The sequence below is a fragment of the Podarcis tiliguerta genome (assembly GCF_965153285.1).
Source record: "Podarcis tiliguerta genome assembly, chromosome: 8".
Lineage (NCBI taxonomy): Eukaryota > Metazoa > Chordata > Lepidosauria > Squamata > Lacertidae > Podarcis > Podarcis tiliguerta.
In genome coordinates, this window is record NC_139541.1 from 80,439,796 (window position 1) to 80,582,527 (window position 142,732).

Genomic DNA, 142,732 nt, shown 5'->3' on the forward strand with positions numbered 1-142,732 from the left:
TATTCTTTACCTTTCGTTCCTTTGCCTCTGCCTCTGGTCTGTGTTGTTATTTTTCTCTTTGGGATCTGTCAGGACTGCCTCGTAGAAGCACCGGCCAGCGTCCTTCTAAAAGAACTCCCCTTCTGTCTCTCCCCGACCCCTTTTTAAACCCTAATTGGGTTCAAAGGCTTAAAATAACAACAACAACAACAAAACAGGCATTTGAATCCTGCATCGAAGTGGGTCAGACCCCTTCCAAGCCTGCAATTCTACGATTCAAGCACTGACCTACTTCGATGCAGGATTCAAATGTCTGTTTAAAATAAATGGGCTTAATAATAATAATAATAATAATAATAATAATAATAAATGGGCTTAAAACAACATCATGAGCAGAATAACAACAACAACAATAATAAATGGGCTTAATAATAATAATAAATGGGCTTAAAATAACAACACCAACAACATGGGAATAATAATAATAATAATAATAATAATAATAGGGACACGGGTGGCGCTGTGGATAAAAGCCTCAGTGCCTAGGGCTTGCCGATCGAAAGGTCGGCGGTTCGAATCCCCGCGGCGGGGTGCGCTCCCGTTGTTCGGTCCCAGCGCCTGCCCACCTAGCAGTTCGAAAGCACCCCTAAGTGCAAGTAGATAAATAGGGACCGCTTACTAGCGGGAAGGTAAACGGCGTTTCCGTGTGCGGCTCTGGCTCGCCAGAGCAGTGATGTCACGGTGGCCACGTGACCCGGAAGTGTCTCCGGACAGCGCTGGCCCCCGGCCTCTTGAGTGAGATGGGTGCACAACCCTAGAGTCTGTCAAGACTGGCCCGTACGGGCAGGGGTACCTTTACCTTTACCCTTAATAATAATAATAATAAATGGCATAATCATAATGGGCTAATAACAATAACAATAACAAATGGATTTAAAACAACAACAACAGAATAATAATAATAATAATAATAATAATAATACATGGGAATAATAATAATACATGGGCTAATAATAATAATAATAATAATAATAATGAAGACAGGGTGAATAAAAGGCCTTCACTGATAGTGGGGACCATAGGAGCCAGCTCTTAGTGGCTGAGGTCCCCTAGGGGCCCCCAATTAAATATTTGTGGTGTTGAGCCTCCAGAAAGTTGGTGGGCATTGCCATTCTAATCCATCATGTGGAATGGGACTCCCCCCCCCCCCCGGTGTTTTATTCAAGTTGGCACCCCCGGCGGAGACTTCAGGGTCCATGGGCAGAGCCTACATTTCACACCTATGGCACAGATTATGAGCAGCGAGCTGTGAAGACCCCAGTTCAAAGCTCACCATATCCAGAATTGGGGGGGAAAGCAGCAGAGATTCTTGCACTGCAGAGGGTTGGACTAGATGACCCTCAGGTTCCCTTCCATGAAAAACTCACCCAGTGGCCTTGGGCCAGCCGCTATTCCCTTGGGCTCAGTTTGCCCGTCAGTGGTATGGGGGTAATTGCACAGGGAGTCTTCAGGACTGTATGAGAAAGTGCTTAGTAATAGTAATTTATTATTTGTACCCCGCCCATCTGGCTGGGTTTCCCCAGCCGCTCTGGGCGGCTTCCAACAAAGATTAAAAATACATTAAAATGTCACACATTAAAAACTTCATTGAACAGGGCCGCCTTCAGATGTCTTCTGAATGTCAGGTAGTTGTTTATCTCATTGACATCTGATGGGAGGGCGTTCCACAGGGCGGGCGCCACTACCGAGAAGGCCCTCTGCCTGGTTCCCTGTAACTTGGCTTCTCGCAGTGAGGGAACCGCCAGAAGACCCTCAGGAGATGGACCCCAGTGTCCGGGCTGGAGATGCTCCTTCAGGTATACTGGGCCTTTGAGGCCGTTTAGGGCTTTAAAGGTCAGCATCAACACTTTGAATTGTGCTCGGAAACCTACTGGAAGCCAATGTAGGTCTTTCAGGACTGGTGTTATATGGTCCTGGCAGCCGCTCCCAGTCACCAGTCTAGCTGCTGCATTCTGGATTAGTTGTAGTTTCCGGGTCACCTTCAAAGGTAGCCCCACACAGAGCGCATTGCAGTAGTCCAAGCGGGAGCATGCACCACTCTGGCGAGACAGACCGCGGGCAGGTAGGGTCTCAGCCTGCGTACCAGGTAGAGCTGGTAGGCAGCTGCCCTGGATACAGAAGGCAGTCTTTGAATTCTCCTCCTCGCTATAATTAAAAATATTGGACGTGGGTGGTGCTGTGGGTTAAACCACAGAGCCTAGGACTTGCCGATCAGAAGGTCGGCGGTTTGAATCCCTATGACGGGGTAACCTCCCGTTGCTCGGTCCCTGCTCCTGTCCACCTAGCAGTTCGAAAGCACACCAGTGCAAGTAGATAAATAGGTACCGCTCCAGCGGGAAGGTAAACGGTGTTTCAGTGCACTGCTCTGGTTCGCCAGAAGCGGCTTAGTCATGCTGGCCACATGACCCGGAAGCTGTACGCCGGCTCCCTCGGCCAGTAAAGTGAGATGAGCGCCGCAACCCCAGAGTCGGCCACGATGGACCTAACGGTCAGGGGTCCCTTTACCTTTACGTGGACGTGATAGGGTTATTTCTGGCTATTTCTCGATGTCGCAGTGCTACCTTTTGCCCACTAGAGGGAGTATGACACCATCCTGTTCTCTTCTCCCGCTCCCGACTTTTGATGGTTGTACTGTATGTATATGAATGATGCTATGTACGAAATGGGCCAGCAGGGGGCGCTTTCCCACCTGCCTAGTGATTCATTTCCTTACTCTGTGTGTTTGTGTGTGTGTGTGTGTTAGAGGTCGCACAAGGATTGGCAATGGAAGGCAGGGTGTCATCCTGCAGGCCATGGGACCCCCTGCAAAAGGAGGTCAATGGGGGTGAGGTAAGGGGTGGGGCTGGCTAACCTCCCTGTGCCTTGGCTCTGGCAGGCAGCCCTGGACTCGCAGGGGTCAGCAAACTTTTCCAGCAGGGGGCCGGTCCACTGTCCCCCAGACCTCGTGAGGGGCCGGATTAAATTTTGAAAATAATCAAAACATCAATCGAAACATTAATCGATCAATGCCTGCAGGAGACTTTGTGGATATTTAAATTATAATTAGAAAAATCTTAATAATTATTCATACAGGAAACAGCTTATAAGAAGTAAATAAGGATGCCAGAAACAGGATAAAGGAAGTCCTTTATTTGGTTGTTTGTATTGTTGTATACAGCGGTACCTCGGGTTACATACGCTTCGGGTTACATACGCTTCAGGTTACAGACTCTGCTAACCCAGAAATAGTGCTTCAGGTTAAGAACTTTTCTTCAGGATGAGAACAGAAATTGTGCTCTGGAGGCACGGCAGCAGCGGGAGGCCCCATTAGCTAAAGTGGTGCTTCAGGTTAAGAACAGTTTCAGGTTAAGAACGGACCTCTGGAACGAATTAAGTACTTAACCAGAGGTACCACTGTATTATGCTTCTTGTTTGCTATGTTTGGGTCTGATGGGGGTGGATTTCTGTGTTATGTTGTAAATAAAATTTCCAATAAAAAGTTATTTTTATATATATATATATATATATATATATATATATATATATATATATTTGCTTTCGTAGATTTTCACGGGTACAGGAATGCAGGTTTTGGTGTCCTCGGGTGTCTTCCCGTGTAAAAGTTGGGGTGTCTAGGCGACGTTTCGACGAGGTCTCACTCGTCATCTTCAGGCTGGTGCTTTCGGCTTCTTGTTACTGGAACAGAGCAGGATCTCAGTGTTTGAGTTCCTATAAATACTGTTGAGGAGGTGTGGTGTATAGCCTCCAATGTTCTGGGCAGAGAGGAGGTTCCCAGGCTAGTGTGCCTTTTCTTCTTTTGTTCCTTAATTACTTGAGGGATATCTTGAGTGATTTCTTGAGTGATTTCCTGAATCCCACTTAGGTGGGTCATTAGGTGTGGATTAGTTGCTAAAGCCTTCGTGTCTTGAACTCTTGAACTACAGGCCACAAAACCACAGCTCGCCCCTATACACGAAGCCAAGCCAGAGCACAACCAAGTGCAGTACAGCCATCTTCTCAAAAAAACTCTTCACAAAGTTCAAGAGTTCAAGACACGAAGGCTTTAGCAACTAATCCACACCTAATGACCCACCTAAGTGGGATTCAGGAAATCACTCAAGAAATCACTCAAGATATCCCTCAAGTAATTAAGGAACAAAAGAAGAAAAGGCACACTAGCCTGGGAACCTCCTCTCTGCCCAGAACATTGGAGGCTATACACCACACCTCCTCAACAGTATTTATAGGAACTCAAACACTGAGATCCTGCTCTGTTCCAGTAACAAGAAGCCGAAAGCACCAGCCTGAAGATGACGAGTGAGACCTCGTCGAAACGTCGCCTAGACACCCCAACTTTTACACGGGAAGACACCCGAGGACACCAAAACCTGCATATATATATATATATATATATATAATAAAAATGAATGAGTTCCTATGCCCCGCAAATAACCCAGAGATGCATTTTAAATAAAAGCACACATTCTACTCATGTAAAAACACGCTGATTCCCGGACCGTCCGCGGACCGGGTTGAGAAGGCGATTGGGCCGGATCCGACCCCCGGGCCTTAGTTTGCCTACCCCTGCCCTGGAGAGACTGTGTGGCTCAGGGAGGGGTGTGGAAGAGCGAGGGAGCTGCGCAGAGTCCAGATGTGTCAGCCTTGGACAATAGGCGAGCGGGAAAAGGACAGACAGATGGGCCAGTTGATACAATGGGCCGGGCGTTTAGCATTCAGGAGCCGTTCTCGGCTGACTTGCCGCCTCCCCTCCCCCTCCGCCCTGCTCCGCTATTGAGCCAGCCAAAGGCCAGGATGAAAAGACCTCGCCAAAGCCCATCTGCTCCCTCTTTCTCCTTCTCTCTCTCTCTCTCTCTCCCCACATTCATCCAAGGAGCAGAGAGAGAGAGAGAGTTTTCCCCATTTTCCCCTTCCTCAGAACTGCTGGCGGGTGGGAAGGAAAGAAGGCGATCGGTGCGTTTAATTGCACCCTGATTAAAAGCGCAGCTTGATCTTTCCTTCCTTCCATCCTTCCATCCGTCCGGCCTCCTTCTTGCACCCATTTCACAGGTTGGAGGAACTGAGGCCGAGAAACGGACCCCCAGCCAGCCCAAACTACCGAGCGTCAAGTTCATGGGCCAGAAGGGAGTGCAGAGTTTCATTGACTAGAAAGAAAGAAAGAAAGAAAGAAAGAAAGAAAGAAAGAAAGAAAGCTTGATTTGGAAACAATTGGTCTCTCCCCGTTCTCAGATGTGCATAAACTGGCTCTGGTTGCTGGGTTGCTGAGCCGCAGCAGAAAACAAGAGAAGAGGGAGTTTTGATGGGTGCTGCTTCTCGTTTGAAGCCTAGCAGGGGACAAGAGAAATCACATTTTTCCTTGTGCTGCCCTTGTGCCTTAGATAGCTGCCCAAGAGGCAAAAGCCTTGGTTTTCATAGAGTTGCAGTGATGGGGAAAGCTGCCCCTGTTGAATTTCTGTCTGCGACGCAGCCGTCAAAGGCACAGGGGGTCCAGGCAGGGAAGAAAGTTAGCAACTCTCCTTCAGGGCAGTGGGAGACCGAGCAGAGAATTTCTCAACCAGGTCCTGAGTGCGAAGGAGGAACCTATTATTTAACGTGATTCCTCAAGGTTGCAATACTTCAAAAGGGGACCTCGAGGGTCGACAATCTGTAGAGAGGGCCTGCGGCCACTGGCTTGCTTGCTTGCTTGCTGTCCTGAAAGTCTGTTTCCGTTAGCAGGATTGGGGCCAAATCCATTGCCAGCCAGGATTTTTCCAAACAACTCAGTGTTCCCTCCTCAGGCTCCGTTGAAGAAGATGCTGAACTCCTCAGGAAAAGCTTCATTTATTTTTGTGCTTATGTGGGAGCCAGAATCCACAGAGCGAAAAGAAGAGAGCAATGGGGGGGGGAGGGATAATTCAGCTGCTGGGTAGCACACGGGGGGCCACAAGCTCATCGCCATGACAGGAAATTTGGGAGGGATTGCAAATATGGATCATGAGGGCCTTGGAAAAGGCTGCAAGATCTCTTGGGGGGGTGTGTTTGTGTGGAGGGTCTCCCTTTCTGCAACTCCCCGTCCTTTGGTCACAGGAAGATGTGATTGGGGTAGAACGTAGGAGCTGAGAGAGAGTGCTGTTTTTTCGGGCAAATACTTAAATTATTTATTATTATTATTATTAAGGAAATCAGCCCTGAGTGCTCACTGGAAGGACAGATCCTGAAGCTGAGGCTCCAGTACAGTGGTACCTCAGGTTACATACACTTTCAGGTTACATACGCTTCAGGTTACAGACTCTGCTAACCCAGAAATAGTGCTTCAGGTTAAGAACTTTGCTTCAGGATGAGAACAGAAATCGTGCTCTGGCGGCAGCAGCGGGAGGCCCTATTAGCTAAAGTGGTGCTTCAGGTTAAGAACAGTTTCAGGTTAAGAATGGACCTCCGGAACGAATTAAGTACTTAACCCGAGGTACCACTGTACTTTGGCCACCTCATGAGAAGAGAAGACTCCCTGGAAAAGACCCTGATGTTGGGAAAGATGGAGGGCACAAGGAGAAGGGGACGATAGAGGACGAGATGGTTGGACAGTGTTCTCGAAGCTACCAGCATGAGTTTGACCAAACTGCGGGAGGCAGTGGAAGACAGGAGGGCCTGGCGTGCTCTGGTCCAGGGGGTCACGAAGAGTTGGACACGACTAAACGACTGAACAACAACAACTATTATTATTATTATTATTGTTATTATTGGAATAAGGGTCTCTGTTTGCACTGAGTGGCACTTAACAGGAAGCATAAAACGTTGCCCCCCCCAAAAAAAAACCACCCCCACATTGTCACAGGAAGAAATGTGTCATTTTCTGCTCCTGGACGAGTGTTGGAACAGGGAGACCGAAATTCTGCACCAAGGAAAGGAGAATTCCATGGCCTGGGCAAATTTTGCAAATGGAGGAAAAGCGTATGATTTTATACCAATAATTTGGTTTGCTTTTTCGAAAGCATTCTCATTTATTCTGCTTCTTCTGGTTGTGGCTCCCAGTACGTTTCCGAGCACAATTCAAAGTGTTGGTGCTGACCTTTAAAGCCCTAAACGGCCTCGACCCAGTATACCTGAAGGAGCATCTCCACCCCCATCGTTCTACGCGGACGCTGAGGTCCAGCGCTGAGGGCCTTCTGGCGGTTCCCTCACTGTGAGAAGCCAAGTTACAGGGAACCAGGCAGAGGGCCTTCTCGGTAGTGGCACCGACCCTGTGGAACGCCCTCCCATCAGATGTCAAAGAGAAAAATAACTACCAAACTTTTAGAAGACATCTGAAGGCAGGCCTGTTTAGGGAAGCTTTTAATGGTTAATAGGTTATTGTATTTTAGTGTTTTGTTGGAAGCTGCCCAGAGTGGCTGGGGAAACCCAGCCAGATGGGCGGGGTATAAATAATAAATTATTATTATTATTATTATTGTTATTATTATTATTATTAGGGATTTTGCAGTGACCCGAAGCCCTGTCTTCTGTTACAGGGAGCTTTTATTTCGTGATTCTTCTGGCTTCCGAAACGTATCGGGCATTGCCTGTAAAAGAGCACATTTGCAATCATGAGGGCTAGAAACCTGAGTGCTTTCTTAAGACCATTAGGAAGGTAAAGTCTGTACCTCCTGCCACATACCGGCTGCCCAGGCCTTCTCCGGGCACACTTCAAGAGTCACACAAGTGCTTTGCATTGTGATTGCTCCAGGTGTCAGCAGGTGGCACTATTGTGTAGCGTTGCCACCGTTAAGGGACACTCTGGTCAAAGGGCCCCGGGGCCCCTTGCTGTGGATCTCTTACGACGGCAGAGAACTGGCGCCAAAGCCGTTGGCAGTTCCATAGGTAGACTCCATGCTTCTTTTGCCCCCTGAAGGGATAGACTGCCATGTGGCCCTGATTACAAAAGTCAAATCTGTAGGATAAATGAGGAGGGAGTTGTTTCAAAAAGGGTCCCATCAAGAGTTGCCATCTACCAATCTATGCTTCTTGGGAGAAAAGCAATGACAAACCTAGACAGCATCTTAAAAAGTAGAGACATCACCTTGCCAACAAAGGTCCGTATAGTTAAAGCTATGGTTTTCCCAGTAGTGATGTATGGAAATGAGAGCTGGACCATGAAGAAGGCTGATCGCCGAAGAATTGATGCTTTTGAATTCTGGTGCTGGAGGAGACTCTTGAGAGTCCCATGGACTGCAAGAAGATCAAACCTCTCCATTCTTAGGGAAATCAGCCCTGAGGGCTCACTGGAAGGACAGATCCTGAAGCTGAGGCTCCAATACTTTGGCCACCTCATGAGAAGAGAAGACTCCCTGGAAAAGACCCTGATGTTGGGAAAGATGGAGGGCACAAGGAGAAGGGGACGACGGAGGACGAGATGGTGGGACAGTGTTCTCGAAGCTACCAGCATGAGTTTGACCAAACTGTGGGAGGCAGTGGAAGACAGGAGTGCCTGGCATGCTCTGGTCCAGGGAGTCACGAAGAGTCGGACACGACTAAACGACTAAACAACAATCTATGCAGCCCTGCACTGCAAGCTCTTCCAGCAGGACCTCTCCAAGGTCTTACGACAGAGGCTCATTCCAGCTCCCTCACCTGAGATATTTTAAGTGGAGGTGCGCTGAGGCTTGGACCTAGGAGTTTTTGCAAAACCATAACTGCTGTGAGGCCAGGGCGCCTGGCAATATAAAACCCAGCTTGCATGTTGCGGAGGGTGAAAGGATGGGTAGGAAAACTAAGGCCCGTGGGCTGGATCCGGCCCAATCGCCTCCTCAATCCTGCCCACAGACGGTCCGGGAATCAGCGTGTTTTGACATGAGTAGAATGTGTGCTTTTATTTAAAATGCATCTCTGGGTTATTTGTGGGGCATAGGAATTTGTTCATGTTCCCCCCCCAAAAAATATAGTCCGGCCCCCAACAAGATCTGAGGGACAGTGGACCGGCTCTCTGCTGAAAACGTTTGCTGACCCCTGATCAAGAGAAAGGGGAAAAAATTGCAAACAACAACAACAACAACTGGCTGAGCCTCAGTTCGTTTGGGGATGGATGAACGTGAAAATAACAGGCCACGAGATAAGATATGGTGTGAGTGTGACACCCATTTGATGCCCCTTTTGGCAGGCCCTGCCAGCCATGTTGCGCCTTGCAAACACATTTATGACGGCATCAGCTTTGCGGATCACAAATTTCCTTTCGTCAGGACGTGTGGTGCCAGATTGCCAGACCAGGCCCTCGTGGGAATATTATAATAATAATAATAATAATAATAATAATAATAATAATAATAATAAATAACTTATTATATATACCCTGCCCATCTGGCTGGGTTTCCCCAGCCACTCTGGGTGGCTTCCAAAAAAAGATTAAAATACCGCAATACATCAAACATTAAAAGCTTCCCTAAATAGGGCTGCCTTCAGATGTCTTCTAAAAGTCTGGTAGTTGTTGTTCTCTTTGACATCTGGTGGGAGGGCGTTCCACACGGCGGGTGCCACCACCGAGAAGGCCCTCTGCCTGGTTCCCTGTAACCTGGCTTCTTGCAGTGAGGGAACCGCCAGAAGGCCCTCGGCGCTGGACCTCAGTGTCCGGGTAGAACGATGGGGGTGGAGGCACTCCTTCAGGTATACTTCTTGAATGTGCGAAAGCTCAGTCATGGGCCCGGAGAAATGAATGGCAGTACCATTGCGTGGGCTCCGAAAGGCGGGTGAGCTTCCTGATTGGGGCTTGTGTCATTGCCCCGTGGAGGGGGGCTGCTGTTCCTCAGTAGGTAGAGAGGCCTTTTTTGCACGTCCGGGGGGGGGGGGGGTCCAGCCTTTCGACAGCGGAAAGAGCCTTGAGTGGCAGCAGGAATTGGGGGGGGGGTCTCTGGAGAGCTAAACATTTCTTAAATAAACCCCCCAACCACCATTTCATATCATCCCAAGAGATGCGGGTGGCGCTGTGGGTTAAACCAGAGAGCCTAGGACTTGCCGATCAGAAGGTCAGTGGTTCGAATCCCCGCGACAGGGTGAGCTCCCGTTGCTCGGACCCTGCTCCTGCCATCCTAGCAGTTCAAAAGCACACCCGTGCAAGTAGATAAATAGGTACCACTCTGGTGGGAAGGTAAACGGTGTTTCCGTGCGCTCCTCTGGTTCTCCAGAAGCAGCTTAGTCATACTGGCCACATGACCCGGAAGCTGTACGCCGGCCCCCCCGGCCAGTAAAGCGAGATGAGCACCGCAACCCCAGAGTCAGCCACGACTGGACCTAATGGTCAGGGGTCCCTTTACCTTTAAGGAGCTCGAGGCAGCATTCCAGAAAGATTGCTCCCTTCCCTTCCTCAAAACAACCCTGCGAGGGAGGCCGATGGGGAGACAGAACTTGACGGCTGAGAGTGGCGCCCGGGGCCTCTCCAGTCCTGGCCCTGCTGTTAGGTCTGATTCTGACTGCAGGCAGCTTCTTGTGGCCCCCTGGGGGGGGTGCGCCCAAGGCAGAAATCAGGGTGCAGAGATAACTCGGGGGAAGGGATGGGTGGATGCGATGGAGAACCCGTCCCCCTCCGTTTCCCCTTCTCCCCTTCCTTGCTCCTCTGCCCTACAGCGCGCAGCTGCCTCTTTCCCCCTCCCTTCCACCTGCTCCCCCCTCCCTGCTCTGTCAAAACCCCCAAGGCAAAGAATAGCTCTTCTCTCTCTCTCTCTCTCTCTCTCTCTCTCTCTCTCTCTCTCTCTCTCTCTCTCTCTGTCCCAACCCCCCCCCCCCCTTCTGCAAGCTTGGCCCAGCTCCTCGCAGCCAATCTGCTGGGGGGAAGGACGGAGGTGGGTCTCTCTCCTCCAACGTCAGGGACTGAGTTCCTAGCTCTGCCACCGCCGCTGCCCGCCGCCCAGGACAAGCGGAAAAAGAGGGATGCTGTGAAGAAGAAGAAGCGGGCCTGGGGGGCTGCTGGCGATTGCTCGCTCTCTCTCTCTCCCTCCCCTCAACACAAGGCGCCCCCCTGCTCTTCCTCTCTCTCTCCTCTCTCTCTTTCTCTGTGCGTCCGTCCCCCCTCCAGCCTCTGCTTCTCCCCCCCCCCGCCCTGCTTGACCCTTTCCCCTGATTCCCCCCCCCACCCAAAGGGGATCTGTTTGGGATCTGTTTTCCAGCTGGGAGCGAAGGACAGAGGGGGACCTTCCTATTTTCCCACCCGCGCGCGCGAGCGGCGCTTTCTCCCTGTCTCCAATTCTCCCCTGCTTTTTCTGGGGGTGCTAGTTCCTGACTTTCTTCAGGGTTTTTGTGTTTTTTTTCCTTGGCCTGAAGGGGCGGGCGGTGGGTGGGTGGGAGGGAGAGGGTCACAGACAGAGAGAGAGAGAGAAAGGACTCAGGAAAGCTGACCTGACTGCGACCCACCCACCCAAATCCATTTTGCATTCTCCTTTGTCAATTTCACCTGGCCAGCAGGGTCGCAGGTCTCTTTGCTCTGCGCTCTCCCCCCCCCCCCCACTTTCTGGACACACCTCCCTCCTCCTTCTCCCAACCCCCCCTCCCTTAAAAAAAAAACCCCGAGCATCCTTTCTTATCTTCCCCCCCCCCCACCTCCCCCTGCTGGAGTCTCACGGGTACCGCGGAGGGGAAGTCCTCCGCGCCCTCGGCATGAAAATGATGGCAGGAGGTTCGGTGCACCAGAACGGTATCTTCCCCTCGGCAGCTCCTCAGCAGCAGCAGCAGCAGCAAGGGGGGCCCCAGCCGCAGCAGCAGCAGCCCCCCCAAGCCCCTCCGCAGTCCCACATGGATTCAGACCCTCCCGACTCTAGGAAAAGGCCGCTGGAGACCCCCACCGAAGCCATCAGCACCAAGAGGAGCAACACCGGAGGTGAGTGGACTTGGGGGGGGGGAGGGGGAAGGGGCTGGCAGCCAGGGAGGCTGCCAAGGGGCAGGAAGTCAGGGGTGACCAGGGCCTCCCCCCCCCCCAGACATATACACACACTCCCGGTCCACTTCGCATATGTGTGCACTGCAAGCGGGGTGGTCTGGGGCGCAGGGCGGCTCTAGGGAAAACCAGGCACCAGAAAGACACCTCAGTCTCCCAGAGGCCTCTTCCTTCAAGCTACTTGTCTGCTGCCTCCCCCCACCTCAAAATCTGCCCCGCAAAACAGCCCCCCCCCCTTCCCCATACCTCCGGACAGCCATATATCTCCATCCTTTTTAGGCGCCTCTTGCCTTAAGCAGCCCCATCCCTCCTAATGCCAACCTGAGCCAGATTTTGCACCTCTGCACCAAAGCTGACCCCCCCATTAAAAAAAACCCACCCATGTTTGAACCCGGCTCCCTCCCCATGCCTGTCTCCACCTGTCCCCATCCACCTCTGCATCTTCCTTTTGTGGATTTGCCCTCTTCTCCTTATTTTCCTTGGGGGGGGGTGTTCTTTGCCACACCCCAAAGGAAGCAATTTGCTTCCCTTTTAGCTCTACCCCCCCCCCCTGCAATAAAAACAGGGGGTTATCTCCTCTTTTACAATGTGGAATTCAAAAAGATGGGTGTCCTTTTCCCCCAGCCCAGCGCTGCCTCTCTGCCCCGTAAGGTTTTTAGGGGATATGATTTAATCTGTTCTTCACCTTTATCCTCACAAACAGTCCCCCTTGTGATTTTTAAATTCTAGATTTTTACAGCCCAGCCGAGGGGATCCTTTGCAATGTGTCCCCCCCCCCAACTCAGAAGGCGTGTGGCTGCGGAGTGCAGAAAATATAAGCTCCCCCTAAAAACGCACATTTCTCTGCAAAGATTTCACTAGTCTATGCAGCTGGTTATGTCAAAATGGAGTCTGTTAGAATAACTGTCTGTTTCCAGGGAAGAGGGGAAAGGAGTGGAGATATTCCGCCCCCCCCCCCCACCGCTCACACACATATAGACTATGGAAAACCTGTCAGCCCCCTTCCTCTCCTCCCCCCCCCTTCCATGACTGTCTGCTTGAGGAAATGAAGAGGGGAAGGATGTGAAAATCTGGACTCAAAAGAGGATGCAGGCAGCTGGGTTGTTGAAAAGGACACTGTGTGATCCAGGGATTTGTGGGGCGCTGGAGACAGAGGGAAAGGGAAAGGGGGGTGGGCAGAATAATGTCAATAGAGTATTGGGGGGGGGGAGAAAAAGAGAGCATTTATTGATTAAAATATATATATATATGTACGCAAAAGGGCTTTAAAAATGCAAATGGTCATTCCTGGCGCCTGAATTTCGGTTGACACTAAAGCTGTGTAAAAATAGGGATTTGCAAAGCGCCTCTCCGTGTCTTTCTCTTTCTGACTCACCCATCTGGGCTCCTTTTGTGAAGGACGGATTCACTTATTCTGCTGTTTCTGAGCCGATAGCAGTAGCTGCGTGCCGGCTCTGTGCCTGCTGGACTCTTTTTAGTATCCTCATCCTCATCATCCTCCTCATTATTATTATTTATTATGTACTAATAATTGGACCTGGTTCCGTTTTTATTGCTTGCGCGTTGATGAACCTATGAAGGCGTGCGCTCTCTCTCTCTCTCTCTCACACACACACAACACCATCACCCTCCAGATGTAATTAACATTTCGAGATGCTTTTGAGCTTCAGCGTTAGGGCAAGAAGCAATAAATATTGCGTCTGAAAGAGCCCCTGGGTCCTCTGGGGAAATCGACCTCCTTTATGACAGCGTCGCTGATGGGACTAATGGAGCAACTGGAATAAATAAAATGGGGAAAGGCGCGCGCGCGGGGGGGGGCTGGACTTATTGTTTTCTGTGTGTGTGTGTTTCATGTTTAAGAAAGAAGGAAGGAATTGGGGGGGGGGATGTGGAGAGGAGAAGGTGAGCAAAAAGGAACGAAGATCTGGCGATATTCTAAGCATGCCTTCGTAGGCGGGTTGCGTTGGAGGAGGAGGAGGAGGCGATGGGGAAATCGCTTGGCCGGGGGGGTTGCAGCAGGAGTCTGACAGCCACATATTTCAGGCTGGCGCTTTGGCTGCCATGCCCCCCCCACCGCACCCCTTTGCCAGCCAATCCCACCTTTGCTGCTCAGGGTGTCGCGTTTTTTCTCCAAGCGGTGCCCCCTACCTCTCCGCCGCCGCCGCCGCCCCCGTTTGGGGTTCGCTGCCCGTGATGGATTTGGGGAGGGAGGAGGCGGAGGGGGGGGGAAGAAGGAGAAGCATTGATGGCATTGCAGGGGGAGTGGGGTGGGGAGGAGTGTGACGGAGATGGAGGGGAACGCCGTAGTGGTACCTAATGTGCATCGCCAAAGGACACCGATTGCCGAGGAAATGCGCAAGAGCGAAAGTCACGCAGGCCTGGCGGCGGCGGCGGCAGCGGTGGCGGCCCAGCCGGGAGGTTAGCAAAGCGCCTGGGTGCTGGAGTGGCAGCGTGTGTGTGCATGTGTGTGTGTGTGTATGTGTGCATGCGTGTGCGCCTCAGTGTGCCACATCTCACGCGCGGGTGAAGGTCAAACTGGGTGGGCTGTTTTGTCCTTACAAAGTTTGGGTGTTTGATTTTCAGCCTGAGCATCCTGGAGGATGGAGAGGGGGGCATGTAGCCAACAATTCTTGCGCCTATGATCTGATTCATCCCTGATGGGGGAACAGGCAGGGTCTTGCACCGGCCTTATGGAGTCCTTGGGGACTTCCACTGTGTCCAGGATGTCCCCTCCGAGCTCTGCTGGTGAAGCCCAGGCCTTCCCAGCTGAGGGGACGTCACCAGCAAGGACTGGGCTGGCTGGCCTCTGGCTGCAGGCCCTTATGACACACTTGACGGGTTCCCCCAGGCCTGCTTGGGTGGCTGAGAAGGGTGTCAGGCCTTAGGGAGAGGAGTGGGAGGGCAGGATGAGGCCTAGCGACATGCCGAAGCGTTTTCTGCCGCAACTGTTATGCGTGGGGCTCTAGACAGAGCTTCCCAGCCTTGGCTTGCGATGGGCCGTGCCAGAGGTCAAGGTTAGGGCTTGGGGCACGAGTTCCGTTCCTGCTGTTCCTGGGTGACCTTGGCAGGGAGGGTGGGTGAGTGGTGGTCAATGCGTTTCTCCTTCACGCTGCCAGCGTGGCAAAAGCTCCACGTTCCGAGCGCCGAGCATAAAATGGGTTACGACAGCCTGATGGAGAAGGGAGGCGCGTTGCCTGTCTCCCCCCCCCCAAAAAAAAATTGGCTGCGAAAAAACAGCTCCTCCCCATCCCATGCTCTCAGCGGTGCTGCTCCAAGACCCAGTTTCTGAGACAAAAGACCCAAAGGGGTTCTGGGCCTTTTTTCCCCAGGGGTGGGTCTATGGCAATTTGGAACTGGAATTGAGAGTGGGGTGGGGAGCGGGCAAATGCCCCCAGGTCTACAAGCACGAGGGAGAGACACCTGTTCGAGTCGGGTGTCAGAAACCCGGGGAAGTGGGTGCTCTTCGCAACCCCACAGCAAGTGGGAAAACAAAGCTTAGCGAACCTGGCTGAGCTCAAAACCTCAAACCCAAACACCTTAAAGGACCATGACCAAATGATGTAAGCAGGTCGGTGGGAGCTCTCCAGCATTTTGCACCGAGCTATTTATTGAGCGTTACACGGGTGGCGCTGTGGGTTAAACCACAGAGCCTAGGATTTGCCGATCAGAAGGTCGGCGGTTCAAATCCCCGCAACGGGGTGAGCTCCCGTTGCTCGGTCCCTGCTCCTGCCAACCCATCAGTTTGGAAGCACATCAAGTGCAAGTAGATAAATAGGTACCACTCTGGCGGGAAGGTAAACGGCGTTTCCGTGCGCTGCTCTGGTTCGCCAGAAGCGGCTTAGTCCTGTTGGCCACATGACCCAGAAGCTGTACACCGGATCCCTCGGCCAGTAAAGCGAGATGAGCGCCGCAACCCCAGGGTCACCCATGACTGGACCTAATGGTCAGGGGTCCCTTTTACCTTTACCTTATTTACTGAGCATTAATTCTGACTGGTTTGTGGGGAGGTTAGGTGAAGCAGAGTCAAAGCAAGTGCTATATCCCACATGTATATCCCAGCGCAATTTCCCCGTCGCTTTTTATATGGCATAAGGTCTGATCCTTTGTGAAAGAGGGGTTTGTTGCTCAAGACGTGCCGGTTAACTGTCATTGCGCAACCTGAATGTGTCGATATGTGACCCCAAAACAGCGACAGTCTGGAAGCCCCTTTGGTCTCACTTGTTTGTCTGTCTGTCTTTCTGTCTGCCTCCCGGGCAATGGGAGGGTTATACACCATGCAACCCACTCTGGGCTCCTACAGAACAAGTTCATTCCCTTAGGCCAAAGTAGCTGACCCAGAGAAGCAAAGATGTATGTTGATAAAATCTTCAGGGGTGTGGCACATAGAATCCTAGAACTGTAGAGTTGGAAGGGATCACGAGGGTCATCTAGTCCAACCCCCCCTGCAATGCAGAAATCTTTTGCCCAATTTGGGGCTCAAACCCACAACCTTGAGATTAAGAATCTCATGCTCTACCAACTGAGCACTGTGTAGTGGTTAGAGCAGGGGTCAGCAAACTTTTTCAGCAGGGGGCCGGTCCCCTGTCCCTCAGACCTTGTGGGGGTCTGGACTATATTTTGGAAAATAAAAATGAGCGAATTCCTGTGCCCCACAAATAGCCCAGAGATGCATTTTAAATAAAAGGACACATTCTACTCATGTAAAAACATGCTGATTCCCGGACCATCCGCAGGCCAGATTTAGAAGCCGATTGGGCCAGATCTGGCCTACCCATGGGTTAGAGCAGGGGTCGGCAACCCGCGGAGCCGCATGTGGCTCTTTTACACCTTTGCCGCGGCTCCGGGGCGGATACTAGCGAGGGGAGGAGGCGCATTGTGCGCCTCGTCACTCCTCACTGTGGCGGGCGCTGTACTGGCGGTGACATCACATGGGGGCGGTGCGTGCGTTAGTCACGCACCGCCCCGACGTCACCTTCCCGCCTGCCCACCCATTACATTGTAAGGGGCATGTACGCTGGTCACTGCATTGAAAGGGGGCATGTACGCTGGTCACTGTTTTGAAGGGGAGTAAAGAACACACACACACAAAAAGGTAACTTGTTAATTTAACGTTTATTTCTATGAGGAGGAGTAATTCTGAGGGGTCAAACAAAGAAATAATAAAAAAGTGACAAAAAAGTTATTTGTATAATGACGAGTTTTGCGGCTCCCAGTTTTTTTTTCTTTGGAAACGGGTCCAAGTGGCTCTTTTTGTCTTAAAGGTTGCAGACCCATGGGTTAGAGTGTCAAAATAGGACTGGGAGACCAAGGTTCAAATTGCCTGAAATTCACAGAATATGGCCTTGGGAGCCATTCGCTGCCTCTCAGCTTGGCCTAGCTCATAGGGTTGTTGTGTAGATTAGTGAGGAGAGGGAGAACCACGTCTGCTCCTCTGAGGAAATAAATGCACTCAATTTGACCAAGGAATCAATAAGTTTGGCTCCCAGCAGCTCTTCTGCTGCTACAGAGGATTTAACTGTAAGCGGTGGAGCAGGGACGAGATTTTATGGTTAAGACCACCTTTCCCCAACCTGGTGCCCCCCCCCCAGGCAGGTGTTTTGGGCTACAGGTATCTGGCACCAGTCTGGAGAAGTAAGGAATACCAGGAGACATGGTGGCAAAGGCTGCCAAGATGTTTTGTTCAGCAGTGAGATGCTCAAACTGAAGGAGTGCAGCAAAAGCGTGGCACTTTATAGCAGGCGACTGCAGGGGATTGGCTGTTTGGGGTCACGTGATTCCCAGACTCCCCCAGGGGGGTTCTGGGCTGTGTTAGCATCGCAGCTTGAGGTGCTTGCCGTTTCCTCCTCCATTCAGGGGAGTCTCAGTGCCCAAAGTCTGGGGCTCCTTTGGCAGACCCAGTTTTGGAAATGAAGCCGTGAGTGCGTGGGAAAATTTGGTCATGGGGAGGCAAGCTGCATGTTTCCAAGCACAATTCAAAGTGTTGGTGCTGACCTTTGAAGCCCTAAATGGCCTCGGTCCAGTATACCTGAAGGAGCGTCTCCACCCCCATCGTTCTGCCCGGACACTGAGGTGCAGCGCCGAGGGCCTTCTGGCGGTTCCCTCACTGCGAGAAGCCATGTTGCAGGGAACCAGGCAGAGGGCCTTCTCGGTGGTGGCACCCGTCCTGTGGAACACCCTCCCACCAGATGTCAAAGAGAAAAACAACTACCAGACTTTTAGAAGACATCTGAAGGCAGCCTTGTTTATGGAAGCTTTTAATGTATGATGGACTACTGTATTTTAATATTTTGTTGGAAGCCGCCCAGAGTGGCTGGGGAAACCCAGCCAGATTGGCAAGGTATAAATAATAAATTATTATTATATTATTATTATTATTACTTTGTGGGCTGCATCCTGAATTTGAAAATAAGTGTTTGGGTGGAGCCGTGTACCATCTCGACTGAAGCCCTGGGTAAAGTGTAGGGGGCGTGTGACTCTACAGGAGAGGGCCATCATGGTTGTGAGAGATAATAAAAAAGTGCAGGAAAAGGCAAGCAAAGTTATCTAGGTGCTCCCAACCCCAACCAAGTTTAGAAATTTCAGCTGGTGCAGAATTCAGTCGCCAGGTTGCTCACCGGAGCAAGACAGTTTGAGCATATTACACCGATCCTGGTCTGACTGCACTGGCTACCAATTAGTTCCTGGGCCCAAATCAAAGTGCTGGTTTTGACCTACAAAGCCTTAAACGGCTCAGGACCGCAATACCTCAAGGACTGCCTCTTTCCATATGAACCTCCCCGGACCCTGAACTCACCTTCTGAGGCCCTCCTTTGTGTGCGTCCTCCTCAAGAGGTCCAGAGGGTGGCAACACAAGAACGGGGCCTTCTCTGCAGTGGCTCCCCGTCTGTGGGATGCTCTCCCCAGGGAAGTTTGCCTGGCGCCTTCATCACACACCTTTAGACACCAGGCAGAAACGTTCCTTTTTAAGCAGGCCTTTGGTTGATCTGATTTACACCCTTTTAAAATGTGGTTTTTGCGGTGGTGGGGCTAATGGGTTGTTGTTTTTATTTTTATTATTTTGTGGTTTTATATCTTCATTTTATTCTGTGAACCGCCCTGAGACCCTCGGGTATAAGGTGGTATATAATTCAATAAATAATAATAATAATAATAATAATAATAATAATACCTCTTAGACAAGGGAGGGGGAAGCTGTGTTCCTGCAGACATCCCCTCAGCCCCTGCCAGCACAGTGAAGGATCATGGGAGTTGTAATCCGACATCATCTACAGCCCCACAGATTCTCCATCTGTGTCCTAGAGTCATTGCCATGGGGGCCCCTGTAAAGATCTGTGGCCCTCGATGGCACCCCAGTCCCTTTTCCTGGATTTTCAGCAGTCTTTTTTTAAAAAAACCTGAACTTATAAGTCCTCCTTAGGGAGGTTTAAGGAGATTTTTCGAGGCAGAATTTTAAGAAGAAATCTTGCTCTCGCCTTCCTGGGTTCTGGCTATTGAACTCCAAAGATGAGGATTAAGCAGTGTATTTTTTTATTATAATAATAATAATAATAATAATAATAATAATAATAATAATTTATTTGTACCCCGCCCATCTGGCTGCATTTCCCCAGCCACTCTGGGCCTTGAGATGTCTTCTGAATGTCAGGTAGTTATTTATCGCTTTGACATCTGATGGGAGGGCATTCCACAGGGCGGGTGCCACCACCGAGAAGGCCCTCTGCCTGGTTCCCTGCAACATGGCTTCTCGCAGTGAGGGAACCGCTGGATCTCAGCGTCTGGGCAGAACGATGGGGGTGCATTTCCCCCCAATAATATGCAATAAAAATGCATTTCCCCCCAATAATAACCTTTAAATTAAAGTTAATCTTCAGGCCCACTGCCACCCAACCTCGTTGCACCTCTCTGCTTTTTTATGTAACCTGCTGCCTGGAACTTCTTTTGTACAAGGGGACTGTCAACCTGAGCTCTCCTCCCTCCCCAAGGAGGAAAAGACTTCCCCAGATCCAATCCTTTCCTGTCCAGAGAGAGGCAGCTTTTCCTATTTAATCTCGCCGCCCGTCTACCCTGCCTGCCACGATCTTGTATTAGCGGGAGGGTGGCAGTGGAACCGGGGGCGAGCAGGAAAAAAGAGGCCGCGATACTTGGCTCGTTGTTGATCTCAGGATTTGCAGTTGCAGATCAGAGGCCTTGCAGCGGTTTGCAGCTGTTCCGCGAAAGGCTTTGCTTTTTTGGAGGGGGGGGGAGAGGGGGGAAGACAATAATCATTTTAGCTTAGACGTAACCAATCTGGGGCTAAACAATTCTACTCGCCGCCCCCTCTCTGTGTCAGCTACATCACTCTTGATTCCAGAGGCTCAGCTGCTATCAGATCAGATGGGAGAGCAGTAGGGGCCAGGATTGAACCTGACCTACTTTTGCAAACCGGAGGGAGAGCGCTTTGACCCAGGAACTACCAAAAGGCCACCTCTGCAACTCCCAGTCAACGCTCACCTGCTCCTCTGCTGCCCACATCATACTAATTTCTCCACCGTTTATCTACCGTATTTTTCGCTCTATAAGACGCACCAGACCACAAGACGCACCTAGTTTTTGGAGGAGGAAAACAAGAAAAAAAATATTCTGAATCCCAGAAGCCAGAACAGCAAGAGGGATCGCTGCGCAGCGAAAGCAGCAATCCCTCTTGCTGGTCTGGCTTCTGGGATAGCTGCGCAGCCTGCATTCGCTCCATAAGACGCACACACCCCTTACTTTTTAGGAGGGAAAAAGTAAGTCTTATAGAGCAAAAAATACGGTATTTATTTTATAATAATTTTTATTAAGTTTTCCATTTTAACAATCCAATCACATCACATTAATTATTCCAAATTATACCAATGCATATCATGAAGTCCAAATATTTTGCCAAATTATAAATTTTTGTTGGGGGTTCCCATGCTTCGAGTTCAGTAAGGGTCCAATCATCTCATATTTCTGCTGTTTTTAGTGTTCACCAGTCCCATCTTTCAATCTTCTTGTTGTTATCCTTTTTCTTCTTTATAGCCTCTGAGTTGTTTCCACAGGCGAGTTAAAGTAAGCAATATTATGCTTCTGTGTGAACTTTGTATGGCTCTCCCTTTTTTTATATAAAGCTGGTAAGTGTTTTGTTTGCAATAAATCCTCACACGCTGTTATTTATGCCGAATCCATCCCAAAGTCCTCCTCGGGTGGCAGACGCCATCTTTCTCAGCTCCGATGAAATAGAATCTAGGCGTTTGCTCATTAATTTTCCCAGACAAGTTGCACCTTTGCAGAGAAGATTTGCCATTCTCCACCGTTTATCTAAATGTCATTTCTCTCCCTCCCGTCTCCCGTTTTTTTAAAAAAGGGGTCTCAGCAGGAGGGCTGGGAAAGGCTCCTTAACCCAACCTGGTGCCATCGAGGTGTTTTGGGTGCCCTCGCAGACTGTCGCTGTTTTAAGCTGAGATTCAGACACAAACCAGCCACGCTGCGCTATTGGCATTGATTTGGAGCTCTTCTGCAACAAACCAGCTCCACTTCACTTTTTTCGGCCTCTTAAGTGAGATGGGCGCACAACCCTAGAGTCTGTCAAGACTGGCCCATACGGGCAGGGGTACCTTTACCTTTACCTTTATTCCAGAACCTGTGAAGGGTAGCAGGTAGGCAAAGGCCTTGATCTATTGATGCTCCCACCATCAGTAATGGGCCAGAAGGACCAGGGATCTGACTCACTACCCAAGGCACCTTCAAGTGCTCATGTGTATTAATAATAATAATAATAATAATAGTAGTAATAATAATTTATACCCCATGCATCTGGCAGGGCCTCTCCAGCCACTCTGGGCGGCTTCCAACAGGATATTAAAAACACAATAAAACATCAAACATGGAAACTTCCCTAAACAGGGCTGCCTTCAGATGTCTTCTAAAAGCCAGATAGTTGTTTATTTCCTTGACATCTGATGGGAGGGTGTTCCACAGCGTGGGTGCCACCACCGAGAAGGCCCTCTGCCTGGTTCCCTGTAACCTCACTTCTCGCAGTGAGGGAACCACCAGAAGGCCCTCGGTGCTGGATCTCAGCGTCCGGGCAGAACGATGGGGGTGGAGACGCTCCTTCAGGTATACTGGGCCTTTGAGGCCGTTGAGGGCTTTAAAGGTCAGCAGCTTTAAAGGCTCAATAAAAGGTCCCAAAATGCATATTCTGCGGGAAAATGCAAAGCAAAATGCATGTTTTGGAGCAAAATGCCTACAGAAATATGAATTTCCACGCATTTGAAGAACAGTCGCACTATAGTGTAGAAACAGGGCAGGACAAACCTAGGAATGTTGTTGTTGTTCAGTTGTTTAGTCAGGTCAGTCTTCGTGACCCCCTGGACCGGAGCACGCCAGGCACTCCTGTCTTCCACGGCCTCCCGCAGTTTGGTCAAACTCCTGCTGGTATCTTCGAGAACACTGTCCAACCATCTCGTCCTCTGTTGTCCCCTTCTCCTTGTGCCCTCCATCTTTCCCAACATCAGGGTCTTTTCCGGGGAGTCTTCTCTTCTCATGAGGGAGCCAAAGTATTGGAGCCTCAGCTTCAGGATCTGTCCTTCCAGTGAGCACTCAGGGCTGATTTCCTTCAGAATGGATCGGTTTGATCTTCTTGCAGTCCACGGGCCTCACAAGAGTCTCCTCCAGCACCATAATTCAAAAGCATCCATTCTTTGGTGATCAGCCTTCTTTATGGTCCAGCTCTCACTTCCATACATCAATACAGTGGTATCTTGGGTTAAGAACTTAATTCGTTCTGGAGGTCCGTTCTTAACCTAAAACTGTTCTTAACCTGAAGCCCCACTTTAGCTAATGGGGCCTCCCACTGCTGCCACCGCGCGATTTCTGTTCTCATCCTGAAGCAAAGTTCTTAACCCGAGGTACTATTTCTGGGTTAGCGGAGTCTGTAACCTGAAGCCTCTGTAACCTGAAGCGCCTGTAGCCCGAGGTACCACTGTACTTAGGAATAAACACTTGCAAAACTGGCATGGACTGGACATGAAGGTCCCATCTCACCCTCAAGGGCCAGTTTAGACCTTAGATCTTGCTTCTCGTCTGACTGGCAGTGGGTCTCTCCACTGTCTGAAGTTTTCTACAGTTGCGCTCCTTGGGCCTTTATGCGGAACTGGATCTGGGACCCTCGACAAGCAGAGCCAAAGCTCTGCCACTGAGCTAAATCGCCTGCCTCAATTTCTGAGCATCAGCGGCTGATCACAACCAGACAACCAGATGCCCCGGGAAAGCTTGCATGTGGGGCCTGAGCATAACAGCACTCTCCCCTCCTGCTGTTTCTGGCGACTGGTATTTAGAGACGCTCGACATTCCACACTGTAAATACATAGGAAGTACACTGAAGCTATTGGGTCAGGCCATTGGTTCATCACTGGACTGGGTGTTCATCAGTATGCAGATGACACCCAGCTCTACCTCTCCTTTAAATCAGAACCAGTGAAGGCGGTGAAGGTCCTGTGTGAGTGCCTGGAGGCGGTTGGAGGATGGATGGCGGCTAACAGATTGAGGTTGAATCCTGACAAGACAGAAGTACTGTTTTGGGGGGACAGGGTGGGTGTGGAGGATTCCCTGGTCCTGAATGGGGTCACTGTGCCCCTGAAGGACCAGGTGCGCAGCCTGGGAGTCATTTTGGACTCACAGCTGTCCATGGAGGTGCAGGTCAATTCTGTGTCCAGGGCAGCTGTTCACCAATTCCATCTGGTACGCAGGCTAAAACCCTACCTGCCTGCGGACTGTCTAGCCAGAGTGGTGCATGCTCTGGTTATCTCCCGCTTGGTCTACTGCAACGCGCTCTACGTGGAGCTACCTTTGAAGGTGACCCGGAAACTGCAATTAATCCAGAATGTGGCAGCTAGACTGGTGACTGGGAGTGGCTGCCGGGACCACATAACACCGGTTCTGAGAGATCTGCATTGGCTCCCAGTATGTTTCCGAACACGATTCAAAGTGTTGGTGCTGACCTTTAAAGCCCTAAACGGCCTCGGTCCTATATACCTGAAGGAGCGTCTCAACCCCCATTGTTCAGCCCGGACACTGAGATCCAGCGCCGAGGGCCTTCTGGCGGTTCCCTCATTGTGAGAAGTGAGACTACAGGGAACCAGACAGAGGGCCTTCTTGGTAGTGGCGTCCGCCCTGTGGAACACCCTCCCATCAGATGTCAAAGAGATAAACAACTATCTGACATTCAGAAGACATCTTAAGGCAGCCCTGTTCAGGGAAGTTTTTAATATGTAACGCTGTACTGTTTTAACACTTGATTGGGAGCCGCCCAGAGTGGCTGGGGAAACTCAGCCAGATGGGTGGGGTATAAATAATAAATTATTATTATTATTATTATTATTATTATTATTATTATTATTATTATTATTATTATCATCTAGCCTAGCAGTGTCTACATGGACCAGCAGCAGATGTCCAGGGTTTCAAGTTGGGGATCTTATCCCAGCCCTACCTGGGAACGGAATAAGCTGCTCCCCCCCTTCCCTCATGACACAGAGTTAAAGGTGGAGCCATACCTGGCAGGTGGATCTTGTGCCAGACAGGCTGATCTTGCAGCTGAGGAGTCTGGCTGTTATGTACTGAGTGGAATAGGATCCAAAATGTAGCAGTCTGATTGGCCCTAGAACAATAGGATTCAGAAAGCAGCAGTCTGATTGGTCCTAGAACAATAGGATTCAGAAAGCAGCAGTCTGATTGGCCCTAGAACAATAGGATTCAGAAAGCAGCAGTCTGATTGGTCCTAGAACAATAGGGTCCAGAATGCAGCCGTCTGATTGGTCCACAGGAGCCACCCAATCCAGCTCCAGGTGGAAGTGAATCTGCAACCTGATTAGCCTACAGGAGAATCCCGGAATTAGCCAGTCACGTGGGGCACATTGTGTAAATAATGTATATAAGGCAGACATTCTGGGGGAACTTCCATTCCTCCTCACCACTACGAGCTGAATAAAGAGCATGAAATCCATTTTCGACTCCGAGTATATTTCACTGGCCCTCGCCACGTGTGAAATGTTGGCCTTGGAGTCTTGGGTTCAGATCTGTGATTTAGGCACATGGCAGGTTGGATTTAATTTGTTGTTGGTGTGCTGGTTTCTCCCCCCCCCCCCCATTTTCATTTTAATGGTAGGCTTCACCTTCAGCCTTTCTGCTGCTCCCAATTTAAGCACCGGGTGTTTTGCTACACATATGTTGAGCCTTCGACAGTGACATTTTTGAATGGCCTGTGGTTCGAGATGGGAGCTGCTTGGCCCTGGAACTCCGGGCTAAGCTTGATCTCCCCCACCCCTTCTGCATGGTCACCCTATTTTTATTGTCAGTACTTATGCACCCTTGCCTTACCGCTGGCCTTGGTCTGCCGCTGTCAGTGGCTCTGTTTTGCCTGTCTGTAAAATGAGTATTATAAGGCTCTGCCCAGTAGAATTAAGCCTGGTGAAATTTCATCTTTTGAGAAACAGCGAGATGAATGGTTGAGGCCTGTCTTGAAAACCCTGCTCCAAAGCTGTAGAACAGGTGTGTCTAACATACCCAGCCTGGGGTATGTTATCTGGCCCCACCAAGACCCCACTGATTTTGCTGCCAGCGGTAAGACTTCCTTCCTTCCTTCCCTGCCTCCCTTCTTCTTCTCCCTTCTTCTCCCTTCTCCTTCCTTCCTTCCTTCCTTCCTTCTCTCCCTCCTTCCTTCTCTCCCTCCTTCCTTCTCTCCCTCCTTTCTTCCCTCCCTCCCTCCCTCCTTCCCTCCCTCCTTCCTTCCTTCCTTCCTTCCTTCCTTCCTTCCCTCCCTCCCTCCCTCCTTCCTTCCTTCCTTCCTTCCTTTCCTCTCTGCCAGCCCAGTTCCCTGATCATGATGAAATCACTCTAGTCATCAGATTGGTGATTTGATGACCGTGTGTGTGTGTGTGTGTGTGTGTGTGTGGCTGGAGGTGTTTCATGCCTTCTGCATGTGCCATGTGTCTACGTGGCCCCCAGAGGATTAGCCAAGGGTGAATGTGGCCCTCAGGCCAGAAGAGGGTTAGACACCCCTGCTGTAGGGAAAGTCTGATCCGGAAGTCTTTGGTGAGCCTGCCTCTTTAGCAAGAGCCCGCAGTACACAGGACCACAGCCTCACACTTGGCAAGAATATCCGGTTTTGACTTCTCCCTGTGACCTGCCTGATGGTCTCTGCCACATGCTGGAAGCAAACCTGATAAAACTGGGTCAGGTATTCTAAGATTCTGATTCATGCAGGCCTTGATGTTTGAGGAGTGCTAAAAGCAGAAATAGTAAGGTATTAGATATTGGCGCTTTGGGCACACACACACACACCATTTCTCAAAAAGAGAGCACAGAACTAGAAAAAGTACAGAGAAGGGCAACAGCCATGAGCAGTCGAGGTTCCTTCCCTTCGCAGATAGTCTAAAATGTTGGGGGGCAAGTCAAACCGATGGGGAGGAATTTCAGTACTTTCCCCCACAAACCGACAGAATTAAAATGCCATTTACCACTGCGAAGTGCGGTGGTTGCCAATAGCCTTAGATGGTTTCTTTAAAAGGATTACGCACGTTTGTGGAAATGTGAGAGAGTGGTGTGCCTTATCAGCGTCCACCAGTCAATCAGATTTATTTGCTAAAAGCCATTCGGTTATCACAAGAATTGCAGACCTAATCGAGTTGAAAGATGCGTTTTAGCCCAGGTGTCCCTCAAATAACATTGAACTCCATTTGGTATGATCTGCTGGGCTGCTAGAGCAAATGTAAGGTAACGGTAAAGGTACCCCTGCCCGTACGGGCCAGTCTTGACAGACTCTAGGGTTGTGCGCCCATCTCACTCAAGAGGCCGGGGGCCAGCGCTGTCCGGAGACACTTCCGGGTCACGTGGCCAGCGTGACGAAGCTGCTCTGGCGAGCCAGAGCGGCACACGGAAATGCCGTTTACCTTCCCGCTAGTAAGCGGTCCCTATTTATCTACTTGCACCCGGGGGTGCTTTCGAACTGCTAGGTTGGCAGGCGCTGGGACCGAACAACGGGAGCGCACCCCGCCGCGGGGATTCGAACCGCCGACCTTTCGATCGGCAAGCCCTAGGCGCTGAGGCTTTTACCCACAGCGCCACCCACGTGGGTAGAAGCCTTATATGTAATATATTAATCCTCACCAACCAAGAGATAGCAGATTTTCTCCAAACTGCTCAGAACAGAAACTTGTCTCAGTAATCTCTTTCCTCAGGACCTGCAGCCTCTAAGTTTCTTGGAGTCCAACTTCCATCATCCCCAGTCAGCTGGTCAGGGTTGATGGGAGTTGGAGTCCAGAGACAACTGGAAAACCACTGGATTTCCATCCCTAGGTAAAGGTAAAGGGACCCCTGACTGTTCAGTCCATTCGTGGCCGACTCTGGGGTTGCGGTGCTCATCTCGCTTTATTGGCCGAGGGAGCCGGCGTACAGCTTCCGGGTCATGTGGCCAGCATGACTAAGCTGCTTCTGGCGAACCAGTTTTCGGATGTTTTTCGGAAGCTGACATCCGACACGGCTTCTGCTTGAGTGCAGGAAGCTTTTGCAACCAGTTGAAAGCTATGCCTTGGTTGTCGAACATTTCGGAATCTGAACGGGCTTCCAGAACGGAGTATGTTTGACAACCGAGCTTTGACTGTATAAGTCATTGATATTGTAAGATTGTTTAAATGAATATCCTAAATTGTAAAACAGATAATGAAATAAAAATTAGATAGATGATAGATAGATAGATAGATAGATAGATAGATAGATAGATAGATGATAGATAGATAGATAGATAGATAGATAGATAGATGATAGATGATAGATAGATGATAGATAGATAGATGATAGATAGATGATAGATAGATGATAGATAGATAGATAGATAGATAGATGATAGATGATAGATGATAGATGATAGATGATAGATAGATGATAGATAGATAGATAGATGATAGATAGATGATAGATAGATAGATAGATGATAGATAGATGATAGATAGATAGATAGATGATAGATAGATGATAGATAGATGATAGATAGATAGATGATAGATAGATGATAGATAGATAGATAGATGATAGATAGATGATAGATAGATAGATAGATGATAGATAGATGATAGATAGATGATAGATAGATAGATGATAGATATGATAGATAGATGATAGATGATAGATAGATGATAGATAGATAGATGATAGATAGAAGATAGATAGATAGATAGATAGATGATAGATAGATAGATGATAGATAGATGATAGATAGAGATAGATAGATAGATAGATAGATAGATAGATAGATAGATGATAGATGATATAGATAGAGATAGATAGATAGATGATAGATAGATAGATAGATAGATAGATAGATAGATAGATAGATAGAGATAGATGATAGATAGAGATGTTAGATAGTTTGGAAGATCATAGTCAGATTTAACAGAATGAGACAATGGCGAGAATTGCATTGCTTGAAGATAACCTCTCGCGAACAAAACACCCCACTATTTTTTAACATTACATGTATGTATAAAAGTGTATAATTTGTATACCGCCCTTCATCTGTAGATCTCTGGGTGGTTGACAGCATAAAAATACAAGTTACAATTCAAAACACATAATAACAAAAACAAGAACAAAGCCAAAACAAGCCTCAGTCTCGTCGATCAACACCTCCCTCGTTTCCATGAATTTGCCTATTCCTTTTCAAATTAGACAAATCCTTGGAAACGTGGGAGGTGCCTTATCAGTGGTGGTTGAAGCGAACCTCCATGTTCAAGGGCAGTAGGCTGCGGCACGAGTGGGGAGGGGGGGATGGCCGCCATACTTGTGCCCTCTGTGCTTTGTGATGGGCAGGCTGGGGCAGAGCTCTCTGGAGAGAAACAGGCAGTGAAAGTAACTGAGAGTTGGCGGAGGACCTTCCTGGGGATTGTGGAGCTGTTGATGGGATGGTTGGTAACCGGGGAAACAGCAGGGCTTCTCTCTGCTGATCAGCTTGGGTTCCGCCGACTTCTAATGACTTAACTGGTTTAATCTACCCGAGAGGGAATTCTTTTAAGTGGATTTAGACAGAAGATCCTTCGGCTTAGAGAAAGGGTGGCGGGAAGCTCGCCATGGCAGCCGGACAGGAGGCAAAGGTGTCTCAAAAGTAGACCCCTCTGTCCACTTCTCGTTTTGTAGGGTTGCCTGTTGCCTCCTGCACTTAGGAATGCCTCCGATTTCCAAATAACCTGGGCCTGGGGAGCAGATGCTGCGTTATAATAATAATAATAATAATAATAATAATAATAATAATAATTTATTTATACCCCGCCCATCTGGCTGAGTTTCCCCAGCCACTCTGGGCGGCTCCCAATCGAGTGTTAAAAACAATACAGCATCAAATATTAAAAACTTCCCTAAACAGGGCCGCCTTCAGTAGTCTTTTAAAAATAAGAACTAGAAACTTTGCACACTCAAATGCTTAGGGTGTCTAGTTTCTCTGCATCTGAGACCTGGTGGCACCATATAACAAACCCTAAGGGAGCTGAGAAACGCAGAGAAGCTCTGAATTCTAGGCTTTTAGAAGACACTGTCTCTAGGACAGTATAAGAGCTCTTTGACAGTGGAACGGTCCCCCTTAAGAGGTGGTGGAATCTCCTTCCTTGGAGGTTTTTAAGCAGGGGGTGGGACTCAAAAGAGCAGGGGGTGGGACGAAAACAGCTTTTTGCAGCCCAAGCAGGTATTCCCTTGTGGGGAACATGCCAGGAGCCATTGGTGGTGAGCTGGCCCAGAAACCAGAGTGAGTAGAGCAACTGTTGTTACTGTTGTTAGCAGTGGCGTAGCGTGGGTTGTCAGCACCCGGGGCAAGGCAAGTAATTTGCGCCCCCTAACCCGTGGATTTGCACCCCCTAACCCTAACCCCCAGATGTTGCGCCCGGTGCGGCCGGCCCCCTCTGTACCCCCCATGCTACGCCACTGGTTGTTAGCTGCTCTGAGCCCAGCTTTGGCTGGGGAGGGCGGGATATAAATAACATATTATTATTATTATTATTATTATTATTCTGGGCCGGCAAGAGGCATCGTCACAGTTCCACAGAGCGGGTGTGGAGCAGGTGAAGGGGTGTGGCCGAAATAGGGGGCGTGGCTTCAGGAGAGCCCCCGGGGGCCAGCAAGACAGCCACCGAGGGCCGCATTTGCCACCCTCCCCAAACCTGCTCTTCTCCCCACCCCGGGCTCATAAAATAGTTTCCCAAGATGCAGTGCGGTCAGCGAGGAAAAGCAATATGAAAACCAGGATCAAGCACATCTCTCAGCGGCTGGTAGTGTGCCAGAAATCATAGAAAAATGATTTGCTTAGCATAGACCTAAGTATGGCTTCTGTTACCCTCCATCATTTATTCAATAGCAGCATTAAATATGCCCAAGGCAGAAGGCCAGAGAGCAGACTTCCCCAGGCTGGTGCCCTCAAGATGTTTTGGGCGACCACTTCCATCAGTCCCGGGCAGCATGCACAAAAAAACAAGTTGAGGTTACAGCATAGCTGTCAACTGTCCCTTATTTGGCGGGAAAGTCCCTTATTCCAGTGCCGTGTCCCGGTGCTGTCCCTTATTGATGATGTCCCTTAAATTTCCCAGGTTTCAAAGGAAGCAGCTCCTCTCCCTCCCTCCCTGCCGGCCGGGGAGGAGGGAGGCTCCAACTGTGTTGCTTGGCTGCGTTGCTCACCCAATAAGGAGTCTAAGAACGACTGGGGGGTGGAGCTTGCATGCCTTGTGCCGATCAAATTGGCCGCATTGCCTGGGGACTCGCCTTTGCTCAGCGCTTCCCAGCAGAGAGGTGACGGTGGTTTTCCTTGCTGCATCCCCTCTGCCGGGTTGCTGCGCTGTGGGAACCACCGCTTGAGGCTTTGTTTGGCTGCTGGCTGGGCTTTCTGCCTTTGGCTGGGAGGGGCTCAGAAGTCGAACACACCTGTGCTCCGAAAATCCCTTATTTTGGCTGCTGATCCCTTATTTTCGAGGCTGCTGGTCCCTTATTTTCAAATCTGTAGGTTGACAGCTATGGGTTACAGGTTGAGGTTATTTTGCTCAGTTTGCAGCAAATGCATTGGCCTGCCTCTCCCCTTGTATTTTTAATCTTTGTTGGAAGCCGCCCAGAGTGGCTGGGGAGACCCAGCCAGATGGGCGGGGTACAAATAATAAATTATTATTATTATTATTACTTAGGGTTGTGCTAATGGGCTTGGGAATTCTGTATGACCCTTTCGTATTCTGTCTATATTCTGTGAAAATCAAACAGGCTCCCACCACTCCTGACTACAGGTTTTATTACATATATATTATTATGTGGAATGCCCTCGCATCAGAAGTCAAGGAAACAGCAACTATATGACTTTTAGAAGACACCTGAAGGCAGCCCTGTATAGGGAAGTTTTTAGGTGTGATGTTTTATTGTTTTGTTAACTATTTTGTTGGGAACCTCCCAGAGAGGCTAGGGAAACCGAGTCAGATAGGCAGCGTATAAATAAAATATTATTATTAATATTAATAATTACAGACAGATATGGGTGCTTGTTTCTGTGGATATGCATACGGGCCATATTGGCCGAAATAGGAGCCACCCCAAATATCGTCAAATATGAAGTATCGTCAAATATGGCTTCAATTATAGGCTGCGCTAAAGTGTTAGATGAGCCAGATTTGGGGGTGAAAGGGCAATATAGTAAATAGATAAATAGACTTGCACTCATACATGGATGGTGGCTAACAGATTGAGGTTGAATCCTGACAAGACAGAAGTACTGTTTTGAAGGGAAGGGGGCGGGCAGGTGTGGGAGATTCCCTGGTCCTGAATGGGGTAACTGTGCCCCTGAAAGACCAGGTGTGCAGCCTGGGAGTCATTCTGGACTCACAGCTGTCCATATAGGTGCAAGTCAATTCTGTGTCCAGGGCAGCTGTCTACCAGCTCTATCTGGTACGCAGGTTGAGACCCTATCTGCCCACAGACAGTCTCCTCAGAGTGGTAGAGTGGTACATGCTCTGGTTATTTCCAGCATCGACTACTGCCATGCGCTCTACGTGGGGCTACCTTTGAAGGTGACCCGGAAACTACAACTAATCCAGAATGCGGCAGCTAGGCTGGTGACTGGGAGCGGCCGCCGAGACCATATAAAGAACTACACTGGCTCCCAGTATGTTTCCAAGCACAATTCAAAGTGTTGGTGCTGACCTTTAAAGCCCTGAATGGCCTCGGTCCAGTATACCTGAAGGAGCGTCTCCACCCCCCATCGTTCAGCCCAGACACTGAGATCCAGCGCCGAGGGCCTTCTGGTGGTTCCCTCACTGCGAGAAGTGAGGTTGCAGGGAACCAGGCAGAGGGCCTTCTTGGTGGTGGCACCCACCCTGTGGAATGCCCCCCACCAGATGTCAAGGAAATAAACAACTATTGACTTTTAGAAGACATCTTTTAATGTTTAATAGGTTATTGTATTTTAGTGTTTTATTAGAAGCTGCCGAGAGTGGCTGGGGAAACCCAGCCAGATGGGTGGGGTATAAATAATAAATTATTATTATTATTATTATTATGAATATGGACAGGAAGGTGCAGGAAAAGAGCAAGAGAGAATCATAGGATTGTGGAGTCAGAAGGGACCATTAAGGTCCTCTAGCCCACCCCCGTGCAGTGCAGGAATCTTTTGCCAATGGTGGGGCTCAAACCCCCGACCCTGAGATTAACAGCTTCATGCTCTGCCAACTGAGCTATCCTGGGTAGGTGGGTGGGGCACTCCTCATGCTCTTCCACGTCCCCCATGTTTTCTCCTAGACGCAACTAACGCTCAACGCATTAGGTCATGCCCATTCCCCCCGTGGGTTGAGCATACTAAGGTGGCTGTCACTGAAAAAAAGAAAAGGAAAAAAAGACAACACTTTGGGATGCTAGCGATTGAATTTGGGACGTTCTACGTGCAAAGCACCTGCCCTGCAACTGAGATGCGACCCTTTCCCAGGTGGTGAATTTTGGACCACCTAAGGGTGGCAGATGGATGGGAGAGCTGGACCATAAAGAAAGCTGATTTTCAAAGAAGTGATGCTTTTGAATTCTGGTGCTGGAGGAGACTCTTGAGAGTCCCATGGACTGCAAGAAGATCAAACCTCTCCATTCTTAAGGAAATCAGCCCCGAGTGCTCACTGGAAGGACAGATCGTGAAGCTGAGACTCCAATACTTTGGCCACCTCATGAGAAGAGAAGACTCCCTGGAAAAGACCCTGATGTTGGGAAAGATGGAGGGCACAAGGAGAAGGGGACGACAGAGGATGAGATGGTGGGACAGTGTTCTCGAAGCTACCAGCATGAGTTTGACCAAACTGCGGGAGGCAGTGGAAGACAGGAGTGCCTGGCGTGCTCTGGTCCAGGGGGTCACAAAAAGTCGGACACGACTAAACGACTAAACAACAACAAGGGTGGCATATGGATGTGGGTGGCGCTGTGGGTTAAACCACAGAGCTTAGGACTTGCTGATCAGAAGGTTGGCGGTTCGAATCCCTGTGACGGGGTGAGCTCCCGTTGCTCGGTTCCTGCTCCTGCCAACCTAGCTGTTCGAAAGCACGTCAAAGTGCAAGTAGATAAATAGGTACCGCTCCGGCGGGAAGGTAAACTGCGTTTCCATGCGCTGCTCTGGTTCGCCAGAAGGGGCTTAGTCCTGCTGGCCTCATGACCCGGAAGCTGTACGCCGGCTCCCTCGGCCAGTAATGCGAGATGAGCACCGCAACCCCAGAGTCGTCCGCGACTGGACCTAATGGTCAGGGGTCCCTTTACCTTTACCTTTAAGGATGGCAGAGATGTGGGCACACAGACCTGACTCATGGGGTGTCCCACCCCCCAGAATTTCCCCCCTGCACGAGTCTCACTGAGCCCATACACTTTGATGGTGCTTACGCCAGAGTAATACGGCACACTTGAACACCAGTGATTTGCATGCTGCATGTTAATTTGGGGAGGCGGAGGTGCCATATGGAATTAGCGCATCAAAAGCACAATCTGGGTGTGTGTGTGTGTTATATGAGTGTGCACACACGCACACATGCACACACACCTTTGCACATGCCTGGATCGCCAGACCGAAGGACGCCTCTCCCTTTGGGTCCTTCTGTTCTGGCATCTTTTTGAAAAACAAAAAGTGACGGGGAAGTGGAGTGGAGAGCGAGAGAACGAGAGCGACCTGTTTTCATCAAGAGAGGGCTTTGATTTAGTACCGCAGGGGACCTTTGCAATCTGGACACAGCAGCGGGTCCAAATCGCTTATCACAAGGTTTCTCGCCAGCCCCGGCATTAACATCTTCCTCAGCGTGGGACTGGGAAGCAGAAGTAGGTCAGGCCTGTATCTTGGGTAAGTTCTGCGCAGGAAAGCAACACAACCCCCTCCGCCAGGGCCAGATAAAAATAGGTGCTCCCATCTGAAAGTGAGGGGGCTGCTTATTATAGCCGGGGAGGAAGTTTAGCTGGTTTTTTGTGTTTTTTTGCGATCTCAGGTTGCTGATCCTCAGCACGCCGCTCAAAGGAATGGGGAGCTTTGTGTGGAATCCGGTACCGATTCCCAGTCCGAATGGGACCAGGTTTCTTGGGAGTGTGGAATCATTATTTTTTCATATTTGAGGGCATGCTTCAGACTGGTGGTGCGGTGAGCCTGGCATTCTCTTCTGGAAGCAGAAGAGAATAACATGGAGGTGATGACTGTTTGCTAAAAAAGCAGCATTCACCATCCTGGTGGTCTTTGGAGACCACATAACACCGGTCTAGAAAGACCTACACTGGCTCCCAGTACGTTTCCGAGCACAATTCAAAGTGTTGGTGCTGACCTTGAAAGCCATAAAAAGGTAAAGGTACCCCTGCCCGTACGGGCCAGTCTTGACAGACTTTAGGGTTGTGCGCCCATCTCACTCAAGAGGCCAGGGGCCAGCGCTGTCCAGAGACACTTCCGGGTCACGTGGCCAGCGTGACATCGCTGCTCTGGTGAGCCAGAGCCGCACACGGAAACGCCGTTTACCTTCCCGCTAGTAAGCGGTCCCTATTTATCTACTTGCACCCGGGAGTGCTTTCGAACTGCTAGGTTGGCAGGCGCTGGGACCAAGCAACGGGAGCTCACCCCGCCGTGGGGATTCGAACCGCCGACCTTTCGATCGGCAAGCCCTAGGCGCTGAGGCTTTTACCCACAGCGCCACCCGCATCCCTAAACGGCCTCAAAGACCCAGTATACCTGAAGGAGCATCTCCACCCCCATCGTTCTGCCCAAACACCGAGGTCCAAAGGCCGAGTAAAGAATACCAGGAGACATGGTGGCAAAGGCTGCCAATATGTTTTGTTCCGCCGTGAGATGCTCAAACTGAAGGAGTGCAGCAAAAGCATGGCACTTTATAGCAGGCGACAGCAGGGGATTGGCTGTTTGGGGTCACGTGATTCCCAGACTCCCCCAGGGGGGTTCTGGGCTGTGTTAGCATCGCAGCTTGAGGTGCTTGCCGTTTCCTCCTCCATTCAGGGGAGTCTCAGAGCCCAAAATCTGGGGCTCCTTTGGCAGACCCAGTTTTGGAAATGAAGTCGCGAGGGTGTGGGAGAATTTGGTGATGGGGAGGCAAGCTGCATGTTTCCGAGCACAATTCAAAGTGTTGGTGCTGACCTTTAAAGCCCTAAATGGCCTCAAAGACCCAGTTTACCTGAAGGAGTGTCTCCACCCCCATCGTTCTGCCCGGACACTGAGGTCCAGCGCCGAGGGCCTTCTGGCGGTTCCCTCACTGCGAGAAGCCAAGTTACAGGGAACCAGGCAGAGGGCCTTCTCGGTAGTGGCACCCACCCTGTGGAACGCCGTCCCACCAGTTGTCAAAGAGAAAAACAACTACCAGACTTTTAGAAGACATCTGAAGGCAGCCCTGTTTAGGGAAGCTTTTAATGTTTAATAGGTTATTGTATTTTAATATGTTGTTGGGAGCTGCCCAGAGTGGCTGGGAAACCCAGCCAGATGGGCGGGGTATAAATAAGAAATTATTATTATTATTATTATTATTATTATTATTAGGATGAAGCTGCCTTATTATTAGCAGTGGCTGTCCAGGGTTTCAGACAGGGGACGTGGTGGGCCCTTCTTGAAGATGGAAGGAGGGGTTGAACATGAGGCCTTCTGCAGGCAAAGCAGATGTCCTATAACTGAGCTGCAGCCCTTCCCCGTTGTGTGAGAAAGGGCAAAGGAAGAAAGATTTGGAGGCAGAGAAAATAGGCGAAGTTGCTTGAGGAAGCAGGAGACCTTGAGGGTGGCTGAGCGTGGGGAGCTGGGGGACAGTGGCGTAGCGTGGGTTGTCAGCACCCGGGGCAAGGCAAGTAATTTGCGCCCCCTATCCTGGGGCAAGGCAAGTAATTTGCGCCCCCCCCCCGCTGCACTGTCCCTCCCCCAGATAGTCCCTCGCTCTCTCTCCGCACCGCACCGCACGCCTCGCACCCTCCCCTCCACAGTGGGCGGCGACCCGGCGGCTCGGATCAGATTCGCACAGCCAGCACTGCAGTGAGAGAGAGTGAGTGAGCCAGGTAGGGGGAGAGAGCTGCGAGTGCGAGCGCCCCCCCCCCCGATGTTGTGCCCAGTGCGGCCGGGCCCCCTGCACCCCCCACGTTACGCCACTGCTGGGGGAGCAAAGCTAAATACGCTTCGTGTTGAGCGCGTTCGAGTTGCGCTTCTCGGCAACCCAGAAGTAACGGAGTGCGTTACTTCCGGGTTTTGCCGCTTGCGCATGCGCAGACGCTCAAAATGACGTCACGCGCATGCACAGAAGCGGTGAAAAGCGACGCACATGTGCGCAGACGTGCCACCGCTAGTTACGTTTACCTCTAGATGCGAACAGGGCTCCGGAGAGCCAGTGTGGTGTAGTGGTTGAGAGCGGTAGTCTTGTAATCTGGGGAACCGGGTTTGCGTCTCCGCTCCTCCACCTGCAGCTGCTGGGTGACCTTGGGCCAGTCACACTTCTCTGAAGTCTCTCAGCCCCACTCACCTCACAGAGTGTTTGTTGTGGGGGAGGAAGGGAAAGGAGAATGTTAGCCGCTTTGAGACTCCTTAAAGGGAGTGAAAGGCGGGATATCAAATCCAAACTCTTCTTCTTCTTCTTCCTGCAGGAAGGGAGAGGAGGGTCAGGAGAGAAGGAAGCCTAGGCCCATGGAAGGCTTGAAGGACCCCTGGGTTTGAATCCAGGCCCGCAAGGTGCCCTGGGATGGCATCACAACTGCCTTCTGCCTTTGCCAATGGCTCTTGGGGCTGTTCCTACTCTGTGTGTGTGTGTAGTGGGGCAAATTCTGGGTTTGTTGTTGTTCTTTAGTCGTTTAGTCATGTCCGACTCTTCGTGTCCCCCTGTCAAGACACTCCTGTCTTCCACTGCCTCCCGCAGTTTGGTCAGACTCATGCTGGTAGCTTCGAGAACACTGTCCCACCATCTCGTCCTCTGTCGTCCCCTTCTCCTTGTGCCCTCCATCTTTCCCAACATCAGGGTCTTTTCCAGGGAGTCTTCTCTTCTCATGAGGTGGCCAAAGTACTGGAGCCTCAGCTTCAGGATCTGTCCTTCCAGTGAGCACTCAGGGCTGATATCCTTCAGAATGGAGAGGTTTGATCTTCTTGCAGTCCATGGGACTCTCAAGAGTCTTCTCCAGCACCAGAATTCAAAAGCATCAAATCTTCGGCAATCAGCCTTCTTTATGGTCCAGCTCTCACTTCCATACATCACTACTGGGAAAACCATAGCTTTAACTATACGGACCTTTGTTGGCGAGGTGATGTCTCTACTTTTTAAGATGCTGGGTTAATTCTGGGTTAAGAAATGTCTATTTCCGTAAATAAACAGCGCAAAGAAATGTCAGCGGTTTTGCACATATTTCTATCAATGTGCCCAGTGTGGACTCCTTACTCCATACCTTTCATAAATCGAAGGGATTCAGTTTGGGTTTCTTTGCTATGGCATTTTATGGGAAGAAACCGAGTGGCGGCAGCAGGAGGAGAACTATTTTAACGATGAGTCGGTGGGCTTTCGGCTCCCCCGCCAGGCATAGCTGTTCCGCTTTGAACAGTTACCTACCAGGCAGAATGCCAACATTTCTATTCCCGCTAGGCCTGGGCAGGGGCAAAAATGGCTGGGTCCTTTGTGCAGCCTTGAGGACTAAAAACTTGTGTTTGGTTATCAACTCCACTGCTTAGGGTGCCTAGTTTCTCTGCATCTGAGACCTGGTTGCACCATAACAAACCCTAAGGGAAGGGAGTGGAAAAACACGAAGAAATTCTGAATTCTAGGTTTTTAGAATGGGACGCGGGTGGCGCTGTGGGTAAAACCTCAGTGCCTGGGACTTGCCGATCGCATGGTCGGCGGTTCGAATCCCCGCGGCGGGGTGAGCTCCCGTCTTTCAGTCCCAGCTCCTGCCCACCTAGCAGTTCGAAAGCACCCCTAAGTGCAAGTAGATAAATAGGTACCGCTCTGGTGGGAAGGTAAACGGCGTTTCCGTGTGCTGCGCTGGTGCTGCTCGCCAGCTGCAGCTTGTCACGCTGGCCACGTGACCCGGAAGTGTCTCCGGACAGCGCTGGCCCCCGGCCTCTTAAGTGAGATGGGCGCACAACCCTAGAGTCGGAAACGACTGGCCCGTACGGGCAGGGGTACCTTTACCTTTAGGCTTTTAGAAGACACTGTCTCTAGGACAGTATAAGAGCTGTTTGACAGTGGAACAGTCTCCCTCAAGAGATGGAGGTTTTTAAGCAGAGGTTGGATGGACATCTGTCATGTACGCTTGAGATTCTTGCATTGCAGGAAGTTAACAACAACACTAATAAAAATTTATTATTTATATGGCACCCATCTGACTGGGTTGCCCCAGCCACTTTGGCTGGCTTCCAACAGAACATCACACATTAAAAGTGTCCTTACAAATTGCGAGACAAAGCTAACTGTGACTTCAAGGAGGAATGGGAACTTTTTACAAATTATCTAAAAAGACATCAAAATGAATTGGACTCCTTGGCAGGTTTCGAATAAACATACACAAATTTATTGGTTGACAACATGATGGAGAGATATGTAAGGATATGTACAATTTTATAATATGCAGAAGGACGCGGGTGGCGCTGTGGTCTAAACCACAGAGCCTAGGACTTGCCGATCAGAAGGTCGGCGGTTCGAATCCCCGCGACAGGATGAGCTCCCGTTGTTCGGTCCCTGCTCCTGCCAACCTAGCAGTTCGAAAGCACGTCAAAGTGCAAGTAGATAAATAGGTACCACTCTGTCGGGAAGGTAAATCCCGTTTCTGTGCGCTGCTCTGGTTCGCCAGAAGTGGCTTAGTCATGCTGGCCACATGACCCGGAAGCTGTACGCCGGCTCCCTCGGCCAGTAAAGCGAGATGAGTGCCGCAACCCCAGAGTCGGCCACGACTGGACCTAATGGTCAGGGGTCCCTTTACCTTTATAATATGCAGAGGAAATATGTGAGGAGAAATCAGGGAGAGGAGCTGAAGGAAGTGCTTCGTGGGGGGGAGGGGAAAGGGGGGGGCAAGAATGTATGTGATTATATGGTTTGATAATTTGTTATGTGGAAATTGATCACTAAAAAAATATTTTTTTTTTTAAAAAGCTTCCTGATAGCCTTCAGATGTCTATGGAAAGTCAGATAGTTTATCTCTTTGACATTTGATGGGAGGGCGTGCCACACGGTGGGCGCCACCACCGAGAAGGCCCTCTGCCTGGTTCCCCGTAACCTCACTTTTCGCAGGGAGGGAACCGCCAGAAGGTCCTCGGAGCTGGACCTCAGTGTCCGGGTAGAACGATGGGGGTGGAGATGCTCCTTCAGGTATACAGAGTCAAAGCTGTTTAGAGCTTTAAAAATCAGCAACAACCCTTTGAATTGTGCTTGGAAACATACTTGGAGCCAATGTAGATCTTTGAAGACCAGTGTTATGTGGTCCTGGCGGCTGCTCCCAGTCGCCTGTCTAGCTGCCGCATTCTGGATTAGTTGTGGTTTCCACATCACCTTCAAAGGTAGCCCCACGAAACCGGCAAGAAGAGTAAGAGGCCAACCAAAACAAAAAGTCTGTAAGGATTGGTGAATCTTTAAAGGATATTTAGGAAACTATGGAATAAAAGGAAACATCTTGGCAGAATTAGACTGATCCGTGTATTTTATAAATATAAGTCTGCAGGGAGGTAAAAAGAAATTATATAAGAAATATGTAACTGTGTGGTATAAAGTAATGGATAAGACAAAGTACAGTGAGATTAATTGAAAGTCAGTTTTAAATTTCTTTTCTATAAATTTTATAATTGTGTTCAATATCAGGAGTATGTATGATGATAATTATATTAATCTTCTTATATCTTATAGTGTGGTGGTTTGTTTGATGTTTATGTTATTTGTTTGTTTGTTTGATTGTATGTTTGTTTACTTGTGTGTACGTCTGTTTTTCATAGATGTATTTATTTTAAATTAATAATTAATAAAGATATAGGGGACGCGGGTGGCGCTGTGGGTTAAAGCCTCAGCACCTAGGGCTTGCCGATCAAGAGGTCGGCAGTTCGAATCCCCGCGGCAGGGTGCGCTCCCGTTGTTCGGTCCCAGCGCCTGCCAACCTAGCAGTTCGAAAACACTCTCGGGTGCAAGTAGATAAATAGGGACCGCTTACCAGCAGGAAGGTAAACGGCGTTTCCGTGTGCGGCTCTGGCTTGCCAGAGCAGCGATGTCACGCTGGCCACGTGACCCGGAAGTGTCTCCGGACAGCGCTGGCCCCCGGCCTCTTAAGTGAGATGGGCGCACAACCCTAGAGTCTGTCAAGACTGGCCCGTACGGGCAGGGGGGGTACCTTTACCTTTAATAAAGATATATTTAAAAAAAACAAAGGTAGCCCCATGTAGACCACACTGCAGTGGTCCAAGCGGGAGATAACCAGAGCATGTCCCACCCTGGTGAGACAGTGCGCAGGCAGGCAGGCTGGACTAGATGACCTTTGGCAACCCCTCCAACTTTCCAGATCTCTGTTTCCGTGATCGCAGACGTAGTTGCCACCGCTTGCCAGCCCTAGACACCTGGCTGGAGGCAGTGGGGACAGAAGCTGAGCTGAGATGGCAGGAGTGGATTTCGGTCCATGCCGGACCAGACTGCTGTGGTGTCTGCCGATATACTTTTGTGGGTTTGGGGAAATGCATTAGGTTCTTGGCAAAGACGCAAACTGCCTGTGGCGATGCCTTGCTTAATAATAGCTACAGGGAACAGGTCACCTGTACTGTCTCCCTTTTAAAATAAATAAATAAATTGCATTTTATTTATTTGTTAACATTCTTATATTGCATCGGCAAACGTCATATTACATTACAGGACTTACTATAATATACCGTATTTTTTGCTCTATAAGACTCACTTTCTCCCTCCTAAAAAGTAAGGGGAAATGTGTGTGCGTCTTATGGAGCGAATGCAGGCTGCACAGCTATCCCAGAAGCCAGAACAGCAAGAGGGATTTTACTGCGCAGCGATCCCTCTTGCTCTTGTGGCTTCTGAGATTCAGAGTATTTTTTTTCTTGTTTTCCTCCCCCAAAAACTAGATGCGTCTTGTGGTCTGGTGCGTCTTATAGAGCGAAAAATACGGTAATTTCCAACATGTATACAAAAATTCTATACAAATTTTATATACCTAGAAAGAAATGAAACAAAAAAAGAAAGAACAAAGGGGGGGAACCCCCCCAAAAAATCATATACATACGAACACACTAGACTTCCTGTCTTTCCCGTTGTATATTCCTTTTTTTACAAACGAATGTCCTCTTATTATTGTATATTTCTTTATATATTATCTAATACATTCCTATATCAATATGTGCTCTTAGTCTTATTTCTCAACTCAGTCTCACTCCAACGCCAACCAAATGCTAGCATAGATAGCGAACCTTTACTGTATTTTTGAACACATGTTTTATATCTATCCCACTTTTCCATCAATTTTTGTTTTGAATTGCCTCTCAGGGTATTTGTCGACTGTGCCATCTCAGCAAATTCTTTTTTTAAAAAAAAATAATATTTATTAGTTTTCCAGCAAATTAAACATAACACCACCAAAAACGAATAAAGAAAAAACATACAATAATACAATACAATACAAAAAGAGAGGGGGGGGGAACTAACATACAAACTAACAACACTAACATACAACTAACTAAACAAAGCAAAAACCATTTTAATATCTTATTTTTCTTTTCCTAATTTCCACGACCTCCTCACACCTCCCTTTTTGTATTCCACTTCGTTACTTGTTTCAGCAATTCCTTTCCATCTTCCTCTGTTTTCTATCCCATAATTGTCTTAACACATTCTAACCTTATTTTTCCCTTTAATACTCTAATAATCTATTTATACTTAATTCCTTATAACATTTCTACTAAAGCCATATAACTTCATTCCAACACTTTTCTAACACATCTCAGCAAATTCTTGTCGCTTGTAATGCCAGTCCATTATTGTCGGGGCTTCTTGTTCCTTCCACCCCTTTGCCACCAAAGTCCGTTTGCCAGCTGCATCCTCCTGCCTTTTTAGCAGACTTTGTGTTGCCACGCTAGAAGCCGGTCCGGGCCGAATTCTATGCAATACGCCTGTCTCCCGCGATGACGTGCCGTGCCTGGAAAGTTGGCACGGGCTGCCTTTTCTTGTTGTGGCCAGAGACTGCCCCAGTGGCGTAGCGTGGGGGGTGCAGGGGGGGCCGGCCGCACCGGCCGCAACATCGGGGGGGGGGGCGCTCGCACTCGCAGCTCTCTGTCCCTACCTGTTTGTTTTTTTTTATAAATATTTTATTCGATTTTGCATAAAAGACAACAAAGCAAAACAAAAGCAACAAACAATGCACCAAAAACATACAAAATTACACAAACATAACATACTACAAACAACAGAAATAAAAACAATCTTATCTTCATATTGATCTTACATTAACTTGTTTCTCTGACTTCCCCGAGTCTCCCTTCCCTGTATTCCAAATCATACAATTAAACAACAAATCCCTTCCCTCTGTCATAATTAACCTCCTTTCTGATTTGAATGTCTTAATATAGCTTATTCAATGCTTAGAACTTAAGATGTTGGGTCTTCTGATCCTTAAAATTTTACTCCAATAACCTTATACATTCAATCTGGTGTTATTTTAACATTCATTAATCTTGTAGTGTTTCTGTAAATAGTCTTTAAATTTCTTCCAATCTTCCTCCACCGTCTCTTCTCCCTGGTCTCTGATTCTGCCAGTCATTTCTGCGGATTCCATGTAGTCCATGACTTTCATCTGCCATTCCTCCAGCGTGGGTAATTCTTGTGTCTTCCTCTCTGCCCCTACCTGGCTCACTCTCTCTCACTGCAGTGCTGGCTGTGCGAATCCGATCCGCGCCGCCGGGTCGCTGCCCACTGCGGAGGGGAGGGTGCCAGGCGTGCGGTGCGGAGAGAGAGCGAGGGACTATCTGGGGGAGGGACAGTGCAGCGGGGGGCGGCGCAAATTACTTGCCTTGCCCCGGGTGCTCACAACCCACGCTACACCACTGGACTGCCCCAGCTCTCGTCCACCCTGGGATTCGGATGATGTTTCCTGACGCCTTGTTTCTGTTCCTTCCCTTGCAGAGGATGGCGAGTACTTCCTCAAGGTCCTGATCCCCAGCTATGCCGCCGGATCCATCATTGGCAAAGGAGGCCAAACGATTGTCCAACTGCAGAAAGAAACCGGAGCTACTATCAAGCTCTCAAAATCTAAAGACTTCTACCCAGGTGAGCACAGGCATCTGGGAGGGTCAACAAGGTGAAAGGAATTCTCTGTACGTTTGCCAGCGTTGGAGGTTCATACGGTGTACCTTCCTGGTGTCCCAAAACCAGGGACGGGGGAAAGCTTGTTCATACGTGTCTGTATGCAGATACAGCGTGGTATAGCGGTTAGAGCGTTAGACTAGGATCTGGAAGATCAGGATTCGAATCTGCACCCGGCCATGAAGGTCACCTCTCGGCCTAACCTACCTCACAGGGTTGTTTGTAGAGGTTAAATGCGGAGGGGGGGAACCATGGATGCCGTCTTGAGCTCCTGGCAAAAGACGGCGGGATACAGAAGCAGGGAATAAATTTCAAAAACATCGCTTCCACACTGCTGTATTGTTTTTAACACTCGATTGAGAGCCGCCCAGAGTGGCTGGGGAAACTCAGCCAGATGGGCGGGGTATAAATAATAAATAATTATTATTATTATTATTATTATTATTATTATTATTATTATTATTATTACTGGCAGCCGAATGTATGAACTCAGTCCCCTGAGGAAAGTTGAATCTTGGGGATATTGAGAGGAGATGCGACAGCCGTCTTCAAATATCTGAAGGGCTGTCCCGAGGCAGATGGAGCAAGCTTCTTTTTCTCCTGCTCCGGAGGGTAGGACTCGAACCCATGGCTTCGTGGTAAAAGAAAGGAGATTCCGACTAAACATCTGGAAGAGCTTTCTGGCAGTAAGAGCTGTTTGGCAGGGGAACGGTCTCCCACGAGAGGTTGTGGACTCTCCTTCCTTGGAGGTTTTTAAGCAGAGGTTGGACGGCCATCTGTCATGGATGCTATAGTTGAGATTCCTGCATTGCAGAGGGTGGACTAGATGATTCTTGGGGTACCTTCCATCAGTTCTACGATTCGATGATAGCATTCCTGTGTGCACAACTGTCACTCGAGGGTGCAGTTGTTCAAGTGAAGAACATGCATGTGTGAACCAGCCTTGGAGAGGGTTTCATTTGGGGCGGGGAGTGTTGTTTTTTGTGGGTTTTACGGCCTCTCTGACAAGGAAGCTTATAGATGGGCATTAAACCGTAAGACTTTGTTTGTTTTTTAAAAAATAATGTTTATTAGATGTTTTATGATTATGAAAAGAAAAAAAGTAAAGAAAAACAATACATAGATTCAACAAACAATACATCAACAATAAAAAAGAGATACAATACAACAAAAACAAAACAAAAACATTTAAACACACATCCAAGTTTCATATCTATATCTTTCATTTGCTTATTTCCTCGACTTCCTTGCACCTCCCTTTTTTGTATTCTAGTTCAAATTTGCTGGTTCAACAAATCCTTTCCCTCTTCTTCAATTTTTGTTCTATAATTTATCCTAACACAATTTAACTTTAAATTTTCCACTTTGACACATTAACAGTTAATATTCATATAGTTCTTAATAACACTTCTGCTAAAACCATGTAACTTCATTCAAATATTCTTCTAACATTCATTAATTTTGCAATATTTCTGTAAATATACTTTAAATTTTTCCCAATCTTCCTCCATCGACTCTTCTCCCTGGTCTCTAAACCGTAAGACTTTGGTGCGGTTTGATTTGTGGACACAGTGGCCCGGCTCAAGTCGTTTGAAAGAGCCCCTCGCCTTCCCTCAACTTGCCATCTCCTCTTCCCCTCAGGCCTCCACGTTCTCTGCCTATCATCCCCTTGGGTCTCTTCTTCTTGGTCTCCTAGCTACTCCAGCCACCGCCAGCCTGACGCCTTCCAGACATTTTGGACCACAACTCCCTTCGCCTCTGACCGTTCGTCTCATTAGCTGGCTGGCTGGCTAGAGCTGCTGGGAGTTATAGTACCAAATATCTGGAAGGGAAGAAGCTGGCCTGCTCTGTCCCCACCCCGGCTTTCAGATACCCCAAATCTGAGTTCCTCCTTTCTTGAGCTGCTGTTTCACCTACAGGCCAACTCAAGACTTTTTAGGGGGCCTCTATGTGGGTCCTCCACCTCACCACCGGCCACACCTTCCCAGAAAGTTGTTGTTGTTTAGTCGTTTATTCGTATCCAACTCTTCGTGACCCCCTGGACCAGAGCACGCCAGGCACTCCTGTCTTCCACTGCCTCCCACAGTTTGGTCAAACTCATGCTGGTAGCTTCGAGAACACTGTCCCACCATCTCGTCCTCTGTCGTCCCCTTCTCCTTGGGCCCTCCATCTTTCCCAACATCAGGGTCTTTTCCAGGGAGTCTTCTCTTCTCATGAGGTGGCCAAAGTCTTGGAGCCTCAGCTTCAGGATCTGTCCTTCCAGTGAGCACTCAGGGCTGATTTCCTTCAGAATGGGTAGGTTCGATCTTCTTGCAGTCCATGGGACTCTCAAGAGTCTCCTCCAGCACCATAATTCAAAAGCATCAATTCTTCGGCGATCAGCCTTCTTTAGGGTCCAGCTCTCACTTCCATACATCACTACTGGGAAAACCATAGCTTGAACTATACAGACCTTTGTTGGCAAGGTGATGTCTCTGCTTTATTTTTTTTTGCCCCCCCCCCCCAAGTGAACTACTTATATTACGATTGCTCTTTTCGCTGCAAGCGTGTAAGGCGGGTGGGCCGGCCGGCAAAGCAGCCCCTACCCCAATGGCAGGGGTCAGGCCGTCGAAGACCCCAGGCACCCCGCAGTTGCGGACGCTGCCCATCTTTGCCACGGAGTGCCCAGGCTTGCCCCCCCCCATCTCCCTATAATCCCAAGCTGTGATTGAAGGGCAGACAAAGCCGTGACAGGACAGCCCCTGGCTAAGCTGCTTTCCCTCCGCATCCTCCACTCTTTATTGCCGGATTATGAGATGGGCTGGCAAATCCTCGCCAGTGTAAAAAAACGATGGAGGGGTGTCGTGGCGAGAGGGAGAGAGAGAAGGCCTCCGCTCATGTTGCCTTGGCAACAGGGAGCAGGTGCCTTGTTTGTTTGCAGCTTCCGGGAAGGACCCCCCCTTCCCCTTCGAGGGAAAGAAACCCTTTGTATTTGATGAGGTCTGGCCAGGGTGGAGATGCATCCGAAACACAGCCCTCCTGCGTTCTTGCAGGCTGAGAAATCTGCGGATTCTTGCCCACCGAGGGAGGTTTAGGCTCTATGCGCAAATTCCCACCTCTCTGGGCTCTCCGCACGCAGTCGCGCTGCGAGTTGGGACTTTGCTCTGCCAAGACTGTCTTCACATTCATCCGGTACTCGCTCTACGTGGGGCTGCCCTTGAGACTGACCCAGAAACTCCAGCGGGTGCAGAATGCCGCGGCGAGACTCCTTATGGGGTCTTCGCTGCGAGATCACATTCATCCGATACTATACCAGCTGCCCTGGCTCCCGGTGGAGTACAGGATCAGGTTTAAGGTGCTGGTTTTAACCTTTAAAGCCCTATACGGCTTAGGACCCTCGTACCTACGGGACCGCCTCTCCTGGTATGTCCCACAGAAGAACTTACAGTCTGCAAATAAAAATATCCTGAAGATCCCAGGCCTCAGAGAGGTTAGGCTGGCCTCAACTAGAGCCAGGGCTTTTTTGGGTGTGGCCCCGATCTGGTGGAACGCTCTTTCACAAGAGACTAGGGCCCTGCGGGACCTGACATCTTTCCGCAGGGCCTGCAAGACAGAGCTGTTCCACCAGGCCTTTGGTCAGGGCCCAGCCTGACCCCCTCCTCTGGCAATCTGCACAGAATCTTGCTTAATGGTTGCCATCAATTTGATTTTAATTAATTTTTATAATGAAAGGTTTTTAGAATGTTGGATTATTTTGATTGTTGTTAGCCGCCCTGAGCCCAGCTTTGGCTGGGGAGGGCGGGGTATAAATAAAATTTATTACTATTATTATTATTATTATTATTATTATTATTCCGAGAGCAAGTGCGGTGTACTGGTTGGGGTGTTGTTCCAGTACCCCATGAGACCTGGGTTCAAATCCTCACTCGGCCACGAACCTCCCTGGGTGAGACCTTAAGGGCCGGTCACTGTCTCTCAGCCTAGCCTACCTTTTAGTGTATTTTTGGTCTTTGTTGGAAGCCGCCCAGAGTGGCTGGGGAAACCCAGCCAGATGGGCAGGGTACAAATAATAAATTATTATTATTATTGCCTCACACAGGGACGCGGGTGGTGCTGTGGGTAAAAGCCTCAGCGCCTAAGGCTTGCCGATTGAAAGGTCGGCGGTTCGAATCCCCCCGACGGGGTGAGCTCCCGTTGCTCGGTCCCTGCTCCTGCCAACCTAGCAGTTCGAAAGCATGTCAAAGTGCAAGTAGATAAACAGGTACCGCTCCGGCGGGAAGCTAAACGGCATTTCCGTGCGCTGCTCTGGTTTGCCAGAAGCGGCTTAGTCATGCTGGCCACATGACCCGGAAGCTGTACGCCGGCTCCCTCAGCCAGTAAAGCGAGAAGAGCGCCGCAACCCCAGAGTCGGCCACAACTGAACCTAACGGTCAGGGGTCCCTTTACCTTTACCTATTACGTCACACGGTTGTTGTGGGGATTCAGCGGGAAGGGGGAGAACAATGTATAGCCCGCCCGGAGCTCCTTAGAGAAAAAGTCGGGGTGTAAATACATCTGTGTTGTCTCGGGAGACAGCGGAGTGGTGCTCTTTTGTGAGTGAAGTCAAACTGCGGGAAGGTTTGAGCGTCTGCTGTTTGCTGTAGAGACCAAAACGGGAGAGACATGTTTTGTTGCAGCCGGGGCAGAGGAAGGTGTCCTGTTGTTGTGCTGCTGCAGACACACCATGTCGTCTCTTCTCTCTGCCCTCCTCCCAGAGGTCACTTGCAATAAATAAATAAACAAACGCATATCTCTTTCCTCCATGCACACATGTCAAAAACCCAGCTCAGCGATCAAAGGCTTGCAGCTTGATCCTGTATGCAGTGGCGTAGCATGGGTTGTCAGCACCCGGGGCAAGGCAAGTAATTTGCGCCCCCTAACCCTAACCCCCAGATGTTGCGCCCGGTGCGGCCGGCCCCCCCTGCACCCCCCACGCTACGCCACTGCCTGTATGTTTGTTTGTGTGCATGCATGCGCCAGCCCAAGTGGTGCTGGTGCAACTTTGTGGTATTATTATTATTATTATTATTATTACTACAGTGGTACCTCAGGTTAAGTACTTAATTCGTTCCGGAGGTCTGTTCTTAACCTGAAACTCTTCTTAACCTGAAGCACCACTTTAGCTAATGGGGCCTCCTGCTGCTGCCGCCGGAGCACAATTTCTGTTCTAATCCTGAAGCAAAGTTCTTAACCTGAAGCAATATTTATGGGTTAGCGGAGTCCGTAACCTGAAACATATGTATCTCGAGGTACCACTGTATTATTATATCCTGGGCAATTGGCTGGGTTTGCCCTAGCTAAAACAACGACTTAAGGCAGCGGTTCTCAATTAGCTACCGTATTTTTTGCTCTATAAGACTCACTTTTTCCCTCCTAAAAAGTAAGGGGAAATGTGTGTGCGTCTTATGGAGCAAATGCAGGCTGCGCAGCTATCCCAGAAGCCAGAACAGCGAGAGGAATTGCTGCTTTCACTGCACAGCGATCCCTCTTGCTGTTCTGGCTTCTGAGATTCAGAATTTTTTTTTTTCTTGTTTTCCTCCTCCAAAAACTAGGTGCGTCTTGGGGTCTGGTGCGTCTTATAGAGCGAAAAATACAGTAATTACTGAGGACTCCCTATTTTTCAAAAGCCAAGCTACGGAAAAGGAACAGGAAACTCAGCCTGGGCTGGCCAGCTAGGGAAACAGATTCAATAGCCGGAAACACTCCTTCTGATAAGCCAGCCAGAGGAACGCAGGCATGGCCTTTATGCTGCAGCCACAATATGTGCTCGCCCAGATTTATCCAGATTTGGGAGCTGCTGTCTGGTTCCCTCCCCCACCCCCAGGCTCAAAGAGGGTCAGGAAAGGAACGAAGCACCCAACAGGAAGAGGAGTAGGAGGCAAAGGGGCAGTTTCGGAACGGGGGAGGCCTTTAAAAGGCAGAGGAACAAGCAGCAGGGCTAACTCATGGAAAATTTGGGAGAAATCCTGGATATAAATTTGTCCTTGGGGGTGGATGCCCGAGGGCTCCCAGAGCAGTTGTGCTAGGAGGATCTCTCAAGTTCCTAGCCCACAAAGAGGTGAAGGAGCTCATCTACCTGCACTTAACAAGGGGCAAACTTCATAGAGTCATAGAATCCTAGAATTGGAAGAGACCACAAGGGCCATTGAGTCCAACCCCCTGCCAAGCAGGAAACACCACCAGAGCACTCCTGACATATGGTTGTCAAGCCTCTGCTTAAAGACCTCCAAAGAAGGAGACTCCACCACACTCCTTGGCAGCAAATTCCACTGTCGAACAGCTCTTACTGTCCGGAAGTTCTTCTTAATGTTTAGGTGGAATCTTCTTTCTTGTAGTTTGGATCCATTGCTCCGTGTCCGCTTCTCTGGAGCAGCAGAAAACAACCTTTCTCCCTCCTCTATGTGACATCCTTTTATATATTTGAACATGGCTATCATATCACCCCTTAACCTCCTCTTCTCCAGGCTAAACATGCCCAGCTCCCTTAGCCGTTCCTCATAAGGCATCGTTTCTAGGCCTAGTGTAACCTTCAGGTTACACTAAACGCACTTTTCAGTAAAGGAAGCTGCCTGATTGCATTTTATTATGAAGGGACAGCAGCCGTGTGGGCCCCGATCCAGACTGTGCTCCAAGCAGCTGGGGGGGGGGGTACTTTCTGTAGGAAACTTGCATGAGTCCTTTGCCTGGATTTTGGCTCCGTGGACCTGCGTAGTGGCCAGTTTAAGCGAGCTTTGAAAATACCACGTTTAAGGGAAAGCATAGTTTGGCCTTAAATCACTTGGGCACATCAAAAATCCAATAAGGCATGTGGGAAGAAACAGCTCTCTTCTAGTTTACAAAAAGAAAACACAAAAAAAACCCCAACCATGGTCATTCAGAGGCCATTTTTACTCACCCTAAGCGAGTGATACGTTTTTTGCAAGCTTGTCCTAGGTTTTTTGCAAGCTTCTCACCCCCCTCAGTGATGACACCCAGGGCGGCCTGCACCCCCCCCCCCTTCCAGGCAGAGGCAATTGTGAATTTTATGCTCTGCTCAACAGCTGCCACCCTGTTGGCATAATATACACACACACACACACACACATATATATACACACACAGTGGTACCTCAGGTTAAGAACTTAATTCGTTCCGGAGGTCCGTTCTTAACCTGAAACTGTTCTTAACCTCAAGCACCTCTTTAGCTAATGGGGACTTGTGCCGCCACCACACGATTTCTGTTCTCATCCTGAAGCAAAGTTCTTAACCCGAGGTACCATTTCTGGGTTAGCGGAGTCTGTAAACTGAAGTGTCTGTAACCCGAAGCGTGTGTAACCCGAGGTACCACTGTGTGTGTGTGTGTATGGGCAAAAGATTCCTGCATTGCAGGGCGTTGGACTTCCATCTCTACAATTCCACAAGTCTATGATTCTGTAGCCATAATGTTGTGGCCCAGATTCTGGGACTTGTTTTCTCCCATTCAGGAATAAGCTCCCATGCATCTCCTTCGACGCCATTGACTTGATGCTGTTTCCATTGATTCCCAACCAGCGTAGTCCTTGTGCAATTCAAGAGCTGAATTTCCCCATGTCGCCGCACTGCCTCTTCCAGACTCCCTCTTTATTGAGCATTCGTCTTGGCTTGCTTGATGAATGTTTGTGGGAGGGAGGTTATACGATATTTATTGTTGTTAGCCGCCCTGAGCCCGGCTTCGGCTGGGGAGGGCGGGATATAAATAAAAATTATTATTATTATTATTATTATTATTATTATTATATCAGCTCTTTATTGAGCATTCGTTCTGATTTGTTTGCAGGAAGGTATATATATATATAATTGCAGGAAGGTATATATATATATAATTTGTTTACCGCCATTCATCTGTAGATCTCAGGGCGCAGTTCACAGGTTAGATGACATCACATCGAGCAGTTTCTTTTCTTTTCTTTTTTTGAAAAAATGTTTTTATTAACAAATTCCACATAATAACAAATTGTCAAAACATATCATATTCATTATTTCCCCCGTTTCCCCCCACCCCGCTTCAAACCCGCCCCCTCAGCTTCCTCTCTCTGATTTCTCAGCACATATTACTCTCTGCATTTTCTAACATTACCTATCTACCATGTTATCAACTAACAAATTTGCGTACGTTTATTCAAAACCTGCCAAGGAGTCCAATTCATTTCGTTGTCTTTTTAGAGAAGTTGTAAAAAGCTCTTCCTTGAAGTCACAGTTGTCCTTGTCCCGCAATTTGTATGTCATTTTAGCCAACTCTGCGTAGCTCATCAATTCTTTCTTTCGTTGGGACATCAAGCAGTTTTCATCTCACGTTTCCCTCCCCTTTCCGTAATGCAGGATTTTATTTTATTTTATTTTATTTTATTTTATTTTATTTTTTGAAGGGGAAAAAAGTGGGTTTGTTGTGCAAAAGCACCAACTCCACACAAACCGTGTGGCGAAAATTTGCCGGCGTGTGAGTGAATCCGAATGAAGTTTGGAAGTGGCTCACCTGCCGCATGCTGGGAAAAATTTCGGGTTGTTCTTGGGACCACACAGCTGTGGGAGGTACAAAATTCCTTACAGGAGCGCCATGGCAGCCCAACTTGGCCCTGCAGGGTGGCGTGGGGGGGGACACCCCCTTCTGCCTCCCCTCCCCCTAATTTAGCCGGCTTCCGGCAGCTGTCTGGGTTCATAGAATCAAAGAATCCTAGAGTTGGAAGAGACCACAAGGGCCATCGAGTCCAACCCCCTGCCAAGCAGGAAACACCATCAGAGCACTCCTGACATATGGTTGTCAAGCCTCTGCTTAAAGACCTCCAAAGAAGGAGACTCCACCACACTCCTTGGCAGCAAATTCCACTGTCAAACAGCTCTTACTGTCAGGAAGTTCTTCCTAATGTTTAGGTGGAATCTTCTTTCTTGTAGTTTGGATCCATTGCTCCGTGTCCGCTTCTCTGGAGCAGCAGAAAACAACCTTTCTCCCTCCTCTAGGTGACATCCTTTTATATATTTGAACATGGCTATCATATCACCCCTTAACCTCCTCTTCTCCAGGCTAAACATGCCCAGCTCCCTTAGCCGTTCCTCATAAGGCATCGTTTCCAGGCCTTTGACCATTTTGGTTGCCCTCCTCTGGACACGTTCCAGTTTGTCAGTGTCCTTCTTGAAGGAAGGTTATCCAAAGGGGCCTTGTGTGGTTTGATAGCTTAGATCCCTGTTCTATTTCTCTCTCCCTCTCAGAGGCTAAGAATATGCCAGGTTCCTTCCACACCCCTTCCTATTTATCCAGTGCTGACTAACACTTGGCTGGGCCAGTCCTATTGTTCCCCGGAAAGTGCAGCCCTTGTTGTTGGTAGCTTTTGTGGGATGGTGGAGAAGGCAGGGGGGGCAGGCAGTGGGTCCTTTGGCTCTGCTCTTGCAGAGTCAGGCGGAGGACCGGGCCAGGTAGATAATGTGCCCCCCCCTTTTTTTACCCTGGGGATAACTCATAGCTGTCAACCTGGCTTGAGAGCAGTACATGTGAAAAGGATCTAGGAGTCTTGGTTGACCACAAACTTGACATGAGCCAACAGTGTGACGCGGCAGCTAAAAAAGCCAATGCAATTCTGGGCTGCATCAATAGGAGTATAGCATCTAGATCAAGGGAAGTAATAGTGCCACTGTATTCTGCTCTGGTCAGACCTCAGCTGGAGTACTGTGTCCAGTTCTGGGCACCACAGTTCAAGAAGGACACTGACAAACTGGAACGTGTCCAGAGGAGGGCAACCAAAATGGTCAAAGGCCTGGAAACGATGCCTTATGAGGAACGGCTAAGGGAGCTGGGCATGTTTAGCCTGGAGAAGAGGAGGTTAAGGGGGGATATGATAGCCATGTTCAAATATATAAAAGGATGTCACCTAGAGGAGGGAGAAAGGTTGTTTTATGCTGCTCCAGAGAAGCGGACACGGAGCAATGGATCCAAACTAGAAGAAAGAAGATTCCACCTAAACATTAGGAAGAACTTCCTGACAGTAAGAGCTGTTTGACAGTGGAATTTGCTGCCAAGGAGTGTGGTGGAGTCTCCTTCTTTGGAGGTCTTTAAGCAGAGGCTTGACAACCATATGTCAGGAGTGCTCTGATGGTGTTTCCTGCTTGGCAGGGGGTTGGACTCGATGGCCCTTGTGGTCTCTTCCAACTCTATGATTCTATTATTCTAACCTTCCCTTTTTTTGCGGGAAATTCCCTTAATCCAGTGCCGTTTCCCGCTGCTAACCCGGATTGTTAGATATCCCGTAGGCTGTCCCCGGGACAGGTGAGGCTGCTGATCCCTTATTTTCAAATCTGAAAGTTGGTAGCTATGGGATAAATGAAGTCTTATAAATAAGTATATAAATAATTTTCACAAAAGTTATGCTGACAAATACCGTATTTTTCGCTCTATAAGACGCACCAGACCACAAGACGCACCTAGTTTTTGGAGGAGGAAAACAAGAAAAAAAATATATTCTGAATCTCAGAAGCGAGAACAGCAAGAGGGATCGCTGCATAGTGAAAGCAGCAATCCCTCTTGCTGTTGTGGCTTCTGGGATAGCTGCGCAGCCTGCATTCGCTCCATAAGACGCACACACATTTCCCCTTACTTTTTAGGAGGGAAAAAGTGAGTCTTATAGAGCAAAAAATACGGTAATTTTATTTCGAGGCTTGAACCGTATCTGCATATAAAGACAAAACGGAAAATACAGTAGAACCTCTGGTTACGTACTTAATTTGTTCTGGAGGTCCGTTCTTAACCTGTAACTGTTCTTAACCTGAAGCACCACTTTAGCTAATGGGGCCTCCCGCTGCTGCCACGCTGCCGGAGGACAATTTCTGTTTTCATCCTGAAGCAAAGTTCTTAACCCGAGGTACTATTTCTGGGTTAGCGGAGTCTGTAGCCTGAAGCGTCTGTAACCTGAGGTACCACTATAGATAAATACTCTGACCGCGGCCCCCTTTGGAATGGGAGATCTGGGCCAAGTGGCCCATATGGCCCCCCCTCTGTCTGGGCCTGCTGCTCTGTGGTCACCCATGTTGAGCTCATAGCTGTCAACCTTTCCTTTTTTTGTGGGAAATCCCCTTATTCCAGCTCCGTTTCCCGCTGCTCTTCTGGATTGTTAGATATCCCGTAGACTGTCCCCGGGACAGGTGAGGCAGCTGATCCCTTATTTTTGAGGCTGCTGATCCCTTATTTTCAAATCTGAAAGTTGACAGCTATGGTTGAGCTGCTTATAAGCAGTGGCGTAGCGTGGGGGGTTCAGGGGGGGCCGGCCGCACCGGGCGCAACATCTGGGGGGCACGCGCTCGCACCCGCAGCTCTCTGCCCCTACCTGGCTCACTCACTCTCTCTCACTGCAGTGCTGGCTGTGCGAATCCGATCCGAGCCGCCGGGTCGCCGCCCACTGTGGAGGGGAGGGTGCCAGGCGTGCGGTGCGGTGCGGAGGGGAGGGTGCCAGGCGTGCGGTGCGGTGCGGAGAGAGCGCGAGGGACTATCTGGGGGAGGGACAGTGCAATGGGGGGGGCACAAATTACTTGCCTTGCCCCGGGTGCTGACAACCCACGCTACGCCACTGCTTATAAGAAGGCAAAAGAGGAGCCCTGTTCCTTTCAGCATCCTGGCCGGCTGGCTAGCCGGGTGCCTCCTGGAAGATCGCAAGAAAAGGTCAACAGCAGCCACACACACACAAACACACACCCTCCGTTTCTCTGTTCCCAGCATTACAAGTCCTCCGAGGTAGACTGCCCCTAAATTCAGAGGCTCCATTTCCTTTAGCGCAGCTACTGCCGTTCAGGAACGCGGCTGTCAACAAACAGCCGCGTCGGAAGCAACTTGAGGGGAAGCACATCCAGGGGAAAGTTGGAAACATGAGTCACGCATATGGATTTAAAACAGGCGCTTAGTTGAAAGGAAGTGGCGGTTGTGTGTGTGATCCGCTGTTTGTTAGCCTGAATGGATGGCTAAAGTATGCTGAACATGCGGGGGGGGGGGGGTGTTCCTTCATCAGTGCTTGCCAAAGGGGCTGGAGCCATGCAAGACACCTGGGGGCTTTGGAACGACCGACATCTTCTTTGAAATGTGTTTTCTGAAGATAATGCTGTGTGCATTGGAAGGAATTGGGGCCAGACAAATTCATGGAAGATAAGGGATCAATGGCTACTAAGGTTGTTGTTGTTGTTTAGTCGTTTAGTCGTGTCCGACTCTTCGTGACCCCCCGGGACCAGAGCACGCCAGGCACTTCTGTCTTCCACTGCCACCCGCAGTTTGGTCAGATTCATGTTTGTAGCTTCGAGAACACTGTCCAACCATCTCGTCCTCTATCGTCCCCTTCTCCTTGTGCCCTCCATCTTTCCCAACATCAGGTCCTTTTTCAGGGAGTCTTCTCATGAGATGGCCAAAGTATTGGAGTCTCAGCTTCAGGATCTGTCCTTCCAGTGAGCACTCAGGGCTGATTTCCTTCAGAATGGAGAGGTTTGATCTTCTTGCAGTCCATGGGACTCTCAAGAGTCTCCTCCAGCACCAGAATTCAAAAGCATCAATTCTTCAGTGATCAGCCTTCTTTATTATGGTCCACCTCTCACTTCCATACATCAGTACTGGGAAAACCATGGCTTTTACTATATGGACCTTTGTTGGCAAGGTGAGGTCTCTGCTTTTTAAGATGCTGTCTAGGGTTACCAGATTTTTTTCAATGAATCCGGGGACACTTTTAAACTTCCTACTAAATAGATGGATTTTGTCAGGGGAACTGACTTGTAAATCCAGGTACTGTCCCCGGGAAACGGGGACGTCTGGTAACCTTATACTAATGGCCACGTTCTCTCTCCCCTGTCGGCAGCAGCATGCCTCTGAATGCCAGTGCCTGGAAACCACAGTTGGGGAGAGCTCTGCTCTTCCACTCGTGTCAGATTCCTGCCTTGCAGCGGGTTGGACTAGAAATAATAATAATTATTATTATTATTATTATTATTATTATTATTACTGGGTTCAGGGCGGCTAACACCAAATATAAAACAATTGATTGAAATACAGCTTAAAGAATAAGATTAAAATACAACATTAAAACATTAGAATGCAACCTCATTTCAGTGGAAACGCAATCAAAAACTTTTTGGGGGATAAAAATGTCAAGTCTTCACCAAGGCCACCTATCCAGACTGGTCCTACATGGGCCAGAAAAAAGCCAGGGAAGTCCCCAAAGAGGAGTTCCATCACAGAAGGAAAAAGGAAAGAGGGGGAGGGGATCAAGTTGATTCCAAGCCAAAGGCCAGGCGGAACAACTCTGTCTTACAGGCCCTGCGGAAAGAAATCAGATCCTGCAGGGCCCTGGTCTCATGAGACAGACCGTTTCACCAGACCGGGGCCAGTGTTGAAAAGGCCCTGCCTCTGGTTGAGGCTAATCTGACTTCCTTAGGGCACCTCTAGGGTGTTGCTATTTATAGACCTTAAGGTCCTCCGTGGGGCATATCGGGAGAGGTGGTCCCGTAGGTATGTGGGTCCTAGGCCGTGAAGGATGACCCCCTGGGATCCCTTCCAGCTTTACGGTTCTATGATTCTATTTTTAGTAGGCTTCCTGACCATTTGTGATGAAACCCCAGCTGACATGGCGTGTATGGTTTGTGGTGCCTGCAACATTGCAAATATTGACTCCTGTAAGCGCTGACTCCTGGTCATTGGAATGAGTTGTGCGCCTTACAGGCGTCAGCCATCCCCATAACTTGATTTTGATGCAAGCCGTTTCGGGCCCTTCAAAGCAGCAGTCTTTTCTTGTTTGTTTGTAAATACTCAATAAACCATTTCCATTCTTTTATAAAAAGTTTGTTATCTTGGTTTCTTATCCTTCCAGTAAGTTTTGCCAGTTCTGCAAAGTCTGCAAGTTTTTGTATTCGTTCTTCCTTTGCTGGGTCTTCTTTTGAGGCAAGTAACATTCTTCCCTCACTGTGAGAGGCCAAGTTACAGGGAACCAGGCAGAGGGCCTTCTCGGTAGTGGCGCCCGCCCTGTGGAATGCCCTCCCATCAGATGTCAAAGCGATAAACAACTACCTGACATTCAGAAGACATCTGAAGGCAGCCCTGTTCAGGGAAGTTTTTAATATGTGACATTTTAGTGTATTTTTCATCTTTGTTGGAAGCTGCCCAGAGTGGCTGGGGAAACCCAGCCAGATGGGCGGGGTACAAATAATAAATTATTATTATTATTATTATTATTATTATTATTATTATTATTACTTGCTGCTGCAGTACCATACATAAATAAGTTTCTATACATTTTAGGTATATATAATTTTTTTTTTACAAGGTTATTTTAAACATCCTTTTCATTTCAGTATATATCATTTCCCAGTAAGCTTTAACCATACTACAAGACCACCACATATGATAAAAAGAACCTTCTTTCTCTTTACATTCCCAACACTTATTCGATTGAGATTTGTACATTTTTGACAACTTACTCAGTGTTAGATACCGCCGATATATCGCTTTCATACGATTTTCTCTTAGACCGTAACATGCTGTAAATTTTATATCCATATTCCACCATCATCCCCATGCTTCCATATTTGAGGTTTTTGTGTGCATGTGGCAAGGCGAAGGAAAACGGTTTCTGTGAATGGTGGTCCCCATTTCAAATTTTGGCTGAGCTGTGCGTTTCGCACCTGCGAAGCCTTATTGGGGATCAGTGTGCCTACACACCCATTGTGGGGGTGAGGGCACAGCCCTTTCACGGCTCGGTTCAAATCTCACCTGAGCTTCAAACTAAGAAAGTCTCTCAGCTCCCTTCTCTGCGGAATGAAAACACTGGCCTTCCTCACACAGCTGTTGTGAGAGCCGCCCGGGGAACGTATAGATGGGCTGCACACAGAATGCTTGGCTACGCAGACATTTATGTTGGACTCACCATATCATCCTCATTAGGAATCGTGTGATCTTTTGATGAATTAAATCTAAGAATTAATATTAATTCTTGTTGTCGTTTGGTCGTGTCCGACTCTTCGTGACCCCCTGGACCAGAGCACGCCAGGCACTCCCGTCTTCCACTGCCTCCCGCAGCTTGGTCAAACTCATGCTGGTAGCTTCGAGAACACTGTCCAGCCATCTCGTCCTCTGTCGTCCCCTTCTCCTTGGGCCCTCCATCTTTCCCAACATCAGGGTCTTTTCCAGGGAGTCTTCTCTTCTCATGAGGTGGCCAAAGTATTGGAGCCTCAGCTTCAGGATCTGTCCTTCCAGTGAGCACTCAGGGCTGATTTCCTTCAGAATGGAGAGGTTTGATCTTCTTGCAGTCCATGGCGCTCTCAAGAGTCTCCTCCAGCACCAGAATTCAAAAGCATCAATTCTTCGGCGATCAGCCTTCTTTATGGTCCAGCTCTCACTTCCATACATCACTACTGGGAAAACCATAGCTTTAACTAATAATAAATAGGAATGCCTAAAATGAGATGTGGGGACAGGGATGGCGCTGTGGTCTAAACTAAGCTTACCAGATTTTTTTCAATGAATCTGGGGACACTTTTCAACTTCAATGGATTTTGCATGGGGACTGATTTATAAATCCAGGGACTGTGCCCGGGAAACAGGGACATCTGGTAACCTTAGTCTAAACCACAGAGCCTAGGGCTTGCTGATCGGAAGGTCTGCAGTTTGAATCCCCGCCACGGGGTGAGCTCCCGTTCTTTGGTCCCAGCTGCTGCCCACCTAGCAGTTCAAAAGCACGTCAAGTGCAAGTAGATAAATAGGTACCACTCCGGCGGGAAGGTAAATGGCGCGGCTCTGGTTCGCCAGAAGCGGCTTAGTCATGCTGGCCACGTGACCTGGAATCTGTCTGCGGACAAACGCCGGCTCCCTCAGCCAGTAAAGCAAGATGAGCACCGCAACCCCAGAGTCGTCTGCAACTGGACCTAACGGTCAGGGGTACCTTTACCTTTACCTTTAAAACGAGAGGGGCTCGAGTGAACATCTGCCCCTCCCCAGAGACTCTGGCTGAGAATGTAATCCCAGATTCCTTCCAATTCCTCGGTGGGTAGGAATCAATTGCCACCAGGGCCAGATTTAGGTTTGATGAGGCCCTAAGCTACTGAAGGTAATGGGGCCCTTTCTATGTCCAGCTGTCCTTTGTCAACAACAAATTGTTGCTGTTTTTTGTGTTGAATATGTGCTATACAGTGGTACCTCGGGATGCGAACGGGATCCATTCCGGAGGCCCGTTCACATCCTGAATAGAACGTAAGACGCGACTGTGCGTTTGCGCATGCGCGGGTCATTTTTCGCCGCTTCCGCACATGCGCATGACGTGATTTTGACTGTCTGCGCAAGCGCAAGCGCCTAAACCCGGAAGTAACAAGCTCTGTGACTTCTGGGTCGCCCCAGAGCACAACCCGATAGTACTTATCCTGAAGCATATTTATTCTGAGGTATGGCTGTATGGTAATTTATGGACCTCATAGGTATCTCAAGCCATTTGCACATGTTACCATGCAACCAGTCCATGCAGAATGTAGGCACCCTATATATAGAAAGGAACAAACCCGTGATATTTTAGGGAGCAGGCTAGTAGGTGGGGTCCCATGACTTACATCATAGGAGCCCACACAACACAAAACACTGTTGCTGTATGTAGGTTTTATTTTATTTGTTTTTTTATCTTATATTTTGGAAATATACATCCAGGTTTTTCCCCTTAAATCTTTTTTTGGGGGGCCCAAGAGAGTGGGGATCCTAAGCTATAGCTTGTTTAGCTTCTACGTAAATCCAGCACTGATTGTACACTCTGCATCTGCTCAGAGATAGCCTTTCTCCTTGGTAACCACCTGGGGTTAAACCCTGGCTTCCTACACCACCCCACCCCATCCGAAAAGAAAGCTACTGGGAGGCTAGACTTTTTCTGGCTCAGTTTATTTTTGTGTTGTACGCAGACCCTCCTTGCTCAACGGGAGCCAGCTTTCCACCCACCCTTCTTAGCAGGGGAGGGGACGACGCTTTGCTTCTGCAGACAAATTTGGCGTTTCCCATTTACCCCGGTTGCCCAGGTGACGATCTCCCTCTCTCCCCCACTGAGCGAGCTGCATTCCCTCTTTTTTGCAGAGGGGGCTCCTCTGGTCCCTGGGAAGACAGGCCCTTGAGGCCTGCAGCAGCAGCAGCAGCAGCAGATTGCAAGGTGGTGATGATGGGGGAAAGGAGGAGGAGGAGGAGGAGGCTGCTGTGGGTTGCCATGGCAACTCTGTGGCAGAGATGTATTGTTGAGCCAGCAGCTATGGGGAAGGCAGGGAGGAGAGGCAGAAGATGCTGGCTTTGGGATGCTCTCTCTCTCTCTCTCTCTCTCTCTCTCTCTGTGTGTGTGTGTGTGTGTGTGTTGTGTTGGAGAATGTGAGCACTCAGCCTTCTGGTATCCATGGTGCTGGCGCTTGGCCTTCTCAGGTGGCCTAAAATATTCCCCGTTTTTTGTTCCTATGTACACACACACACACACACACCCTCTGATACTTGCTTGCTCACTCTCTCCCCTCAGTCGATGCGATAAAAGGCAGGCTGCATTTTTATAAATAGCCGTCTAAGGACAGGAGTCCAGTCTTTGCTTTTTACGAATCGCAGCAGCCAGCACAATTTTCTAAGGACCAGCTAGCAGGGGAGATGGGACAGAAAAGACTTCTGGTTGCAATCGAGGGGCCACCTCCCAGACCCCTGTTTTTCTGCAGACATTGGGGGCTTCTGGGTACCCCTGGGCTTTTAAACCTGTGATGCAGGCAGCAGCGGCCATCTGCAGGAAACCAGCAAGCAATATCTGAGTACAAGAGGCCTTTGTGGCTTCCACCAACTTCAGAGGCCTCTTATTGTAGAAGCAGAACATAGCCTCCATGGCTGTTGTTGTTGTTGTTTACTTGTTTAGTCGTGTCCGACTCTTCGTGACCCCCTGGACCAGAGCACGCCAGGCCCTCCTGTCTTCCACTGCCTCCCGCAGTTTGGTCAAACTCATGCTGGTAGCTTCGAGAACACTGTCCCACCATCTCGTCCACTGTCGTCCCCTTCTCCTTGTGCCCTCCATCTTTCCCAACATCAGGGTCTTTTCCAGGGAGTCTTCTCTTCTCATGAGGTGGCCAAAATCTTGGAGTCTCAGCTTCAGGATCTGTCCTTCCAGTGAGCACCCAGGGCTGATTTCCTTAAGGATGGAGAGGTTTGATCTTCTTGCAGTCCATGGGACTCTCAAGAGTCTCCTCCAGCACCATAATTTAAAAGCATCCATTCTTTGGTGATCAGCCTTCTTGATGGTCCAGCTCTCACTTCCATACATCACTACTGGGAAAACCATAGCTTTTACTATACGGACCTTTGTTGGCAAGGTGATGTCTCTGCTTTTTAAGATGCTGTCTAGGTTTGTCATTGCTTTCCTCCCAAGAAGCAGGCGTCTTTTAATTTCGTGGCTGCTGTCACCATCTGCAGTGATCATGGAGCCCAAGAAAGTAAAATCTCTCACTGCCTCCATTTCTTCCCCTTCGATTTGCCAGGAGGTGATGGGACCAGTGGCCATGATCTTCGTTTTTTTTTGATGTTGAGCCTCAGACCATATTTTGCACTCTCCTCTTTCATCCTCATTAAAAGGTTCTTTAATTCCTCCTCACTTTCTGCTATCAGACCATCAATAGCCCTCTCCTCCACAAATCTGCCCAATCCTCTTTCTTAAAAGAATATACGTTTTCCATAATTTTACAGTTACCATCACTTATCACATAACAACAACAACAATTTATTTGGACTACAAATCCCATCAGACCCTGGAGATTATGGGAGTTGTATTCCAGAACCTCTGAAAGGCAGCAGGTAGACAAAGGCCTTGATCTGTTGATGCTCCCACCATCAGTAATGGGCCAGAAGGACCAGGGATCTGACTCACTACCCAAGGCACCTTCAAGTGCTCATGTGTTACAAATAATAATAATAATAATAATAATAATAATAATAATAATACCCTGTCCATCTGGCCGGGCCTCCCCAGCCACTCTGGGCGGCTTCCAACAGTACATTAAAAACACATAAAACATCAAACATGGAAACTTCCCTAAACAGGGTTGCCTTCAGATGCCTTCTAAAAATCAGATAGTTGTTTATTTCCTTGATATCTGGTGGGAGGGCGTTCCGCAGGGCGGGCGCCACTACCGAGAAGGCCCTCTGCCTGGTTCCCTGTAGCTTTGCTTCTCACAATGAGGGAACTGCCAGAAGGCCCTCTGCACTGGACCTCAGTGTCCAGGCAGAACGAGGGGGTGGAGATGCTCCTTCAGGTATACTGGGCCTTTGAGGCCGTTTAGGGCTTTAAAGGTCAGCACCAACACTTTGAATTGTGCTCAGAAACGTACCGGGAGCCAATGTAGGTCTTTCAAGACTGGTGTCATGTGGTCTCGGCGGCCGCTCCCAGTCACCAGTCTGTATTCTTTGACTTCCCCACACATCCATCCATGGGTTCTTGTTGAGCTGCATCTCCTTAATTACCACCCCTCTTCTAGTGGTTTCTACCTGCTGCTCATATATCTAGCCTTACTTGCAAATAATTTGGTTACAGTGGAACCTCGGGTTGCGGATGTACTGTATTTTTTGCTCTATAAGACTCACTTTTTCCCTCCTAAAAAGTAAGGGGAAATGTGTGTGCGTCATATGGAGCGAAAGCAGGCTGCGCAGCTATCCCAGAAGCCAGAACAGCAAGAGGGATTGCTGCTTTCACTGCGCAGCGATCCCTCTTGCTGTTCTGGCTTCTGAGATTCAGAATAATTTTCTTCTTGTTTTCCGCCTCCAAAAACTAGGTGCATCTTGTGGTCTGGTGCGTCTTATAGAGCGAAAAATACGGTAATCCATGATGGAGGCACGTCCGCAACCCGCAGCGTCCGCAAACAGAAGCGGTGCGTCTGCGCAAGCGCGTGACACAATTTAGCGCTTCTGCACGAGCGGCGAAACCCGGAAGTAATCCGTTCCGATACTTCCGGGTTTGCCGTGGTGCGCAACCCGAAAACACGTAACAAGAAGCAAACATATCATGAGGTATGACTGTATTATATTTCTTTAAGCATTCACCAAAGTATTCCCACTCCTCTCTTATATCCTGATTCCTTGTCCTTGCAGTCAACATTGCTAATTCTGAATATTCTATTAACTTGTTCCGCCATTCTTCTTTCATATGACTTTTTTGTCCTTCCACCTTTGAGCATAAATAATTGTGGCCGCTGCCGTTGTGTATAGGAAGAGAGATCAAGTACTTTCTTAGGAATGTTTAGCCTGGAGAAGAGGAGGTTAAGGGGTGATATGATAGCCATGTTCAAATATATAAAAGGATGTCACATAGAGGAGGGAGAAAGGTTGTTTTCTGCTGCTCCAGAGAAGCGGACACGGAGCAATGGATCCAAACTACAAGAAAGAAGATTCCACCTAAACATTAGGAAGAACTTCCTGACAGTAAGAGCTGTTTGACAGTGGAATTTGCTGCCAAGGAGTGTGGTGGAGTCTCCTTCTTTGGAGGTCTTTAAGCAGAGGCTTGACAACCATATGTCAGGAGTGCTCTGGTGGTGTTTCCTGCTTGGCAGGGGGTTGGACTCGATGGCCCTTGTGGTCTCTTCCAACTCTATGATTCTATTCTATTCTATTCTATTCTATTCTATTCTATTCATTTCACCCTCTATAATATTCAATAAGATCATCTCTGGGTTTTTGGTTTTGTTTTGGAATGAGAGCTTTAACATCCTTTTTATCTCCGAATATACCATCTCCCAATACTCTTTAGCTTTTTTACAACCCCACCACATGTGTGTGAACGTTCCCACTGTCTCTTCGCCTTTCCAACATAGTTTAGTTCCTTTTTAATGAATTTCTCCAGTCCTTTTAAAGCCATCTCACTTGGTGGCTGTTGCTGCCTTTTCTGGGAAGGAGTCCCATAGTTTAAGAAATATTTCTCCTCCTTGGTGTCTTGTCTGACAGGAAGAGGAAGGCCTCTAGCTGTGCAGCAGAGGACACACTTCGCTTGCAGAAAGTCTCAGGTTCTGAGAGAGCGCTCAGTCAGTAGAGGGTGAGAAGCTTATTCTCAGGTTCATGGGTTCGAGCCCCACGTGGTACAAAATATTCCTGAACTGCAGGGGGGTTGGACTAGATGGCCCTTGTGGTCCCCTCCAGCTCTATGAGTCTGTGATTCAATAGCTGTCCAACTTTGTATAAGGCCTCCCACCCAGAGGAGTGAATGGCTGCCATTTGTCAGAGTGGCCTGGAGGACATCAAGTGAACAGGGGGACTCATTGCCACTTGATGGGATGGACCTTTCAGGTCTTTTGCTATCTCTTACAGTGGAAGGACCCCCCCCCTGTGTGTGTCTCTCCCCCCCTCCCCCCCCGATCTGCCCTGACTGTTGGCACAGACTTTTCTCTGTGGGCAAATTACCTCCATTTTTTTTTTATCGCTAGCCTTATCTTTGGTTAATAGTTTTGCCTCTTTCTTCTTTTTCTGTGGTATTATTGTCTGTAGAGATTTCCTTCATTTTTTAATAGGTTCTCTTTTATCCCCCACCCCCACCCCTCCTGGTATAAAGTGCTTGAAAATCTTTTCTTGTGTTTTCCTGCTTTCCCGGGTTTCTTCAGTAGTGTGTGTGCTTTCTCCTTGCGCTTTCTTCATCTGGCGTGGCTGCTTGGTGGTGGCCCCCGCGATACTTACCAAGTGCACTACCATTTTCCTCTCGGGGAATGTCCTTGAGGCTCTGCCCTCTGATTTTCCATCGCCTTTTAGCAAGGGGGAAACATCTCAGAAGCTCCTCAACAGCTCCCACCATACCTGTTAAGCCTGACTGTCAGCATTCAAGCTGCATCCTCTCATTTTTCTGCCCTTGGTTTTCTCCAAGGAAACATTTTAAAGGTTTCCTCCCCTTCCTTATTTCCTCCTGCCTTTCAGGGTGTGTGCATGTGTGTTTGGGGGAAACTTCAAAAAAAACTGGAGGTGCAGTAAAGCACTAAATCCTGCTGAGTTTCTGGAGTACAGGGGGTTCAGAAAGGGGAATGGAATTTGTTGTTGTTGTTATTGTTTAGTCGTTTAGTTGTGTCTGACTCTTCGTGACCCCCTGGACCAGAGCATGCCAGGCACTCCTGTCTTCCACTGCCTCCCACAGTTTGGTCAAACTCATGCTGGTAGCTTACAGAACACTGTCCAACCATCTCGTCCTCTGTCGTCCCCTTCTCCTTGTGCCCTCCATCTTTCCCAACATCATTTCCAGGGAGTCTTCTCTTCTCATGAGGTGGCCAAAGTACTGGAGCCTCAGCTTCAGGATCTGCCCTTCCAGTGAGCACTCAGGGCTGATTTCCTTCAGAATGGAGAGGTTTGATCTTCTTGCAGTCCATGGGACTCTCAAGAGTCTCCTCCAGCACCATAATTCAAAAGCATCAGTTCTTCGGCGATCAGCCTTCTTTATGGTCCAGCTTTCACTTCCAGACATCACTAATAGAATATTCCAAAAGAGGGTGTAGCTGGCTGGAGAGAACCTGGAAGAATCATAGAATCATAGAGTTGGAAGAGACCACAAGGGCCATCGAGTCCAACCCCCTGCCAAGCAGGAAACACCAGGGGAGGGCGGGGTATAAATAAGAGAAGCACTCCACACCATACCTTTCTCGCCCTGATCTAGCCACAGTGATTATTGCGACGGCTTGATTATTGTAACTCGCTCTACACGGGGCTGCCCTTGAAGCTGACCCAGAAACTCCAGCGGGTGCAGAAAGCCATGGCGAGGCTCCTTACAGGGTCCTCGCTGTGGGATCACATTCACCCAGTGCTTTACCAACTGCCCTGGCTCCTGGTGGAGTACAGGGTCAGGTTTAAGGTGCTGGTTTTGACCTTTAAAGCCCTAGGCGGCTTAGGATCCACGTACCTACGGGACCGCCTCTCCTGGTATGCCCTGCAGAGGACCTTAAGGTCCACATATGACAACATTTTGGAGGTCCCAGGTCGCAAGGTGGCTAGATTGGTCTCAACTAGGGCCAGGGCCTTTTCAGTACTGGCCCCGACTTGGTGGAATGCTCTGTTCCAAGAGACCAGGGCCCTGCGGGACTTGACATCTTTCCACGGGGCCTGCAAGACGGAGCTGTTCTGCCTGGCCTTTGGTTTGGACTCAGTCTGACCCTTATGTTTCCCTCCCCTTATGGTTTTGATCCATAGGCTACTTTTAAAATGAGGCTGCATTTTAAATTGTATTTTAACCTGTATTTTAAATTGGTCCCCCCCCCCATTATGTTTTTATTGTAATTTTACTGGTGTTAGCCACCCTGAGCCCGGCTCTGGCCGGGGAGGGTGGGGTATAAATAAAATTCATTATTTATTATTATTATAACATTTGTAGTCTGTTAGTATTTGTAGTGCTCAAAGCATGACACCTCCTCACCAGAGGAGACAATACTGACCTAAAGCCTGTCCGGTGGAACTCCCTGCCTATAGATGCTCACCAGGAACCGTCCCTGCCTTCTTTTGAGTGTCCTTTAAAAACTGGGCCATCTAGCCAGGCCTTCGCAAGATGATTTTTCCCTTTAAACCAGCCAGCATCTACTGATGTTTCATGGATGTTTTGAATTAGGTTTTATAGATATTTAAAGACTGGCATTTAAAATTGCATGTAATACGTTGTAAGCGGCCTGGTGATATTTTAAGAAAGAGCGGGTGGTACATTTTAAAATAATTATAAATAAACAAATGGACAATTAGCCCAAACTGGTATAAGGCATCTTCTGTTACTCACTTGTTCTCAGTCTTCTGCACTAAAGTGCCTTCCTCCTATTCCCTTGTCAATCTCCTCCTCCTTACCAGAACACAGTCTGTCTGTCTGTTTGTCTGTCTTACCTTCCATTCCTTGTACCCTCCTTCTTTCAGCTGAGAGAATAATAATAATAATAATAATAATAATAATAATAATAATAATAAATATTTATACACCGCCTTCCCGGTTTAAAAACTGGGCTCAGTTTTTAACTGACAGCTAACAGCAAATACAATGGTACCTCAGGTTAAGTACTTAATTCGTTCTGGAGGTCTGTTCTTAACCTGAAACTGTTCTTAACCTGAAGCACCACTTTAGCTAATGGGGCCTCCTGCTGCTGCCGCCGCACGATTTCTGTTCTCATCCTGAAGCAAAGTTCTTAACCTGAAGCACTATTTCTGGGTTAGCGGAGTCTGTAACCTGAAGCGTATGTAACCTGAGGTACCACTGTATAAAACACTGATTAAAATACGACTTGAAAACAGCATAAAACAGCATAGAATACAACATAAAATGCAGCATCAATATCAATAAAATTCTAAAATTCAGGGGTTATTTTTTTTGGGGGGGGGGACAAGAAAACAGCAACAAAAACCCAGTCAGTAGACATCAGATGATCACCAGAGCTAACTGGCCAAGTTGGTCCTACTAGGGCCAGCAAGGAGACCCAGGCCTCAGGCCAGCCCCACCTGTGGGGTCATCATCTTGCAGCCCCCGAAACTCCACTTAAAAACCTCTTAATTGTTTTCTCCCCAATGCAGGGACCACGGAGCGCGTGTGTCTGGTTCAAGGCACAGCGGAAGCCCTCAACGCCGTCCACAACTTCATCGCCGAAAAGGTCCGGGAGATCCCCCAGTCCGTAGTGAAGCCGGAATCGGTCAATATCCTGCAGCCTCAGACAACCATGAATCCTGACCGAGCCAAGCAGGTGAGCGAGCGCGGGAGCCAATCGCTTGTTTGTTAGAGGGGTTGGGAGCTGGGAGCTTCCAGTCGTGGCCGACTGTGGGGTTGCGGTGCTCATCTCGTTTTACTGGCCGAGGGAGCCGGCGTACAGCTTCCAGGTCATGTGGCCAGCATGACTAAGCCGCTTCTGGCGAACCAGAGCAGCGCACGGAAACACCGTTTACTTTCCCGCCAGAGCGGTACCTATTTATCTACTTGCACTGGTGTGCTTTCGAACTGCTAGGTTGGCAGGAGCAGGGACCGAGCAACGGGAGCTCACCCCGTTGCGGGGATTCGAACCACCGAACTTCCGATCGGCAAGCCCAAGAGGCTCAGTGGTTTAGACCACAGCGCCACCCACATCCCCTTTCCGCTAAGTTAAAAAGGTAAAGGGACCCCTGATCATTAGGTCCAGTCGTGACCAACTCTGGGGTTGCGGCGCTCATCTCGCTTTATTGGCCGAGGGAGCCGGCGTACAGTTCTATCTATCTATCTATCTAGCTAGCTAGCTAGATAGCTATCTATCATCTATCTATCTATATCTATCTATCATCTATATCTATCTATCATTCTCTCTCTCTCTCGCTCTCTCTCTATATATATCTATCAGATAGATGATAGATCTATCTGATAGATCATCTCTCTCTCTCTCTCTAATTTATATCTATCTATCTATCAATCAATCAATCAATCAATCATCTATCTATCATCTATCTATCATTCTCTCTCTCTCTCTCTCTCTCTCTCTCTCTCTCTCTCAATCTATATCTAGCTATCTAGCTATCTAGCTATCTAGCTATCGATCATTCTCTCTCTCTCTCATCTATATCTATCTATCATCTATCTATCATCTATCTATCTATCTATCTATCATCTATCTATCATCTATCTATCTATCTCTCTCTCTCTCTCTCTCTCTCTCTAATCTATATCTATCTATCATCTCTCTCTCTCTCTCTCTCTCTATATATATATATCTATATCTCTATATCTCTATATCTCTATATCTCTATATCTATATTATCTATCAAGGGTGCTGACAGCATGCAGGAAGACTGCATTTATATTTCCCCCAATAGACCCTTTCCTCTTAACCAAGGGAGGGTTTGGCTCAAAAGAGCCCTGGTGGGGGTGGGGGTGTCTTTCTCCCACTTGAGGTTGTTGTGTGTGCAAGAGGCTGGCCCGTCCGACAGCTTTCCATTGTCAGTCGGTTGTGCCGTTGCCATGGCACAGCGAAGGGAAGGCGGCTTTGGGCTGAAAGCTGAAAACAAGGATTATGACAGAGGGAGGGTTGGGCGGGGGGGGGGGGAGAATATGGAAGGGAGAGTTTATGTGGCTGGTAGAATAAGGGACAATGAAACAGGAATCCTGTCACCCCTGACAGGCGAGGAAGGGTCTTTTCTTGAGAAGCTGGGAGGGAATGCCTCCCCCCCCCCACAAAAAAATGTTCACATCTAGAACTGTCTTATGCCAAGTCGGGCTAGCCCAGCAAACAGAGTTGAGACTAGAAGACGCCTGGTTTTATTTGCTTATTTCATTTGAAGCATTTCACGCACCTTTAAGAAGGTTCTCGGGGCGGCTGACGAACACAATGATACGCGGTTTGTTTGGCGTCAAACATATATAAGAAAAGAAAAAAGAAAATGCAACTGAATGAAAATGAAAATGAAAATTTTCATGCAAAATAGAAATGTGAGCTGTTTCATTCACAACCCCTAGAAAAAATAATGGCTATTACTGGTGCTGGTGGATAGTAAAATTATTTCAAATGTTTGTTTTAAATATCAGGGTATTGTCCTTGAGGTCTTAGGATAGTCTCATTTAAAGCTGAACAAGTACCGTATTTTTCGCCCTATAGGACGCACTTTTTCCCCTCCAAAAATGAAGGGGAAATCTATGTGCATCCTATGGGGCGAATACAGGCTTTCGCTGAAGCTTGGAGAGCGAGAGGGGTCGGTGTGCACCGACCCCTCTCGCTATCCAGGCTTCAGGAAGCTATCAGCAAGCCTGGGGAGCCTGCGGGAGTTCCCTCAGGGCTCCCCACGCTGCAGATAGCAGTCTGCCGCCCGGCGCATGGGACGCCCTGAAGCAGAGCGCCCCTCGCGCCGGGCAGACATCGGCCAGCCCCACAAGCTCGGGGGACAGCAGGGAGGCGGAGCGCTGCCATACCGCTGTTCCCCGACCTGGTTTGGTTTCCCTGACCTGGTTTTGGGGGGGGGAAATAAAGGGGAATTTTTTTTCCTTTATTTCCCCCCAAAAAAACTAGGTGCGTCCTATGGGACGGAGCATCCTATGGGACGAAAAATACGGTAACTAAGATTTTTAAAAAGAAAAGGATTGAAGGCCTTGACAGAAATGGCAAAGGAGGGAAAACGGGCTCAGTGTCCTTTGAACACATAAAGTCTCTGGTTTAATTTCCAGCAGCACCTCACCAAGTAATAATAATAATAATAATAATAATAATTTTTATTTATATCCCGCCCTCCCCAGCCGAAGCCGGGCTCAGAGCGGCTAACAACCGTAAAACGATAAAACATTCTAAAATCATTTCATTATAAAATTAATTCCAATGAAATTAATGGCAACCATTGGGCTAGAAGTTCTGTGAGGATTGCCAAAGGAGGGGGTCAGACTGCGCCTTGGCCGAAGGCCTGGTGGAACTGCTCTGTCTTGCAGGCCTTGCAGAAAGATGTCAAGTCCCGCAGGGCCCTAGTCTCTTGTGACACCAGATCAGTAGGGCTGATCATGTCTCCTTTGAAAGCCTGCAGAAGAGCTGTTGCCAGTCAGAGAAGACAGCACTGGGGTAGATGGAGCGCTGCAATTTGACATGGTCCCTAGGAGAGGTCAGCCTGATGACTAGAGCAGAAGCAGCGAGGTGTCAGTCTGAACGGCTACCTGCAAGGATGTCACAGCAAGGATTTCATGAGAGACTAATTTTAGCACTAAAGTATCTGGAAATAGGACACAAATTGGGGCAGGTCGCTCAGAGTGCTTATGAGTTACCGTATTTTTTGCTCTATAAGACTCACTTTTTCCCTCCTAAAAAGTAAGGGGAAATGTGTGTGCGTCTTATGGAGCGAATGCAGGCTGCGCAGCTATCCCAGAAGCCAGAGCAGCAAGAGGGATTGCTGCTTTCACTGCGCAGCGATCCCTCTTGCTATTCTGGCTTCTGAGATTCAGAATATTATTTTTCTTGTTTTCCTCCTCCAAAAACTAGGTGCGTCTTGTGGTCTGGTGCGTCTTATAGAGCGAAAAATACGGTAAACTAGCGGATGAGGACTGATGCCCTTCCAAAGGTAGAAGGGATGCTTCTGTCTGGGGGGTCTACAAATTTGGCCGGGCCATTGCGGCCAACCCCAGATTACTGGTCAGCAGAACACTACACCCCTCCCCAAATATTTGGCGGCCTTGTTCCTGGTTACAGTCGTAACTTGGTTTCCGAACAGCTTAGTTCTTGAACGTTTCGGCTCCCAGACGCCGCAAACCCAGACACTAGAAGTGCTCTGGCTGGGTCGGGATGACATGGGGTTGGGGTACCAACTTCCATCTCTTGCGGGGGCTCACTTAGTGCCAGCGCCTTCTGTCAAGAGCTTGGGTGTAACCTTCAACGCCTCCCTTTCCATGGAGGAGCAGGTTGCAGCCACAACAAAGGTGGCATTTTTCCATCTCCGCTGTATTAAGCAGTTGGTCCCTTACCTTTCTCGCCCTGACCTAGCCACTGTGATCCACGCGACGGTCACCTCCAGGCTTGATTATTGTAACTCGCTCTACGTGGGGCTGCCCTTGAAGCTGACCCAGAAACTCCAGCGGGTGCAGAATGCCTCAGCAAGGCTCCTTACGGGGTCCTCGCTGCAGGATCACATTCATCCAGTGCTTTACCAACTGCACTGGCTCCCGGTGGAGTACAGGGTCAGGTTTAAGATGCTGGTTTTGACCTTTAAAGCCCTATGCGGCCTAGGACCCACGTACCTACGGGTCTGCCTCTCCTGGTATGCCCTGCAGAGGACCTTAAGGTCCACAAATGGCAACATTTTGGAGGTCCCAGGTCACAAGGTGGTTAGATTGGTCTCAACTAGGGCCAGGGCCTTTTCAGTACTGGGCCCGACTTGGTAGAACGCTCTGTCACAAGAGACCAGGGCCCTGTGGGACTTGACATCTTTCCTCAGGGCCTGCAAGACAGAGCTGTTCTGCCTGGCCTTTGGTTTGGACTCAGTCTGACCCTTATGTTTTCCCTCCCCTATGGTTTTGATCCATGGGCTACTTTTAAAATGAGGCTGCATTTTCAATTGTTTTGTTTTGTTTCCCCCCCCCCCCATTATGTTTTTTTTGTAATTTTACTGGTGTTAGCCGCCCTGAGCCCAGCTCTGGCCGGGGAGGGCGGGGTATAAATAAAATTTATGATGGTGATGATGATGATGATAGATAGATGGGAAGGAAGGAAGGAAGGAAGGAAGGAAGGAAGGAAGGAAGGAAATTGTCCTCTTCAATAGTGCCTTCAAAGCATGCTGTCACCTGGAGATAGTCCAGGCACCCCCAAACTTACCCATCCAGCTGCTTTGGGACCACAATTCCCATCATCCCTGACCACTGGTCTTGTTAGCTAGAGATGATGGGAGTTGTAGTACCAAAACAGCTGGAGGGCCGAGTTTGGGGATGCCTGAAATATTCCATCATCTGTCTCCCCATCTTCAAACTCCTTGCTTTTTGTACTCATTGCATTTGTGCCTGGGGTGGGGGCAGCGGGGGGCACATACAGCGATGACCAGAATTGTGGAGCTTTGTTAATGTCATCTGGGTCAGGTTTTCTGCCCCCAGGGGGGCTCTTTGACCACAGGAGTGTCTTCAACATCTATTTTCAGAGCTGGCCGGGTCCTCCTGCCTGGAGGAGACAATTCACAGATTACATGGCTTTCCCCGGAGTTCGGGTAAAGCACCCGGCTGCCAGCAGAGAAAGACTTTCTCCTCTGGTTCCCTGCTCTCTCCCGGTCCCCTTGCCACTAATCCAGCGCCCTTGCACTCTGGGTTGGACGAGGCGATGGATATCGGGAGGTGCCTGCCGCTCGATTACATAAGAGCATTTCCTTGCTAAATCTGGACGGCTTTCTGCTTTCTCGGCGGTTATATAAAGGCATTGGGGTGGCCAGGGTTGAGAAGACCCCTCCCTCTCCGTCAGAAAGCCCCTGAAGCCATCTCTGTGAACACCCACTCTTCCACCCCCTCCCCCTCCGCCCCATGTGCCAACTTTCCTCGCATCATCTTCGGCTGCTGCCTTCCAACCGTTCGGCAAAGTCTGTTGAAATCTCCAAAACCAGAGCAGGCTTACTGGAAAGGAAGCCCCAAATCAGGGCTCAGCAAGCTTTTTCAGCAGGTCCACTGTCCCTTAGACCTTGTGGGGAACCGGACTATATTTTTTTTTGGGGGGGGGGGAATGAACGAATTCCTATGTCCCGCAAATAACCCAGAGCTGCATTTTAAATAAAAGCACACATTCTGCTCATGTAAAAGCACCAGGCAGGCCCCATAAATAACCCAGAGATGCATTTTAAATAAAAGGGCACATTCTACTCATGTAAAAACATGCTGATTCCCGGACCCTCCGTGGGTCGGATTGAGAAGGCGATTGGGCCGGATCCGGCCCCCGGGCCTTAGTTTGCCTTTTTTGTTGTTGTTTAGCCGTATAGTCGTGTCCGACTCTTCGTGACCCCCTGGACCAGAGCACGCCAGGCACTCCTGTCTTCCACTGCCTCCTGCAGTTTGGTCAAACTCATGCTGGTAGCTTCGAGAACACTGTCCAACCATCTCGTCCTCTGTCGTCTCCTTCTCCTTGTGCCCTCCATCTTTCCCAGCATTAGGGTCTTTTCCAGGGAGTCTTCTCTTCTCATGAGCTGGCCAAAGTATTGGAGCCTCAGCTTCAGGATCTGTCCTTCCAGTGAGCACTCAGGGCTGATTTCCTTCAGAATGGAGAGGTTTGATCTTCTTGCAGTCCATGGGACTCTCAAGAGTCTCCTCCAGCACCAGAATTCAAAAGCATCACTTATTCGGCGATCAGCCTTCTTGATGGTCCAGCTCTCACTTCCATACCCATGCCCAAAATGCTTGTCTTGTTCCCCCACACATTTCATGGCATTTCCTCTCCTTCCTTGCCCCTCGCTCTTTATTTTGGGGTATAATTCTGCATAAGAACGGAATGCGGCATTGCCTGCACAGCTACTCAGAATTAATCTCCCTTTCGTTGTTATTATTTTAATGAGAAAAGGCAAGCTTCTGGATTTCGTGGTTGTGAAAATCTCTTAGGCTGGTTGGGAGCAGCGCCTGTAGGAATCTCAGAAGCCAGTGGAGTTACTGAATAAAATTTCGGGAGAGGGCCTTAACTCCTTGGAAGATTACTTATACCCTGCCCATCTGGCTACGTTTCCCCAGCCACTCTGGGCAGCTTCCAACAAAATATTACAAACACAATAAAACATCAGACATTAAAAACATTAAAAAGGCTGCCTTCTAAAAGTCAGGTAGTTGTTTATTTTCTTTACATCTGATGGGAGGGCATTCTACAGGGTGGGCGCCACTACTGAGAATGCCCTGTGCCTGGTTCCCTGTAACCTCACTTCTCGCAGTGAGGGAACTGCCAGAAGACCCTCGGCGCTGGACCTCAGTGCCCGGCAGAATGATGGGGGTGGAGATGCTCCTTCAGGTATACAGGACCAAGGCTGTTTAGGGCTTTAAACACTTTGAATTGAGCACCAACAATTTGAATTGGGAGCCAATGTAGGTCTTTCAGGACTGGTGTTATATGGTCCTGGTGGCTGCTCCCAGTCACCAGTCTAGCTGCCGCATTCTGGATTAGTTGCAGTTTCTGGGTCACCTTCAAAGGTAGCCCCACGCAGAGCGAATTGCAGCAGTCCAAGCAGGAGATAAGTAGAGCATGCACCACTCTGGCGAGAAAGTCTGTGGGCAGGGAGGGTCTCAGCCTGCGTACCAGATGGAGCCGGCAGACAGCTGCCCTGGACACAGAATTGACCTGCGCCTCCATGGACAGCTGTGAGTCCTAGGCTGCATATTTCATGTAGGTTCCAGAATTTGATTCCCAAGGGGAGTCAGAATTCTGATTCTCCTTTCCCCTGTTTTCTTCTTAGCTCAGAGCCCTGGCTGTAAGCAGAGCAGGTTAAGAGCAGTGGACTCGTAATCTGGTGAACTGGGTTCACTTCCCCGCTCCTCCACATGCAGCTGCTGGGTGTCCTTGGGCTAGTCATACTTTTTTGAAGTCTCTCAGCCTCACTCACCTCACAGAGTGTTTGTTGTGGGGAAGGAGGGGAGAGGAGATTGTTAGCTGCTTTGAGACTCCTTAGGGTAGTGATAAAACGGGATATCAAATCCAAATTCTTCTTCTTCTTCTTCTTCTTCTTCTTCTTCTTCTTCTTCTTCTTCTTCTTCTTCTTCTTCTTCGTGTGTGCATGCCTCAGTTTCTCCTAAGGCTAGGATAAAGGTAAAGGGACCCCGGACCATTAGGTCCAGTCATGACCGACTCTGGGGTTGTGGCGCTCATCTCACTTTATTGGCCGAGGGAGCCGGCGTACATCTTCCGGGTCATGTGGCCAGCATGACTAATCCGCTTCTGGCAAACCAGAGCAGCGCATGGAAACGCCGTTTACCTTCCCGCCGGAGTGGTACCTATTTATCTACTTGCACTGGTGTGCTTTCGAACTGCTAGGTTGGCAGGAGCAGGGACCGAGCAACGGGAGTCCCCCCCCCCATCGCGGGAATTCGAACCGCCGACCTTCTGATTGGCAAGCCCTAATCTCAGTGGTTTAACCTACAGCGCCACCCGCCACTGGCTAGGTTGCCTGGAGCCAAATCCAGGCTGTCTCACTTTAACTCCTGGGTAGCTCAGTTGGTTAGCGCATCGTGGTGATAATGCGGGATATATGAGACAGGTGTATTATTATTGCACTACAGGAGCATTGATTCGATGATCCCTGGGGTCCCTTCCTATGAATCCTTCTACAAATATATGAACACAATAACTCCAACTCATAAGAGCAGAGGGAAAGAAACCACTGGCCATAGAATCATAGAATCATAGAGTTGGAAGAGACCCCAAGGGCCATCGAGTCCAACCCCCTGCCAAGCAGGAAACACCATCAGAGCACTCCTGACATATGGTTGTCAAGCCTCTGCTTAAAGACCTCCAAAGAAGGAGACTCCACCACACGCCTTGGCAGCAAATTCCACTGTCGAACAGCTCTTACTGTTAGGAAGTTCTTCCTAATGTTTAGGTGGAATCTTCTTTCTTGTAGTTTGGATCCATTGCTCCGTGTCCGCTTCTCTGGAGCAGCAGAAAACAACCTTTCTCCCTCCTCTATGTGACATCCTTTTATATATTTGAACATGGCTATCATATCACCCCTTAACCTCCTCTAAGTGACCTAGAACAGTCTCACGCTGGGTGCTCCTGGAAGAATCTGGGTTGCCCCTCCTTCAGGAGCTATTAGGGTAGTTGGGTGAACACAACCACCCTGAACTTGCTGGACCCAACTTTTCCTGAGAGCAGATGAAGACCAGCATTTGAATGTGAGGGTTCGGGGCTGTTGCTCTCCGTGGTGCTGAATAATCTCCTTCCTTTGCACTGATAGACTATATGCATTTCCCCCCCCCCCTGGATGGCAAATAAGGTCACGGCGGGGAAAGTTCATAAATACATAAATAAGGAGGGGTGGAGTTTGTGGAATTAATGGCAGGCAGGTGAGTTAGGACTTCAGTCTTTAGGAAAGCATAGAAAACCACGATGGTGCCTTCCTTGCAGAGCTTTCATCAGATTCTGAAGGTGAATCTCTTTACCGTGGCCGCTGAGGTATATTTGCAGGTTTTAAAATGCAAATTGTTCTAACTGATTTGAATATTATTATTATTATTATTATTATTATTATTATTATAATATTGTTGTAACCCACTCTTGGGACCTTATGGTGATGGTTGGGTATGAGATCAGGCTGGCTCAGTTCAATCTATAGCATTTACTCCTATGTTTATTTTTTAAAAATAGTTTTCACTTGATTTTTCAAATATAGATTCATAACAAAACCAAATACCTCTCCCTATACAGAGATTTCTCTGAATCTCGAGACCTCCCCCCACGTCAGCGTTTTCAACCGCATATAATATCAAATCTATATTTTATATCCATCCATATTCTCCATAGAGTTTGTTACATTACAAGTGAGATTAAAATCCTGCTCATGTTTTCATCTGCTTACAGTGGTCTCTTAAATAAATTATAATGGTTTCCCATTCTTTCTTGAAGTTTTTCTCTTCTTGGTTCCTGAGCTTTCCGGTCAGTTTTTGCCATTACGGCGTAATCCAGCGGCTTAGTTTGCCATTCCTCTTTACTTCTTTCCATCTCTTACTTCCGTGTTTTAACTCTGTGGTCCCTCTGCCATTCTGCTAAGGTAGCCTTGCAGCCTGTGGAACCTAAGCAGTTTGAAGGCCCTATAGGTGGAAAAGCAGGAATATATATTCATAGAATCATACAATCATAGAATAGAATCATAGAATCATAGAGTTGGAAGAGACCACAAGGGCCATCGAGTCCAACCCCCTGCCAAGCAGGAAACACCATCAGAGCACTCCTGACATATGGTTGTCAAGCCTCTGCTTAAAGACCTCCAAAGAAGGAGACTCCACCACACTCCTTGGCAGCAAATTCCACTGTCGAACAGCTCTTACTGTCAGGAAGTTCTTCCTCATGTTTAGGTGGAATCTTCTTTCTTGTAGTTTGGATCCATTGCTCCGTGTCCGCTTCTCTGGAGCAGCAGAAAACAACCTTTCTCCCTCCTCTATGTGACATCCTTTTATATATTTGAACATGGCTATCATATCACCCCTTAACCTCCTCTTCTCCAGGCTAAACATGCCCAGCTCCCTTAGCCGTTCCTCATAAGGCATCGTTTCCAGGCCTTTGACCATTTGGGTTGCCCTCCTCTGGACACGTTCCAGTTTGTCAGTGTCCTTCTTGAACTGTGGTGCCCAGAACTGGACACAGTACTCCAGGTGAGGTCTGACCAGAGCAGAATAGAGTGGCACTATTACGTCCCTTGATCTAGAAGTAATAGTTACCAATATTAAGGTTACCAGATTTTTTTCAAAGAATCCGGGGACGCCTTTTTTTTTTTTTTTTAAAAGAGAGAAAAAAGTTATTTAAAAATAATAATTAAGAAGTATTACCTTCTCTGCTGTGGTCTCCTCTGTCGCACGGCCTTCCTCTGGGCCCTGGCCTGTTCTCTTGATGCGCTAGCCGCCATGGAGTAGGCTCGGGTCAGGCCTGGGTTCGGCCACATGTCCTTGCCCTCCTGGTGCTCTCCAACCTCTCCTCCTCAGCGGCGGCGGCACAGCAAGGTCGGGGCTCCCCTCTTTTTCTCCTTCCTCTTGCTCTCTCTGCCTTCTCCTTCTCTTCTCCTTCTCCCTGCATCGTCTCCAGGGTTTTCCTGGCCCTGGAGTGCCGCTGGGCAGTCGGCCGGGTGGCCGGGTGCTCTCACTCCCAGCTCAATTTGGATTGGGGTGTGTGTGTGCCAGCAGTTCCCCCAGTTGATGCACCGGGCATCCCCGGTTCCCCCTTGGCAGTGGCGGCGGCAGCGGCAGTCTCAGCAGCCCAGAGCCAGCCTGGTAGCACAGTTGGCTCTGGCTGGTTTCTGGAGCTTCGTCAACAATGTTTAGGCAACACGATGACCATATACATATATAATAGACAATCTATAGAATTCCTTCAAACAATAACAAGTTCAAAATGAAATCTTAGACTCAAAGTCTCTGAAAGTCTTTCAATGAAGCGAGGTGCCAAACTTTGTACGAGGAAAGATAAGCTGTGAAGCTTTGTGTATTCAGCAAATATTAATGTCCAACACTGAACAGAGATTCCGGATATTGACTAGTGTTTCGTAGATCTTTGTCAGTGTGGTGGGAGAATATAGAATTGTTTCATAAACTGAAAATAAAATTGTATAGACGATGACCTGCATGACATATCACTTTACAAAAATTATAAACTGTGATACAAACAGTAATGAAAAAGAGCACATACCTCATCTTATTTCGTGAATGTTGCCATGTTGCCTTGCCGGAAGTCCCCATATGATGTGTCTTGTGCCGTTGAACCCATCACACAACATTCATTCCCTACTAATAAATCTGCAACACTTAAAATATAAATCCGGGGACATTCCGGGGACGGATGATAGATTTGTAAATTCGGGGACTGTCCCCCGGAAATGGGGACATCTGGTAACCATAATATATATAGGTAAAGGTAAAGGGACCCCTGACCATTAGGTCCAGTCGTGGCCGACTCTGGGGTTGCGGCGCTCATCTCGCTTCACTGGCTGAGGGATCCAGTGTACAGCTTCCGGGTCATGTAGCTAGCATGACTAAGCCGCTTCTGGCGAACCAGAGCAGCGCACGGAAACGCCGTTTACCTTTGCACCGAAGCGGTACCTATTTATCTACTTGCACTGGTGTGCTTTCGAACTGCTAGGTTGGCAGGAGCAGGGACCGAGCAACGGGAGCTCACCCCGTCGCGGGGATTCGAACCGCCGACCTTCTGAGTCCTAGGCTCTGTGGTTTAACCGACAGCGCCACCCGCGTCCCCATAATATATACCTGTACGTATAAATGAAACCTCAAACTCCTCCTCTTCTTCTCTCGTTTCCCCCCAATGCAGGCCAAGGTGATTGTTCCCAACAGCACAGCCGGGCTGATCATCGGCAAAGGCGGGGCCACGGTCAAGGCCATCATGGAGCAGTCTGGAGCCTGGGTGCAGCTGAGCCAGAAGCCTGAGGGCATCAACCTCCAGGAGCGCGTGGTGACCATCAGCGGCGAGCCCGAGCAGATCCACAAGGCGGTGGACATCATCGTGCAGAAGATCCAGGAGGACCCGCAGAGCAGCAGCTGCCTCAACATCAGCTACGCCAACATCGCTGGCCCCGTGGCCAACTCCAACCCCACCGGATCCCCTTACGCCAACTCCACGGACGTGCTGCCCGCCGCTGCGGCCGCAGCCACCGCTTCGGGCCTGCTGGGCCACACCAGCCTCGCCGGGGTGGGAGCGTTCCCGGCCGCCCTGCCGGGCTTCTCTGGCAGTGACCTTTTGGCCATCAGCACGGCTCTCAACACCTTGGCGAGCTATGGATACAACACCAGCTCCCTGGGGCTCGGCCTCAACTCAGCCGCCGCCTCCGGAGTGCTGGCCGCCGTGGCCGCCGGCGCCAATCCAGCCGCCGCCGCCGCCGCCAACCTCTTGGCTTCCTACGCCAACGAAGCCTCCACCAGTACCACCACCCCAGCCGGCGCCGTGGGGGCCTTCACGTTGGGTTCCCTAGCCGCTGCCACCGGGGCAGCCAATGGCTACTTGGGGACAGCCTCTCCGCTGGTGGCCAGCTCCTTCTTGGCCACAGAGAAGCTGGTGGAAAGCGCCAAAGATATGGTGGAGATTGCCGTTCCGGAGAACCTAGTGGGCGCCATTTTGGGGAAAGGCGGCAAAACGTTGGTGGAATACCAGGAGCTGACGGGCGCCCGCATCCAGATTTCCAAAAAGGGGGAGTTTATCCCGGGTACTAGGAACCGTAAAGTCACCATCACAGGCACTCCGGCCGCTACGCAAGCGGCGCAGTATCTTATCAGCCAGCGAGTAACGTATGAGCAAGGAGTCCGAGCCACCAACCCGCAGAAAGTGGGATAAGAGAAGGCCGGAGGGAAGTCTGGGGGAAGGAGTAGAATTCAAGTCAATTCTTTAATCATTAAAATTGTAACCTACCCAACACCAGCCCCAGTCCAGTGTCCATCTCTCTCTCTTACACACACACACACACACACACACACACACACCCTTCTGCTTGGGGAGCAGCCCAGCATTCGTTTTCCTGGACCTTTATTTCGCCAACGGTGCAACCTGTTTGTGTGTGTGTGTATATATACAGATATATATACATATATACACACACATATATATGTATATATATATATGGCGACATTTTCTTTTCTTTTTGAGTTGATATGGATTTTAATAGAAAAAAAAACATTTTTTAAGAAAACAAAAAACTCCTCTTTCTTTCCCTCTTTCTTTCTGAGTTTCTTAACCAAGAATCCCGATGGGGGTGGGGTGGGGGAGAGATCTGTCTCGTAATGTTTTTCGCCCCCCAACTCCCCAGAGTGTAGATCAACTTCCGAATTCCTTGACGGGGAGCGGGCACCTTGTATCCCTCTTCCGGGCCCACGCAGAGCATCAATCTCTGTGGATGCTCTGTAGACGGGGTTTTCAGAATATATAGCTATATATCGAGGGAAGCAGAGGTGGGGTTCATATCATGGCACAACGGTTCACGAAGTGACATCTGCCCCATGACCTTGAACTCTGAAACTGATGCAGCTCTTTATCTAATACGCCTGCATTTCGTAGTGAAGCTAAACGTGGGTTTTTCCTACCTGTAGGTAGCGTGGCTCATGCTAAGGTGAGGTTGAGGTGTTGGGCTGGAATGGGCTCCGCGTTGGGCAAACGGCTTGGTTGAGTTGATAGGCTTTTCCCCCTTTGATTTCCGCTTTCTTGTTTTTGTCCATTTGTTAGTTTTACAATTCTTCTATGCATAGTTTCATTTCGGAGGGGAGGGGGAGTGTTTACGTCCTTCCCCCCCTGTTTATCAGCCCTACTAATCAGAAGAAACAAAACAAAACAAAAAGGCAAGGTAAATTTGTTCAGAAAGTTGTAGGTGAGGGTGCGTTTATCCCTGTTTATACTGAGAATAATTTTTGGTGAGCCGTGAGTCTTGACGGAGCTTGTGAGCTTGCTCCTCCTGCGAATGGATGAGCGCCAGCGTTGTAAGAGGGGTGGCACAAATGTAGAAAGGGGTCAAAGTAGCAGGGCCTCGTTTCTGCGGATGCGGAAGTCGCACTCCCATCCCTGTGACAGGTGGTTCAAGCTACTTTCTCCCTGGGTGTCGCGAGGCGGCGGCCTCCTTTGATGCGCTTGGCTACTTCCTGTTGTGGCGCCTCTCAGGAATCTCGATTTCTCAGCATCGGGGAGTGCCACTTCCTGTGAGGCTACAATACTCCACATAGGCAAGGCAAGGCCTCTGTTTTCTTGCATTCTGAGAGCAAGGAGAAGGGAGCTTCCGTCGGTTTCTCAGAGCTTCCTTCGGTTTTTGGGAGCCAAAGTCTTGTTTTCTTTCCGAACGGCTGCAAACAAAAACACACCCCATCTTTCTCAACAAGTTCACTGCCCTGTTTGATAAAAACCCAGGGCCGGTACTAGGAAGAGAAGGGCCATTTTGACTCAGCCCTGGGTGCTGCTGTCCATCCAGGTGTGATTGGCCCATCCCTCAAAGGTGGCTAACTCCTTTTTCCCCTCTGCCTACCCAGTGGAAGCCCGAGGGCCTCCTGAGATGCGTGGAGACATCTGCCATTGTCAGTATTAGCTCTCTTGAGCAGCACCTGGAGGAGTAGAACTGGAGGAGAGCCAGTGTGGTGTAGTGGTTAAGAGCGATAGACTCATAATCTGGGGAACCTGGTTCGCTTCCCCGCTCCTCCACATGCAGCTGCTGGGTGACCTTGGGCCAGTCACACTTCTCTGAAGTCTCTCAGCCCCACTCACCTCACAGAGTGTTTGTTGTGGGGAAGGAAGGGAAAAGAGAGTGTTAGCCGCTTTGAGACTCCTTCAGGTAGTGATAAAGTGGGATATCAAATCCAAACTCTTCTTCTTCTTCTTCTTCTGAAATAAACTATATGTCGACAAGGGGGCTGTTGAAGGCCTCTTTGGACCCCCCCCCCCGCCCAATCACGGCTTCCCTTCGACCCACTGCCCCTCCCACTGACCTAACTATAAGCAGTATTACCAGCGGCGAGAAGGGCCTTTATTCCCAGTGACTGGCCCAGTAGGGAACCCAGTTCCCTGGCAGTTCCTGTTTCCGGCGCCCTTGGGACGGTGACAGATGCCGGGTTTGAAACCCGAGAAATGTTGGGGTACGGTCGGCTGCAGCGGCAGTGCGACTCCCCCTTTCTGGGCCCTCATCCCCCCACAACCCGAGTGGCGGCTTTCAGTTTGACAGCCCGATCGCAGGGCTTTCTCTGTGTTTCTCTGGCCTCGTATCCCTCCATATTTGCCGGCCACTCAACGCTGTCGATCACCTTTCCCACCCATTCACTCGCCCTCAGAAGGGCAATAAATAAATCAGGGTTATCTCCCTGCTATGTTTACATATAGGGCTCGCTGCAACCTCTTTAACTCCCGGAGAGGCTGTGACCCTATCTGCTTTTTGAAGGTGCCAGCATTTTAAATAGGAACATCCCTCACCCCCAGCTTTGGTGTCGCGTGTGTGTCTGTGTCATACTCCCTTGTGGGAACTTTAGGAAGAGCCCAGGGTTTGCCAGAAGGCTGAACAAAACCTGAAGCACATGTGGTGCAATGTCAAACACTGGGTTGCATCAGTCTTTGTCTTTCTTTCTTTCTTTCTTTCTTTCTTTCTTTCTTTCTTTCTTTCTTTCTGTTTTCGATTAAAAGGTTGCTTGGAAGTTATGTTTGACGTGGGTAGGGTCCCTGCTGCCGGTTGCTCTGGCGGCGTGGCTGTTTCCCTGTCCCAGAACCGGATGACTTCCTGCGTCCAGTTCTCAAAATGTGAAGTGGATGTCTACCTCGTCACCCGGACCTCACCGTGACGCGGCGTACCTGTGGCACGGCGCATGACTTCCTTTCCCAGCCGTGCAAGGCACGAGCGATCTTTCAGCCGTCGTGGCTGACGCTAGCCTGTGGCGCGGTACTATTTGAGGGTGACCTAAGTTGAGCATCTCTGCAAATGTTGGCTTGTTTGTCGTAAGGTTGGCGGCAGGAGATTTCCGTGCAGCTGAATTTGCGGAGAAGAATCCTGTTTGGAACGGCTGAGATGTTTCCAATTGGGACAGGAGCCAACCGGGGCATATTTGCGAAGATTCGGGGTGGGGATGGGGACGAGTGAGAGCAATGATGGTGCCGTCTAACCTTCTGGCGGCTTCTCAATGCGCTCATAGCTTTCGTTAGCACAAATATTATCTCTTGCAGCCTAGACGCGCACCTCTCCTCCTGACTGCAGCTTTGAGGTGTGGACTTGTGCAATATTCCGCCCCCTGCTAGAAGGCAGATACTTCCTCCCTGGTTCTTTCTGAAGCACGGGGTAAAGTTGGGAGTCGGAGCGGTTGGGAGACTTCTGCACTTTCCCCCACTTTCTCTTAGGCACCTAGGTGATTTTGCGCAAGGGTCAGGCGAGGCCGGTGCTGGGGCCGACTCTGGCCGAGAGATGGGCCCTGATCCGGGGAGGCAGGGGACTCGTTGCTTATTAAGTCTCAGTTCTGTTTTCCTTCTTAGATTGAAAGGAGGGTCTTAAGGCTCTAAAACCACTAGGGAGCAAAAAAAACAAAACACAAAAAACAAAAAAACTCAAAATGTGAAACTTAAAAAAATAAAATAAAAAATAAGGAAGCAATATCTATATATAGCATCTTGCACTGATTTTATGGAGGGAGGGAAAGCTGCCGCAGCCAGCGTATTATCCGAGAAAGATTTTGAAAGACATGGCCAGTGACCTGATGCTTTTATTGACACTGGCTGAGATTCCGGGCCGCCCGGGTGGTGTTTTATTCTTCTTAAACGGTGAACAAAATATTGCTGCTGTTTTGCAAGTGTGTTGCATATCAAGACTTTTTTGTCGGGTGGGGGCGGGGGCGGGGAGGAAGACGAGGAAATGTTTTTGTGCCAAACTCTTAGTCTGCGTCTTTTTTAATACTATGGATGTGTAAGACAAAAAGGGACACCCCTGCCCTAACACCCCTATCGTCCCAATGCTGCAGATGTTTTGACAGTGTATTCTGAGGTTGTGATTTCTACTCCTTCCTGCTGTTTCTACCCCTCCCCTCCCGCCCCTCCCTTCTACTACGGGATCTCATGAGCACTTTCATTATCCAAATTCCGTGCCAAGGAAACCCCAATTCCGCGACAGAGAAAATGTGGATTCTGCAACCTGGGTGAATTATGCTCATGAGGCCAGTTTGCATATTTTCTCTTATGCTTCCCCATTTTTTGCAGAATGCCTCCGTCTTCTGCTAGCGATGGGGAAGAGCAGGACGTTTTGCACTGAAGCACCCCCACCCCACCCTGGGAAGCTTGCTCAAACTTCTCTGCTGCTCAGATGCTTTCAATTGTATTTTTGAAGCCATGTAGATCAAAAAGCCCCTTCCCCTTTTTCCTTTCCTTTTCCTAAACGGAAACTGAGATTAAGGAGCTGCAACCAGCATTTTATTCCCGTCCAGGAGTGCCAGTATGGCCCCACGATCGTGGCTGCCCGGGGTCACGGGTGCCACGCAGTGTGCATGGCCCTGGCACTGAAATTTGTGGGTGCCCAGGAATTCTGTGGGTGCTTGGGCACCTAGGGCCCTAGGGAATTATTCCCATCTTTCTACAGAATTAAAATAACTCGAGAATCTCCTGGCAAGGACAGCAAACGCCCATCTTGGCTTGTGACGCCCACATTGCCGAGCGTGTTGCAGAATTTTTGTTGCACCTCTGGAGACGCAGAATACAGTCCCGTCTCTGCTCTCTGAAGTTGCGGAATGCAGTCCGGTCTACGGTAATCTGGATTGCAGAATTGCCTGCTGCAGATTGTTATGATTCTCATTGACATTTTGACTGGGATCAACCCCGTGTCTGTTGGCCCTCAGGCCTCTGTCTGAGGAATCAAGGCCTGCACTCTGCTAGGAGATCCACTGAGCCGAACCGTTTGGATTCCAGCACAGAGAAATCCTAGCACAAGATAAGGATGGCCAGGAGGTTTCTATATGCACCAGGCACTGGCTTTGATTGCAAAAAAGGATGGAGAACAAATCTGGCTGTCGGCTCAAAATTCTCTTTTCTGCTTCCACCTAAACACCACCCTTTTGCATGAGAGAGAGCATGCACCGTATTTTTCGCTCTATAAGACGCACCAGACCATTAGATGCACCTAGTTTTTGGAGGGGGAAAACAAGAAAAAAATTATTCTGAATCTCAGAAGCCAGAACAGCAAGAGGGATCACTGTGCAGTGAAAGCAGCGATCCCTCTTGCTGTTCTGGCTTCTGGGATAGCTGCGCAGCCTGCATTCGCTCCATAAGACGCACACACATTTCCCCTTACTTTTTAGGAGGTAAAAAGTGAGTCTTATACAGCAAAAAATACGGTATCTTCTGGCAACTGGCTCACATGCCGAAAAGTCCGTGAAGCCCTTTCCATTTTATTTTTTGGGGTCTTCTGAGCATCTCCATGGGCTCACGGTGTCCTTAACTTGGGGACTCACTTTGGCCAACAGAACTTGCACACAGAGCTCCCTGCTGAGAATGGCCAAATCCTTTTGGTGCTGAGACCCCTCCTTCAGCCAAGTAGCTCTTTCTGCAAAGCTTTCCTGGACCTGATTCTATCCTGCGTCCCCTTCCTGCGAAAACCCTTCCTGCGAAAGCACCCACAGTTCAGGATCCCCTGAACCGAATAGGAGCTGAGCTGTGCAAGGGCAGGGCCACTGTGCACATCTCCTGTCCATACCACAGGAGCTTGTGCAGGAGAACATCCCCAGAAAATTCTTCGCTCCTCCCCACCCCCTTCACTCTTCCCTTTCAAACCCACAAAATGAGTTTTCGTCTTCTTTTATTTGAGACTCTGGAAGGGGCAGTGGCGTAGCGTTGGGGGTGCAGGGGGGGCCGGCCGCACCGGCCGCAACATCTGGGGGGGGGGCGTGCTCGCACTCGCAGCTCTCTGCCCCTAGGGCAGAGGGGGCGCAAATTACTTGCCTTGCCCCGGGTGCTGACAACCCACGCTACGCTACTGGGAAGGGGTGGGGGGGAGCAACAGGGAACCATTTCTGGCCCCTGCAACTTGGGAATGGTTAACTGCAGCCGTCCTCAACCTGGTGCCCCCAGATGTTTTAGTTGTGGTTGAAAACATCTGGAGGGTACGAGTCTGAGGGATGGGTGGATTACTGTATCATACCAGAATCTCTTTTTGGTGGAACAATGAACCATCAAGAATAATACTGACATATCCTGTTTTAAAAAGATGCACTTTCCCTCACATTTTTGAAGTGCCAAACTTTTATTTATACCGAACATGCAGCTATTTAATTTTTTTCTTAAAGGGAGAATTGTTGGGAGGGGTGGGAGGGGTGTGCGTTTTGATATTTTAAAACTTTTTTTTTTAAAGCAAAGTGTAGAACTTGTCGATGGATCTGAAATCGGGATCCATAGTGGCTTTAAAAACAGAACAAAAAAATAAATAAATGTTTCTTTTCAAGAGAGACCTTTGAGGTCTTTTCTGCAGCTGTTGGGAACCTCTATAGTCCTTCTGATGCTAATCTATAGTAGGTGGGATTCCTAAGTACTTTGCAACTTCATTTGTGGGGAGCCCAGTCTGTCTTCTGGCTCTTTTGGGGGGTGGGGTCTGCTCAGTGAAACAGTGGTTTGGTTTGATTTGGTGAAATCTGGTGAAACACCTTACTGATTTAAGAGCAGGGAAGGGTTCCTTAACTCTGCTTTAGCCGAAACTCCTACCACCTTGTAGATATTGTGGTTTTGCGGTAAGGGTGTAAAAAAATGAGAGGAGGCAGGGTGTTGGTGGGAGGAGACCTTGAAAAACCCATCTTCTACTGTAGATTCACACCCAGCATTTTCTGAGCTCGAGCGAATGGTTGAGATCCTCCTTCCTCCAGCAAACCGGGTCATTGTTTCAGGTTGGAGAACATCTCTCTCTCTCTCTTTGGACACCCAGTGGGAACAATCTACTAGTTGAAATTTGTGGGGTTCTAGCTTTGTCCTGCCAAAGTCCTTTCCATGGTTTCCCAGTGGAATTACTTCCTGCTCAACCTATTTCTTCAGAATTAGGTCTTGTGGATTTCGGTGGGACGAACCTGGGGAGTGAATTAGAGGTCCCTGTCGTGGCTGGATGTTCATCTTGACTGTAGCCGGTGTCTCTCTTGCTGTTTTCCGTGCTGGGGTGTGATTCTGTTCCCCTTCCCGTCCCAAATCCCCTTAAGTCTGACCTGCTTGAGATCCAGTTCTCCCGGTGTACCTATTTTGGCCATAGCCATGACTTTGATGGCCAGGAAACAGGTGGAGGGATCAGTCTCAATGCGTATCTCTGAATGGTTGGGTTTTATGCCTCCTCGCTCTTCACCAGATTCCACTACCAGGATTTACCAGTACTTCCTGATTTCCCCTTCTTCCCTCCTAATTTTATTAAGTTTCAAAAGCACTGATTCCTGGGTGTTTCGGTCCCTCGACTCCTAATCCTCTCCACACACCCACACTGGTGCTTGTGGGAAGGCCTGCCGTGTCGGCAGCTGAGGTTTGCAAGCTTTCTATGTGCCAAATATGAACCAGACTTTTATGGATTCAATAATGGAAGCGTTCCTGAAAAGGTCAACCATTGGGGGGGGGGGAGGCGTGGCATGGCTGGACTTTACGGCTGCCCTCCCACCCCAGTCTAAAGAGAAACTCCGCTGTCACTGCTGAGGATTGCCCTGCGAACCACTCGCAGCAGCTGTCTCAAGCCAAACAGGTGCAGGCAGTGCTCCATGCTTCCGAATCAAAGAAGCAAGAGACAGCTTTGGAAGTTGGGGCAGAAATAATAATAAAAAAAGAGGGGAGAGTTTCCTCTCTTACGAAAAATACTCAGTCTCGAAGGGCCAACGTTCATGTGCATATTTCAGCATTAACATATGCACACACCCTATGCTGGAAACCCAGGAGCAGTGGAGGGGGGGAGCGAGAACCGTCCTGTTATCATCTGCTCTCCACTTAACTGTTCCCCTTGCATTTACCATATCACTGTTGCTGTTTTCTTTTCTTCAGTTTCCAGGCAATTGCGTTCCATGAAGGGGGTTTGGTGATGGGATGAGAAGGGGGCAAAGAAGGGGGGGGAGGAAAGGAACGTGAGGGAAAAGGCTTTTTCCAGGCGAAACTCCTCTCCTCCGCTTGTCTGTACATCCCAATTTTGGGTGCCAAGCCTTCATTCCCCCCCCCTTTACGCTCCCCCACCTTCCTCAAAAGCCTTTTTTACGTTGTGTCAAGACACACTCATTATCCGGAGCATCCTTTTCATCCAGCATTTTGACGAGTTCGCACACCACAAAGTTCTATATATAAATATATATATAAGTATATATATATTATTATTTTAAAAAAACACTTATCTAAAGCAGCGTGGGACTATTTATACATTGGTTGGCTACCTCCGGACTGCTTTTTTTCAAATCCACCTTCATCCTTCTCAGCATCAAGAACATTTCTAGCGTGTTGTTTTTTCGGGGGACACAGCCTCTCACCTTTCAAAAGTTTGTTTCTTTTTTTCTTTTAAAAAAAAAAGGTCAACTTTTGCTTCATCCGAATTTGGGGATATTCCATCTCGAATTCTCTCGCTGCCGGGGACAGTCACCTTGTTTCAACCCGTCTTCTGAACTTCTGAGCTTCACCCTTCCATCATTTTGAACTTTTTAACCTCCCTCCTTCTGTGTTCATCAAACCTGTGTTTTTTGGATTTTTTCCTCATCTTCCATGTTACAGAGAAAAAAAATTAAAAAAAAAATAAAAATAAAATAAATTTTTTAAAAAGTATATAATATAAATATATAAATATTAGGAAAGAAAGGAAAAGTGCAAGAGACTGTCAAATTCTTATGATTTAAACTACTGAATGGGATGATTTGATGTCACTTTTTCCCTTTTAACTGTGAACAAAAACGTTTCCTCACCATCGCTTCATTGTAAATACTCTTGTTTCTGTTTAAACATGTTGGCGGGGGGGCGGGGGGGAGGGAAGAGGGGGGGGGGAAGGGAGACCATTAATTTTGTGTTTTCAAACATTCAGAGACATGTTTATGCATAAAAGTGACAGAGGATTGAAAAGGAAAAGGGAGCCACAAATTGGGGAGCAGGTATTCTTCTACTGGGGTTAGGTGTTACAGCCAGGGGGCTATATTGCTACCGGGGGGCTGCACTTGGAAATCCTTCTCAGAGTAAACACCCAAAAACGGCCGTAGCTCAACCCTTCCCGGTATCTCCGAGCAGGTTGTCCAAAACCCTTCAGAGATGCCACCAGTCAGTGTAGGCCAGGGATCAACAAACCTTTTCAGCAGGGGGCCAGTCCACTGTCCCTTAGACCTTGTGGGGGGCCAGACTATATTTGAAAAAAAATAAAAATGAACGAATTCCTATGCCCCACAAATAACCCAGAGATGCGCTTTAAATAAAAGGACACATTCTACTCATGTAAAGGGACGCGGGTGGCGCTGTGGGTTAAACCACAGAGCCTAGGACTTGCCGACCAGAAGGTTGGTGGTTCGAATCCCCGTGACGGGGTGAGCTCCCGTTGCTCGGTCCCTGCTCCTGCCAACCTAGCAGTTCAAAAGCACGCCAAAGTGCAAGTAGATAAATAGGTACCGCTCTGGCGGGAAGGTAAACGGCGTTTCCGTGCGCTGCTCTGGTTTGCCAGAAGCGGCTTAGACATGCTGTCCACATGACCCAGAAGCTGTCTGTGGACAAACGCTGGCTTTCTCTGCCAGTAAAGCGAGATGAGAGCCGCAACCCCAGAGTCGTCCGTGACTGGACCTAATGGTCAGGGGTCCCTTTACCTTTTACTCATGTAAAAGCACGTTGATTCCTGGACCATCCATGGGCCGGATTGAGAAGGCAGTTGGGCTGGATCCAGTCCCCGGGCCTGAGTTTGCCTGCCCATGGTGTAGACCAGCCTTTATCAACACTGGGTCCCCAGATGTCTTTGGCCTACAACTCCCATCATCCCTGACCAATGGTCCTGTGAGCTAGGGTTCATGGGAGTTGTAAGCCAAAAATATCTGGGGACCCAAGGTTGAGAATGACTGGTGTAGAGAATACTGAGCTGCATGGACCAATGGTCTGATTCAGTATAATGCAATTTCCTGTTTTCTGGAGGGGGCCCTGCTATACATAATAAATCAGGACTCAAGCTTTGGGTCTACAATTCACATGCCGTTCGGACAGAAGGGCTTCAGCATCCCTAGTTAATGGCCGTGGTCTTTCTCACACGCAGAACGCATCTCACCTGAAACCCTGCATATCCCCCCGACAGCCATTGCAGGCAATGTTGAGCATATTGTGGCCCCCAACGGTCTGGGTTGCGATAAGGCTATGTCCAGATCTTCCTTAGATATCTAGATCCGTCCTTTGGGACTTGCTCAGCCCGCTCAGGAAGGGCGGTGGAACGGCTGCTTTGTGCAAAGAAGTTCCCCGGTTTGATCCTGACAACATTGGCAGGTAGAACTGGGGAAGACACCAGCCTGAAAGTGGGCCGAGTCAATTGACCGATGGTCTGATTTTCAGCCCGCTTCCTCTGGTGTTGGTCTGGGAGAGAGTCAGAGCATTGCAGGACTAGATGGGTCAATCTCTGGACAGCCGTGGGGCAAGGTGGGGGGGCAGGGTGATGCCCCCTTCATTCGTTTGACATCTTCACCAACCTCAGCTACCTTTTATGCAACTTGTCTCCAGCCATTCTGGATTTTTTTATTTTGATTTTTTCGTTCTCCATCCAACCTCTCCTTTTAAAGAGCGATCTTATTTATTCGCGTGGGGTGGTGCCAAAGGGGGAGGAGAAACCGAGAAGGGCGGGGATACGGCTGGAAAAAAATTTAAATGTTTTTATTGTTAAAAAAAAAAAGGAATTAAAAAGAGAGAGAGAGAGAGAGAGAGAGAGAAAGCGCAACCGAGTCAACAGCTCCATTGCCATGGCTACGTAGCAAAAAAAGAAAGGGAAAAAAAATCAAAAACAATTCTTGAATGTCTTGGTAGGTTTGTGTGTTTAGTGTAAAGTTGTGTATTGATTTTGTGCTCAGTGGAGTCAGCATTTTTTTTAGTGCTAATACTATTAACTCATTTCTGTCATGATAAATGTCCATTCATGAGATCACTTCCGTCTTGCGTTGTCGTTTTTTCTTTACATTTCACAACAATCTCTTAACCCATTTTTACTAATGGAGTTGGGGCATGTGTCAGAGCAAGGAAGCCACATCGATAGGCCTCATCATCCCCCCCTCCACACCCCTTCCTTGTCCCATTAACCGGGCACAGGGTGGCTTTGGGAGCGGCCTTCCCTAACTTGGTGCCCTACGCAAGTTTGTTTGGACTACGGCTCTGCCCGACGGGAGGCGACGGCGGAGGGCGCCGGGTTGGGGAACCCTGCTTTAGAGACTAGGCTACAGGTACGTCCTGCCTACTTCGACTGAGGGCAGGTCAGCCGTTCCCAAACTGCGTGGCTGCGAGAGAACGGCTTGCGTGGCGTGAGAATGTGAGGTCGAAGGTGGAGCCTGCGAGACGAAAGCGCTCTCCCACAAAGGAGGCTGCCCACACTGTCTCTCTGTATGAGTCTCTGTTCTGTGGCCTTGCCTCCCTCCCACAGCCTCTGCTTGAAGCGAGTGGTGCAACTGCATCTCAGCATGTGATTGAATGAGCAAATTGCTCCCGGTGGGAGATGCACGCAGGACGACTCCGATCCTTCAAGGAGGTGGTCCGCTGCATCTCAGTGCGAGGTGCTGATCTGGGTGGCACATCTATTGGGCTGCAGGTCATTTTGCTGCATCTCTGGTTTGCATCATTCAGTAACCCCCTAATGCACTGATGCAAGCAGATATACCAGAGGACTCTGCGTGAGCGACTGCTCTGGAATTCTCCTTCTAATCTGGAAGCACGCTTAGATCAGGGACTCGTGCAGAGATGCAGTGGGCCGCCTCCTTCGAGGTTATGGGGCCATTCCTATCTACACACTAAAAGTAAACCCTTTAGTGTGCCTCCAATTTTAATTCGAAAGTTTGGCAAAAGCTGGCTTAAGACGTTTTGATCTGGAGGAAAAGGGCAAGGTTGAGGAAGGGCACCCCTTTGTGTGTAGTGAGCTTTTCCGCTTCATCCTGTATGTTCCCTCTGGCATGGATTTCAAAGAGAAGGGAGTGACACAGCATCCTGAATCCAGCTAAGCAAGTCCAAATTTCTGAGGTTTGATGATCAGTCTAACGAATTTGCTTATCTGCATTCAAGACCGGATTTCTAAACTTAAATCCTAGCTGGATTTTAGAGTGGAAGTGCTTCCCTTATATTTTTTGGGGTGTTGTAATGCCTGTATTCTGTCACTAGGGGTCAGTATTGTGTCCTGTGCGCTAGCATCTAGCTTCCACCAGCACTATCACAGCTCCTTGTAACTGAAGGGGGCGCAAACCAGGGCAAATAGGTGAACAGAGCAACAGCCACTGCTGTGTGTTAGAGCAGAAAACCCCTTTCCAGGCACCTGGGAGCAGACCGGATATTTTTTTTTTAGCCATTAAGCAGCCATAGCTACTCAGAATTATGCTGCAAGACATTCTCTTTTTTTAAATGCAATTGCTGACTCACACAGAGTACACTTAAGAGAAGCTAATGTACGTGGGCGTGTAAATTCGGCTCCCGGCGTCTTCTCACAAAAGACGAAACTAGAACAAGACACAAACTTTTTATCTGAAACGCCCCTGTCTCAGGCACACAGCCCCACTTGGAGGCATGGCCCTATGCTGTAGCCTTATTTTGCCTTTAACAATTGGTTGGGTGAGCGTTGCTCCCGGACAGGAGGAAGGAAGTCAAATGACACCAAGGTTGGTTCAAAGAAAGAGTTTATTCTGCTCTCCGGATAGCAGAAGGCACTTGCATGGTCAGCTCACAGCAAGTCCAAAGAGATGAGAAATTTCATGCAGTATATATATCCTCCAGGCACCCTCTCCCCCCTTCCCCAGGACTCCAACCACGTCAGCTTATACACGCAGGTTGACATCACAGATGTTCCTGCTCTGGTACTCTTAACCATAAAAGGGTGTTCCTCTTCCTGTACTCTTGACCATATAAGGGTATTCCTGTTCCGGCACTCTTATCTTGGGGCAAGAAGGTCACCAACTCTCCTGGCGCTGTTCCCGGACTAGGTCTCTGCATCAGAGTGTGGTCAGAATGTAAGATAAGACCCAGACGTGCCATCCCTGCTCCGCTGGAACAGTCAAGGCCATACATTGCCATCACAGACTGATAAAGGAGAGAGCTTTGAGCACTTGTTTATACAGCTGGGTTTTGGCTCAAGAGCTCGAGTTAAAGCATTTTAGAAATGCTCCCTTGGAGAAGGAAAAATGAGGATTTGGGGGCCCGTTTCAGACTGACTGCCCAGTCAGGTTTTAGAAACCCATTCCTTCAATGCTTCTTGGCACAGAACGATCCTAGAGGGAAATGGGGCGGTGGAAATGGAGAAGGAAACACTGCGTTGGAGAGTTATAGCCTCCAACCAATCTGGTTCCTGCATTGCCGGGGGTTGGACTAGATGACCACTTCGAGTCCCTTCCGTCTACAATTCCATGATGCTGTGGTTCTGTCTGCAGGTGTGTGTGTGTGTTCTCCCACTCCCACAACCACAGGCAGTGTCAGATGGGGGGAGGGGAATACGCACACCCACCCAAACAAGGGGCTCATCTCTCACTTGTCCCCCCAACTTCCACCCACCCACCCGCCATTACTGGACTCCTGTCATTAACACATACTGTCATTTTTCGTTCCGAGATCTTAACACCAGAGGCACCGCTCGCCCTCCTGGAAATATACGTAGCCCCCTTCCGGACTAGTAGTCTAGGTGAACCACCTTTCATCAACTCCAGGAAGCGAATAGCAACAAGGTACACAGAGGAAACCTGTAAAAGCCACCTGTGTTGCAGTGGGTACTCTGGTCCCTATATAAACCAGTTCCCAACATTGCATCATTTACCAGAAAGGGATGCATGGATAGCGGCTGATCCTCAATGGCTTCCATTCAGTTCTATGGCCAATAATAATAATAAGTTTCCCCAGCCACTCTGGGCGGCTCCCAACAGAATATTAAAAGCACAATAAAATGTCAACCATTAAAAACTTCCCTAAACAGGCTGCCTTCAGATGTCTTCTAAAAAGTCAGATAGTTGTTTATCTCCTTGACATCTGAAGGGAGGGCATTCCACAGGTGCCACCACTGAGAAGGCCCTCTGCCTGGTTCCCTGTAGCTTGGCTTCTCGCAGTGAGGGAACCGCCAGAAGGCCCTCAGAGCTGGACCTCAGTGTCTGGGCTGGACGATGGGGGTGGAGACGCTCCTTCAGATATACTGGGCCGAGGCCATTTAGGGCTTTCAAGGTCAGCACCAACACTTTGCATTGTGCTCGGAAACGTACTGGGAGCCAATGTAGGTCTTTCAAGACCGGTGTTATGTGGTCTTGGCGGCTGCCCCCAGTCACCAGTCTGGCTGCCGCATTCTGGATTAGTTGTAGTTTGTGGGTCACCTTCAAAGGTAGCCCCACATGGAGTGCATTGCAGTAGACCAAAACCATGGATGAAGAGCAGGCAAGGAGATCAGAAGTGGCCTTCCTGGGGACTGGAGTAAACAACTTTTATTTATAGAATTTGCATCTCGCTGTTTCTCTACGGAGCTCAGCACACCATCCTCTTCTCCCTGCCTCATTTGCCATCTCACAACAAAGCTGTGAGGTAGGTAAGAGACTGTGACTGGCCCCAAATCTCGCCCTGTGAGCTTCATGGCTTGGGTGGCATATTTGAACCACAGTTTCCAAGGTCATAGTTTGACACTTGGGCCATTAACACACATCCTAGCACTGCCTTTCCCTCAAAGAATTCTGGGCACGATTGTTTAGTCTCAGCAACCCCAAACAAGCTACAATGCCCAGAATTCCTGTGACGTGTGGGGAGAGATGTGCTTTAAATGCGCTTGAGAGACATAGTGTAATTCCTACATTGCAGGGGGTTGGACTAGATGACCGTTGGGTCAACAACCTTACAACTCAACAATTCTATGCATTTGTGTGCAGCCTCTCACCACTTGGGAAAAGATTGACGCTCTCTCCCCATGCCCCTAACAGATCTTTATGGGATATTTATTATTTTGTTCGTTTGCGAACTGCCTTTCACGTAGCTTTCAAGGTGATTGCCAAACACACCGTGGAAGCAACTAAAAATAGTTTTCAGAGCAGAGCAAAACAACAAGTAAACACAGGCCTTTAAAAAAAAACCAGAACAAAATGAACACCCAAAGGCAAAAGAGACCTTTCCGTCACGCTGGAAAAGCTTGTCGAAACAAAGACGGAAAATGTTTTCGATTTCCCCGCAGAAAGGAGGTGGCTGCTGTATGCCAACAGGGATGCTGTTTTGCAAAATCGGGGCCACTGCGCAGAAAGCCCCGCTCTGAGTTAGGGCTCATCCCAACTTGTCCCGCTGGAAAACTGGATCTTTGCAGCCAAATTGGAGCAAACGTTAGTTGGGTTTTCAGCAGACTGACTTTTGCTCTGATTCGGCACTATAGAGCGGGTTTTCCCGGGCAAACCGCTCAGACCCATGCTTCGTAGGCACAGGAGCAGTGGAAGTGGAGTGGTATTTTAGGGCCTTCTGGTATTTTGGGGATTTCAAAATCTCCTGCAGAACTCAGTGGCCTACTGAGTATATAATGAACAAAGCGGTCTCTATCTAGCAGGGAACTGGTGATATTCTTTAGGATTGCAATATTTAGGCAACCAGTTAATCAATTTGTTTCAATGTGTGTGGGGGGGGGACACATGCCCCTGATTACCCATATACAAGCTAAAGGGACCCCTGACCATTAGGTCCAGTCGTGGCCGACTCTGGGGTTGCGGCGCTCATCTCGCTTTACTGGCCGAGGGAGCCAGGGTACAGCTTCTGGGTCATGTGGCGAGCATGACTAAGCCGCTTCTGGCGAACCAGAGCAGCGCACGGAAACGCTGTTTACCTTCCCGCCGGAGCGGTACCTATTTATCTACTTGCACTTTGACGTGCTTTCGAACTGCTAGGTTGGCAGGAGCAGGGACCAAACAATGGGAGCTCAGCCCGTTGCAGGGATTCGAACCACCAACCTTCTGATTGGCGAGTCCTAGGCTCTGTGGTTTAACCCACAGCGCCACCCGCGTCCCTTGATTACCCGTGTAAGTATTTATAAAAGAAGGACTTGGTCATCTAAGTGCTCCTTCAAAACAAAGAAAGGCAGACATTTCTACTCTCTCCCAAGACAGCACCTGCGGCAATGCTTGGGTGCGTCAGCTAAGGACAAAGAAACTCCATTTTCGTCAGAACTGCTGTGGATCATAGTTATCGAAGAGATTTTGACCCTGCTTTTTCAGACCCAAACAACTTGTCTGCAGAGTCACCCGTAGAAACAAAGGGAGCATATCATAAAAGAAAGCAAGAAATAGCTAATGGTTCTGTTGAGTATGCAAAATGTATTCTGATTTAACCACGTAACTTGATTCACACTCTAATCACCCCGGAGAGAGCTAGTCCCATCGAAGTCGCCTTAATTTAATTGATTTCCCCAAATCAGTATTGTACCTGGTAACCCGCATCACACACACCCATTTTCCCTCAAAGTCATTACCCACACAGAATCACCTGCGGGGCTTAAAGGTAAAGGTAAAGGGACCCCTGACCATTAGGTCCAGTCATGACTGACTCTGGGGTTGCGGCGCTCATCTCGCTTTATTGGCCAAGGGAGCCGGCGTACAGCTTCCGGGTCATGTGGCCAGCATGACTAAGCTGCTTCTGGCGAACCAGAGCAGCACCGGACATGCTGTTTACCTTCCCGCCAGAGTGGTACCTATTTATCTACTTGCACTTGACGTGCTTTCGAACTGCTAGGTTGGCAGGAGCAGGGACCGAGCAACGGGAGCTCACCCCGTCGTGGGGATTCGAACCGCTGACCTTCTGATCAGCAAGCCCTAGGCTCTGTGGTTTAACCCACAGCGCCACCCGCATCCTAGTATTACGTATACTAGGGCTTCGTATTACGTATTTCTTCACGGAAACCAGGACTAAGTTCTCAAACGAAAGCGGCGTTTCTCCTCTATGAGTCTTAACGGTGAATATTATCCGAATGTTTTCTGGCTGCGCAATTCCTTGCTCGCTGTTTTGCATTCAGCCTGGGTTCCTGGTACCCAGAGATTTCCACATTTAATGTTGCGGCAGTCCATGTCTGACAGCATCTGACAAGGAGCAGCCAGAACTGGACAGCTGAATTGCAGTCGGACTGAATCGATGCTTAAGATGAAGTCCAAACATTGGCCGGAGTCTGATGTCAACCTTTTCATTCTCCCGTCCAAATATCAAACGCTGGCATCCACATCCGAATGGTGACACTGGGAAATTTGATGAGTGATCAAAACCTTGCAGAAATTAATTTCAGCCTTATCTCATTCTGGAGAAAGATTCCGGGGTTGCATCATGTTCTATTTCGTTCCTAATTGGCACCCTGGTTAAATACCTCCACTTAGAACTTTTATTTTGCATTAATTAGCATTAGAAGTCCATTGTGCAGAGGATTTGAGGGGTGTGTGCAATTGATTAGTCCTGACAGAAAGAAACGGGGGTTCAGCACCAGAGACTGGCAAATGATGCAATAAACCACTGCTGGGTGTATAAGTTAAAAACAACCCAAATTTTAAATCTTAATAGTCATGCTTGAAAATCTCAAAACAGAATCAAAAATCTCAAAAAAATATTTTGGGGTGTCAATTTGAATGTCAAATCCAAATTAACAGATTTTCCCTTCAACCTTTAATGTGTGTCTGTTTACCGGCTGGTAATATTCCAATTTAAATAACTTTTTAAAAAATGCATGCCTATCAAAATGATGGTTTTTCAGGAAATTGGCTGTCCTATGAATATATACAGTGGTGCCTCGCAAGACGAAATTAATTCGTTCTGTGAGTTTTTTCGTTCTGCGAGTTTTTTCGTCTTGCGAAGCACCACTGTGTATTGATGGTTTCCCATAGGAATGCATTGGTGGTTTTAAAAAGGCGCAAGACGTTCCGTCTTGCGAAGCAAGCCCATAGGGAAATCCGTCTTGCGAAGCAACTCAGAAAACGAAAAACTCTTCCGAGGCATTCGTCTTGCGAGGTACCACTGTAGTATAGGATATGATTGTGTCGCCACTGTTCCTGCTGCCTCTGTTTCCCCGTTCGCTGCTGGCAGAAGGAATCTTTCTACAAGCAAACTCCCCCTTTATTGAACGCCGACTGTTTTAATTCTAGCTTAAAAGGTACTGGATCGGGAGGAAAAATATATAACACGGTTGCATATATGTAGGCAGTGGGAATTTGCAAACTCAGAATGAAAACCTGCACAGTGTTCATCCCCTCTCATGCTTACACCCACCTACCTGTACAGGTGTATTTGCAAAGTGTGGGTTGCGTGCCAGGTATCCTCTGCATACACACAATAGGAAGAACTTTCTGACGGTAAGAGCTGCTTGGCAGGGCCATCTGTCAGGGATGCTTTAGCTGAGATTCCTGCATTGCAGGGGGTTGGACTAGATGACCCCTGGGGGTCCCTTTCAACTCTACGATTCTGTTTTTATGACTTAAGGCCATGCTTGGAGGCCAGGTCTACCTGTTAGGGCAGGCATAGGCAATCTCCGGCCCTCCAGATGTTTTGGGACTACAACTCCCATCATTTAATTTCACAGCACACAGGTGGTGTAGTGACAATTAAGGTTTATTATTACAGTGGTAACTTGGTTAAGTACTTACCGTATTTTTTGCTCTATAAGACGCACCAGACCACCAGACGCACCTAGTTTTTGGAGGAGGAAAACAAGAAAAAAAATATTCTGAATCTCAGAAGCCAGAACAGCAAGAGGGATTGCTGCGCAGCGAAAGCAGAGATCCCTCTTGCTGTTCTGGCTTCTGGGATAGCTGCGCAGCCTGCATTTGCTCCATAAGACGCACACACATTTCCCCTTACTTTTTAGGAGGGAAAAAGTGAGTCTTATACAGCAAAAAATACGGTAATTCGTTCCGGAGGTCCGTTCTTAACCTGAAACTGTTCTTAACCTGAAGCACTGGTTTAGCTAATGGGGCCTCCCGCTGCCGCCGCACCATGACTGCACGATTTCTGTTCTCATCCTGAAGCAAATTTCTCAACCCGAGGTACTATTTCTGGGTTAGCGGAGTCTGTAACCTGAAGCGTATGTAACCTGAAGAATCTGTAACCCGAGGTACCACTGTATTATTCTCCCTGACCACTGGTCCTGTTAGCTAGGGATGATGGGAATTGTAGTCCCAAACATCTGGAGGGCCGGAGTTTGCCTATGCCAGTGTTAGGGTGCCTGTCAGCTGTGCCACCCATCACCCCCCAGCTCTGCACCCCACCATCGCACCCTCATTCGTTGCATCCCACTTGTCTCACCTGAAGCCACAACATGTGTCTGGCAAGAGTGCATCCTCCAGCTGTGTTCTTGTGACAACTTGTGTTAGTTGACAACACGTACAGGATTTGTAATGTTGCACACAGACGGAAGACCATAAAGATCCTCTTTGTAAGGACCTCGCCGGTTCCACTTGCCCATCCCTCAGTGGCGTAGCGTGGGTTGTCAGCACCCGGGGCAAGGCAAGTAATTTGCGCCCCCTAACCCGGGGCAAGGCAAGTAATTTGCGCCCCCCCCGCTGCACTGTCCCTCCCCCAGATAGTCCCTCGCTCTCTCTTCGCACCGCACCGCACACCTGGTACCCTCCCCTCCACGTGGGCGGTGACCCGGTGGCTCGGATCGGATTCGCACAGCCAGCACTGCAGTGAGAGAGAGTGAGTGAGCCAGGTAGGGGCAGAGAGCTGCGAGTGCGAGCGCACCCCCCCCCCAGATGTTGCGCCCGGTGCGGCCGGCCCCCCCTGCACCCCCCACGCTACGCCACTGCCATCCCTCCCAGGTTTCACAACCCTGTTGCCTACCACCAGAAATCAGAGGCACACAGCCTCTAGCAATGGAGATTCCATTGGCCTTGATATTTTATCTTATGTATCAATAGCATTTACAGTATAATAATAATAATAATAATAATTTTTATTTATACCCCGCCCTCCCCAGCCAAGGCTCAGGGCGGCTAACAAGCAATAATAAAAACAAGTTGAATGAATACAACTTAAAAACAACATTAAAATACTGAAACATTAAAATATTAAAATGTAGCCTCATCGCAGGAGGAGAAAGGAAAAAGAAAGAAGAAAGGGGGGAGGGAATCAAATTGGCTCCAAGCCAAAGGCCAGGCGGAGCAACTCTGTCTTACAGGCCCTGCGGAAAGAAATCAGATCCCCCAGGGCCCTGGTCTCATGAGGCAGAGCATTCCACTAGGCTGGAGCCAGAGTTGAAAAGGCCCTGGCTCTGGTTGAGGCTAATCTGACTTCCTTAGGGCACCTCTAGGGTCTTGCTATTTATGGACCTTAAGGTCCTCCGCGGGGCATACCGGGAGAGGCGGTCCCGTAGGTACGAGGGTCCTAGGCCGTGAAGGGCTTTAACCAGCACCTTAAATCTGACCTTGTACTCCACCAGGAGCCAGTGCAGCTGGAAAAGCACTGGGTGAATATGCTCCCATAGCAGAGACCCCGTGAGGAGCCTCGCTGCAGCATTCTGCACCCGCTGGAGTTTCTGGGACAGCTTCAAGGGCAGCCCCACGTAGAGCGAATTACAGTAGTCAAGCCTGGAGATGACCGTCGCATGGATCACCGTGGCCAGGATGGGGCGGGAAAGGTCAGGGACCAACTGCTTGATGCGGCGAAGGTGGCATATATTATATGGAATATAAGCGAAAAAGATCATAACTTCGATGGGAGAAAAACCAAGGAGCTCAGGGTGATGTTATTTTCCTCCCCTTGAATCTCCAGCTTTATCCACACAACAGCCCTGTGGAGAAGGTTATTCTGAGAGACACAGACCCACAGTCACCCACAGAGCCGGTGGATTTCAAAGCCGGCCCTTGTCCGAACCACCACATCACACTGGTTTTCGATGTGGCTAGTGGTAGCCAAGGGTGAACGTACTTTTTGTAAAATATATCTCCCAGACAGCAGAAGGATATACAGTGGTACCTTGGGTTACATACGCTTCAGGTTACATACGTTTCAGTTAATGACTGCTAACCCAGAAATAGTACCTCGGGTTAAGAACTTTGCTTCAGGATAAGAACAGAAATCGCGTGGCGGCGGCGTGGCGGCAGAGGGAGGCCCCATTAGCTAAAGTGGTGCTTCAGGTTAAGAACAGTTTCAGGTTAAGAACGGACCTCCAGAACGAATTAAGTTCTTAACCCGAGATACCACTGTATAGCAGGCATCCCCAAACCCGGCCCTCCATCTGTTTTGGGACTACAGTTCCCATCATCCCTGACCACTGGTCCTGTTAGCTAGGGAAGATGGGAGTTGTAGTCCCAAAAGAGCTGGAGGGCCGAGTTTGGGGAAGCCTGATATACAGTGGTACCTCGGGTTCCATACGCTTCAGGTTACATATGCTTCAGGTTACAGACTCCGCTAACCCAGAAATAGTACCTCAGGTTAAAAACTTTGCTTCAGGATGAGAACAGAAATCGCACAGCGGCGGCGCGGCGGCAGCAGGAGGCCCCATTAGCTAAAGTGGTGCTCCAGGTTAAGAACAGTTTCAGGTTAAGAACGGACCTCCAGAACGAATTAAGTGCGTAACCAGAGGTACCACTGTATAGCCTTAAAACACAAACAAACCTGGGGGGGGGTCACATTTTAGTGGGATGTTTCGCTTTGGCAAACTAATGGATTCATAGATTAAATGTCAATATTTGTAGCTTCCCACCCACTTTTGGACTGTATCCAAGGATGAAATTGTGGTCCGGCCTTTTTGCATTTTGCCACCAGTCCGGTCCCCTCTGACTTGGACTCCAGATGTTCTCGGTGCCGTCAACGTGCCTCCCGCCAGCGTGTTCTCGGTGCCACGCGGGTCCAGGGGCCGGTAAGTCCTGCCACAGACGAAGCGGCGCCCCCTCCCGCTTTTCTCGCCGGGCGGGGGAACGAGGTCGCACCAGGCCTCCGTCAGAAGAGTCTCGGAGACAGAATAAGACATGACAAGCCCCATCGAGGGAGAAGATGCTGTAGTGTCGGAAACCAGCCGGAGCCCCTGAATTATTCACTAAGGTGTCCCCGGAGAGGACGGTACGTGCGAGGGGGTGAGGTGGGGAACTCGCTCTAGCCAGAACAGGAGGAGGCAGTAGCAGAAGAACATCAACAAAGTCCTGCTAGATCCGGCCAAGAGCCCATCTAGTCCTGTTCACACATGGCCAAACAGATGTCTGCAGATGTCTACCACTCCTTTCTTGTGCTTTCCAGCAACTGGTACTCTCTCTTGCAATGGGACAGTGTACCTGGCTGGTTTTGTGTTTTTTTAATATGCTTTTTATTAGGTTTTCATTTCATATACACAAAATACACCGATAATTCAGATCCTTTTACATCTATCTTTCTTCCTGCTCTGACTTCCCTCTCTCCCTTCATCAGGTGTCCTTATTCTAGTCTCTAATCCACAGTTCCTTAGTACAATGGTACCTCGGGTTACAGACGCTTCGGGTTACATACGCTTCAGGTTACAGACTCCGCTAACCCAGAAATAGTGCTTCAGGTTAAGAACTTTGCTTCAGGATGAGAACAGAAATCGTGCTCTGGCGGCACGGCAGCAGCAGGAGGCCCCATTAGCTAAAGTGGTGCTTCAGGTTAAGAACAGTTTCAGGTTAAGAACGGACCTCCGGAACGAATTAAGTACTTAACCTGAGGTACCACTGTAATATCTAATCCATGGTGTAAGATTTATTTCAACCCTGCTAACGTCTTCAGATTTCTACAGTTCTCACTTATACAGCCCATAAATTTACCATATTTTTCGCTCTATAAGACGCACCAGACCACAAGACGCACCTAGTTTTTGGAGGAGGAAAACAAGAAAACAAATATTCTGAATCTCAGAAGCCAGAACAGCAAGAGGGATCTCTGCGCAGCGAAAGCAGCAATCCCTCTTGCTGTTCTGGCTTCTGGGATAGCTGCACAGCCTGCATTCGCTCCATAAGACGCACACACATTTCCCCTTACTTTTTAGGAGGGAAAAAGTGAGTCTTATAGAGCAAAAAATACGGTACTCCATTCTTTTCAGAACTTTGTTTCCTCCTGATTGCAGGTCCGTTCTTAATCTTCCTGATTCAACCATCTCCGTCTGCCACTCCTTCACGGTTGGTAATTCCTGTGTTTTCCATTTCGGGGCTATCAAGATTCTAGCAGCAGTCGGTGGCATACATGAATAATCTTTGGTTGACTTTCTTAATATCCTCCCCCCATCAATCCTAGCAAAAAATGTTTCCGGATTTTGGGGGAAAGTATATTTAAGCATCTTTTTTAATTCATTATAGATCAGTTCCCAATTTTTTTTTTTTCATTTTTTCACATGCCCACCACATGTGGAAAAAACCTCCATCCTTTTCTGTCCATTCCCAACAGATTTTTACTACTCATCCTATACATTTTTGCTAGTTTGACAGGGACAGTGTACCAGAAGGGTTGGTGGTTTGAGCGCACTCAGGGATGGCTGTGGACAGTGTTAAGTTGTGGGTGAACATATCAGGCGACACAGCGATTCTTCAAACAGCTCTTGTTTATTCACAGGCCCAGAACAGAACTGAACTGAAGGGTTCAGTCAGCCTGCTTATATAGAGCTCCAGTACAACGTAACTGTAACAACTTTCTAAAACTACCCAATCACTGAACGTCACTTTCGATCCTTCATTTGCATAACTATCTACAGTATCCCCCTGCTGGCCCAGGGTGAGAACTTCAATACATAACAGACAGGACTCCTGCATTGCTGAGGGGTGGGGCTAGATGACCCCAGGGTCCCTTCCAACTCTACAGTTCTATGATTCCATGAGTGTAGCAGCAACACTGTCCCCACACCTGATTCCCAGGATGCCAAGCGAGATAGACCATTGGCTTGATCCTGCAGGCTCTTCTGCTCATGTTCAGAGGAATTCATTCCTGACATTGTGGGTGATACATAGCGACCCTGGCTTTTGATTAATAATAATAATAATAATAATAATAATAATAATAATAATAATTTATTATTTATACCCCACCCATCTGGCTGGGCCTCCCCAGCCACTCTGGGCGGCTTCCAACAAAATATTAAAATACATTAATGCATCAAACATTAAAAGTTTCCCTGAACAGGGCTGCCTTCAGATGTCTTCTAAAAGTCTGGTAGTTGTTCTTCTCTTTGACATCTGGTGGGAAGGCGTTCCACAGGGTGGGTGCCGCCACCAAGAAGGCTCTCTGTCTGGTTTCCTGTAACTTGGCCTCTCGCAGTGAGGGAACCGCCAGAAGGCCCTCGGGGCTGGACCTCAGTGTCCGGGCTGAATGATGGGGGTGGAGACGCTCCTTCAGGTATACTGGGCCTTTGAGGCCGTTTAGGGCTTTAAAGGTCAGCACCAACACTTTAAATTGTGCTCTGAAATGTACTGGGAGCCAATGTAGGTCTTTCAAGACCAGTGTTATGTGGTCTCGGCGGCCGCTCCCAGTCACCAGTCTAGCTGCCGCATTCTGGATTAATAGCTGTTGATGGATAGCTGTACAGTGGTTCCTCTGAATGCGAACAGGATCCGTTCCGGAGCCCCGTTCGCATCCTGAAGCGAACCCAACCCACACCCGCACGTCTGCACGTGCACGGGTTGTGATTCACCGCTTCCGCACATGCACGTGACGTCATTTTGAGCATCTGCGCATGCGCGAGCGGTAAAACCCAGAAGTAACATGCTCCGTTACTTCCGGGTCGCCGTAGAGCGCAACCCGAAAATGCTTAACCTGAAGCTACCATATCCTCCATTCACTTGCCCAACAAAAGCCATCCAGCTTCTTCCCACTCTGTTCACTTCTGCCCCATAGGGTTGCCAGGGAGATCACAGGCAGCCGCCCTGGAAACGGAGGTTAATTGGGAGAGGGTGGCCAAGGAGGTGAGACACCACCACCCCAGGGTCTATGTTATAACTTGCAGGCAGCTCCTGCTGGGCTGAACCCTGCAAGCTGCATGCATAGTTTTCTTCCTTAAAATATAAATCAAGGCGTTTTCTGGTAAGTCAATCCCTTCACCTGCCACCTGGCAAACCCTTGAACATGTCAATGAACATTAAGAGAGGGTCTCTGAGCATATATGGAGTGCACCCGCCCTTCCCCGATACTAAATAGTCACAGCCCATCTCCAGATTCTGGAGCAACTCCTCCAAGTTTACAGCTTTCAGTCACATGATTCCCACAAAAAATAGACGCAAATAATGGTTAATTTTTTTGACCTCGTCTCACCCTGAGTAGCTTTGAAATCCATTAATGCAGCGGTAGCACCCTTCGAGACGTCTCATGTTCCCTTGTCCTAACTTCACATTCCCTGTCTGTGTGACAGCGGATACTGAATAATCCTTGGGGCGATTCCAGGTCCTCTCGCTATTTTTCTGGTGGGATTCAATCCCCTATGGGATCAAACCACAAATTTAGGTTGCACAATTACAGCCGATTGGGGGGTCTTGCACATCAAAACCCTTTTCCCCAAAAGATCGCAGACTTTTTCTGAAGAGGAAAGGGATGGAGAAAGGACTCGATTGTCTTGCTGCGATGCAACGGTTGTAACCTCGTCTAATCTCCCTGCAGACAAACAATGATGCTCCTTAAATAGCCAAAATCATCTAATCTCCTTGCAAACACCCTTAACAAAACTACAGTTCCCAGGATTCTTTGGGGGTGGGTGGGGAGAAGAAGCCATGACTGTTTAAAGTGGTATGATAGTGCCTTAGACAAAGTGCAGATAGACCCATAATATATTTGTGTTTTGTGTTGGAGACGGGTAGAATTTTGGCTTCCCTGGGTGGGACCTTTTTAATGGCACCCCAGAAGCAGGGTCGGGCTCAGTTGCCGAAACCCACAGGAAGATGTGGCGTGGATTAGGCCTTCCTGGTGAAGCGGCCCAGAAAGCCTCTTCTATCTCCCTCCCTCCCTCCCTCCATCTCTGTCTCTCCTTTTCTCACCTTCCTTCACATTCCAGCAGCCTTCTCCTCAAGGAGACTGGAGGGTTCTCATCTGGACCGCGTTGCCACGGCAACGGGATGCAGGCCGGGCTTAGGGGAGGCGGATGGATTTGGACAGGAAAGGGGAGAGGGAACCGAGGAAGGGCCTCCGAACCGCAGCTGTGCCATTTTATTTCAAGGCTGCTTAGGATGAGACAATATCGAAACGTGAACAGGAGGACGGGTGCGGCACCTCGCCCGCCCTCTGCCCCCCATCGCCTGCCCCACAGCCATCTCCCTGGCAAGGGTCATATACTCCTTCTCCGCCTAACCCTCCTTCAAAGCCGCCCAGGTTCATGGCCATCACTCAAGTTGTCTAACTCCCTTTTGAAGCTGGTGGGCCCTCACTGATTCTTGTGGGAGGGAGTTCCGCAGTCTAACTAGGTGCTGCCTGGGGAAAGTTTCATCTGTCCTAAATTTTCCAGTGTTCAGCATCATTGAATGTCCACACATTCTAGCGTTATGAAAGAGGGAGAGAAACTTTCCTCGATCCTCTTTTTCCAAGTCATCATCATCATCATCATCATCATGTTTTCGGGGGACAGGGGGCGGGCAGGTGTGAGGACTCCCTGGTCCTGAATGGGGTAACTGTGCCCCTGAAGGACCAGGTGCGCAGCCTGGGAGTCATTTTGGACTCACAGCTGTCCATGGAGGCGCAGGTCAATTCTGTGTCCAGGGCAGCTGTCTGCCAGCTCCATCTGGTATGCAGGCTGAGACCCTACCTGCCTGCAGACTGTCTCGCCAGAGTGGTGCATGCTCTACTTATCTCCCGCTTGGACTACTGCAATTCACTCTATGTGGGGCTACCTTTGAAGGTGACCTGGAAACTACAACTAATCCAGAATGCGGCAGCTAGACTGGTGACTGGGAGCGGCCGCCGAGACCACATAACACCGGTCTTGAAAGACCTACATTGGCTCCCAGTATGTTTCTGAGCACAGTTCAAAGTGTTGGTGCTGACCTTTAAAGCCTTAAACAGCCTCGGTCCAGTATATCTGAAGGAGCGTCTCCACCTCCATCATTCTGCCCAGACACTGAGATCCAGTGCCAAGGGCCTTCTGGCGGTTCCCTCACTGCGAGAAGCCAAATTACAGAAAACCAGGCAGAGGGCCTTCTTGGTAGTGGCACTGCCCTGTGGAACGCCCTCCCTCCAGATGTCAAAGAGAAGAATAACTACCAGACTTTTAGACGACATCTGAAGGCAGCCCTGTTTAGGGAAGCTTTTAATGTTTGATGCGTTACTGTATTTTAATATTGTGTTGGAAGCCGCCCAGAGTGGCTGGGGAAACCCAGCCAGATAGGTGGTGTATAAATAATGAATTATTGTTGTTGTTGTTGTTGTTGTTGTTGTTGTTGTTGTTGTTATATCATCATCATCATCATCAGTATACCGCACCTATCTGGCTTCTGTTACATCTCCGCTTATCGTCTTGCCCCTTGCTCGCCTTTTCTCTAAACTAAAAGGTCCCAAATGCTTCAACCATTCCTCATAGGGTCGCCCCTCCACCTGCTTGATTCTTTCAGCGGCCCTTTTTTGAACCTTTTCCAACTCTGGGATATCCTTTTTTGAGGCAAGGTGACCAGAACTGTGATGTGCATGGTATTCCAAACAAGGTCTCGCCATAGATTTGTAAAATGGCACCAGGATCTTGGGCAGTTTGGTTTTTTGAATCCCTTTCCTAATGCATATTGCATCCTCTGTCCAAAGTCCTCATCTGAAATGGTCCGTTGCCTTGGACCATTGTAAACGATTTTAAGTTTCCTCCCTGCAAATCCATATGGCTGGGGCTGATGGGAGTTGTAGTCCACAGCCCTGAGATGTGCGGATGAAGGGCGGACTACAAATTCAATAAAAAACAAAACACCTGGATAGCACCAGGTTGGCAAATTTGACCTAGCTTGTATATTGAGGCTAGCCTTTTTTAAGCCTCTCATTCTCCGTAACTCAAATCTTCTTAGATTTTTGGGAATCTCCCTCCTGAGCTAAATGCTAGGATTCTCTCTCCTCCTCCGAAATATGAACTTAACGGGCGCAGTCTTATTTTAATTCAAAATCTGAATGAGAACAGGCATATGGATATGCTACAAAGCACATTTATCAGCCGTTCTTAAAACGATCTCCTATTCCACCCCCTCCGCCCCAGTTCCGGCCCCAGAAGATAAGACTTAAAAACGGAAGGTTTACATGATTTCGGGATTATTTAAAGACCAACTGTGGGTGTCTGTTTTTGCAAGGAGCGTATGAAGAAGAGAAGGGCGTAGAGATGATGTCTGAACAAAATTCTGCCTAAATTTCTTCTTCCCAACCGCCCCACACTAACCCAACCAGCTAAGCTAAAGGACTTTGGTGCTCTCTAGTGGCACTTTGAGAAAACGGCACAGCAAGGAAAAGTTGGCATCTGCGACTGTGTTTTGGTCTCAGCCGCCAATTGGGAGTCTCTCTTGTGGTACCCGGAGGGTAGGCTGGTTGCTTAGCAACGGCAATACGAACCGCTCATCACCTGCCGGGCCAGGTTGCAAACGCTTTCTATGCCAGGTGATGCGATGTAGCTTCAGAGCTGGGGCTCCGTTAAGCAGCTAGGGTTGCCAGCTTCTTTTTCTGACACAGCTCCTCTGCTTTTCACCCTGCCCTGCCCTGAGAAAAGCGTTGTCGATGGGCTTCGGTGATTTGAGATTCTGCTCACGGTGGTTTCGCAGGGGACGTTCCTGCTCATCTTTCGGAGTCGAAGGCCTGGATGTCTCCCCAAAGACCTCCCCAGGCTGGGGAAGGACAGCAGCTCAGCGACAGAGCACCTCCCTTGCGTGCAAAAGGTCCTGAGTTTGAATCCTGCCAGCGACTCCTGGTGTTGTTGTTGTTTAGTCATTTAGTCATGTCCGACTCTTCGTCACCCCCTGGCCCATAGCACCCCAGGCACTCCTGTCTTCCACTGCCTCCCGCAGTTTGGTCAGACTCATGCTGGCAGCTTCGAGAACACTGTCCCACCATCTCGTCCTCTTTCGTCCCCTTCTCCTTGTGCCCTCCATCTTTCCCAACTTCAGGGTCTTTTCCAGGGAGCTTTCTCTTCTCATGAGGTGGCCAAAGTATTGAAGCCTCAGCTTCAGGATCTGTCCTTCCAGTGAGCACTCAGGGCTGATTTCCCTAAGAATGGAGAGGTTTGATCTTCTTGCAGTCCATGGGACTCTCAAGAGTCTCCTCCAGCACCATAATTCAAAAACATCAATTCTTTGGCGATTAGCCTTCTTTATAGTCCAGCTTTCACTTCCATACATCACTACTGGGAAAACCATAGCTTTAACTATACGGACCTTTGTTGGCAAGGTGATGTCTCTACTTTTTAAGACGCTGTCTAGGTTTGTCATTGCTTTTCTCCCAAAAAGCAGGCGTCTTTTAATTTCATGGCTGCTGTCACCATCTGCGGTGATCATGGAGCCCAAGAAAGTAAAATCTCTCACTGCCTCCATTTCTTCCCCTTTTATTTGCCAGGAGGTGATGGGCCCAGTGGCCATGATCTTCGTTTTTTTGATGTTGAGCTTCAGACCATATTTTGCACTCTCCTCTTTCACCCCCATTAAAAGGTTCTTTAATTCCTCCTCACTTTCTGCCATCAATGTTGTGTCATCTGCATATCTGAGGTTGCTGATATTTCTTCCGGCGATCTTAATTCCAGCTTGGGATTCATCCAGCCCAGCCTTTTGCATGATGAATTCTGCATATAAGTTAAATAAGCAGCGAGACAATATACAGCCTTGTCGTACTCCTTTCCCAATTTTGAACCAATCAGTTGTTCCATATCCAGTTCTAACTGTAGCTTCTTGTCCCACATAGAGATTTCTCAGGAGGCAGATGAGGTGATCAGGCACTCCCATTTCTTTAAGAACTTGCCATAGTTTGCTAGGGATATACTGTCTGAAGCCCAGGAGAACCACTTCCGGTCAGTATTGACAAGACTGAACTAGATGACCAGTGGCCCGATTTGCTGCGTTACACATACCATAGGTACAAAGTGCACATGACGTCCCTCTGAGAATCCTGGGAACTGTAGTTTTACGCGTGCTGAGAATTGTAACTCTGCGAGGGGTAAACTGCGGTGCCCGGGATTCTTTGGGGGGAAGCCTGCACTTTAAATGTGAGTTGTATAAAGCACATTTAAAACACACAATGCGCTTTAAAACACACATAGTGATGCACTTTAAATACCTTCCTTAAAGGTAAAGGGACCCCTGACCAATAGGTACAGTTGTGACCGACTCTGGGGTTGCGGTGCTCATCTTGCTTTATTGGCTGAGGGAGCCAGTGTACAGCCAGCATGACTAAGCCGCTTCTGGTGAACCAGAGCAGCGCACGGAAACGCCGTTTACCTTCCCACTGGAGTGGTACCTATTTATCTACTTGCACTTTGACGTGCTTTCGAACTGCTAGGTTAGCAGGAGCAGGGACCAAGCAATGGGAGCTCACCCCGTTGCAGGGATTCGAACCACCAACCTTCTGATCGGCAAGCCCTAGGCTCTGTGGTTTAACCCACAGCTCCACCTGCGTCCTTCAAATACCTTCCTTATGTTCCTATAATTGCATCATTGGTTGTGAGGGAGTGGGAAAGGAAAATCCACCCCCATCCCCAATATATGGAGTTCTGAACTTCTTGGAGGAATATTACGTTGACTTCCTGGACTTCCTACAAGGAGCTCAGGGCAGCTGACCTAATTCTCCCCTGCTTTTAACCTCACAACCAGAGCCTTGTGTGACTGGCTCAAAGCCAGCTTCCTGGCTTTGTGGGAATTCGAGCCTCCGTCTCCTCCGTCTTGGCCCAACACCCTAGGCTGCCCCGGTTTTGAACAAATCCACACTTTTTCAGGAAACTGAGAGCTTTTCTGAGCATGCGCTGACTGCCTCTTCATCACCCCGGAGCCTCTCAGCGGCAGAAAAATGTGGCTTCCTAGACACTTATAGGGTGCGGCTTGCAAACCTGAGTCCCAATAATTCAGACTCAGTTCGAAAAATGAGAACACAGGGAAGAATGGCAGATGAAATTGATGGACTATATGGAAATGGCGGAAATGACTGGCAGAATCCGAGACCAGGGAGAAGAGTCGATGATGGAAGAAGATTGGGAAAAATTTAAAGCTTATCTACAAAAACATTGTAAAATTAATGAATGTTAGATGAATATTGGAATGAAATTATAAAGTTTTAGCAGAAGTGTTATTAAGAATTATATGAACATTAAGTGTTAATGTGTTAAATTGGGAAATTGAAAATTAAATTATGTTATGATAAATTATAGACTAAATTGAAGAAGAGGGAAAGGATTTGTTGAACCAGATAATTTGAACCAGAATACAAAAAAGGGAGGTGTGAGGAAGTCAAGGAAATAAGCTAATGAAAGATCTGGATACAAAAATTTGGATTTGTGTTTTTGTATTTCTTTTTCTTATGTTGTATTGTTGTATTGTATTTTTTCTTTTTTTATTCTTCTGTTGTTGATGTATTGTTTGTTGAATTTGTGTATTGTTTTTCTTTTTCTGTTTCTCTTTTATAAGCACAAAATATTTAATAAATTTTTATTTAAAAAAAGAAAGAAAAATGAGAACACAAAACCTCCAAGTGTTCCTATTTTCCAGAGACAGTCCCGGATTTACAGAAACCATCCCAGTTTCTGATTTGATCCCAGAATGTCCTGCTAAAGAGAAAAGTAACTGTTAAGTTGTGGGTGAACATATCAGACGCCACAGCGATTCTTCAAACAGCTCTTGTTTATTCACAGGCCAGAACAGAACTGAAGTGTTCAGCCAACCTGCTTATATAGAGCTCCACTACAACGCAACAGTAACAACTTTCTGTAACTAGCCAACCACTGAACGTCACTTCCAATTCCTTATTTGCATATGTGGACCTGAGTGAAAACTACCTACAGTATCCCCCTGCTGGCCCAGGGTGAGAACTTCAGTACATAACAGTAACTATACAACCTGGATGGCGGCTAACAGATTGAGGTTGAATCCTGACAAGACAGAAGTACTGTTTTTTGGGGACAGGAGGCGGGCGGGTGTGGAGGATTCCCTGGTCCTGAATGGGGTAGCTGTGCCCCTGAAGGACCAGGTGCGCAGCCTGGGAGTCATTTTGGACTCACAGCTGTCCATGGAGGCACAGGTCAAATCTGTGTCCAGGGCAGCTGTTTATCAGCTCCATCTGGTACGCAGGATGAGACCCTACCTGCCCGCGGACTGTCTCACTAGAGTGGTGCATGCTCTAGTTATCTCCTGCTTGGACTACTGCAATGCGCTCTACGTGGGGCTACCTTTGAAGGTGACCCGGAAACTACAACTAATCCAGAATGCGGCAGCTAGACTGGTGACAGGGAGCAGCCGCCGAGACCATATAACACCGGTCTTGAAAGACCTACATTGGCTCCCAGTACGTTTCTGAGCACAATTCAAAGTGTTGGTACTGACCTTTAAAGCCCTAAACCGCCTCAAAGGCCCAGTATACCTGAAGGAGCATCTCCACCTCCATCGTTCTGCCCGGACGCTGAGATCCAGCACTGAGGGCCTTCTGGCGGTTCCCTCATTGAGAGAAGCAAAGCTACAGGGAACCAGGCAGAGGGCCTTCTCGGTAGTGGCGCCCACCCTGCGGAACGCCCTCCCACCAGATATCAAGGAAATAAACAACTATCTGACTTTTAGAAGGCATCTGAAGGCAGCCCTGTTCAGGGAAGTTTTTAACGTGTGATATTTTAGTGTATTCTTGGTTTCTAATTATTATTATTATTATTATTATTATTATTATTATTATTATTATTAAACATTTAGAAGACATCTGAAAGCAGCCCTATAGATTGACGTTTTTAACGTTTAATGTTTTATTATGTTTTTATATATGTTGGAAGCCACTCAGAGTGGCTGGGGCAACCCAGTGAGATGGCTGGGGTATAAATAATAAAATTATTGTTAATATTATGGTTATGATTATGGAATAGGACGTCCCTATTTTCATCGGGAAAATGTTGGAGGCTGTGAGAACGTCTAAGTCCTCTTTTTCCCCTTCATCATTTCAATCCTCCTCCTTCCTTCTCCCTTTCCCATGACAGGGTCTCGCCCTCCATTTACTCTGCCTGGGATCCCACACCCAAATCCTATACATCTCTCCCCCCGCTGCCCCATTCCTATGGCTACGAGCATCAGCCACACACCGCAGGCCATAGTGGTTGCCATGGCGATGGAGGTGGTGGCATCTTTCTGGCCTAGGTAAACAAGGCCTCTGCCCTCTCTTGGCCTTTTTGCAATCTCCCTCCCCACTCCATTCTTGGACTAGGAGATGGATGGGGAACCAGGGGGGCGAATAATTTGGGACGGAAGGGGTTAGCTGTCTGCAAGGATTCAGGACAGGCAAAAGTCTTGAGGCAGGTTTTCGGCCGCAAGAATACAATTGGCACAAAAACGGAAGCAAGAAGAATTACCGACGAAAGAAGAACGGCAAATGAAATTAATGGACTATGCAGAATTGGATAAACTAACGGGGAGGATTCGAAACCTGCGGAACCAGAGATTCTTAGAAGACTTCAGTAAATATTTGAAAAGCAATTGTAACCAACAGATTACACTAGTAGGACTGCGAGAAGTTCTGTAAGGAGGATTATATGAAATATTGCAAAGATGACTATGAAGAGAATTATTAGTTAATGATAATTAAAAGTAATAGAGAAATTGAGAAATGCAGAATAAGTGATAAAGAACGGAAAATCTTCAGGGGTTGTTGACGGAAGTCTAAAATATTGTATAAGATAAGAAGTTATGTTAAATGACTGTTGGAAATGATATGTTAAAAATATAATTAAAATGTGTATGTGTGTGTGTGTATATATATAAATGTGTGTGTGTGTGTGTGTGTACTTGAGGCAGGTTTCGAAACTGTTCCCAAATTCGAAACCCAGTGTATCACTAAAATATATTTTTTGAAATATATATGAATCTGGGTGAATACCAGCAATGTCGCAATTGCGGGGGGAGAAATTGAGAAGGCGTTTAACCAGAATTTCTCAAGACATATCTCGGGCATCTCAAGATTAATTGGCGAGGTCACCTCACCGTGAGGAAAAGGATGTCGTAGAGTTTTGAAAAGGTACGAAAAAGGGCAACCAAAACGGTCAATACTTTTTTGAGGCTCTCCTATGAGGAAAGATTGCAGCATTTGGGACTTTTTCACAGAGAGAAAAGGTGCGTAAGAGGCGATACGGTAAGAAATTTGTGAGATTGTGCAGGGCACGGGAAAATTGGGCAGAGAAAACGTTTTCTCCCTCTTTCGTAAGACCAGAACTCGTGAGAAACCCAGCGAAACTGAATGTCAGAAGATTTGGGGCAGATAAAAGAAAGCACATCTTCATGTAGTTAAACTGCGGAACTCTCTCCCACAGGAAAAAAGCAGTGGCTACCAACTTCGAAAAAGAATCAGGCTGATCCATGGAGGATGGATGTCAACAATGGAGGAAAAGCCCATCCCTATCTTTTTTCCCCCAAATGCTTTTTATTGAGATTTAAGAACACCAACACCAACCAACAAAAACATTAAGTCTTATTACATATATCCTACTTTATGCTCCATAGAGCCGTTGACTTCCGTCCTTCCCTTCCGCAAGTTTTCTTATTCCAATCTATAATTCACAGTTTCATTGGTTAAAAATTACTCCGTGACATAAGATTTAATTCAACCCTGCCAACGTTTTCATATTTCTACAGTTCTCACTTATATAAACCATAAATTTACTCCATTCTTTTTGGTACTTCGTCGTCTCCTGACTGCGAATTCTGTGTGTCAATTTTGCCATTTCAGCGTATTCAACCAGCTTTATCTGCCATTCCCTTACAGTCGGAATCTCCTGTAACTTCCACTTTTGGGCTATCAAAACTCTAGCTGCAGTTGTTGCATACAGATATAATCTTTGGTCTGTCTTCTTAATATCTTCTCCCACCAAACCTAGCAGAAATTCTTCTAGCATTTTTGGAAAAGTATATTTAAACATTTTTTTAGCTCATTATAGATCGATTCCCAAAACTCTTTTATTTTGTTACATGACCACCACATGCGGTAAAAATCGCCGTTCTTTTCCTTGCAGGAAAAGCCCGTCCATATCAATGTTCCCCGGGCACTAGAAAGGTTTCCTCACATCTGGTTTAGCAGGCAAGTGCCAAAACATTCAGTTGTGCACTTAAGCTGCACAGAGACCATCGGTCCTTCTTCTCCCCTGCCTCTGAAGGTACCCAAAAGCCATGTCCCCGTAGGATGTTATATTTCATAGAATCATAGAGTTGGAAGAGACCACAAGGGCCATCGAGTCCAACCCCCTGCCAAGCAGGAAACACCATCAGAGCACTCCTGACATATGGTTGTCAAGCCTCTGCTTAAAGACCTCCAAAGAAGGAGACTCCACCACACTCCTTGGCAGCAAATTCCACTGTTGAACAGCTCTTACTGTCAGGAAGTTCTTCCTAATGTTTAGGTGGAATCTTCTTTCTTGTAGTTTGGATCCATTGCTCCGTGTCCGCTTCTCTGGAGCAGCAGAAAACAACCTTTCTCCCTCCTCTAGGTGACATCCTTTTATATATTTGAACATGGCTATCATATCACCCCTTAACCTCCTCTTCTCCAGGCTAAACATGCCCAGCTCCCTTAGCCGTTCCTCATAAGGCATCGTTTCCAGGCCTTTGACCATTTTGGTTGCCCTCCTCTGGACACGTTCCAGTTTGTCAGTGTCCTTCTTGAACTGTGGTGCCCAGAACTGGACACAGTACTCCAGGTGAGGTCTGACCAGAGCAGAATACAGTCAAAAATAAACCCTCAAGTTATTTGTCAAAAATAAACCCTCAAGTCTCCTATGACATCACGGGCACCGTCACAAGGCAAGATGGAGGGGCACTGAGTGCTGAGGGCAACAGGCACCCGCTTAGTGAGGAACTCCCAAGACCAGCCCAGATTGTGGCTGTAGGTTGAGAGGAGAAAAACTGGGCCGTCTTATGGGAGCGTGGCATCCTTTGCTCACGGTGCTTTCTGCATGTAGCTGCCCACCATGGCGGAGCGAGGGAGAAGGCTTCTTTTACTGGAACAGAGGAATCAGAACCTGGTGAGCATCCTTCGGAATAATAATAATAATAATAATAATGTTGCTGTTGTTTAGTTGTTTAGTCATGTCCGACTCTTCGTGACCCCCTGGACCAGAGCACGCCAGGCACTCCTGTCTTCCACTGCCTCCCGCAGTTTGGTCAAACTCATGCTGGTAGCTTCCAGAACACTGTCCAACCATCTCGTCCTCTGTCATCCCCTTCTCCTTGTGCCCTCCATCTTTCCCAACATCAGGGTCTTTTCCAGGGAGTCTTCTCTTCTCGTGAGGTGGCCAAAGTCTTGGAGCCTCAGCTTCAGGATCTGTCCTTCCAGTGAGCACTCAGGGCTGATTTCCTTCAAAATGGAGAGGTCTGATCTTCTTGCAGTCCTTGGGACTCTCAAGAGTCTCCTCCAGCACCATAATTCAAAAGCATCAATTCTTCGACGATCAGCCTTCTTTATGGTCCAGCTCTCACTTTCATAAATCACTACTGGGAAAACCATAGCTTTAACTATATGGACCTTTGTTGGCAAGGTGATGTCTCTGCTTTTTAAGATGCTGAATAATAATAATAATAATAATAATAATAATAATGTATTATTTGTACCCGCCCATCTGGCTGGGCTTCCCCAGCCACTCTGGGCGGCTTCCAAGAAAGATTAAAAATACATTACAATGTCACACATTAAAAACTTCCCTGTAGAGGGCTGCCTTCAGATGTCTTCTAAATGTCAGGTAGTTGTTTTTCTCTTTTGACATCTGGTGGGAGGGTGTTCCACAGGGCGGGCGCCACCACCGAGAAGGCCCTCTGCCTGGTTCCCTGTGGCTTTGCTTCTTGCAGTGAGGGAACCGCCAGAAGGTCCTCGGTGCTGGACCTCAGCGTCCGGGCAGAATGATGAGGGGGGGGGGAGACGCTCCTTCAAGCTTCTCAGCCTTCTAAGTCCTTTCTGGACATCCTTTTTAATGTGCAATTGGGGTGATTCGTGATGACCACAAGAACATAACGTTGCACGCCACCCCAGTCTCTGACCAGTGAGATATCTCCAGGGGTTTGAACACTCACCCAGAGTCCAGTTTCCTTGGAGGAAGGTCAGCGGAAACTGTGGCGACCTGAGGCTACAGGCTTTTATTTATTTACATTTTATTTTTATTCCTTTATATACAACCTAAGCATGAGAGGAGATATGATAGCCATTTTAAATATTATTATTATTATTATTATTATTATTATTATTATTATTATTTGTGGTTTGTTGTTGTTGTTGTTGCCCTATACCCACAGGTCTCAGGGCAGTTCACAGGATAAAATCACAATATAAAATCACAAAATACATAACCAAAATAAAAACAAGAACAACCCAATAGCAACGCCCCCCCCCCCTCAATTTTACGGAAGCAAAGACTGCTGCATATATGTTATTCAGCGTCATCCATCAAATCCAGGCAAATGCCAAGGGATGCCAATAGCCACATACAGTCATATATAAAAGGACGCTAAATATGGACATCAGGTTTCAGCAAAAGCTTGAGCATTCAAGGAATAATTGAGGGTATTCAATGTCAGCTTTATCAGCTGCACGTTTTGAAGGGAAATCTGGAAACAAATTTATTACAGCAAAGAATATATATATATATTTGAGAAGGGTGTTATGGGTTCTCATGTTTCCTCTCCTGTTCATTGTTTATTTTTTTTCAATTTTCCTACAGATGGAAAAGATCAGATCGCTTCAGAAGGCCAACGCAAACTTGCGGCAGATGGTGAGCACCGTAAAACAGCTCAGAGGGACAAGGGGAGAGATAAGGGGCCTTAAGGGACGCAGGTGGCGCTGTGGGTTAAACCACAGAGGCTAGGACTTGCCGATCAGAAGGTCGGTGGTTCAAATCCCCACGACGGGGTGATTTCCCGTTGCTCGGTCCCTGCTTCTGCCAACCTAGCAGTTCGAAAGCACGTCAAAGTGCAAGTAGATAAATAGGTACCGCTCCAGCGGGAAGGTAAACGGCGTTTCCATGTGCTGCTCTGGTTCGCCAAAAGCGGCTTAGTCATGCTGGCCACATGACCCGGAAGCTGTACGCCGGCTCCCTTGGCCAGTAAAGCAAGATGAGCGCTGCAACCCCGGAGTCGGCCACGACTGGACCTAATGGTCAGGGGTCCCTTTACCTTTAAGGGTCCTCTTGGCATACCATGAGTGGCAGATCTATAGCTTAGCAGTGGAACATTTGCTTTGCAAGCAGAATGTCACAGGTCTCATCCTGGCAGCATCTCTAGGCAAAGCTGGGAGAGAAGCCAGACTGTAACCCCAGAGATCTGTAGAGACAATACAGTACCTCTGGTTACATACGCTTCAGGTTACAGACTCAGCTAACCCAGATATAGTACCTCAGGTTAAGAACTTTGCTTCAGGATGAGAACAGAAATTGTGCTCCTGCGGCGCGGCGGCAGCAGGAGGTCCCATTAGCTAAAGTGGTGCTTCAGGTTAAGAACAGTTTCAGGTTAAGAACGGACCTCCGGAACGAATTAAGTACTTAACCTGAGGTACCACTGTACTGAGCCAGGTGGAGAAACAGTCAGACTTGGTACAAGTCTGCTTATGGCAGAGACATTGCTTCCTGTCACTTTCTGCCACTGGGGCACATAGGAGCCACATCCCAGGGGCCATAGGGGCTTCAGCCCCCAAAATAAAATATTTGAGGGGCCCGGGGGCCCGCAAAGTGGATGGGCAGCCCTATTAAAATAGTGTCTGTGCGTCATGTGATCGATTATGCACTGCGGAGCTTACCTGGGCCCCCCACAATACTTCATTCAAGTTGGCAGCCCTGCTGGGGCAGCACCTCTTTGGTTGTTCCTCATGGGAGCAGCCACCCAGACCATATGACACCGTCCTGAAAGACCTACATTGGCTCCCAGTAGGTTTCCGAGCACAATTCAAAGTGTTGGTGCTGACCTTGAAAGCCCTAAATGGCCTCAAAGACCCAGTATACCTGAAGGAGCGTCTCCACCCCCACCGTTCAGCCCGGACACTGAGGTCCAGCTCCGAGGGCCTTCTGGAGGTTGCCTCCCTGCGAGAAGTGAAGTTATAGGGAACAAGGCAGAGGGCCTTCTCAGTGGTGGCGCCCCTCCTGTGGAACGCCCTCCCGTCAGATGTCAAGGAAATAAACAACTATCTGGCTTCTAGAAGACACCTGAAGGCAGCAGTGTTTAAGGAAGTTTTTAATGTTTGATGTTTTATCACATTATTATTATTATTATTATTATTACTCTGTTGGGAGCCACCCAGAGTGGCTGAGATGGGCAGGGTATAAATGATAAATTATTATTACTATTACTATTATTATTCCTGGGTCGCTGTGTCCAGGGGAGGCTGGTCCATCGCGATGAAGAGGAAACACCAACCAACCTGCTTTCTTACTTACACCTCCATTCACTCAGGGTGGTTTTGCCCATCATTGGCTCTCTGGCTCCACCTCCACGCAGTGGCGTAGCGTGGGTTGTCAGCACCCGGGGCAAGGCAAGTAATTTGCGGGGCCCCCCCCCCGCTGCACTGTCCCTCCCCCAGATAGTCCCTCGCTCTCTCTCCGCACCGCATGCCTGGCACCCTCCCCTCCACAGTGGGCGGCGACCCGGCGGCTCGGATCGGATCCGCACAGCCAGCACTGCAGTGAGAGAGAGTGAGTGAGCCAGGTAGGGGCAGAGAGCTGCGAGTGCGAGCACCACCCCCCCAGATGTTGCGCCCGGTGCGGCCGGCCCCCCTGCACCCCCCACGTTACGCCACTGCCTCCACGCTAGGGAAATAAGGAATGTTGGACTTGACTGTAGCAATGGATTACATCCCACATTATCACTGTCTACTAACCAAGTTCCTCTTCTCCCGACCTTTGCAGAATTCAAGGCTAAGGGAGGAAAATGAAGGTGAGACGTTTTGCTTCCCTGCAGGGCTGCGGTGGGAAAAAAACCGGATGGGCAGGGATGGGACCGACTTGTTTTGAGGACCAGACATGAAAAGACGCGTTGGTCCTGCAGTGGCGTCTTTCCCACAAAACCCATGGAGAGGTTTGGTTCACCAGCTGAGCGTCCTGACCAGGTCCTCCCCCTTCTCAACAAGTCATCCAGGGCCGGACTTAACTTGAAGTTATTTGCTAGGATTCTCCCAACTCAGTTCATTCCAAACTAGCTCTGGATTTAGTGGGAAACGGGAGCATCCCACCCACTGATGCTGTTGGGACTCCAACTCCCATCAGCCCCTGGTCAGTGGTCAAGGGAATGATGGGAGCTGTAGTCCAGCAATATTGGGAGAGCCGCTTGCTCCAGACAGATTCTTAGTTATTAGTCACCAATCTTGTCTTAGGAGAATTTGCCTTTTTTTTTACTATCTTTCCTTTCTCTCCTTCAGTTTTCAAGTCAACAGAAGAAATCTTACTTAGGTATTTCTGATTTACGTATTTGCTTGTTTATTGATGTGGGGCATTGTTATGTACTGAGTTGAATAGGATCCAAAATGCAGCAGTCTGACTGGTCCTAGAACAATAGGATCCAGAATGCAGCAGTCTGATTGGTCCTAGAACAATAGGACCCAGAATGCAGCAGTCTGATTGGTCCTAGAACAATAGGATCCAAAATGCAGCAGTCTGATTGGTCCTAGAACAATAGGATCCAAAATGCAGCAGTCTGATTGGTCCTAGAACAATAGGATTCAGAATGCAGCAGTCTGATTGGTCCACAGGAGCCACTCAGTCCAGCTCCAGGTGGAAGTGAATCCGCAACCTGATTGGCCTACAGGAGAATCCCGGAATTAGCCAATCACGTGGGGCCTATTGTGTAAATAACGTATATAAAGCAGACATTCTGGGGGAACTTCCATTCCTCCTCACCACTATGAGCTGAATAAAGAGCATGAAATCCACTCTCGACTCCCGAGTATATTTCAGGCATCAACATAAAAGCCACAATATATATAATCAAAATAAAAAAAACAGCCCAATAAAATATGCATATATTTAAAAATTCAAACTTATATGCTCTACAAATGCACTTTAAGGGTGGGGAACCATACATATGTTTATTGAAAATATTAACATGTCGCTTTTCTAGTCAAAAGATTGAAAGTGGTTAGGGATGAACTTTCAGGCGACGGTGTTAATCCTAAATGTGAGTGTCGGCTGCTCTTTTGCCATCTGTAAGCAGGTCAAGGAAAATAGCACCCACCCATTAAAGGCCTTGGATAATTCTTTTAAAAGAAGTGGGGTGGGGGAAGGAATAGGAGGAATTGTGCTTCAGTGGTAGAGCATTTGCTTTTATCCTGAAAATAAAGGTAAAGGTAAAGGGACCCCTGACCATTAGGTCCAGTCGTGACCGACTCTGGGGTTGCGGCGCTCATCTGGCTTTATTGGCCAAGGGAGCCGGCGTACAGCTTCCGGGTCATGTGGCCAGCATGACTAAGCCACTTCTGGCGAACCAGAGCAGCACACAGAAACGCCGTTTAGCTTCCCGCCAGAGTGGTACCTATTTATCTACTTGCACTTTGACGTGCTTTCGAACTGCTAGGTTGGCAGGAGCAGGGACCGAGCAATGGGAGCTCACCCCGTCGCGGGGATTCGAACCGTCGACCTTATGATTGGCAAGCCCTAGGCTCTGTGGTTTAACCCACAGCGCCACCCGCATCCCTTTATCCTGAAGAGTCCTGCCTAAATCCTCGGAGAGCCACTGCCAGCCAGTGAGGGCAGTATCAAGCTTGATGGATCAATGATCTGAACTCACACCTCTTTAACCCTGCTGCCAGCCAGTGAAAACATGGAGTGTTTGTCTTGCATTTATCCTGACTGGCTTGTGGGATATTTGCATATCTTCCTGTAAATGTGCTTATCAGACTTTTCAGTGCATTGCCCATCAATTTCCAGACCACAAAAAAATCTATTATTAGCATTATTAGTATTATTAGTAGTTTGCTGTTTTATAGGCACTTCCAATCTATCATTTATTTGCAGGAGTAATTCAGTCACATGCTAGTCTGCTTAGATTAAGTTAAAGCGCTCTAGCACAACAAATCCACTTCTTTTTTAAATGACGTTAAGAAAGAAAGAAGAAGGGATTGATGGGGAAACGAATTGGAAAGTGTGGGATGAACAAACGGCCAAAAAGAGGGGTGCCCTGTAAACACTCCACAAACAAGTCAAGGTAGATGTGGAGCAATTGTTCCTTGTGGTGTAACCGCCCCGTCAACAAATCGGAACAAATGCTCAAGAAAAACCAGATAGAATATACTGTATTTTTTGCTCTATAAGACTCACTTTTCCCCTCATAAAAAGTAAGGGGAATTGTGTGTGTGTCTTATGGAGCGAATGCAGGCTGCGCAGCTATCCCAGAAGCCAGAACAGCAAGAGGGATCGCTGCTTTCACTGCGCAGCGATCCCTCTTGCTGTTCTGGCTTCTGAGATTCAGAATATTTTTTTTCTTGTTTTCCTCCTCCAAAAACTAAGTGCGTCTGGTGGTCTGGTGCGTCTTAGAGAGCGAAAAATACGGTGACTTCCTTGTGAAGTTGGCGCAAGCAGACCAGGATGAATGTCTGGCGTAGGAGGTGCCCAAGTGCTTCAGATCAATTTGAAAGGTGGAAACCTAACGTTCTCGTATGCCCTTGAATACGGCCAGGAAAAATGCTGCCTTTTGCCCACCCACTCATCCGAAACCCCCGCCCTTCCTTGACTTTCAGAGACAACGACAAGATCAAGAAGAAAGTTCAACAGCTGAAGGAGCTTCAGGAATCTCTGGTGAGTCGTCCCTGGCACTGCCATTCTTCACACAGGACCCTGGGATCTTTATGCCAGGCGGGGAGGGAGGCCAACCAAAGACACAGAAGGGAACAGGCAGAAATATGACCCGTGGCCTCATCCCCGCTGGCAGCAGCGAAGAACAGAAATAAATCCCTGGGTGGCGTTCTAAGGCAAGCATGTGCATGTGAAATATACTCGGAGTCAAGTGTGGATTTCATGCTCTTTATTCAGCTCATAGTAGTGAGGAATGGAAGTTCCCCCAAAATGTCTGCTTTATATACATTATTTACACAATGGGCCCCACGTGACTGGCTAATTCTGGGATTCTCCTGTAGGCCAATCAGGTTGCGGATTCACTTCCACCTGGAGCTAGATTGGGTGGCTCCTGCGGACCAATCATACTGCTGCATTGTTCTAGGACCAATCAGACTGCTGCAATCTGAATCCTATTGTTCTAGGACCAATCAGACTGCTGCCTTTTGGATCCTATTGTTCTAGGACCATTCAGACTGCTGCCTTTTGGATCCGATTCAACTCAGGACATAACAAGGGCCCAACCCCCCTGCCTGAAATTCAGATAGGCTGCTGCCAGTAATCTGACTGTTTCGCTGGAATCTTCTTCAGCACAACCCATAGATTAGAAAAATGCACAAGGAGCAGTGGTCATAAGGATATGAGTGGCTACATATCCTTATGACCAGTGAAACAGTCAGATTATCTGGGATCACTGTCCTACGTTGTTATTCACTTACTACTTCCCTGAACGCCTAAAACGTTTTACCGCTTAGCCCACAGGATAGCATCTATTACTTTGCTTCAGCCATAGACTTATTATACTTTTACGGACTTTCAAAGATTGACAGGTGTGTGTTCATTTGATTTCAAATATATTAGAGAATTTACAAGTGTACAGTTTGTTTTTGTTGTACTAAAACATGTATACAGTGGTGCCCCGCAAGACGAATGCCTCGCAAGACGGAAAACCCGCTAGACGAAAGGGTTTTCCGTTTTGGAGGTGCTTCACAGAACAAATTTCCTATGGGCTTGCTTCGCAAGACGAAAAAGTCTTGCGAGTTCCTGCGATTATTTTTTCACTCCCCACCCCCTTTTTCTAAGGCACTAAACTGCTAATAGCCTTTTAGCAGCTAATCCGCTAATCCCTTAAGCCTTTAATAGCCGCTAATAGCCGCTAAACCGCTAATAGCGCTAATCCGCTAATGGGCTTGCTTCGCAAGACGAAAAAACCGCTAGACGAAGAGACTCGCGGAACGAATTCTTTTCGTCTTGCGAGGCACCACTGTATTATGCAATAAGAATTGCAGTGCTATCTAGTATACTGGTCATCGTGTTGCTTGTATTGTTTGTTGTGTTAAGTTTGCAACACAGGGGTTTGTTGTTCTGTAATGGTAGGGCACGCAGGTGGCGCTGTGGGTTGAACCACAGAGCCTAGGACTTGCCGATCAGAAGGTCGGTGGTTCGAATCCCCGCGACAGGGTGAGCTCAGTCCCCGCTCCTGCCAACCTAGCAGTTCAAAAGCACATCAAGTAGATAAATAGGTACTGCTCCGGCGGGAAGGTAAACGGCGTTTCTGTGCGCTGCTCTGGTTCGCCAGAAGCAACTTAGTCATGCTGGCCACATGACCCGGAAGCTGTACGCCGGCTCCCTCGGCCAATAAAGCGAGATGAGCGCCGCAACCCCAGAGTCGGCCACGACTGGACCTAATGGTCAGGGTTCCCTTTACCTTTACCTAATGGATGCACAACCTGACTGTCTGCAAGGGATTCCTACACGGCAAGGTTGATGTTGCCATCCGTCATGTCATGTTTGCAGACATCTTTGCAACGTGGAGTTGGTCTGCCAACGGGCCTGGGGCCTGAAGGCAACTCCTCGTAGAGTACTTCCAGAGACCCCCGAGCACCAATATTTCGGGACCCAAAGCCCCTTCTGCTTCCATAGTTGACGCCCCTGCTTCCAATGTAGTCCAGCAAAACACAGGTTCAAAACCCGTGTGGTGTTGCAGATACAGTGTTACCTCGGGTTACAAACACTTTGGGTTACAGACTCCGCTAACCCAGTAGCAATACCTAGGGTTCAGAACTTTACCTCAGGATGAGAACAGAAATCACGCGACGGCGGTGGCGGGAGGCCCCATTAGCTAAAGTGGTGCCTCAGGTTAAGAACAGTTTCAGATTAAGAACGGACCTCTAGAACGAATTAAGTTCATAACCTGAGGTACCCCTGTAGTTGTATTCCATCTCACCATGGAATATTTTTTTTAAAAAAAATATATTTATTAGAGGTTTAATAGTTACAGAAAAAAGAAAAAAGAAACAATAAAAATTTTAAGACAATACATTGAAAATAAAAAGAAAAACAAAGAACAATACAGCAAAACAACAAAACAACAAAAAAAGAAAAAGAAAAACATTTTAAAACACATCTAATATTTCCATATCTTTACCTTTCATTTACTTATTTCATCGACCTCCTCACACCTCCCTTTTTTGTATTCTAGTTCAATTAGCTATTTCAGCAAATCCTTTCCATCTTTCTCAATTTTTTGTTCTATAATTGCTATCTTAACACAATCTAACTTTAAATATTCCACTTTGTCCCATTAACAATCAGTTTTTGCTTAATTCTTTATAACATTTCTGCTAAAACCATATAACTTCATTCCAGCATTCTTCTAACATTCATTAATTTTGCAATATTTCTGTAAATATACTTTGAATTTTTTCCAATCTTCTTCCACCGACTCTTCTCCCTGGTCTCGGATTCTGCCAGTCATTTCCGCCAATATTGGAATATTTTTTGAGGTCTAAAATGGTCTAAAATAATAAACGGTGGCCCGGAAATCTTGGGTGTGGACCTGCCTCAATACAAACCTTTAAATATTTCACTCTCTGGAGTGATTTGGCTTCTACAAGCATTGACTACACTTAGCGGCCGTTTTTATGATCAACTCTTTCTCTCCTTCTTTACAGCAAGACGATATTTATGTTCTGGAAGAGCAGCTGTGTACGTAAGTCAATCGCGAGTCCTTGGCTTGAGGCTGCGTTTTCAACCCCCTCACCTCCCTTTCCTTTTAAGCAACCTGGTCTGAAATGACTCTTTTAAAAGACTGTTTTCTCATATGCTGTGAACTTGGGGCTAGGATGTGAGGAGACCAGGAATCACTGAGTGACGTTGAGCCAGTTGCTCTCTGCTAACCTAATCTAATCTAATCTACCTCACAGGGTTGTCGTTGGGATAAAATGGGGAGGGGGAGACCCGTGTAGACCTTGCTGGGCCTTTTGGTGGAAAGGCGGGGTAAAAATTTAATAAATTTATTTAACATAAACAAACATATGCAATAATGAATAAGATAATTTGGGGTTTCATTCGAAATGTTTGCTCAAGCCTTTTGGGTGGGCTGGGTTTTAAATTGCAAACGGTTTATTAAATACAGTGGTACCTCAGGTTACATACGCTTCAGGTTACAGACGCTTCAGGTTACAGACTCCGCTAACCAAGAAATAGTACCTCAGGTTAAGAACTTTGCTTCAGGATGAGAACAGAAATCGTGTTCCGGCGGCGCAGCAGCAGCAGAAGGCCCCATTAACTAAAGTGGTGCTTCAGGTTAAGAACAGTTTCAGGTTAATAACGGACCTCCGGAACGAATTAAGTTCTTAACCCGAGGTACCACTGTAAAGGGCTCAAAGCAAAATCTGTGTGATAGGCCACGATCCATGCCTGAATCGCATGCACATCATCGTTCCCCTTAATTTTGTTCTGGTGCGCATTTGTGTGTTTGCACGGGAGAATGTTCCGGAACTGGTAGCACGCGAAGGAAATGTTTTATTTTCGAATTCTTTTTTCTTTTTTTTTACCTGTGACATTTCAAAAATCATTTGGGAACCCCGGCCCTTCAAATCCCCCACGTGTGTGTGTGTGTGTGTGCACATACGCACCACACACACACACACACACACATACACACACACACACACACACAGGGGCAGGGCAGGGAAAACAGACTTGATTTTGAGATCTAATACAACCTGGCATCTGGACCTCAAATACAACTCGCATTTCCAAGGAGAAGGAAACGAAGAGGCGCCCACGGTTCAGTGATTTTCCTTATGCACTCCTTGGGTTAGCAGATGCTGAGGGGATGGAGAGAGAGAGGGAGAGAGAGAGAGAGAGAGAGAATGTCCCTGGAGTGAGAGGCAGTTGCCTAGTGACTATCAAAACAAAATGGAACTTATTTATAGCTTCAATTCAGGGATGGAGAGGGCGTTTCTGCGCCAGGAGTAGATTTAGTTTTCCATTTAAAATAGGGCTACCGTATGTCCGGAATATCCCGGACATTCGCCCGTTGAAAATGATGTCCGGGAAAACCCAGGAGCATGGCAGCCCATATCAAACTGTTGGGGTGGGGTTTTTTTGTTTTGTTTTTTGGCAATTTCCTTTAAAAATAGCTCCAAAACTTCATTTTTTTGCGGTGGGAGGGGAGGGGGGTAAAGATTTTGCAAAAGAAAGCTCCGCAACTTTTCCACTTTTTGAAATGTGGCAGCGCAGTTCAAAATATTCCTTATCCACTCTCCACCATATAAGGGCCCAGGACAGGTTATAACAATATAACGTATCAAAACAGATAAAACTGTTGCAATTATTAATATTTAAGAAAAGGAAATCCGTTCCTGCCAGAACAGAACAGTATACAGTGGTGCCTCGCAAGACGAAAAGAACCCGTTCCGCGAGTCTCTTCGTCTTGCGGGTTTTTTTGTCTTACGAAGCAAGCCCATTAGCGGATTAGCGCTATTAGTGCTAGTAGCGGTTTAGCGGCTATTAGCGGCTATTAAAGGCTTAAGGGATTAGCGGATTAGCTGCTAAAAGGCTATTAGCGGCTATTAAAGGCTTAAGGGATTAGCGGATTAGCTGCTAAAAGGCTATTAGCGGCTTAGATCAGCTGTTAAGCGGCTTAGCGATCAGCTGTTAAGCGGCTTAGCAATCAGCTGTTAAGTGGTTTAGGGGCTTGGGAAAAAGGGTGGGAGGGGAAAAAACCCAGGAATCGCAAGGCATTTTCGTCTTGCGAAGCAAGCCCATAGCAAATTCGTCCTGCGAAGCACCTCCAAAACGGAAAACCCTTTCGTCTAGCGGGTTTTCCGTCTTGCGAGGCATTCGTCTTGCGGGGCACCACTGTACATTTAGTGAAAGCAGCAGAGTGTGTGTGCTTTTGTGTGTCCCACACCCCACCCCGCAGAAAACAAAATGCCTTAACTGACCAGGATCAAGAGGTGTGCATTCACAGAAGCAGCAGAGCCGCACAGGGCGTTGCTGAAATTTTAAAAGCCCAAAGTCTGTCACTGTAAACAGGAGTTTCATAATTTGGGAGCCAACACAAAGACCGACAAGAAAAGATGCCCACGAGATTCTATTGAAGGACCCATTTAAAGTGTTACCATACACAGAAACCAAACTTAGATTCACAAAATGTTTAGGGGTTATGTGTACCCCCGCGTCCCCCCAGAAAAAAGGCACCGGTGTAATGCGATCAATTATGTGGGCTGTGGCTTATCTTTTGTTGTTGTTTCCAGCACCAGAATTCAAAAGCATCCATTCTTTTGCGATCAGCCTTCTTTAAGGTCCAGCTCTCACTTCCATAAATCACTACTGGGAAAACCATGGCTTTAACTATACGGACCTTTGTTGGCAAGGTGATGTCTCTGCTTTTTAAGATGTTGTCTAGGTTTGTCATTGCTTTTCTCCCAAGAAGCAGGCGTCTTTTAATTTCATGACTGTTTATCTACCCCCCCCCCCCATATTTTATTCAAGTTGGCCCCCCTGGTATCATATCACGATAAACCGCCATGGCTTCTTCCCTGAAGAATTCTGGGAAGTGTAGTTCGTTAAGGGTGCTGCGAACTGCCTGGGGGCACTTGTTCTCCTCAGAGAGCTAAAATCCCCCAGATTTCCCCGCGAAAAGGGATTCATTGGGAAACCACTCTGGGAACGGTAATCAGAGTCTCGTAACAACTCTCAGCGCGCTTAACAAACTAATAGGTTATTGTATTTTAGTGTTTTATTGGAAGCCGCCCAGAGTGGCTGGGGGGACCCAGCCAGATGGGCGGGGTATAAATAATATATTATTATTATTATTATTATTATTATTATTATTATTATTAGGCCTGGGGGGGGGCGGATCCGGCCTAATCGCCTCCTCAATCCTGCCCTCAGACAGTCCGGGAATCAGTGTGTTTTTACACGAGTAGAATGTGCCCTTTTATTTAAAATGCATCTCTGGGTTATTTGTGGGGCATAGGAATTCGTTCATTCTTTTTTCAAAGTATAGTCCGGCCCCCCACATGGTCTGAGTGATGGTAGACTGGCCCATGGCTGAAAAAGTTTGCTGACCCCTGATCTATGGGGCAGTCCCTCCGCCCGCAAGAAAACATATCTCCCAAGTTCTCCCTGACAGGTGCAGTTCTCTCCTTCTCCTTACACCTCTGGTTTCCCAGCCAGAGGAAGTAATAGTGCCACTGCACTCTGCTGTGGTCAGACCTCACCTGGAGTACTGTGTCCAGTTCTGGGCACCACAGTTCAAGAAGGACACTGACAAACTGGAACATGTCCAGAGGAGGGCAACCAAAATGGTCAAAGGCCTGGAAACGATGCCTTATGAGGAACGGCTAAGGGAGCTGGGCATGTTTAACCTGGAGAAGAGGAGGTTAAGGGGTGATATGATAGCCATGTTCAAATATATAAAAGGATGTCACATAGAAGAGGGAGAAAGAGGGAGAAAGGTTGTTTTCTGCTGCTCCAGAGAAGCGGACACGGAGCAATGGATCCAAACTACAAGAAAGAAGATTCCACCTAAACATTAGGAAGAACTTCCTGACAGTAAGAGCTGTTTGACAGTGGAATTTGCTGCCAAGGAGTGTGGTGGAGTCTCCTTCTCTGGAGGTCTTTAAGCAGAGGCTTGACAACCATATGTCAGGAGTGCTCTGATGGTGTTTCCTGGACTCGATGGCCCTTGTGGTCTCTTCCAACTCTATGATTCTATGATTCTAACCCCTTCCTTGCGGCATTCTTATTCTCCCCCCTCCCCAATTTTCCCTTTCTCTGTAAGAACCCAACCCCCCCCGCTTCCAGCCTCACCCCACTCCTTTTCGGTCTCATTTGCTTTTTCACCCCATGGGCATAGCTAGGATTTTTCTTGCGAGGTCAGGCTTTTCATTTGGATAAGGGGGACAGAACCTCCGTTTACTATTGTAGCAGGAACCCCCCCCCCCCCCATCATTCAGTTTGTACAAACTTCACACACACACACACACTCACACATTACATACGCTACACTTCTGTTATAAATTCATAGAAAATCAACCATACATCGGATTTGCACTGTTCCACTTTTATTTTACTCCATGAAGGAAAGACTACAAAATGGGGAAGGTTTGATACAGGGCGCCATAATCCCTTCACCATCCCAGCACATCCACAGGAGCCCTGCCCAGTTGCTATGCCAACCCTGATGATCCCAGACAGAAGACAATCAAGATCACAAAGAACTTGCATATGGGAGTGGATTCAGCACGGACTGGAACAAAGGACAATGATCAGATCTTCCCTCAGGGGGCAGGAAACTGCGACTACCTTTTGTCTTCAGAAAATGACTCATGGGGAGGGGTAGAAGGGAACCAGCCAGGTGACAGGACACTCAGGTTACCACCACAACCCCTCCCTCAACCCCTCCTTTCTGTAATGTATGCATGATGTTTCTGGGGGTGGGCCTGACCTAGAGGATGGGAATTTCAAAAGTTTTTATAAGGTCTTGCGCACCATTTTTCTGTGTCTTTCCTCTCTCCTGCGAGTGAGGGGAACACCCTGTTGCAACAGTTCAATAAAGGCCAAGCCTACAGGCTGGTGATTTGCTCCAATTTACTCTGGTTGGTGTCTTTACTTTTTGTCCAAGGGAGCCCTCGGATTTTTCCGGTAACACTATGTATTTTTATTGATTGGGGGGGCAGCTGCCCCTCCCTGCCCTCCCCTGGCTACACCCGTGCCCCCCTCCAATCAAGTATATAAATAAAAATTCTTAGCTAACTGACCGATTGCATCGCAGATAACTCGGTTCTGTCCCCTCTGACATAAAGCCTCTCTCTCCCTCCCCCCTCCCTACATCCTGGCTATACCAACTGCACTGGCTCCCAGTGGAGCACAGGGTCAGGTTTAAGGTGCTGGTTTTGACCTTTAAAGCCCTATGTGGCCTAGGACCCTCATACCTACGGGACCGCCTCTCCTGGTATGCCCTGTGGAGGACCTTAAGGTCCGCAAATGACAACATTTTGAAGGTCCCAGGTCGCAAGGTGGTTAGATTGGTCTCAACTAGGGCCAGGGCCTTTTCAGTACTGGCCCCGACATGGTGGAACGCTCTGTCACAAGAGACCAGGGCCCTGCGGGACTTGACATCTTTCCGCAGGGCCTGCAAGACAGAGCTGTTCTGCCTGGCCTTTGGCTTGGACTCAGTCTGAACCTTATGTTTCCCTCCCCTTATGGTCTTGATTTATCAGCTACTTTAAAATGAGGCTGCATTTTAAATTGCATTTTAACCTGTATTTTAAATTGGTCCCCCCCCCTTTCCCCCCTATTATGTTTTTACTGTGATTTTATTAGTGTTAGCCGCTCTGAGCCCAGCTCTGGCCGGGGAGGGTGGAGTATAAATAAAAAATTATTATTATTATTATTATTATTATTATTATTATTATTATCCATGTTTAACCCTCATTTCCCGGACCAGATATGTGGGTCCTGTCCCCACACAAACTCTTGCCCCCCTTTGAACCCCTTCTTAACCAGCCTGACACTGCCCACATTTTCCTTCTTGGGGTATACAGTGGTACCTTGGGTTAAGAACTTAATTTGTTCCGGAGGTCCGTTCTTAACCTGAAACTGTTCTTAACCCGAAGCACCACTTTAGCTAACTGGGCCTCTCGCTGCCACTGCACCACCGCCGCACAATTTCTGTTCTCATCCTAAAGCAAAGTTCTTAACCCGAGGTACTATTTCTGGGTTAGTGAAGTCTGTAACCTGAAGCGTCTGTAATCTGAGGCAGGACATCCTCAATGGGACCAGCCTGTCCCCAAATTACTACTGACATTGAGCATCTCCTTCCCTCCTTTCCTGCCTGTCGCGAGGGATTGCTATGCTCTGGAGTCATTTCAGCACAAGGTAATAATAATAAACAAACAAAGGTAAAGGTAAAGGGACCCCTGACTGTTAGGTCCAGTCGTGGTCAACTCTGGGGTTGCGGCGCTCATCTCGCTTTACTGGCTTCCAGGTCACGTGGCCAGCATGACTAAGCCGCTTCTGGTGAACCAGAAGCCGTTTACCTTCCCACCGGAGCGGTACCTATTTATCTACTTGCGCTGGTGTGCTTTCGAACTGTTAGGTTGGCAGGAGCAGGGACCGAGCAACGGGAGCTCACCCCGTCGCAGGGATTCGAACCGCCAACCTTCTGATCGGCAAGTCCTAGGCTCTGTGGTTTAACCCACAGCACCACAAACAAACAAACAAACAACCCCCCACCTGACCTGTATTTTTTCTGAAGAAAGGTGGCAACTCTTGGGTGAATCGGGTTTAGTACAGTGGTGCCTCGCAAGACGAAAAGAATCCGTTCCGCGAGTCTCTTCGTCTAGCAGTTTTTTCGTCTTAGCGGTTTTTTCGTCTTGCGAAGCAACCCCATTAGCGGATTAGCGCTATTAGCGGTTTAGCGGCTATTAAAGGCTTAAGGGATTAGCGGATTAGCTGCTAAAAGGCTATTAGCAGCTTAGTGCCTTAGAAAAAGGGGGTGGGGAGCGAAAAAAAATCGCAAGAACTCGCAAGACATTTTCGTCCCATAGGAAATTTGTTCTGCGAAGCACCTCCAAAACGGAAAACCCTTTCGTCTAGTGGGTTTTCCGTCTTGCGAGGCATTCGTCTTGCGGGGCACCACTGTACTAATAAATTTGCACCTCTACTCTGGCCCTAGTTTTGCAGCTGACTTCTGTTCTCTCCAAATGTCCTCCCCCCCCCCCCAGGTTCCTGTACTTGCCAAGGGGAAAACAAAAGGTAAGGTTGTTTCATGCCTTCTGGTGTGACTTTATCGATTACACAAATAACGAGGCATATGGTAAAATGGTGCCTATAGTCTGGAGCATGGTTTGGAGTTCGTGAGGCACATCTTATTTTTCCTTTCCCCTTTCCTATAAATTCTAATCGCTACTGATCCAAAATACCAGCCACCAGTCTAAGGAACACATAGTAATAGACATCATTTCATATCAATAGCAACCGTAATAATTTTGGTATACACACCTTGACGCAATGTTGTTAACACATTCAGAAATGTTTGCTGTTTAATTTCTGTTCTGTTTCTGTTGAATTTCTATTTTTATTTCTAATTGTTGTTTAACCTCTGTTTCATGTAAACTGTCGTTACGTTGTACACTCCAGTGCAAAGATATATCTCAGTGCCACCGCGCTTAAAGTTGAAAACAGTTTAAAGATGAAAATAAATAAAACCTACGTTTTATAAGTAAGGCACTTTCTGTTGTAGCTGGACTTCCCCTATTCTCAAATCTCTTCTTCCTGTCCCAAACCAGTGTTTTTCCCTTTCCTGGATCACCCTGCACGTGATCCTAGCACATTTGTGGCGAGGGATTCCTTAGTGATTGTAACAGTGTGAAGGCTAAACTACAGGGCCCAGAATTCTCTGAGGGAAATAATGTGCTCAGAATGTGCTTTAAATTCAAATTTAGCACAATTCAAAGTGTTGGTGTTGACCTTTAAAGCCCTAAACGGCCTTGGTCCTGTATACCTGAAGGAGCGTCTCCACCCCCATCGTTCAGCCCGGACACTGAGATCCAGCACCGAGGGCCTCCCTGCGAGAAGTGAGGTTACAGGGAACCAGACAGAGGGCCTTCTCGGTAGTGGCGCCCACCCTGTGGAACACCCTCCCTTCAGATGTGAAGGAAATAAGCAGCTATCTTATCTTTAAAAGACATCTGAAGGCAGCCCTGTTTAGGGAAGTTTTTAATGTGTGACATTTTAGTGTATTTTTTGTCTCTGTGGAAGCCGCCCAGAGTGGCTGGGGAAACCCAGCCAGATGGGCGGGGTACAAATAAATTGTTGTTATTGTTGTTGTTGTTGTTGTTGTTGTTAAAGGTCTGACTTTGAGAACAGCTTTGCCTGGGACACAGATTCTGTTTCTCATAAGAGTTCCCTTGCTTGCAGTGTGGTGTAGTGGTTAAGAGCGGTGAACTCGTAATCTGGTGAACCGGGTTCGCTTGTTGTGGGAGAGGTCTCTGCTGCCTTGCGGCCGCCCCCAATCACCAGTCTAGCTGCCGCATTCTAGATTAGTTGTAGTTTCCAGGTCACCTTCAAAAGTAGCCCCATGTAGAGCGCATTGCAGTAGTCCAAGCGGGAGATAACTAGAGCATGCACCACTCTGGCGAGACAGTCTGCGGGCAGGTAGGGTCTCATCCTGCGTACCACATGGAGCTGGTAGACAGCTGCCCTGGGCACAGAATTGACCTGCGCCTCCATGGACAGCTGTGAGTCCAAAATGACTCCCAGGCTGCGTACCTGGTCCTTCAGGGGCACAGTTGCCCCATTCAGGACCAGGGAGTCCCCCACACCCACCCGCTCCCTGTCCCCCCAAAACAGTACTTCTGTCTTGTCAGGATTCAACCTCAACCTAGAATCATAGAATCATAGAAGAGTTGGAAGAGACCACAAGGGCCATCGAGTCCAACCCCCTGCCAAGCAGGAAACACCATCAGAGCACTCCTGACATATGGTTGTCAAGCCTCTGCTTAAAGACCTCCAAAGAAGGAGACTCCACCACACTCCTTGGCAGCAAATTCCACTCTCGAACAGCTCTTACTGTCAGGAAGTTCTTCCTAATGTTTAGGTGGAATCTTCTTTCTTGTAGTTTGGATCCATTGCTCCGTGTCCGCTTCTCTGGAGCAGCAGAAAACAACCTTTCTCCCTCCTCTAGGTGACATCCTTTTATATGTTTGAACATGGCTATCATATCACCCCTTAACCTCCTCTTCTCCAGGCTAAACATGCCCAGCTCCCTTAGCCGTTCCTCATAAGGCATCGTTTCCAGGCCTTTGACCATTTTGGTTGCCCTCCTCTGGACACGTTCCAGTTTGTCAGTGTCCTTCTTGAACTGTGGTGCCCAGAACTGGACACAGTACTCCAGGTGAGGTCTGACCAGAGCAGAATACAGTGGCACTATTACTTCCCTTGATCTAGATGCTATACTCCTATTGATGCAGCCCAGAATTGCATTGGCTTTTTTAGCTGCCGCGTCACACTGTTGGCTCATGTCAAGTTTGTGGTCAACCAAGACTCCTACTGTTAGCCACCATCCATCCTTTGGGAAAAGAAAAGGCTCAGGAGTAGACCCTACACAAATCCGGAGTCCCTAAGGCGGTTGGATGGCGCCTTGTAAGCCTCCTCCCAGCAATTCCTTCATCCCAGCTGGTGCCAAATGTCTTGCTCTGCTATCCTTCGGACCTCATCAGCGAGGCCCAGAGGCAGGGATCTTGCAGTCTGGCCTTTGCAGATTAAACCGTGGGGAATTGAAAGCGGTTGCTGCATCTTAATTAGCACGGATGGGGGCTAATCACTCCTTTCCTTTTCGTTTCTCCTCAGACGAGAAAACACCGAGCCACTGAGCCTGTGACGAGGTCAGAGCCAGCGGAGAGATCAACCCCAGCTCTTTGCCACTGCGGGGTGCAAACAGAAGCTTCTGGAATAAACTCTTGTCTTCTGTTTGCGATTTTTGGATTAGGAAGGGGGGCTCTGAAGTTCTGACGTGTGAGGCTACCCTTCTAAAGGTGGCATGGACAGTTTGCCCGACTGGAAGCAGAGCTCGCTGCCCCCACCCCCCGATCCCTGTCCAGTTTGAATCCTCTGCCAACAGCCACACCCCAGTGGTCAGGACAGCTGCTTGGCAGGCAGAAGGGCTGAAATATACTCAGGGTCGAGAGTGGATTTCATGCTCTTTATTCAGCTCATAGTAGTGAGGAGGAAATGGAAGTTTCCCCAGAATGTCTGCTTTATATAGATTATTTACACAATGGGCCCCACGTGATTGGCTAATTCCGGGATTCACTTGTAGGCCAATCAGGTTGTGGATTCACTTCCACCTGGAGCTAGATTGGGTGGCTCCTGTGGACCAATCAGACTGCTGCATTCTGGATCCTATTGTTCTAGGACCAATCAGACTGCTGCATTCTGGATCCTATTGTTCTAGGACCAATCAGACTGCTGCATTCTGGACCCTATTGTTCTAGGACCAATCAGACTGCTGCATTCTGGACCCTATTGTTCTAGGACCAATCAGACTGCTGCATTCTGGACCCTATTGTTCTAGGACCAGTCAGACTGCTGCATTCTGGATCCTATTGTTCTAGGACCAATTAGACCGCTGCATTCTGAATCCTATTGTTCTAGGACCAATCAGACTGCTGCATTCTGGACCCTATTGTTCTAGGACCAATCAGACTGCTGCATTCTGGACCCTATTGTTCTAGGACCAATCAGACTGCTGCATTCTGGACCCTATTGTTCTAGGACCAATCAGACCGCTGCATTCTGAATCCTATTGTTCTAGGACCAATCAGACCGCTGCCTTTTGGATCCTATTCAGCTCAGTACATAACAAGGGCCCAACTCCCCTGCCTGAAATTCAGATAAGCTGCTGCCAGTCCGTGTAGGCAGTACTAAGGTAGTTGGACCAATGGTCTAACTAGGCATAGAAGGCTCATAGAATCATGAAGGGCTGTTGGGTTGTGGTTTTTATTTTGATTATACATGTGGTGGTTTTATATTCTGATTTTGTTCTGTGAACCGCCCTGAGACCTTCGGGTATAGGGCAGTATATAAATTCATTCAATCAATCAATCAATCAAGGAAGGGATCCTGGGGGTCATCTAGCTCAACCCGCTGCAATGCAGGAATATGAAACCGTCCCCTTAACGGGGATCGAACCTGCAACCGTGGCGGTGTTAGCACCACGCTCTATCCAACTGAGTTGTCTAATATTTATCTAGCTCTTGTGTTCGTTGTTATGAAAGCTCTAAGAACTACAGTTCCAAAAAGTGTCTTTCAGTGGCAAATGCATTTTTATTTTTAAGATTTGGAAATGGCTTTGCTTTGGCATGCAGACATGTCCTAGAGCAAGGGAAGCGCAGGTCCAAGGTAAAATGTGGCCCTCTAGACTTATTTACCTGGCCCTCAATATTCGCTCCAGGTCACACCCTGTTTTCTCCCGGCTAGAACGCAGCCTTGAATTCTGATAATCCTGGATGGAGGATACAGAGCGCCGGGTGTGGGTGGGTGTCAAACAGCTAACTGTACAAAGGCAAAAAAATTATATTCATTGCTCCACCCACCCTTGACTCTGACCCCGCCCGCTCTTTGTATGTGGCCCCTGGAAGGCAGCCCTGAATGGAATGTGGCCCTTAAGCTGATAAAGGTTCCCCATGGCTACCCTAAAGGGACTGTCCCAGTGGCGTAGCGTGGGTTGTCAGCACCCGGGGCAAGGCAAGTAATTTGTGCCCCCTAACCCGTGGATTTTAGTAGGGGCAGAGAGCTGCGAGTGCGAGCGCCCCCCCCCCCCCAGATGTTGCGCCCGGTGCGGCCGGCCCCCCTGCACCCCCCACTCTACGCCACTGGACTGTCCTTCTCTGCGCCGGGCAGTTTCGCCTTCAAGGCGAAGTTGCAGTTTGGGCCTCTTCAGGAGCTGAGCTTGCTTGATCAACACAGCCCCCACGTTCAACTGGCTGCAAAAGGGATTCCAGCTGTGTTTTGCAAACTCCACTGGGATCGCACTGCTAACCAGGGAGCAGCATCTGCACGGCTGTAATCCGTTTAAAAATAGTCACATGCACAAACTGAAGAGGTACCGTATTTTTCGCTCTATAACACACACCAGACCATAACACGCACGTAGTTTTTAGAGGAGGAAAACAGGGGAAAAAATATTCTAAACGAAATAGTGGATATATGATTTTTGTGGTTCATGCTGTGGCCACAGGCATGTGATCTGACAGTGAGTTTGGAGTAGCCCAATGCAAAAATCCTGAGGATCCATGTAGATCCATGCTTTGTAACCACGGAGGAGGGAAGGAAGGGGAACCATGGATCCTCTGCTCACGACTGCAGCAGATCCCCCCCGCCACCCGCAGGCATTCGCTCCATAACACGCACAGACATTTCCCCTTACTTTCTAGGAGGAAAAAAGTGAGTGTTATGGTACAAAAAATACGGTACTTCCTTGTGGCTTGGGGCTGGGCGTCCATCATGCACATTTTGCAAGCTGCTGCAAGAAGCACTTAAGGCAACTGGTGTTTTCTGCAGCGGCTGCACCTATATGTGCACGAGAGAGGTGGGTTTTTTTTTGGGGGGGGGGGTCAGCATTGCTGCCAAGGCTCACACCCCAGAAGGCAACCCCACTGCCAGCCTCTAAACCCCCTGGTCTTCCTCCTCTTCCTTCCTACCTCGGGGCTCCTGTAGACAACCTACTTACTGACCATTTGTCCCAATATGCTTGCAAAAAGCTTACAGGGACACTATATTGTATCCAAAAGCATCCCTTCTGATTTCTTCAAAGGGAGGGCTTTCCCCCCTCAATTATTTTTTTTTTAAATATAAATTTCCAGAAATTCCGCCTATAATTCCAATACTTATTTTTTTTACAAAATTATTTTATATTATCAACTTCCCATCCCATTTCCCATGACGTTTTTCTTATTCGCCCCCCCCCCCTTGCTGCACCTGGTCTTCTGTTTTTTACATCATAATCATAACACAATAGTCCAGGGGTCAGCAAACTTTTTCAGCAGGGGGCCGGTCCACTGTCCCTCAGACCTTGTGGGGGGCTGGACTATTTTTTTTTGGGGGGGGGGATGAACGAATTCCTATGCCCCACAAATAACCCAGAGATGCATTTTATATAAAAGTGCACATTCTACTCATGTAAAAACACCAGGCAGGCCCCACAAATAACCCAGAGATGCGTTTTAAAATGAAAGGACACATTCCACTCTTGTAAAAACACACTGATTCCCAGACTATCCATGGGCCAGACTGAGAAGGCGATTGGGCCGGATCCGGCCCCTGGGCCTTAGTTTGCCTACCCACGCAATAGTCTCTCATTCTTTCTGTTGCTTATAGATCAAATCCCACTCGCGGATTCTTCCTATTATATTTCTTCAAATAATCCACAAAAGGTTCAAAAGTCTTCAAAAAAAAAAACCAAACACCCAATCTCCATTAGATGATCTTATTTTAGCTGTTAGCTTTGCTGATTCGACATCGTCCATAACTTTCCTTATCCATTTTTCCTTTTGCTGGCAGGTTCCAGCACGACGAGAATTCACTCATCCCTGTTTCCTTGAAGGGTCCTTTAGATGTTTTCCCTTTGGTCCTTTGCTCACCCCACACTTTTCAACGTTTCCCTATCTCTTTCCTAACTGCTGGAAGTTGCTTCTACAGAAGCGCCTTGATTGTGCAAAGCATGACAAAGGGCTTCAATTCAACATATAGCTGTGCAAATCTTAATTCCCGGTTTGTACCTGAATCCCACCTGGCGAACACTAGCGATGTGGAGCCACCTAAAGAACGTAAGATGAGCCCTGGATCATGACCAAATCCCTTCTAATCTAGCACTCTCTTTTTCTCAAGTTGGCCAACCGGATTCCCACTTCAGTCCACCTTCTAGATCCCTTTTCCTCATCCTCAGGATTTGGGTGAAACGCTGCATGCATCCAAGGCGAAGGGCCAAGCCACCTTGGGTCCGTCTAGGATTTCATAGCACTGTAGAGTTGGAAGGGACCCTGAGGATCATCTAGTCCAACCCCCTGCAATGCAGGAATATGCAGCTGGTCCATACAGGGATTGAACCTGCAACCTTGGCGTTATCAGCACCATGGTCTAACCAACTGAGCTATCCAGGCTCATCACCTTGGGCTCCTAGCTTGCGTTCCCCTTTTAGAGCCTGGGTTTCCAGCCTTATTTTGGGGGATGACCATTCTTGAAGGACCTTGTTCCATTTGCTTTCTCCATTTTATGGAGTGGGCCTGAGAGGCCGGATTGTGAGAGGAGCCCTTTCCACTGACCCTTGTTTCCCATCGCCCATTTCTAGAGATCAGGGCTTTCTGTCGGAGACGGTGCAAACCAGCCGTCTCTGCTAAAGATACAAAATTCCTCTTTTCTGCCAGTTGCTCTGAGGGGGGGTAAAAACAGAGCGAAGGGCAGCCATAACAAACCTCGCAACAGGCAAAAAAAGGCCTTGCTTATATTCCAGCGTGGAGACTCTTGAGAGTCCCATGGACTGCAAGAAGATCCAGCCTATCCATTCTGAAGGAAATCAGCCCTGAGTGAGAGCTGGACCATAAAGAAGGCTGATTGCCGAAGAATTGACGCTTTTGAATTCTGGTGCTGGAGGAGACTCTTGAGAGTCCCATGGACTGCAAGAAGATCAAACGCATCCATTCTTAAGGAAATCAGCCCTGAGTGCTCACTGGAAGGACAGATCGTGAAGCTGAGGCTCCAAGACTTTGGCCACCTCATGAGAAGAGAAGACTCCCTGGAAAAGACCCTGATGTTGGGAAAGATGGAGGGCACAAGGAGAAGGGGACGGCGGAGGACGAGATGGTGGGACAGTGTTCTCGAAGCTACCAGCATGAGTTTGACCAAACTGCGGGAGGCAGTGTAAGACAGGAGGGCCTGGCGTGCTCTGGTCCAGGGGTCACGAAGAGTTGGACACGACTAAACAACAACAATATTCCAGCATCCTATCGCTTCTCACATCGATGAGGGGAATGGATGCTTCCGGAACAGGTGTGGGGAAACTTTGTCCCCTTCCAGGTGTTGCTGAAACTACAATGCCCATTATCCTTGCTCGTTGGCCATGCTAGCTAGGGGCTGATGGCGGGTTGCAGTTCAACATCTGGTGGCTCAAAGAGTTATCCACTCCTTTTGCAGAAGTTCAACCCTCCCTGTGTGAACAGAGGAAAAGTCGTGCTGGTTTAGGGGAACATCCTTTTCCCCACAGGTTTGCCAAGTCCAGTGTTTACATCCACATCGTTCCATCCTTGCTTCAGACATCGTGATGTATCGCTATACAGTCATACCTTGGGTTACAGACGCTTCAGGTTGCGTGATTTCGGCTTGCGCACTGCGGCGAACCTGGAAGTACCGGAACGGGTTACTTCCGGGTTTCGGCGCATGCGCAGAAGCGCTAAATCACGCTTTGCACATGCGCAGAAGCACCGGATCGCGACCTGCATGAGCACAGACGCGGCGCTGCGGGTTGTGAACATGCTTCCTGCACAGATCACATTCACAACCTGAGAGTCCACTGTATCACAATGTTTAGCTAGTGATATATCGTGATGCTGAAAAGCAGATATCGAGGTGATAGGGAGCTTTGGTGCA

General features: G+C 48.4%; 2 protein-coding genes across 12 annotated transcripts; both read left to right on the forward strand.

Moving 5' to 3' along the window:
* Nucleotides 1-10,824: 10,824 nt before the first annotated feature.
* On the forward strand, nt 10,825-81,228 carry NOVA2 (NOVA alternative splicing regulator 2). 2 transcript variants are annotated; one of them, XM_083455503.1, is made up of 4 exons: nt 10,825-11,848; nt 43,531-43,674; nt 68,240-68,406; nt 80,128-81,228. In XM_083455503.1, exons 1-4 carry the CDS (start codon nt 11,629-11,631, stop codon nt 81,142-81,144), a joined length of 1,548 nt encoding a protein of 515 aa, XP_083311629.1. In that variant the 5' UTR covers nt 10,825-11,628; the 3' UTR covers nt 81,145-81,228. The 2 variants fall into 2 exon arrangements, with proteins under 2 accessions (XP_083311629.1, XP_083311630.1); XM_083455504.1 differs by lacking the exon at nt 10,825-11,848 and adding an exon at nt 14,213-14,323.
* Nucleotides 81,229-109,932: 28,704 nt separating this feature from the next.
* On the forward strand, nt 109,933-137,202 carry LOC310684775 (uncharacterized protein). Of its 10 annotated transcripts, XR_014514812.1 has the most exons (9): nt 117,271-117,511; nt 119,198-119,248; nt 121,370-121,397; nt 121,879-121,909; nt 124,192-124,249; nt 127,240-127,277; nt 133,346-133,465; nt 134,314-134,344; nt 136,940-137,066. XR_014514812.1 is itself a non-coding variant. In XM_083456354.1 (8 exons), the coding sequence occupies exons 2-8, from the start codon at nt 119,198-119,200 to the stop codon at nt 137,099-137,101; spliced, it is 399 nt and encodes a 132-aa protein (XP_083312480.1). In that variant the 5' UTR covers nt 109,933-110,210; the 3' UTR covers nt 137,102-137,197. The 10 variants fall into 10 exon arrangements, 9 of the variants coding, with proteins under 9 accessions (XP_083312480.1, XP_083312481.1, XP_083312479.1 ...); XM_083456354.1 differs by lacking the exons at nt 117,271-117,511; nt 133,346-133,465 and adding an exon at nt 109,933-110,210 and having other exon boundaries at nt 136,940-137,197; XM_083456355.1 differs by lacking the exons at nt 117,271-117,511; nt 133,346-133,465 and adding an exon at nt 111,160-111,396 and having other exon boundaries at nt 136,940-137,197.
* The last annotated feature ends 5,530 nt before the right edge of the window (nt 137,203-142,732 follow it).

Excerpts from the sequence above, each read along its gene's own strand:
- NOVA2 (XM_083455503.1), top strand. The coding sequence starts at position 11,629 with ATGAAAATGATGGCAGGAGGTTCGGTGCACCAGAACGGTATCTTCCCC. Across the intron at positions 11,849-43,530 it reads CAAGAGGAGCAACACCGGAG|AGGATGGCGAGTACTTCCTC; the intron begins GTGAGTGGACTT and ends CTTCCCTTGCAG. Across the intron at positions 68,407-80,127 it reads ATCCTGACCGAGCCAAGCAG|GCCAAGGTGATTGTTCCCAA; the intron begins GTGAGCGAGCGC and ends CCCCCAATGCAG.
- LOC310684775 (XM_083456351.1), top strand. The coding sequence starts at position 117,458 with ATGGCGGAGCGAGGGAGAAGGCTTCTTTTACTGGAACAGAGGAATCAG. Across the intron at positions 119,249-121,369 it reads ACGCAAACTTGCGGCAGATG|AATTCAAGGCTAAGGGAGGA; the intron begins GTGAGCACCGTA and ends CGACCTTTGCAG. Across the intron at positions 134,345-136,939 it reads TGCCAAGGGGAAAACAAAAG|ACGAGAAAACACCGAGCCAC; the intron begins GTAAGGTTGTTT and ends GTTTCTCCTCAG.